Source organism: Mesoplodon mirus (genome assembly GCF_964341445.2).
Source record: "Mesoplodon mirus genome assembly, chromosome: 4".
Taxonomy (NCBI): Eukaryota; Metazoa; Chordata; class Mammalia; order Artiodactyla; family Ziphiidae; genus Mesoplodon; species Mesoplodon mirus.
The window spans coordinates 155,506,485-155,649,644 of NC_138979.1; the positions used below are offsets into that span (position 1 = coordinate 155,506,485).

The 143,160-nt window shown below is 50.9% G+C and overlaps 2 protein-coding genes across 4 annotated transcripts; both read right to left on the bottom strand.

The window, feature by feature from the left end:
• Positions 1-7,410: 7,410 nt before the first annotated feature.
• Positions 7,411-106,455, bottom strand: ACTN1 (actinin alpha 1). Of its 3 annotated transcripts, XM_082619465.1 has the most exons (22): positions 106,073-106,455; positions 52,379-52,493; positions 48,250-48,369; positions 40,215-40,301; positions 38,163-38,250; positions 37,556-37,634; positions 33,307-33,388; positions 31,994-32,079; positions 24,978-25,070; positions 23,428-23,658; positions 21,640-21,787; positions 18,102-18,252; positions 17,512-17,620; positions 16,861-17,001; positions 15,556-15,738; positions 15,127-15,261; positions 14,035-14,214; positions 12,924-13,070; positions 11,885-11,965; positions 11,348-11,413; positions 9,965-10,123; positions 7,411-8,121 (listed from the first exon to the last, which is right to left on the bottom strand). In XM_082619465.1, the coding sequence occupies exons 1-22, from the start codon at positions 106,175-106,177 to the stop codon at positions 7,963-7,965; spliced, it is 2,745 nt and encodes a 914-aa protein (XP_082475591.1). In that variant the 5' UTR covers positions 106,178-106,455; the 3' UTR covers positions 7,411-7,962. The 3 variants fall into 3 exon arrangements, with proteins under 3 accessions (XP_082475591.1, XP_082475590.1, XP_082475589.1); XM_082619464.1 differs by lacking the exon at positions 11,885-11,965; XM_082619463.1 differs by lacking the exon at positions 11,348-11,413.
• A 25,611-nt stretch (positions 106,456-132,066) lies between these two features.
• Positions 132,067-132,914, bottom strand: LOC309802698 (gamma-taxilin-like; the record flags this gene model as incomplete). Its single annotated transcript, XM_082618453.1, is given in 2 exon segments — positions 132,067-132,836; positions 132,839-132,914. Coding segments are annotated over 2 exon segments (846 nt in total).
• Between the last annotated feature and the right edge of the window lie 10,246 nt (positions 132,915-143,160).

Genomic DNA, 143,160 nt, shown 5'->3' on the forward strand with positions numbered 1-143,160 from the left:
AAGGAAGCCTTAATGGGGGCTTACAGGACACAGGATTAGTTGCTTCATTCTAGGATTTCATTTACATCCACCTTACTCTAGGCAACCCTTGGTGAATAGATGCGTTCTAAAATATAACCTATAAAGAGAAGTTTTACGTAAAGAACCCTATCTTCCCATTGCCTTGAACTATAAAATGAGAATTTTGATCCTAACTCTGGGCTCTCCCACAGGTGCCCAGTGACAGTTTTCTGAGTGCCCACATGCCTGACCACCAGGACTCCCCACACCTCCCCAAGGCATGCAGGAATCTCCCTATTTTCCAATCCTGCCAGCTGCTGGCGGCACATGAAGAAACACGTAGGCAGCCCAGAGAGAGGTGGCAGCCCCCTTCCCACACCCTCGGTGTTCCCTTCCCAACGCGGCAGCAAGGTCAGTTTCTGCAGCCGGCAGGTCCGAGTGTTCTAGTGTGAGGACAAGGCATGGAGCCCCTGGGCGCCCATCTCAAGAGTCTCAGGCGAAGTCACTCTCCCAAGCATGTCCCCAAGAATGGTCTGTGTCTTAGTTTGGGTCACTTACCCCCAAGGAAAGCTCTAGACGATGGTGTGCTGTGAACTCACTGGACTGAAGCAGGACAGCATGTTTGAGAATGAAGTCCATCCAGAGAAACTAGGTCCTGCTGGCAGCATGTAAGCGCCTGCCTCAGGCATTACCTCTGGACACTTTAGTTATGCAGGCCAGTAAATCACCCTCTGGCCTTACCAGCTGGCATTGGGTTTTGTGGCTCTTGGTCTAGAAGGGTCCTAACCAAATACACAACCTAATAGTTACTGAGCAGCATCCTCAGAAGACACTGGGTTGAGTACATGCATGAGATATTACATCTAATCATCTCAGGCTGATTGTGTATGAAAGCAAAATATCCTTTTCTCTCTCTCCATCCCCCCTTTCTCCTCCCACCTACCTTGGCTCCAAGCTTGGCTGTTCTGGACAGAGCAGGAAAAGGAAAATGTGTCACGAGGTACCAGGATCCAGTTCATCTCACTCACAGGCTTGAGCTGACATGGGGCTAGGTCTCTCCCCCACTGCAGCATTGCTTCATTTTGTCTGTTAAAGACCAGCTTTCCATGCTTCTCCTGCAATTGGCAGATAATGTGAGCACAAGCATCTTCTGAGTTTCCAAGCTATTGGTCCAGCCCAAGGTCAAATTAGCTCTTTGAAGCTGCTTCTCCACACTGTTCACTCATATTAAGTTGAGGATATTCTTGGTCTCCTTTCCAGGGTATCTCCCACATCCTGTTTGTTTTTAGACCCACTTTCAGGGTTTTACATGCACTCCCATGAAATGTAACCTTATAAGATTACTCCCATCTTTATTGCCTGTTGAGATCTTTTGAGATCCTAATTCTCTCATTTACCTTAAAGGCTTCACAGCACCTGTGGGGTTGATGAGTCCCAGTCAGTAGGACCTAAACAAAACAGAACCAACAATCGGTCCTTACAGACTATAGCAATCTCCCAGAAGTCATCAGTTTCATAAGGCAGCCCACTCTGGGCACGCTTTTTGTTTACACAGCCACTTAGCACTGCAGTGGGACTCTCTATCGTCCCCACCAGGAATAGAGGAGACGCTGCTTGTCTGAATTTCAGCAAGGACTGAGACATCTTTTTTTTTGCGGTACGCGGGCCTCTCACTGTTGTGGCCTCTCCCGTCGCGGAGCACAGGCTCCGGACGCGCAGGCCCAGCGGTCATGGCTCACGGGCCCAGCCGCTCCGCGGCATGTGGGATCTTCCCGGGCCGGGGCACGAACCCGTGTCCCCTGCATCGGCAGGCAGACCCTCAACCACTGCGCCACCAGGGAAGCCCAGGACTGATACGTCTTTATATTGCTCTTTCTGAAGAGCCCAGTAGCAACCCCAAAAGAAGACAATGCTAGTCAAGCAGCGCCTGCTCTTCATGGAACCGGGCTGCACCCAGGGATGACTGCATCCTTTTACAAGTGTTCACAAACCCTCTTTCAAATAGCTTGCTTTCAGAAGCCATCTTCCCAGGTATTAAGAGTTTGCAAAATCTCTCTTGCACTTTCTGTTGGAAAAGTAGGATTCAAGGAGATGTCTAAGAAAAAAAGGATAATTAGAAAGGGAAGATGCTAGAGAGGGGCGATTAGAGACCATATGTTAAAGTAATCTGTGATAAGAATGGATGTTTTACATTGCCCGAGGATCTCTTAGCTTGCCAAATTACATAGAGTAGGTTTAGGATGAATCTTTCTTTTGTTCTCTCATCAAAAATAGAATCCAGAAGGTTGGGAAGTTGACAGGTAATCTGTTCCGTGGGCCACATTTCATTGAATCTAAAATACGGTCAGATTTAGAAGATGCTCCATTATTTTATAAACCATCAAGAAAGAAAATGTGTAACCAACTAAACTGTAATACAATGCTTTCTTATCATTCTTTTATTTTGTACTTGTGTGCATTATGTACTTATTGAAAGAGCTCTTTTAGACTTTAAACGTGTTTATCATCTGTCACTCTTGTGCAGAGATAAAAAAGAAAGTATGAGCAAAACAAATTTGCTAAAACTTCCTCAAACGCAGAGTCCAACTCTTCTGAATTCCTTGTCAGTCTTTAAGTGCATTTGCCACGTGCCATTTCGATCCATAGCATTAATAATGCAGCTTTTCATAAGAGAGAGCTCCACTATGATCTCCAGATTGTCTTTCTGTGTACCCATTCTACAGGCTTTGATCCTGGTGCCTGATCTTACTAGAAGGTGTTAATGGAAGTTTGAGACAAAACCAGGACTCACTTTCCTACTTCAAAAGGGCAGGCAGTGACTCTAGGTCATGACTGCCCCCTTGCCAACAGCAATGGTAGGATACCGTTAATTCTAACGTGAGATTGGTCATAAGCTACATCCCAGTCTCAGAGATGTGAAAATTGATAATGAACTGAGGTAGCTCTTATAAGGTGGCCTTTTATCTGTCCCACCCAGCTCCTGACCGATGGCCTCAGCCTCATCCACTGGTAGGCATCACTGTGTCAGACAAGGCCAGGCTGGGCCAAGTGGGTCCTGCAATCTTGGAATTGGGACTAGCTTCTTGTGTAGAGGAAAACACTGGGGTACGTGGGGTCAGCCTCGCCTACCACAGGGGTCACGACCAGAGAGCGCTGGGCCCGAGAGAGGAGCGAAGCTGCCACACAGAGAGGGGCCGAGATGAGATGGAGAGATGGCAGGCTCCTGGCTTCCCGAGGGCTTTCTGGGGGCTGCGGCCAGTCCCTACTTGAAGCTGGGCTGCCGCCTAGGCCCTGGGTTCTGGAGACACCCTGAAGCCTATTTCCCCTTTGTCTCTAAGCCAGCAAGGTGGTCCAATCACTAGCAAAGGGTCCCACTGCAGCACCTTAGCTGTGCTTGCTCAGACAGGGGCTTCCCCACCACTCTTGGGGCTCTGAAAGCCTCCATGGTCACAGGGTGGCTTCTAGAGCTGTAGTTTAGCTGAAGGACCCTATCCCACCATGTCTGAGTGTCCTGTTATCTCTGGGCCCTCTCTGCCTCAACGTAGGCTTCCAGCTCTGAAGTCCAGGTTTGCCCGGTGCTGGGTGTGAGAGGGGTGTCTGTCCAGTGCCATCCTCCAGGGCACTGCATGTAGACAAGTTTCTTCAATGGTTTTAGTGGCAGTGCTGCTGCTCAGTTACCCCTCTTCTGTCCCCCTAGGTTTGGCCTGGTCTGGGGGTGAAGGAGCAGCCTATGACCTCAGGGCAGACTTGTCCGTGTGAGGTCATCTACCCCATCAGGGGTTAAGCCCACAGCCTTCAGCCCCTCAGCCAGTGCCACTAACCAGGTGAGCTAATCAGCCTATACCCACCTCCTGCTGAGCCTAGTCATTCTGGCCCTTTTGGGGTTTCAGAGCTTTGAAGCTTCCATCTCCCTCCTCTGCAGACTGGTGATGTTAGGGTTAGGAGTTCTGGTCCAGTAGCTGTGACAGCCTCCCAGGGATGACGTTGCAAGTTCAGGCCTTTGAAGCTGGGGTGGTTTCTCCAAAGCCTCAAGCCTGTAACGTGGGTCACTGGCGTCAGGGAGACAGCCAGTCTTCCCAGAGGCCTGGATAATGGAGCAAGTATTAGTGTCCTATTGTTGCTGTAACAAATTACCACAAATGTAGTGGCTTAAAATAGGAATTTATTATCTTACAGTTCAGAAACCCAAAATGGGTCAGCAGGGTTGCATTCCCTCTGGAGGCTCTAGGGGAGAGTTCATCTTGCCTGTTCCAGCTTCTAGAGCACAGTGCATTCCTTGGCTTGTGGCCTCATGTCATTCCAACCTCCACCTCCATCATCACATCTTCTCTCTGACACAGCTGGCCTGGCTCCCTTAGTAAGAGCCCACCCAGATAACCCAGAATAACCTCCCCATTAAGTACCTTAACTCAATTACCCTCTGCAAAGTCCCATTTGCCATGTAAAGTAACACAGTCACAGGTTCCAGGGATTAGGACATGGACATCTTATGGGGACCATTATTCAGCCCACCACAGAGTTCAAAGACTAGAAGAGGACTCCTCTTAATGGTATTTTCCTAGATGTAAATTATATGTTATCACCTGAACCTTTGACCCCAAAAGCCAGCAATGAGTAGTAAAGGGACTTGAAATCACCTATTTAGAAATAAGTAAACAGATGAAGTATATCAAACTCTTAGTACTAATACTTTGGAGGTGTTCAGCAGTTTTGTAAGCATCATGACAACCAGTGGGTTAATTTAAGGTGACGGAACATGGCAGAGAACCTGGCATATATTAGCTTTGTGGTTTTTCATCTGAAATGTATAATTGAAATGAGACGTGTGATTTTAATTCTGGAGGTGTAAGAGAATTGTTAGTAAACAGCTTTGAACTGCTCCAGAGAATATGATTTACTACATTTATAATATTTCAATTGCTTTGTGCTGAGTGAAACTTTGCTGCTTGGATTTGAATCTTCCTGGGTTGGGAGTCTGATGTCCTGGAAAGAATTATTAAAACTTATAAATACATTGAAAATATTTAAAGGAATTTAATGTAGTTTGCAAGTGGGGTTGTTTGGGGGGATTAAGTCTGTTAAATGTATGAATGATTAGGACAAGGAAGAGTGTTTTTATTTTTACAGAAAAATTACATTATCAGTAAAACAAGATGTCCATGATGACCTTAAAAGCTTAAGAAATCAATTTTTAAGATTTTACCTCTTTAACAGATTGAAAATTAATTTAATTATAGTCATTTGCACACATACAAGCACCCTTGAACACTGAGAAACTCAAATTCTTGAAGGCTGTGGAATAACTCTGTAAATACACTTCGTTCAAATGACTCACACATTCTTTTAAAAATTGATATCTCTGGAAATTGAGGCTTTTTTTTTTTTTTTTTTTTAGTATTTTGGCCACGTCGCATGGCATGTGGGATTGAACCCACATCCCCTGCAGTGGGAGCATGGAGTCTTAACCACTGGACCACCAGGAAGTCCCTGGAAATTGAAGCTTATTAAAGCACTTACACCCTGAGTTTAGGAAACTTTCTGGTTGGAACAGTTTCCCTCTCCTCAACTCCTATACCACCATGCCCTTGGGTAGACTTGCATGTAAATAGCTAAAACAATGTATCTTGCTTATCCGCCTCCCTCAAAAGACTTTGAGAGCAGGCTCTGGCCTTTTTCCACAGTTTTCCCCACAGAGCTGCAGTCAGAGCAGACCCACCTTGAGCATTTACTGGCTTTTTACCAGCCAGTGGTAAAACCTATAGGAATGTTTACCAAAGCAAAAGCCAACCTCTCTCCCCATGTCTTTTCTCCTGAGCAGGCTTGCCTCTTTCCCAGGGCAGGGTTGTTCCAGAAACTCATAGAACTAATTCCTAAACAAGAGGGCCTCACACTGAAGAACTTATCTTTGGCCCCAGTTCAATAAGTTCTGATTTAGTCTTAGTCCTCTTATATGAGGGGACGTATCATGTTGAGGGTTCTCTTTTTAAGAGATCCTTCACGCGAATCCCTTGGAACTTAAAATAAGATTGACCACAGCTAACATTTATATGCACTAATATTTTAGGAGCTCTGTGTATTATAGCATCAACTTTCCAACAGCACTATTATTCCCTGTTAACAGATAAGGGAACTGTAGTGCACAGTTATCCATTTTGTAAGTGGCAGTCATGAATTTGAACACTGGCAGTCAGACTCCACAGACCCAACTCCCTGTAACCACTACACCAAACTTTTTTATTCCTAGACACAGCCAGAACTGGAACACAGACCTTTAGCTTCCATTGCTAAGTTACATTTCTGTAAATCACTGCACTGTTACTATTACTGATATCATTATCGGCAGTCTTCACTGCCTGATAACCTCGAGGAGGAAACACAGGTAAGGGGGAAAAAACAGGAGAAGCTACAGAAGTGCACACAGATGTCCCGGGGACCTTGTTATAAGGCAGATTCTGATTCAGGAAGGTCTGGGGTGGGGCCTGAGAGCCTGCATTTCCAACAAGCTCCAGGCGATGCTGGACAGCGGCCGTCTGTGGGACAGTCTGAATAGCAAGGGACGAGATGCCTCTGAGAATGTGTCCCCTGTGGCAAAAATAAAAGGAAGGGGGGCATGTAGATGTCACAGAGCTGTTTGATGCTGTGGGAAACAAACGAAGGTGGAGTCTACTTTCAACTCATAGGAGCCTCCTGAGGAAACGACCTTCTCCTTTTAAAAACGAAACTGAAGTGTAAGAAGATGGAACGCGCCAAGGTCAAGAGCATATTAGGGGTGGTCCAGGTGCCCCCACACCATCGACCCCACACACACTTCTGGAAAACAGTAAGCAAGGAGCAAAGAGGTGACATGGGAGTGTTGTTGCTTTAATATGGTGTGTGCCAAGCAGCATCAAAGTGGTCCACACTTGCCAATTTTCTCCTGACCATTTTTTTTTTAGTGTTGCTTTTTAAAAATAATTAATAAATTGATTAATTATATTTTTGGCTGCAAGGGTCTTGGGTCTTCGTTGCTGCGCGTGGGCTTTCTCTAGTTGCGGCGAGCGGGGGCTACTCTTTGCTGCGGTGCACGGGCTTCTCATTGCGGTGTCTTCTCTTATTGTGGAGCACGGGCTCTAGGTGCGCGGACTTCAGTAGTTGTGGCTCGGGGACTCTAGAGTGCAGGCTCGGTAGTTGTGGCGCACGGGCTTAGTTGCTCCGCGGCCTGTGGGATCTTCCCCAACCAGGGATCGTACCGTGTCCCCTGCATTGGCAGGCGGATTCTTAACCACTGCCCCATCAGGGAAGCCCGTCCTGACCATTTTTAATGAGCAATATTTAAAAAAAAAAAAGTGTGTGCTGATAAATAGGCTAATTACACCTCTGGACTTAAAAATGAGAAGACAAGCCACATAAATTCTCTTCCTTAAAAAAACAGCCATTTCAAAAGATTTTCTTTAATATCATAAAATATTTTCATGGACAGGTGAGCTAGCAAACACACATGCACCAATGTGCCTTTGACAAGATTATCCCCTACCCTCACCCTCCCACTCCACATCAAGGTGGACATGAGATTGGAGAAATGAATACAGCAGATGGTACAGATAGAAAAAAAAAAATCGATAAAAAGGATGGATATAACATTGTGCTTGGTTATTTTCCTATGTCACAACAAAACAAAACATTTCGGTGCAAATAGTTAATTTTTCCTCTTTTCCATTTAAGTCTGGTGGAGAAAAAAATACTTTTTCTATAATAAAATATGTGGTTTTTTACTTTTTCTAACGTAACTTTTTTTCTTTTTTGCAGAAAATAATTTTGTAAACTGTCACTTCGCGGTCTGGGAGGCTCGATGCCACTTGGGTCCAGCTCGCCCCTTTGGAGGCGGAGCGCGAACCAAACCCGGCGGGAGAGGGGGGACAGCTGAGGCGCAGAGCTGGGTGCGCATGGCGGGCGGGGGCGAGGGCGTGGACCGGCGGGAGGGGGTTAGAGGTCACTCTCGCCGTACAGCGCCGTGGAGAAGGACATGTAGTCCAGAGCACCTGGCACGGCGTCGGGGCCGGTGTAGGGGGCCATTCGCGCGATGCAGTACTCGGCCTGGTCAGGCGGCAGCTCACGGCGCAGCTCGTCCACAGTGATGTAGTTCTGCGGAGAGAGCGCGGTCAGGACGGCGGGTCAGGGCGGCCGTAAAGCAAAGCGGCCGCAAAGGCCAGAGGCCGTAAACCTCACTCGTGACATTAGGTACCCTGTTCCGTCCCCGTTCTGGCCCTGTCCTCATACTTCTGGATATAGAAATATGTGTGTGTGTGTTGGGTACATACACACACGCACATGTATATTACACATTCATATGTACATATATATGTGTATGTATATAAATGATATATACATATATACAAATATAACCATATACATGTGTGTATATAAATATGTACTATATACATATACACATATATAACCGTATACATGTGTGTATATAAATATGTACGCTATATATACATATACACATATATAACCGTATACATGTGTGTATATAAATATGTACGATATACACATAACCATATACGTGTGTACATACATGCACATGTATATTGCACATACACATGTACATATATCTGTATGTGTATGTATATAAATATATACGATACATATACACATATATAACCATATACATATGTGTGTGTGTGGGTATATTTAAATCCCCTTATAAGTTTTCCACTTCTATAACTACTTGAGGCGGTTTCCAAGCTAACTGGAAGTGCTAACTGCAGCTGTAATCTTCCAGGTATCGCTCTAGCCCGCCCCGACCACAGGCTGGAGCAGGATCAGCAGCACCAAATCTGGTGGGACAGAGTAGAGCCCCCCACACCCACTCAGCTGGGCTCCGAGGACATCACCCACTTCCTGCAAATTACATGAGCGTCAATCATCATCAGATAGCATCATCGCCACAGACAGCTATCTGAACCGTGTCTGCAAAATTTGGACCTGACCCCACCTGGCCTGGTTCCCAGTCTGGGTCTCTGCTTTCTCCCCACCTTGGGCTTGCTCATGAAAGTCTACTTGGAAGCTACTTCTTTTGGGAGCTTGCGGCTCCACAGGAGCTCAGGGGCTCTGACCCACACGGCGGGAACCCGTCCTATGTCCTACTTCTGCCAGAGTCCCCCAGGAGCCAGTCTGAAGGAGGGAGGGGCTGGCCCTCAGGTCACTTCAAAAGTCAGAAGACCAGGTCCCTTTCTGGGCCCCGGAGATCTCCTCTACAAAATGAGTCACTTCAAGGAGGTGGCTTCTCAGGGTCCTTCCAGCTCCAAAGTGCTGACTCTAACATGCTGTCCTCGAACTTAAATCAGACCTTTAGGAACCACTTTGTGGGTTGAGTCTTTATTTCCATATAGATTGAAACATTGCAGAAACTATACTCCCTATTGGCTAAGGAAGGATGCCATAAGGATTATCCTGTGAATTTTTCAGAAAGGGAACCTGGCCTCTAGATGCCTCCGCCCCCAAATTCCCCTGGATGCTCCCACATTTCCACTGTCAAGCAGGGCACTGCAGGGAACTTGGGAGATTTGGAAAATTGAAGCTGACTGCTACTCAGGGTAGAAAAATGAGACACACGCTTCCTTCCTGCTCCCCACCTATACGCCATACCTTGTGCCCAGAATGATATAGGGGCGAAGTCCAAGTTCCCAGATGGACCTTCCATCACCCAATCACACACTCCACCTGACTGGACTGCCCTCCACCACCCATCATTTCATCACCAGTATCTCATCACAAGTATGACATGCAGTGTCCCTGGCAGGGGACCCCCTTAAGCTAACGCTGTGTCCTAATGCCTTAGCTGATCCCAAGACATTACGGAAATGGGTAGAGGTGACAGCAAGGAGGCCCGGGGCGGGGGGGATGGAAGAGCAGTGGAGGTGCTCACGACCACCCATCCAGATCAGTCCGCCCCAGCATGGTGCCCACACCACAGCAGACGCACCTTATCCCCAGCCAGGATCTTGAAGGAAGCCATGACTTGGTCTGCTGTATCTGTGTCAGCCGTCTCACGGGACATAAAGTCGATGAAGGCCTGGAACGTCACTACCCCTAGGCGGTTGGGGTCCACAATGCTCATGATGCGTGCAAATTCTGCCTCTCCCTGGAGGGAAGAGCCAATCCCAGGCCTGTCATCTTCTCAGCCACGGTCTCCTCTCTTTATGGACCTGAAGCCCCTGCAGGCTCAGAGTAGCCTGAGGCTATTAGAGAGGGCAAAGCAGACCCCTGACCTAACCTGGGTTGTATTGAGGGCATGATAGGAACATAATACCCAATAGTGAAGACCCAGTTCAGGCTTCCCACCCTCTACGGATGCCGTGATTCCTCTTGGAGCAGAAATGATAATGCTGATAATAATTAATGACAGCAATGGCTAACACTCACATAGCATATACTATATACCAGGCACTATTCTAAGTGCTGTGTATATAATTCATTTAACCCTCCTCACAACCATATGAGGTAGGTATTTATTTTATTCTTTCCATCAGGTTTCCAGATGAGAAACCTAAGGCCCAGACAGGCTTAGTGACTTGCCCAAGGTCACACAGCCAGTAGGTAGAAGTGCTGAGACTTGAACTTGGGTGGTCTGCCTCCACCACGCTGTACTTACTATGTGTCAGACATGGGCACAGCACTCACGAGAGTTCTTTCATTTAACCATTACAACAGTAGGGCAGGGTTCCCCTCACCTTATCCGGGCCCCCAAGCTGGTGATGGCAGAGCTGGGATTTATTCCCGGGTTCCCTGTTTCTAAAGCCCGTGCCCCTGCCCCTCTGCTGGGCAGCCCACGGGCTCTGCACTCTGCACCACAGCCCAGGCGTAGCCGGGCTGCCTGGCTGAGGCCCCTGTCCTGCTCAGAAGGCCGGCACGAGGGCTGGCAGCTGAGAAGGTTGGGGAGGGGCTTGAGGAAACGGCAAAGGGGCAGCGGGCCTGGCTGGAGCTGTCACGCGGGCAGAGGTGGAAACCTCCACGCCTCATGCGAGATGAATCAGAACCAAGCCCCACCCAGAGCGCCCACCACCAGTCCTTCCTGGCAGCCTTGGAGTCAGCCCCACCATCCACAGTGGGAGAGAAAAGGCCCACCTCCACTGTAAATATCAAAAGATAAACCAGCAGAGAGAGGCGAGAAGGCCAGGTCTCTGGGACACACACAGGCCCTGCGGCTGGGCTCAGCCTTCAGGGCGCCATCTTCCCCATGGACCAGAATCTTGAGGCCCCTCTGCGGAGGGCACCCTGAGCCTGAGGGTCTCCAGCCCGCCACGGCCAGGACTCGGCCTCTCGAGTCAGCTGGCTGCCCCTGGCCAGAAAGCGGGGTTTACATTACCATGTTGTAACCCATGGAGATAAGGCAGGCGCGGAAATCATCCGTGTCCATCATGCCTGTCTTCTTCTGTGGGGCCAGTGGCACCGAGACACAAGGAGGAAGGGCCGGCCGAGGGCCAGGAAGACATGGCCCAGGTGGCCAGAGGGGAGGTCGAGGTGTATGGTTTGGGGGTCAGGAAGGGGAGAGGAATGTAGGAGGAACAGATGCAAATACACATCCGGGGGAAAAGTCCACAGGAAGGAGGAAGACAGAGCAGGGAGATGCAAAAATCCGTCCACAGGATGGAGAGCGGCAAGGAGAGAGGAAGGTGGGCACCGAGCAGGTTCCCACGAAAGACAACCGAGGGCAGAGGTCGGAGTAGTGGGGGGAGGAGCCCGACACGGGCCAGGGGGGGACAGCAGGAGGAGATGAGCCCCGCGGCCCACAGGAAAGGGGAGACAGGGAGATCCAGACAGAGAGAGAAAAGAAAAAGGAGAAACGCGTTATTTCTCGCCCCGGACGCCACCCCTGAGCGTGCTCCATGCAGGAGGCGAGTACCTGGGGGTCGTTGCCAATATCATAACCCAAGCTGATGAGGCAGGCTTTGAACTCCTCGGGACCCAGCGTGCCGGAGTGATCCTGGGGCCGCCGTGCGCCAGCCAGCGAGCCATGCGGTGCCAGGGAGGTGGAGGCCGTGAGGGGAGGGGTGGGCCATGCCCCGGTGGAGGGTAGCGAGTGTGGGGAGACACAGGGACAAAGGCATGCGGATGGGGAGGGCGGAGGGTGGAGGGTCGGGGGAGGAGGAGGAAATAAAAGTGCACACGGTTAGACACACAGACGAGGCCCAGGGGCCCTCTCCCTGGCACACTCAGCCCTGCTCCGGAAGGCAGGCCACAGGGGAGCACGGTGAGCCACAGGGGTAAGCAGCTGCCTCACAAGTGCCCAGCCCACCTCCGGCCCTGCTGCCCAGACCGGGGTTTCCAGGAGGGTTCCACCCACCCAGGTGCCTGGAGGGCAGTGAAGCAGGCAGGGGGGGTTGGGTAGCACCTAAGCCCATGCTCCCACCCCCTGTGGCCACCGCGAAGCCCCAGGGCACTGGGAGGGGCAGCCCACGCAGAACTGTCCTGTCCCAGAGCTAGGAGGAGAACCCAGGACTGACAACTCTGACACCTCCGCAGAGTGTCCCAAAGGCTACAGGGGGCCGGGGGGAGGGAGGGAGCCCCTGCTCTGTCCTGAGGCAGAGGCAAGGGATGGTCCCCACAGCCAGGGGACAGCAGGCCTTCCCTTGAGGCTATGGCAGCCTGGCTCCGGGGGGTTGACTCCTGGTCGCAGGAGACCAAGGGTCAGGGGTCAAAGGCTCTCTCCTTAACTCACAATGCGAGCACTCTCTCCAGGAAAGCGGGGAAGCTCATGGGATACCAGGACAGCTTCTAAGCCTGGCTTGGTGTGGTGCAGTCAGGGCAGGCTGACAACAGTTCCTCCCGGCCACCCCCCCGCCACTTGCCCAGGAAGCAGGCCCACGTGCTGGGCAGTGCCCTCCAGGGCCCTGGGGCAGGGGCTGGGGCTGCCCTGAGCGAGTGCAGGGGGCGGGGCTCACCCGGTCAAAGTGGTTGAAGGAAGCCCGGAACTCGTTCATCTGCTCCTGGCTGATGCCCTTGGCATCCCTGGTCAGGATCTGGTTCTCCACCTCGTTGATGGTCCTGGCGATGGTGGTGAGCAGCTGCTCCCAGCCCACGCGGATGTGCTGGGGGTGGGCAGGGCCTGTCAGCAAAGGGGTCCCAGGCCTGGGCCACACCTGCCTACTCCTTCCCCTGACCACCAAAATGGCCAAAGCAATCGAACCAGGCCTTCTGTCCAGATTTACAGGGTCACCAGAGGCAGGGGAACCAGGACAAGGACAACCCACCAGGACAGAGGACCCTGATGAAGAAGCGGGAAGCACGGGAGGGTGGTGGCCTCTGCCTGGGATGGCAGAGACCACAATGACCAGTGTGGTCAGGTCAGGAAGGAGGGCAAAGTTGGCGGCAGGAAAAACTAAAGGACAAAAAAGCGTGTAATTCTCTGAATATCCAACTCCATAACCTCACACACATGCCTTCACGGTCAAAACAAGTAGGTCATTTAGAAAGCAGATGTCAGGCCAGTGTTTGGAGACCACCAGCCTCAGAATCACCAGGCTGTTTGTTAAAAATTGAGATGCCTGGGCTTCCCTGGTGGCGCAGTGGTTGAGAGTCTGCCTGCCGATGCAGGGGACACGGGTTCGTGCCCCCGTCTGGGAGGATCCCACGTGCCGCGGAGCGGCTGGGCCTGTGAGTCATGGCCGCTGGGCCTGAGCGCCGGAGCCTGTGCTCCGCAACGGGAGAGGCCACAATAGTGAGAGGCCCGCGTACCGCAAAAAAAAAAAAAAATATATTGAGATGCCTGAGCCCCATCCCAGACCTAGAGAATCAAATTCTGGAGATGGGGCCTGGAAATCTGCATTCTCAACAAGCTCCTCGGGAAATTCAGAAGGCACTGAGGACTGAAGACCCAGAGCCCCAGGAGTGAGGAGAAGCGAGTATCCCCTCACTTAAAAGCCAGAGTTTATCCTACTATGACCAGTTTTCTTGGATGACGGGTAACCCCCCACCACTACCCCAGCCCAGGATGGTGGAGCAGAAGGGGATCTGGGGCTCCCTCTCTGGAGAAGCAAGGCTGGTGCCACCCACCTCCATGGTGTAGTTGGTGTGCTTGTTGTCGAAGATGAGCGCCTCCTGGATGAGCTGGTGGTCGCCCTCCAGCTGGTCGATCTTGGGCTTGTAGTTGACGATGCTCTTCTCGTATTGCCGCAGGTGGCTGAGCTGGTCCTCCAGGGTCCCGTGCATCTCAATGGAGATCCTCCCAATCTCCTGCTCACCCGGGAAGGAGGCCCTTGTCAGACCGCCCCACTCTGGGCCCCTGGGGTGGAGATTGGGGCCCCCAGGTCATTGGCCAACCCCTCAGATGATTCTTGGCATGGAAACAGCATCATAAAGGAGTATGACCAGCACTGTTCTCACCGGCTGAATACCTCCTGTCTCTCGGGCACCTCTGAGCCTCAGGAAGGGGATGCAAGGTCAGCTGCTAACCTCAGTGTTCACCCCTTGGCTCCAACTCCCTTCCCAGGCTTATTCCCGGCTACCATCCATCTCAGGCACTCTGCCACTGAGCTGGGTTCCTCACAGGCTCAGCGCACCTCACCTCCCTTCTCAATGGCCGTGCTCCTGCTGCTCTGTTACTAGGATGCCTGCCTGGCCCACCTCAATCCCACCTGTCTCCGTGGTCCAGGACTAATCCCCGTTTCTGTCAGTCTTTCATCCATGTAAACACACCTTGCTTGTAAAACCCTTTCTTATCTACATCACCCCCACACCTGGCCCAACAATTCAGCAAAAAATTCCACGCTTGCCCAAAGCTCGGTTCTCTCTCTGGGGAGATCACCCTGTCTGACCAAGCTCACGACTCAGGAGGAAGGGAGACTTGGTCAGCCACATAAGCCAAAGGGCAAGCCGAGTCCGTCACCTAGGCACTGCTCCTTCTGTGGGACCTTCTCATGTGACTCTTTAGTGGTGTCCCTGTGTGGGTCTTTGCTCTCAAACCAAGACACCGGAATCACCCCACAGGCCTTCCTCGCATAGACTCCGGCCCCACCCACAGGGCAGCAGACCAGACTCCACAGTCCCCACAGGTCCCGTCCCAGAGGAGACAGGGCAAGCCTGACTGGCTGGGATGGTGCTGGGAAGGGTGGAAACCCTCTCCCTGCTTCCCACGATGGGCCCCACCTCCATCTTGGTCTGGATCCAGGGCCCGATGACGTTGGCCTGGGCCGCAAACTGCTTGCGTAGCCTCTCGTTGTGCTGCTGGCGGGCGTGCTCCTCCGTCAGGGCCTGGTCCCTCCGAGGCACCAGTTGCCGTACCTGGGGCAGGAACAATCATGGGACACTGGGATGGGCCAGCCATCTGCCCCCACTTCAGAAGAGGAAATGGAAGAGCCGTTGAAGGGAAGGGGTCAGTCAGTGAACACATTGACCTGTTCTAGAAATTCAGCCATTCATTCACTGTCATTCACTTGACAGATACTGAGTACTTACTATGTGACAATGAAATCAATGAAAAGTCAGTGAAAATCAACAACACACACAGACAAAAATCCCTGCCCCTCTGAAACTTACAGTGGCTCCGCCAATGCCCCACCCAGCCCTTGGACTCACATGGTCCCATTTGCCGTTGATCTCCTGAGGCGTGATGGTTGTGTAGGGGTTGGTGCCCGCCATGTTGACGTGGTAGGTCTGGACAATCTTGGACACCTCATTGTGGATGCCTAGGATGGCCAGGCGCTCCTTGTCAGCATCGGGGAGGGTGGCCTTGAACTGCTCATGGGCTGTGGTCAGTCCCTGGACATAGACGGGCATGCAGGAGAAGCACAGTGACTGGGAGGGAAGTCCCTCCCAGTCACTGGTGCCTCCCGTGGGCAATAGGAGACAAGGGAGACCTGCAGGCCCCAGGGTAGAGGTGGGTGGAGGGGCCACCGGAGGCCGGCCCCACACCAGCTGGGAGGCCCAGCGGTATCAAGCCAGGGCTCTCGCGGCTGAGCACCAGGATGGCCGGGCTGGCCACGGGAAGGTGCCGACAGCTTCACGCTCAGGACTGGTGAAGTCAGCAGCAACCCCCTGGGGGGCGCTCACCACCCCACAGTCAGGTCGGGGACAAGGGGTGCTCCAGGGCTGCTCCTCAGGTGACCTCCCCCAACACACGTTCCTCAGCACTTTGCAAAACCTTTTTCGTCTGACACTCTGCAGCTGTACAAAAGAACAGCTTATTGCTATGAAATGGGCTCCTAAATAATTGTTAGGTTAAAAATATAAGGCTCAGGGGCTTCCCTGGTGGCGCAGTGGTTGGGAGTCTGTCTGCAGATGCAGGGGACATGGGTTCGTGCCCTGGTCCGGGAAGATCCCACATGCTGTGGAGCGGCTGGGCCCGTGAGCCATGGCCGCTGAGCCTGTGCGTCCGGAGCCTGTGCTCCGCAACGGGAGAGGCCGCAACAGTGAGAGGCCCGCGTACCACAAAAAAAAAAAAAAAAAAAAAAAAAAAATATATATATATATATATATATATGTATATATGTATATATGTATATATGTGTATATACATAAGGCTCAGGATACAGTATATAATAAACTTTTTATAAATAGAGGGATGTGGAGAAGAACATGTTAATAAATAAATGTGCTTGCCTATACAGAGACCATGTGGTCATACTGCTTACCTCTGGGGAGGGGCACTCGGGGCTGGGGGACAAGGAAGGGAACTCACTGCTTAGCCTTTTTAGCTTTTAGATTTTATACCATGTGCATATATTACTGAGTCAAAATACATAAAATGCAAAGCTTTCGAATCTATAACATCCTGGGGATGCTACCCTCAGTCCTCTCCTTACAGGGGCAGTGCTGCAGGAGTGTGGGCCGTGGGCAGCTGGGGAGCCGGCCTCCGGGGGCGAGGGGGCGGTGGCAGCACACCTGGATCTCCTCGATAGTGTGCACGATGAAGGTGTCCTGCAGGTCCTCCATGGCCCCCTCCATCCAGTTGTTGAAGGGTGCGGCCCGCTTGGCATATTCCAAGTACAGCTGGTCAATGGTCTCCAGCAGTTTCTCTGTCCGCTGGGAGTGCCAATGGCATGGGGGTGGGGAGGTGTTTAGCAAAGTCATGTCCAGAATCACCACGTCCCCCCACCCCTACTCCCAACAGCCTTCGAGATCCTCCGGGCCAGCCCAAAGGGGTTCAGGTCTAGAAGCACAAGACTAACTCAGACAGAAAGAACAGGCTCTCTCTGAGGCACTCGTTCTTAATATGGGGTGTATGGACCACCCCCCAACTGAGTCACCCAGCCTGGGCCCCAGAGAGTATGGTTTGAAGAACAAGAAAGTTCTCAAACAGCTGGGGTGGGGCTGAGTACACTAAACTGGGAGGATGGGATATGATTAGGACATCTTCATCAGGGCAAAGGCCGAGTCCAGGGTCAATGTGAGCCTTCCACAGGCAGGCCAGGCCTGGGGAAGGTCCGGGGAACCCAGTGGAGCCTCTTAGCCCAGAGCAAAGAGAGTCACGAAGCTGGAAGGGGAACACAGAGTTGCTGAAGGCAGGCCTCCATCTCCCTCGGGGGCCCTCACCTCCAGAGCTTCCCTCCGCTTCTGGGTTAGGGCCCCCAGATTGTCCCACTGGTCACAGATCTTTTGGCACCGGGCGTTGACACTGGGTGAGTCGTAATAGTCCAGCTCACTGGGAAGGAGGAGACAGGAAGAGTCAGATGACCCAGGTGACTTCCATGACCTGCTCTCCTCTCCCTGGGGCTGGGGCGCTGGTGGCACTGGAAGGCCAGGTGTGCTCTCTTCATGAAGACCTTCCAGGACTCCCCTCCCACTCTCAACTCCTTGGCTTTCAGGAGACCGCTGGCAGGAGACCAGCGAAGACCAGTTCTCCTCTGCAAGGGCCCCCACCCCAACCCTGCCTGTAGGCCATACCAGTCTTGACCCCAATGCCCAATGACAGGAAGCCACTAAGACCAGCCGAGAGCTCAGAGCCAAGACTTGGTCATCCTCTGGTCCCACACCAGTTACAGGTGAGGACCAAAGGCCTGGGACAGAACGGTCACAGGCTATTCCCCACCTGGGGGGAACGTCCTTAGCCTTCCGTACTGATGACTTTTCAGGCCACGCTCCCACCTCCCACGGCGCCCCTGTGCCCGCTGGGCTGGGCCTACTTGAGCTCCTGCGCAATGGCGGCGATCTGCTCCACGCGGTCCTGGTGGGCGGCCAGGTCGCTCTCGAAGGCCTCATGCTTCTTGAGCAGGGCCTTGATCTCCGAGAGGGTGGCCGTCTCGTAATCCTTCTGTCGCAGCATGGCCTCTTTGCCTGGGGTCAGAGACAGGGCACAAGGCTGGGCGGGAGCCGGGAGGCCCCACCTTCTTTTTTTTTTTTTTTTTTTTTTCTTTTTGCGGTATGCGGGCCTCTCACTGTTGTGGCCTCTCCCGTTGCGGAGCACAGGCTCCGGACGCGCAGGCCCAGCGGCCATGGCTCACGGGTCCAGCCGCTCCGCGGCATATGGGATCCTCCCAGACCGGGGCACGAACCCGTATCCCCTGCATCGGCAGGTGGACTCCCAACCACTGCGCCACCAGGGAGGCCCGGCCCCACCTTCTTGACCCCAACTACCCACCCCTCAGGGCCCGGGAGCTCCACTTTTGGTACATCCCGAGGAGGCGTGCCCTACGCGATGATCCATTATCTGCAGTTCGAGAAAGCAGATGTGCAACTGGAACACCCATCCACGATGGGGCAAGGGCGGGGAAGTCATTACTTTCCATGGAGCATGTCAGGGCCATCGGGGGTGGTGATGTACAAAGGCTATGCAGGACCAGGAGGGGAAGTTAGGGCATAACATGAACTTTATAAACAGCAGCAAACAATGATCTATGCCTGTGGTATAACCAGGGAAAAACAAGCCAAGCCCCTCAGGGATACCCCATCTTCAGAGTTTCTCCAGTCATAGTTGCTGGTCCCAAGCAGCCCAGCAGGGACCCCTCCCCTCAATCATGCTCAGTGTGGGTAGCGTGTCCAGTGCACTCTGCACATAAGCCATCAGTGGCCAGAATCTTCTCCAATCATCAGGTGCACTGCCCTCCCTTTTTAGGGGCAAGGCACACTTGGATTTCTTGGATTTTTGTTTCCCAGGAGGAAAAGGGGATGAGAAATGACCTCCCAGACTGTTGTTAGATGATGGTTATCAGCTACCCTGGGAAGCAGCTGCTGCAGGGCAGGGGCTGACCTGGCCCTGCCTGCACTCCCACCTCCTGTGTTTGCACCCCTCAGGGATGCTCAGCCCCTTTCAGTAAATGAAGGCTGGGCTGTGACGTGAGGGCTTCTTTCCTTCTCTCTACTCTTTTTTCTTTGTCAGAATAATATGACAAGTTTAGGGAAAAAATATCACAGATGAGCCTACTTATCTGCTCCTTTTCAGTCTTGCCTTATATGGATGTTGTGTTAAAACCATCGGGTGTATATACATAAGGTTTCCTGCTTTTAAAATACTCAGCAGCACATCATCAGTTTCTACTCTGGCTCCAGCGGCTTTTATATGAGCCACTCTGACGGCTGCATAACATTCTGTCGCGTGGCTGAACCGTCACTGGCGTAACCACTCATTGCCCTACCATGGGGCGTTCAGGCCCCTCAGCTTGCACTATTGTAGATGGTCTCATCGCAAACATCCCAGACACGTGACTTCAGCCATGCTTAGGGTTAATTTTTTTTTTTTTTTTTTTTTTTGCAGTACGCGGGTCTTTCACTGTTGTGGCCTCTCCCGTTGTGGAGCACAGGCTCCGGACGCGCAGGCTCAGCGGCCATGGCTCACGGGCCCAGCCGCTCTGCGGCACGTGGGATCTTCCCGGACCGGGGCACGAACCCGTGTCCCCTGCATCGGCAGGCGGACTCTCAACCACTGCGCCACCAGGGAAGTCCCAGGGTTAATTTTTTAGACAGTCTCAAGAAATGGAATTCCCGGGTAAGCGGGCAATAACACTGTCAAGCGTGAGTATGTGTAGCCAGACTGCTGTGCCCAGCAGCTGTGCCGGCATCTACTACAGGCATGCCAGCACCTCTCATGACCTTGCTGGTGGCTGGCAAGCTGGCGGGGCCAATCCTTGCTCTGTACCTTTTGGCAAGCTGCTCCTTGGCTCCGGAGAGGACACGATAGGAGCATGTGGGTGAACAGGTGCAATTTCCACCATCCCCCTTCTACTCCGCACATCCACGCTTGGATAGATAGCTCCGAAGATGCGCAGTGGAAAGTGGGGCAGCAACCTCATATCACTGTATACAAAGCTCAGCAAACCCCCTCTGCTGAGTCAAGCACACTCCTATCCCCCACCAAGCCGCGCTACCCCCAAGTGGCCGTCCCTACTCATCTCCAGCCTAATGTCTGACGATCACAACGGAGCTGAGTGGGGGTGTCTTAGGGCACTGAGCTCCACTGGCCAGTTGGTCTGCCCCAGGGGCTCCAGGTGAAAAGGCTGCATGGCCCTAGGATATCAGCAGCATGGCCCCCTCTCCAGCCCCAACCCAGGTTCTGAGGAAAAGACCATTCCAGGTATGATCTTCTCTCTTTGGAGTTAACCTTAGCTGCCAACAAGCAGACACCAGACGTGGCCCCAAGAACCTCCAGGTCAGAGTGATGGAGACACACAGGTGCTAAGGCCAGGGCTCCAGGCTACTACAGTGGGAGGCCAGAAACCGGAAGAGGGCAGGCATTGGACGGAAGATATCAAGGGCTACCATTTACTGAGTGTGTTATATGTGCCAGGCACCCAACTAAGCATAAAATGCACTTATGATAGGTAAGCATATAACAACCCCATGAGGAGGTATGCTGAGTTGAATAGTGTCCCCGCAAAACTCATGTCCAACCCAGAACCTCAGAATCTGACCTTATTTGGAAATAGGGTCTTTGTAGATGTAATTAGTTAAGATGAGGTCATACTGGATTAGGGCGGGCCCTAAAGCCAATGACTGGTGTCTTTAGTAGAAAACTGAGAGGCAGATTGAGTCACAGAGACCCAGAGAGAAGCAGCCACGTGATGATGGAGGCAGAGATTGGAGTGATGCTGCTACAAGCCAAGGAACACGGAGGACTGCCAGCAACCACCAGACGTGGGGAAGAAACATTGGACAAGCTCCCCCTCAGAGCCTCCAGAAGGAGCCAACCCTGATGACAATTCACTTTAGGACTTCTAGTCTCCTGAACTGTGAGAGAATGCATTTCTGCCCTGTTAAACCACCCAGTTTATGGTAATTTGCAGCCCTAGGAAACTAATCCGGGGGGGTACATCATCACCTGCATGTAATAGACAAGGAAACAAGACCACTGGTCCAAGTTACACTGCTTCAAGGTGGCAACGTCGGGGTTTGAACCCCAACCTAATTCAGGGAAGAAGAAATCATTATAGTGACAAGAATAATTAACACATATATAGCATTGTACTATGCCAGGAACTCTTTTCCGTGCATCTAATGTATTAAGTCATTTAACCCTCATAAACCTATGAGGTTGGTACTATTATTGTCCCCACTTTACAGATGAGAAAACTGAGGCAACCAAAAGGCTGATGAACTTGCCTAATGTCAAGGAACTAGCAAGAGACAAAACAAAACAAATAAAAAACAAGAAAAAAAGGAGTTGTGGCTGGTGGTTCAGCATGAAAGCCAGACCCTTGGAGTAGGGGGCAGGGGCTAGGCTGGCCTTACCATCCGTCCAGGCCTCGTGGATGGAGGCCTTCTGCCGGAACTTCTCTGCCAGGTGGTCGAGCCGCTCCAGCCTCCGGATCTCATTCAGCAGCCACTCCTCATAGCCCTTCTCTGCCTGCTCCAGGCAACCCCAGGCGTTGTTGATGTCCTGTTAAGGATGGGAGGCACAGGGTTAGCCCGCCTGGGCCCCTGAGACCCCAGAGCTGCTCCATGCCTTCTAGGAGGAGCCTCCTCCCCATCTCAGCCATCCCCGACCAGCCCGCACGGTGTTTCCCAGGGCTCCCGGGCACCAGCCCTCCTGGACAGAGAGTGGGGCCGCCCAGCTACGGGGTGTTGGGTGTGCAGCTCAGTGGGGAGAAAGCCCAAGGCCCTCTGTGCTCCAGGACTGGCTTCTGACAGGATTCTGAGCAATCACAGAGGTCACAGGGCCAGCCAGGGAGACAGAGTAACAGACTGAACAAGGCAGGCAGGTGTGGGAGCCTCCCAGCCTTCCCACATTTCTGGGTCCACTCATGGGCCCCAGCCTCCAGGCCCTGGGCAATAGCCTGGAGCCTGTAGGGACCCTGGCCTGGGTGAGCCAGCCAAGAGTTGCCCAGAGATAGTGACAGGTTCTGAGCATAAACCCACAGGCCTTCAGACAGGGAGCCACTGACAGGACCATCCCCTACAGTTAGCACAAGGGCACCCCTGGGCAGTGATGGCTGACCCAGCTCGAGTGCCACCAGGTCCCTGCCATGTGCCAGGGGCCACGCTGCATCCACCCAGAGGAGGGGCTTTAAAGCACAGAGCACCCTCCAGATAGCAGCAGCTCTGGCCATCTAAAAACTGCTGATTCATCCTGGAACCTGTAAAAGGACTGTAATTTTCCAAACTGCATGTACAACGTCACAGCCTTTTTCCTGTCCCCAGAGTCCCCCCAGGATCCTGCTTCCTTTTCCAATGCTGTTTGCATGCTTCTCCCCTTCCCTTCCATTCCTGCCTTATGTGCTCATGTCTCCTCATCAACTCTCCATTGCAAAGGGCAAAAGCTCTACCCTGTTGAATTTTAAATTTTCTTTTACATGTTTCTGTGGCTCATAAAATTTCTCAAGTTCTGAGGAGAGGGTAAAGAGGGAGGAATAACAAAAAGTGACATAAATGAAGAAAATCTTATGACATGGAAACCTGGTCACAATATATTGTTGTTGTTTTTTAAAGCAGCTTATTAATTAAAACATGCTTTAGGACTCCCTTAAAAATTACATTTACAGAGACTAAAAGAATCTCTTCCCCCCCAACATCTTTTAAGTTGATCCTGGGTGGTAAGATTATGAATAATTTCTATTTTCTGAATTTTGCTTATTTATACCTTTGAAATATCCTACCAAAAAATCTATTACTTAAGGTAATAAAAAAAAATTTTAAGATTCCATGAAAGTGAAAATTATCCTTATTGCTATTATACCCTGTTTGGTTCAACGTGTCAAGAGAGATTCTGTTTGCAAAGATGATATTTTTGAGGGGTCGGGAGGAAGGTGCTGGGGGCAGATCTAAGTGGATGTTCAGGGGTCTGGAAGGGCAAGTCTGACCCGGAATGGTGAGGAGAGAAGGGGCCCTGTTCCTGGGGAGGGAGGGAACCCCACATGGCTGAGTGTGGGCTGGAGCCTGGGCGGTCACCTGGAAGGGAGAAGTGGTCTCTGGAGCAGGGTGGGCAGGTAGAGAGCACACACCCCCGCCCTGCCCCACTCACGATGCGGCATTTGATGGTGACTGGGCACAGCTCAGGGTGGGGGCAGTCCGGGTGCTCACCGAGACCATCCTGCCCTCGGAGGGCATGAAGGCGGGCCGGTTGCTGAGGCGCAGCTTGGTCTGCAGCGTGTTGAAGTTGATCTCCAGCTGGCACTTTTCCTGCACCTTGGGCGGCTTGTGCAGGCGCCGGTAGTCTCGGAAGTCCTCCAGCTTCTGCTGCATGGCGTGCATGGTGTTCTCGGGCGCCCGGTTCTCCAGCCACGGGATGGTGCGGCGGATCCATTCCAGCAGCTGGAGGGAGCGGGGGAGGATGCTGGGATGGGGGCAAGGACTGGCCTCCCTCTCCTCCTGATGCTGGGGGGGCATCTCTCCTAACGGCACGCTCTTTCCCAACTACCACCCCAGGCCACTCGGCCAGGTTCCAGGGTGTTCCCTCTGAGAATCAAAGGCCTTATGAAGCCTGGCTGCTAGGGTATGTTAACTCACAGCCAGCATCACTCCACCTCCCTGCTCTGCCAAGGGAAGACCTGGGGGCAAGATAGCTCAGCTAAGAGCAGGAGACCCGAGTTCTATTTCTAGGTCTACTACCTGGCTGGTTTCCTTATCTTACCATGAAGGTGTGAACACTCATTCCCTGAGGCGCCTGCCACCTGACCTTCTAGGATTCTAGCATGTGGATCCCTGACTCAAAAAGGAGAGGCTGGCCTCTGGGGCACAGGCAGGGATTGTTTTCCTCGATGAGGTGATGGAGGAGGAGTGGAAGTGATGAGAGGAACGACCCCTGCAGGGTACCAGGCATGTGGCCTGAACTAACTCATCTGAATGATGGCGAGAGCTACTTCGTCATGGGGTTAAGTACTGTGATCCTGCCTCAGGTGGCAGAGGAGGTAACCAAGGCACCATGAGGTTCTGTGACTTGACAAGATGACCAAAGTGGAATGGTAGCACAGGGATTAAATCCAGGCACCTGGGCACCCGAACTTGGGTTGTCACTATGCTGGACGGCAGGTCTGATCTACCAAGAGGCTGGGCTGAGCTGTTCAGAGGGCTGAATTCTTCTAAGGAAGAAGCAAGTGGAACTCTAACCCAAATGCAGCCAATGGCAGAACAGCAAATCCAGTCCTGTCCCCTCCTGTCCCCTGGGTGGGCCCAGCTGCTAAGCTAGCCTGAGCCAGCACTGATTTCTCCCCCGTTCACATCATCTCAGAACTGCATACTCCTTTTCTAGTCCAAGCAAAACCCCCAGAACAACAGTACACTCACTGGTCTCGAAAGGCCTCTGAGGTCCCTTAGCACAGCTTTCACTTGTTAAGTGAAAAACCCAGAGAGGTGAAGGGATTTCCCAGGCTTAAAGCTCGGTGATAGAAAAAGCCTGGAACTCGGCTCTCCAAAGCCCAGATTGGCCCCAGACCCACCCTCTGCTTTCTGGGAGAGCAGGAGCACAGCCAAAGCTACCCTAGGAGGACTGCTGGGGATGAGGAATGACACCCAGCCTGGGACTGTGCCTGGGCACAGATGTGGAGGTACGGGTTCGGGGGCCCCCTCGTCTCTCAGGGTAGGGTGGCGGGGCCTTGCTGGGGCCAGGCCGGGAGAACCCAGAGGGAACCCACATCGCTGGCCAGCTTCTCGTAGTCTTCCATGAGCTGTTCATTCTCCTGGTTGACGGCCAGCACCTTGCAGATGCGATTGGCGGCTGTCTCGGCCTGGCAACAAGACAGAGAGGGTCACGGTCAGCCTCACGAGAGCGGGAGCACCTGGCACATGCCTGCGGTGACGTCTCCCCCCGCCCCTGCAGATCACGCGGTTGGAAGGCACCTCCCAAGACTGAATTCACAGGCTCCTCGGCATCCTCTCTGCCAGCCCGGGCCGAGTCCCACAGATCAAGTGAGCCCGGAAGGAGATCTTAGCGGCTGAACTGGGGGCCCCTGAAGAAGAGCCTAAGTTTGAGATCCAACACGTATGTTGGGAAGAAACTAATCCAATGACTGGTAGAATTGAAATACTCAGCTCAGGTGGAGGGGTGAGAAAATCCATGCCCATCCTAGAATTCCAAACTGGAGACCCTGGGATTCCCAAGGCTCAGGCTTTCAGACTGGCTTTGCCAGGATCTTGGAGATGCAGGAATTCAAATCTGGGAGTCCTAGAATAAGGTGCTGATAAGGAGCGGGGCCTCTCAGGACCCCTGCAGAATCTCTCTAGGCTCCTGGCCCAAAGCCCAAAGAACTTTAGAGAAGCTGCAGGAATTAAGGATCAACCCAGCACAGGCAGGATGTCCAGAAAGCAGGCACGGGCACCCCTGGGAAAGCTAAGCGCACATTCCACACCGAGTGCTGGGCCAGCAGACACCCGATGTGGGCGTTGGTGGCGAGAGGAACTAAATAGGACTGAACGGCAATCAGATGCAAAGGCCCAGAAACCCCAGGGGACACTGCTTCTCCCGCTTAGAGGGCACTGTGCACGCGACACCAGCAGGGCCAGGCGCTCCTAAACCCACTTTGCTCAGGTGATTTTTTTTTTTTTTTTTTTTTTTTTTTGCAGTACGCGGGCCTCTCACTGTTGTGGCCTCTCCCGTTGCGGAGCACAAGCTCCGAACGCGCAGGCTCAGAGGCCATGGCTCACGGGCCCAGCCGCTCCGCGGCATGTGGGATCTTCCCGGACCGGGGCACGAACCCGCGTCTCCTGCATCGGCAGGCGGACTCTCAACCACTGCACCACCAGGGAAGCCCCAGGTGATCTTTAAATGCAGTTCTTGTGCACATCCTAACCCAAGTGCAAGGGGAGGGGAACTCGAAGCCATTTTGGGGTCCTGTGATAGGAAGACGGCCTAAGGGTGGCAGCAGGTAATGCCAATGAGCAAACAGATAAGCATCCTGGGGCCCCGGAGAAGGGTGACCCTGCAGATGGCAAAGGTTTAAGGGGGAGAAAGATGGGACCTTGCACCCGGTTGATGAACAAGACAAAACGGGTTTCAACTGCAGCAAGATAAACTGAGGCTAGGCATCAAGAAGAAGTTCCTGAGGATGACGGTGCTTTGACTTGGGAAGGAACAACTGAGAAGATGTAAATGCTTTTTCATTGCAGAACTCTGCAAATAGAACACACGCCCGCCAAATCAGGTGATGCGTGGGTGACTGCCAGGTGTGTGTGCGAGGGGGCAGGATGAGATCACCATGAAGGTTCTTTCAAGCTCCAAGAGAAGACACTGCACCCTCCAGGGCGAGATGTCAGGGCGGATGGGCCTCCAGCGGAAGCGCTGTGGGCGTGGCCAGAGGGGGAGCTGAGAGTCCCAGGGGAGGCAAGCAGTCACATCCTTAGATCCTCACCCACTGCGCCCCAACCTAACTCTGTCCTGGAGGTGCCAAGGCCACTTCTCACAGGACCATCAGGAACTCCTGATGGATCGTCCTTCCTCTAAGGAACCAACAAGCAACCATGGGGGATCCCAAGAGGCCACAAGGAGAGACATTCCTTCCTGGAGCCCGTCCCAGAAGATGTGGGGCCCTGGAACTAGCAGGGTCATGGGAACTGGGCTGATGTCCCCATGAAGCTGCCCCACGAATCTGCCTGGAGTCACCGGGGCCACTTCCCTTGATGGCTGGGGAGGGGACCCGGGGAAGGCCAGTGCTCTCCCGTGTGCTGACATGTATGTAAGAATGTGGGGTGGCTGCAAAGCCCCCAGCCCAACATACTGATCAAGCAAGTAAGAATCACAGGTAGCCCCTAATCATCGGCAAGAAGCAGCTGCCACTGTGATGGCGAATGGATCAAGCCCACCTGAATCGTGTTATCCTGCTGACTCATCCTGAGATCCTGGGCTCAGAGGCCGTAAGCTTTGATTGGTGTGTCAATTTGTGAACTTGGTGGGCTGAGTGAGGCCTGAGCTCATGGGATTCTGGAAGACACGTCCTGCGGGCCTTAAGGGCCTTGGCCGTCCCTCAGAGGCCCCAGGGTCAAAGGGGGCTCCTTTTGGATGAAGTCTCAGGGAGTTCCCGGGTGGGCCTCCTGGGGACTTTTTATAAAGATCATCAAATGGGCTGAGAAAATATTTTATAGAAACAGGCCAAAGGATGACTTCCAAGTGCCAAAGGAAAAGGTGACTAGAAATTTGTGTTGACCCTTCCATGGTTTGTTTTTTTGTTTTTTATGACCCACTTTAAGGTGTATTGTTATACAACGTAATACAAAACAATGTGCTTAGTTTTATATTAGTTATTTGTTTCTAAGTTATGGATTATTAGCCCCGGAGGGCTTAGCTATCTTCAAATGAAACCCTCAGCTACCAGGCCAAACTGCCACTCTACTAATCAGTATCAAATTAGCTGGTACAGGTAGTCTGGAGAGGAAGCAGCCTCAATGCCGGTGATATCAAACAGCCAAATGAGGCCAAATGACACGCCATGGCGCGGCCACCCACCACCTACAGTCATGCGAGTGCCACAAAGATCTCATCTGTGACATTTTTAGTCAAAAATTTCCCAAGTCTAGCTAGAATTGTCCATTTCCTTCCTCCCACAGCTTCCCACTGCCTAGTCTTTCTCCATGTCCCAAGTCAGCTCCCTGCCCTGGTGTCCCTGCCAGTGAGGCCCCCAGACAGAAGGGAGCCAACCCCACGGCACTCAGCCCTGACCCCAGCTACCGACTCTGGCTTTGCCCCCAATCCTCACTCCAGGCAGTGGGATGGACATGCTCTCCTCTGGAGGCTGCACTGTCACACCACGAAGCGTCGCACAAGCTGTGACCACCTTCCTCAACCTTCCCTGAGCCTTTCAGTTGCAGATCCCCACCACTCAACCCTTAAGACCCTCAAGCTCCAGTGTCTCCTGCTCAAGAAAGCCTCCATGTCCCGCAGCCCTGCAGCGCCCCTCCCCTGCTCAGGTCTGCAGCAGAGCAGAGATTAGACCACAGCATCATGAGCTTCTTTTATTAAGAGTTTTCCCAGATGGACCATGAATCCCTTGAGGGCAGGAACGGGGTTTCTTTCCCTTAGAAGATTCACAACCAGCTGGCGACAAATGGAAGGCTGCAAACAGCATCATCTACTCCTAAAAGCATCCAGAACCCCCTACAGCAAGTCCAGTTCCTGCCCTAAAAGGCTGTTTCTTAGAAACAGTTCCCAATAGGCCATGAATGTTAAAGCAACAAACTACACAAACTGGCTGCTCACAAGCCATTCTAAATCCCTCCAGGGGAAGAGGAGGGGAAAGGAAAGCTGAGAAAGAATGAGAACCAAAACCAACACATCAAACAGGAGTTGGTCCTCATCTGACTAGGAACGTCAATCACACACACTTGCATCCATACAAGTACAGTATCCACACAGGCACACAAACACGTGTACACCTGCATGCACGCATGTATTAGACTCGGCTGTCTTTCTAGTTCCACCGCCCAAGGCTTGACAAGAGAAAGACAGTGAAGAGGATGCAGGGCACTGGGCGTGGGTTTCAGGAGACTTTCCCCCATTGGCTCCAGACACGGAGACAGTCAAGACAAGAAGAGCCTATGAGTCTGAAAGACTCCTCTTTCTTCCACGGGAGAGGGGCAAGATTCCCCTCCCACCGGCCTGCTGAGCTGTAAGCAGTTGCCTGACTCCTTCGAAGTGGGATGGGAGGGGCAACTCTGGGTGAGGCTCCTGACCCAGGACGTGAGAGGAACACACCCCCACCCCACCCCCCCACCCCACCCCCCCAGCTGGTGACCTTGTCCTTATGTATGGACAAAAGGAGCATGAAATGATTGCAACAGGGATGAGTGAGAGGGTAGAGGGCATGGGGGGAGGTGGTATGAGATTTGGGAGGGAGAAAAGCAGGCTGCTTCACACACACACACACACGCACACACGCACACGCACGCACACGCACACGCACGAGTGCATGCACACACACACACACGCTCCCTTCCGAGCATCATCAGCCAGGACACAGGGAAGGCTTCAGAGACAGGGAAGGCCAGTGTCAACAGGCATGAAGCCCAGGAGAGAACCCTGCAGGAGCAGGGGAGGAGGAGGAAGCAGAGCTGGAAAGAGGGGAAAGACCACGGCCGAGAGCTCAGCCTAGCCCTGGGTGCAGGCAAGACTCTGTGTGGTTCTCAGGGCTGGAGGCCCAGTGAGGCAAGTAGATAGATGGTGCGCACATCCTGCCTAAAAGGTGGGGTGTAAGAGGGGCCAGAAGAAGCTGACAAGAAAGAGCAGCAGCAGAGGTGGGACAAAGAGAAAGAAGAAGCAAGAGGCAGGCCAGAGAAGAGGCTGAAAAGGGCTGGGCCTCCTGGGGATGCTGGGACACCCAGGATGGGGAGCCTCCAGGCGGGGCTGTTTCCTGTCAGGCAGTACCCATGAGGCCTGGAAGGAAAGTGAGGAAGGTCTTGGGTGCCCATCCAGGCAGGGAATGGGGCTGCTGCTAGCCCACATAATGCTTTGAGATATATATATATATATATTTTAAAGGCACCTCTTCTCTAACGGACCTCTATTGCAAAACTGTCATACTTATTCTGTTAGAAGACATTTTTACTGCCATTTGCAAGATTATTTTTGTAAAAAATATTCAAATCTTCATGGTCTATGGTGCACACAGGGCACCCTTGGGTAGCATGCAACCTGCACCACTGTCCCTGGCAGGCCTGGTTGGGAAGGACCAGGCAGGACTCTGAGCCTCTGGACTGGACACCAGGGGGAAGGCAGAAGACTTCGCCCTGCCCTGGCTGCTGGGTAATTTGAGAGGGTAGTCTTGCTTAAGCAGATGGAGGGAGGGAGAGAGAGAGGTGAGGAGGTGCTGGATATTTAAGACAATAGGCAGGAAGCAGAACCAAGAACTGTGCTGCTTGGGATAAGGGCTCTCAACTCAGTCCAGGGAAGGCGCTGAGACCACGAGCTTCTTTCCCATTTGTGGCACCTATTATGCCCAGCGTGTAGGGACAGAGATGCAGGCCATCCAGAGGCTGGTGTTCTCAGGCATCTTTAAGTGTCCTGGCCGAAGCTCAGAGAGCATCTTGCCCTCCTACAAGGGGCTGGGGTTGTGGTAAGGGGAGAGGGGCTTTTCTAATCCCGCCTTTCATTCCAGGGGCTGCAGTTCCAAGGGGCTGCGGCTGGAGTATCCAGGGCGGATGGAAGAGATGGGCAAGTGGGCGCTGGGAGAGAGGGCGAGGCCGAGGGAGAGCTCACCTTCTGCGCACCGAGAAGGCGTGGCAGTGACATGAAACATTAGGTCACATGGCCTTCCCATCCGGCCTTAGCGTGCCTACACATCTGCACAGAGAAGGAGAAGAGGTTGAGAGAAGAAAGTAGGCAGCAGCGGCACAGAACAAACCCAAACAGCCATGGTGGACAGAGCACACAAGACAGACAGACAATGAGGGAATGGACAGAAAGAGAAAATGAGATGATGGGAGGAGAAAGGGGCTGGGGTGGGAGAGAGAGGGAAGAGGTGGGGAAAAAGGGGCTGGGGTGGGAGAGAGAGAGGGAAGAGGTGGGGAAAAAGGGGCTGGGGTGGGAGAGAGAGAGGGAAGAGGTGGGGAAAAAGGGGCTGGGGTGGGAGAGAGAGAGAGGGAAGAGGTGGGGAAAAAGGGGCTGGGGTGGGAGAGAGAGAGGGAAGAGGTGGGGAAAAAGGGGCTGGGGTGGGAGAGAGAGAGGGAAGAGGTGGGGGGAAAGGGGTAGGGGGGCTGGGGAAGGCTGGGCAGAGGGTCGGGGAGGCGGGAGCATCGCCCCATCATGCATTTCAAAACAGGCCACTCAGACTCCATGCAGAGGGTGGGAAATTTGCCTGAGTATGTGGCAGCTCCAAGGCCCAGAGCTGAGAGGGCCAAGCCTGTGGTCTGTGGTCATAGTGACCTGGATGTTGTGCTTCTGGGGTCCTGCCTGTGAGGGGACCTGGGGGAGCGCCCGAGCTAAGCCTGCTAATGAAAATATTCAAATCTTCAGTGTCTGCAGTGTGAATGATGCCTTTGTGGAGTGCAGAACCTGCACAACTGGACTTGAACCTCAGGCCTTCCTGGGCAAACTTGGGTCAGGACACTTGATGTGTTCACTGCGGCCACACTTTCCCTTCGTCTCCCCAAGGGGTTGTGCAGAATGACCCCGCATGGGGGCCCCAGGCAAGATATAGAAGGCACCAAGGCCCAACAGGGCTGTGGACAGATTCGCTAAACCACGCCTGTGAGCGGGAGAAAGGCGGGGGCTTCGTGACACCTCTGTAGAACAGGTCAGTGAAGACAGGAGGCACCTCCCCAGATGTGCCTCCGTAAGGGACGCCTGCTGCTCTGTTAAAGCCGTAGCTTCAACAGAGGTGGGCACAGAGGGGCCACAGCGCTTCCAGGCCTCCAGAACCATCCTGGCTGATTTCACCCATGCCGTCCTTCCTGCTGAAGCCCGCCATCTGGGTCCCAGAAGGTGAGCGCTTTCCCAGTGTTCTCCGAGGCAGTAGAGGAAGATGAGAGAAAGCAGAGGGGCGGGTGGGAGAGGAGTTGAGCAAGAACGACATGCCACGTTGGCACCGGGGGCTGACGCCACCGAAGAGACAGACCATCGGACCCTGTCGCCAAGGAGAGGCAGGGAGAGGAGGGGCGGGAGGGCATGGCTTGGGGTCTGGCATGAGGTGTGCTGGGCAAGGAAGGAGCAGGGGGCCCCGGGTACCTTCTGGGCTCCAGAGAAGGCGTGGTAGAAGCTGGACACGTAAGTCATGATGGCTTTCTCATCTGGGCGGGCAGTTCCGACAATGTCTGTCAAGAAAAATCTGGAGTTAAGGCCAGCTGGTGAACACATGATACGCTTCCTGATGTGATGGGGAAAGCAGCTCTCAGAACCACCAAGTCTTCTTGCCAAGACGCTGAGCCTGCATCTAACCAGCCATCTGGCATCAACTTCCACTTACAGGAACGCGAGAGGTAGAGGAAGGAGTGAAATGGTACCCGAGGAAGGAAACAGACAAACCAGAGTAAGGGGTACTCGGGACAGCTGGCCTGGGTTCTACAACAAGTTCAATGCCAGGAACGAAAGGGGTCGGAGGGAAGAGAGAAGTGCGACCGATTAGAAAAGACACAAGAAGTAGAACAACGAAATGCCACGTGCAGACTCTGTTTGGATCTGGATCAAAACAAAGCAACTAAAAAGAAATAATGGGGAAATTTGATGCTGAACCAGGCAGCAGATGTATCAAGGAATTACTGTCAGTTTGCTTGGTGAGAAAATTATTTTATGATTGCGTAAGGAAATATTGCTATTTTTAAGGTATGTATTCTGAAGTATGTAGTAGTGAGATGCTGTGATGTCTGGGACTTGCTTTAAAATATTTCAACAAAGAAAACAAAAGGGGAAAAAAAAGAAAGTGTGACAAAATCTCAATAACTGTTCTATCTGGATGGTGGGTATATGGAAGCTAATTATATTATTCTCCCTGCTTTTGCATGTTTGAAAATGGCCTTACACCTTGACAGACATTGTCACAAACTATCCTATCTTCCATCTATTCTTCCTAAGGGCCCATTCATCTTTCCAAAAAGTCATTTGTATTTCCACAAGTGCCCTCTCTCCCACTCCCTTTCCCCTGTGAAGTCAGGTACGTATATAGACCCCAAACTCAAATCACCCCTTTGAGTTACTCATCACTGCAAGCTCCCATGTGTGTCCATTATGCACATGATAATAAACTTTTTTCCCTCCCCTACAACAACAAAGGACCGCTGCACTCCGCCCCGCACCCACCACCCCGACTCCAAGACCAAGGTGAGGACCGTGCTCAGGCAGCCCTTTTCGACACCAGCTACCACTTCTCCCTCCAAACCTCAGGGAATCTGTCTGTGGAATCCCTGAGAGACAACTGACCCCCTGGCTCCCCAAATGAAAACCAAGCCTTCTCCCTTCTGGCCTCAGGGGCGGGGCCCGCCCTTCCTGGCCGCTGGACGCAGCCGGGAGAAGAGCCAAAGGCCCAGAAGGAAAGCGCCTTTCACCTTCTGCATCCAACATCTTGGGGATGTCCAGGTATTTCTCCGCCACATCGAAGGCCGTGTTCAGGTTTGTAAGTGGGTCGTCCTGGGGGAGAAGAAGAAGAAGGTGGATGAGAGGCACAAGAAGTCTCTGGCTACCCCCATCTCGATGATCACCAAGACTGGGGGCGGGGGGACTGCCACATGTCGCGGAGCAACGAAGCCCGTGTGCCACAACTACTGAGCCTGCACTCTAGAGCCCGCGAGCCACAACTGCTGAGCCTGAGTGCTGCAACTACTGAAGGCCGCGTGCCTAGAGCCCGTGCTCCAGAGCAAGAGAAGCCACCACAGTGAGATGCCCACACACCGCAACAAAGAGTAGCCCCCGCTCGCCTCAACTAGAGAAAGCCTGTGCTCAGCAATGAAGATCCAATGCAGCCAAAAATAAATACAATTAAAAAAGAAAGAAAGAAAGAAATGCAAGCTGAGACCAGGCACTGGCCTGGAAGCCAGCGGTCTTGGCTTCTGGTTTCAGCTCCGCCACCAGCCAGCTTGACTGGTAAGTAACCTAACCTCAGTCTCCCCGCCTATTACTCAAGAGTTGGCCCAGGAGCTCTCAAGCCCCTTTGGCGCTCATATTCCATGAAATCTGGGGCTCCTTCAAACAGCTACAGTCTTCTGACTATATTCTGGCTCTGCTATCTTCTCAAGAAAACTTATTGGTGATTGGTGAGGAGGTGGGGTAATCGGGACCCTCTGCACTGTCGGTGGGACTGTAAACTGGTGCAGCTGCTGCGGAAAACAGTACGGAGGTTCCTCAAAACGTTAAACAAAGAACTACTGTATGACTCAGCAATTCCACTTCTGGGTCTATACCCCAAAGAATTGAAAGCAGGGACTCAAATAATTTGTACACCCACGTTCATAGCAGCATTATACACAATAGCCAAAAGGTGGAAATAACTCAAACATCCACTGACAGATAAATAGATATGGAATATTATTCTGACGTAGAAAGAAAAGAGGGGCTTCCCTGGTGGCGCAGTGGTTGAGGATCTGCCTGCCAATGCAGGGGACACGGGTTCGAGCCCTGGTCTGGGAAGATCCCACATGCTGCAGAGCGACTGGGCCCGTGAGCCACAACTACTGAGCCTGCGCGTCTGGAGCCTGTGCTCCGCAACAGGAGAGGCCGCGACAGTGAGAGGCCCACGCACCGCGATGAAGAGTGGCCCCCGCTCGCTGCAACTAGAGAAAGCCCTTGCACAGAAACGAAGACCCAACACAGCCCAAAATAAATAAATAAATTAATTAATTTTAAAAAAAGAAAAGAAAAGAGATCCTGAGCCGGGCATATGACAACATAGACAACCTGGAAAACATTATGCTAAGTGAAATAAGCCAGACTCAAAGGGACACATATTACATGATGCCACTTATATAGGTACCTACAAGAGTGGTCAAATTCAGATACAGAAAGTAGAGTGCCAGGGACTGGAGGAAGGGGGAGTGGAGAATGACGGTTTAAAGGGTTCAGAATTTTAGTTTTGCAAGATGAAGAGTTCTGGAGTTGGGTGGTGGTGATGGGTGCACGCCAGTGTGAATGTACTGAATGCCACTGAACTGTGCACTTCAAAATGGTTAAAGTTGTACTTTAAAAATTATGTATATTAGGGTGGGAGGGAGGGAGACGCAGGAGGGAAGGGATGTGGGAACAGATGTATATGTATGACTGATTCACTTTGTTATAAAGCAGAAACTAATTAAAAAATTTTAAAAAACTATGTATATTTTACCAAATTAAAAAAAAATTTTAATGTGGAAAAAAAACCCCATAACTTAGTCGGGGGAGTTCCTTGCTGGACCTCCCACTCGATTCGTGGTTCCCAGACTAACCTAAAGCAAACCGGCTTTGTCAGCCTACCACCCAGCTTCCGCATTTGCTAAGGTGAGAATCACAGGGTACAAAAGGATAAATCCATTCATCTGGGACGCTTTCAGGAAGAAACTGCTCAAAATAGAGAAGGTGGAGTCCTTCTGGGAAAGTCTCTGACAGCTTCCAGAATAATAAAAAACCACCGTCAAGCAGCAACAGTCATTTCCGTCCAGGCCCTCGGCCATCCTCAGGCCCCGGGTGCACACCCACCTGCCCTCCTCGATTCCCAGGGACCGCCAGGACCCCACGCCCACCTACAGCGGGTGCCGGAAGGAAGTGCTTCCCGGTCAGAGCCCTTGGCTCTCCCCTGTTCCCAAGCACCAGAGGCTCTGGCAACCTCTGTGCTTTCTGGAAAGAATCCACGGTTCAGTGGGAACAGGTCTGTGCTAGGATTTGGGCTGGATTGTACTGTTGCTACTGAATTAAAGAGAAGGGGAGACAGGGAGAAATGAAAAGACACAGAGAGGGACAGAGGGTGGGGAGAGGCTGGCCGGGAATGAGACAAAGGCCCCTGGACTCTCACCTCCCGAACGACTGAGGCTCCTGGAGTCGGGGGGGGCGGGGCGGGGGCCGAGACTGAAAAGCCACAGTCAGCACGGACCCCACTTTATACGGGGGTGGGGAACAGCTGTGCACTGACTGGCTGCTGCCCACCCCGGCCCCCCAAGCAAGGACACAGGCACATGCACACCTGTCACCACAGGGCATCGGCTGACCGCTAGGGCGGTACATGATGATGATACCTTTAAAAAAAGTCTCCGCCTCTAGGATTCCCCCACCTTGGCCCCTGTCTGGTTTGGCCACACAGCTTTCAGATGGGTCAGGGGGGTTCTCAAATCGATTTTTTTTCTCTTTGCAAAGTGGCTGAGTTAGAGGGCTGGGACCCCCCCCATCCCCCAAGAGGTTAGCTGGACCCTCGTCCACATACACCTGGACACCGCCATGCACAGGGCCAGGCAGCGGGCTCTCTCCTTCGGCAGGTAGGCTCTTCCAGGTGGGCAGAGGCCCAGCCTCAAGTTTCAGGCCCAGCTTGGGGTTTCTGGAGGGAATAGGAAACTACTCCTTTCCTCCCTCACAAATCCTTTTTGGCGGTTCACCCCACCACACACACCCCAAAACGGAGGTTCTGATGCCACAGAGCTGCTGCTGCACCAGCAACGTCAAGCCTTGCTTGGCCACTGGGGGCAGAGGCAAGGTGGGGGACTTCACTGAACACTGAGCTCTCCAAGTATCAAGGCCAAGGAGACAAATACCAGAACGGTCATTCCTAGAAGCCCTTCGCCAAGAGATTCAAGCACCAACAGGTGACATTCCAACCCGAGCTCCAGACCATATACCGGGGGCATGGGGAGGGCTCCACGGGTGGCCTCTCCCAGGATGTCTGCACCACAGGGCCTCTCGGTGCTGGGATGGGCTGAGAGGGAGGATGCTGAGTACAGTCAGGGTGTCCCGGACAGACCTCTCCCAGGTCAGGCCAGCATCTTTAACTATCCTGGACACTAAGAACCACCACAAGGATAGACACACAACTCCCACCTCCCGGTCTGTTCCTCAACATCTTGTTGCTCAGAAAACCCCTTAGCAACTTCACACCAAAAGCATAAATGAATCAAGCAGCAATAAAATCCCCAGCCAAATTTCAGCAATGAGGGAAAGCAAATCTATGGCAGGAACCTGCCCAGGACTGTAGAGCAAGTCTCAGACAAGGCTGGGATAGATGTCTCTAAAAATATGCAATATCTTTTTTTTTTTTTTTTTCCTGCGGTACGCAGGCCTCTCACTGTTGTGGCCTCTCCCATTGAGGAGCACAGGCTCCGGACGTGCAGGCTCAGCGGCCATGGCTCACAGGCCCAGCCACTCCGTGGCATATGGGATCTTCCCGGCCCGGGGCACAAACCCGTGTCCCCTGCATCGGCAGGCGGACTCTCAACCACTGCGCCACCAGGGAAGCCCCTGCAATATCTTAAATTATGAAAGTAATATATGCATCTTGCACAACCCAGAAAAACAGAAGGGGAAAAGGCCACTTAGTATCCCATCATCCTAACAAAATTGCTTTGGTGGTTTTGATATTTTTCCTGGCAGGTTGGGCATGTCAGCAAGTACCTATGTGTTATGCACATGCATACTCAAGCAGCCCTGATAGAGGAGGTGTTTTTCTCTTACTTCTGGAAGGGTTGTTTCCTTAGCTAGTCTAAGGAGACAGACACCCCTTCACACTAGGCTATGGGCTCTCAGAAGAGGGGGCCCAGTCCTGCCCATCTCCCACCCAAACAAGGGGGACCAGTCGGTAGAAGCTGCTGGGGGAGGGGGGCAGGAGGGTCAGGTGAGCACACAAACCTTCCGCAGCTTCCCGTAGTCTATCAGCTCAGGCCGGTGTCGGTGGATCAAGGCACAGAAGCCGAGGCCGTCCTTCCAGCTGCCCAGGGGAGAGAAGGGGGGGCAAGCTGGTGAGTCGGGCTAAGCAGTAGGGGTAAAGCACTAAGCAGGGGTCTCCTTTTTTCCAGAGATGAGTACATAACCCTTCGGAGCAGGAGCTGGGAGAAGATACTTTCTTCCTGCCACGATCCCAGGCACTGGGGTATGACACTGTGGGGCTTGATAAGTTGAGACACACCTGCCACATCCAACCCTCCCCGCCCCCAAGGTCCAGGGCCCTCGTCTGCTCTGTTCCAGAGCCCCAGGCTAGAACTTCCCAGACACTCTCCTTGGGGGGCTCCAAGGGCATCAACCAAATGTGTATCAGGCTGTAGCTAGGAGGGAGAGGGCTCCTCTCCAGGAGGAAGGGGGCATCAAACGGTGACACTCCCTTCCCAGAAAAGCGACTTCTTACCCAAGTGTCTTTGTTCTGTTCTAGAGCTAAGACTGACCCAGCCAAGCATGCCCTGGGGTCTTTGGGGGAAGCAGCCCAGGTGCTGCAAGGGTCCCTCAGACCCCAGCCACTCACCTTATGTGGAAGTTCTGGATGTTGACGTTTTTGTAAGGGGCTGTCTTTCTCTGACACCACAAGAGCAGCCCTTCCTTCGCTGAAGTCTCTGTGGGGAAGGGGATGACGGGCAGAGAGGTCAGTGGCTGGCTTGGTGGAGGGAGGGGCGTGGGCTCATGGAGGTCCCACCGTGACCACAGGGTCTATGCTCTTTCACACAGGGGGTCCACACAAAGACCCCTAGATTTCAACCCTGCTGCTACCAGGCTACCAAAGCTTGAGAACTTATTTGAGAAACATAGAAGTAAGCTAGGAAGCGTTTCATAACTGGCCACCTTACACATTTAAATACTGAGAAAATGGCTTTTCAAACTTTCAGAATATCTCCCCTTCACTCCCTTTTATGCAAAGAAATGGCAACAATACAAAACAACTTATGTCAGGTGGCCACTTTGGGGAGGAAGGTTTGATTGGTCTGTGAAATCTGAAATCCAGGAATCTTCAGATAGGGGCCCCATGTACCCTGTGGAGGGCACACAGCCGTGTGGGAAGAAAGCATTAGGACTTCCGGTTGCATTTAGTGTTCATCTAAAAAAAAAAATGGTTTCCTTATATTGAATGCATGGATTGACACTGTTGCTGTGTGTAAAGCAGACATGTGTCAGTAAGATAGGGCAGGTATCTGAGAGGACCCCAGAAGCTCCCAGCCCAGAATGGCTGCAAACTGCACCGCCCCCATGTGTTCAAGGCTGTGAATTGCAGGTTATAGTACTCAGTAAAGTGGGTTTGTGGATGATCTCATTTACTTTCGATTCACAAAATGGACTTTAAAATGATGTTAAACAATTCCTGCAAAGATAATATAATAATTCAAGCACAAGAAAATGACTAAAAAATCAGCAAAGCTAACGCTTCTGCTTTTAGTTCAAGCTCTTTGTCAGTCACATTACAAGATGAAAAAACAACGATTTAATCAGAACTGACAAGATGTCTACCCAAAAGAATAAACTCATCAAGAAAGCTATTTGAAAATCAGATTTATATCTATTATCACTAACAAGCACCATGACCTAAGTGACTACTGTGGGTATCTTTTTAACCACTTCAGCCCTAAATACCAGGTATCTATAAACCAAACTCAGAATTTCACATTGCTGTATCACCAAGCGTCAAACCAAGATTTCCATAACAAAGCAATTTAATCCACATTGTTCTCATTAAAAATTATTCTGAACAAAAATCTTTTCAAGATTTGATTTCTAGGCCATTAAAATGAATAAAAAATATTTTTAAAATACCTCCACCTCATCTTTTAAAAATTTGGTTTGGTGTGTTTTGTAATATGCATAGAAATACATGCATATAATTTAGTGCAAAATAAATACACACGTATCAGACATAAAGCTCAAAAACTGCTGGAGTGTGAAATCAAAAGTTTAGAGAGGGGCTTCCCTGGTGGCGCAGTGGTTGAGAGTCCGCCTGCCAATGCAGGGGACACGGGTTCGTGCCCCAGTCCGGGAAGATCCCACATGCCGCAGAGCAGCTGGGCCCGTGAGCCATGGCCGCTGAGCCTGCGCGACCGGAGCCTGTGCTTCACAACGGGAGAGGCCCGCGTATCGCAAAAAAAAAAAAAAAAAAAGTTTAGAGAGATTCACTGCCCCAGACCATGGTGGCCCCTTGCAGATCTAAAAGGTGGCCACCAGAGGGTGCTATGGGAGCAAAGTGGAGGACCTGGTGTCGGCTCACCCTCCTGTCACTCCCTCCTGACTGCTATTTCCCCTACCCAAGAGCCAGGTGGGGTGTTTCCAATACACTTCCCCACAGCAACCTTGGGCCTTCTCAAAGTGAGGGGTTTCCCTGGGGCCAACACATCTATGGGGACCAGCACTCCAAACAGTTCTTACTTCCCTGTAGACTAGGAGAGAGCACAGATGCCAGCGATGGGTAAGCGGCCCAGGATGTGGCCCGTGATCAAGGCCCTGTTGCCCTGGGGATCAGGGAGGAAGACGTGATGGTGAAGGCACGGGAGAGGTGGAAGCCTGGGGATGGCATGGAACAGGGCAGAAGACCTACCTTCCACGGAGATGTCCTGGATGGCAAAGCGGAGGATGATGGTCCAGATCATGCCCAGGGTCATTTTCACGTTCCCATCCACGATTTCTACAGAAACAGCAGTAGGACACATTAAGAAGGGTCTCAGCAGGGACAGAGTTCACACTCCCTGAGTGCCCATGTCACTCCATGTGCCACTTAGGAAGTCAATGACTACACACTCCACTTCTAGAGGGAAGTCTAAAAATTAGTGCAATTACACGTCACAGGTGTCAGGAAGGAAGTCTACTTGGGGGTGTCTTGGGAGCACCAGGAGAGTGGTCAATTCGACTGGGTACAACAGGAAAGGCAACAGAGAAGGGGGTGTCTTAAACCCTGAGTGGTGCCCACCAGCCTAACAGAGAAGAAGGAGAGAATTTCTATACCATCACAAATGTCCTGGCACCTCTGTGAGCTGAGGACCTCTGGGAAAGCACAGCTCTCAAAACAGGCATCCACAGCTGGAAAGCCAGTTCAGGCAACATTAACCAACCTGACAAAGGTCTATAAACTGCCCCTGGAAGAATCCACTAACTCACAAATCAAGTTCATGATGCCACTAGCTGGGTATTTTTTTTTTTTTTTTTTGCGGTACACGGGCCTCTCACTGTTGTGGCCTCTTCCGTTGCAGAGCACAGGCTCCGGACGCGCAGGCTCAGCGGCCATGGCTCACGGGCCCAGCTGCTCCGCAGCATGTGGGATCTTCCCGGACCGGGGCACGAACCCGTGTCCCCTGCATCGGCAGGCGGACTCTCAACCACTGCGCCACCAGGGAAGCCCAGCTGGGTATTTTTTAATAAAAAACAAACAACAGCTTCAAGATCACAATTAAGAGATACCCCACTATGGGTTTCCCTGGTGGCACAGTGGTTAAGAATCCACCTGCCAATGCAAGGGACGTGGGTTCGAGCCCTGGTCTGGGAAGATCCCACATGCCGTGGAGCAACTAAGCCCGTGCACCACAACTACTGAGCCTGCGCTCTAGAGCCTGCGAGCCACAACTACTGAAGCCCGCGTGCCTAGAGCCCGTGCTCCGCAACAAGAGAAGCCACCGCAATGAGAAGGCCACACACCTCAACGAAGAGTAGCCCCCGCTCGCTGCTGCTAGAGAAAGCCCGCTCACAGCAACGAAGACCCAACGCAGCTAAAAATAAATAAAAAAATTTTTAATGAATAAAATCTATCTTTAAAAAAAAAAGAGATACCCCACTAAATTCAGTCTAAGCAGCACTTTCTAGACTTTTTTAAAAATGTTATAAATCCTATGAAGTAATTTTTTTTTTTCTGTACCAGACTCAAAGGCAGGGAATACAAAGATAAATAAGCCCTGTCTTTAAGGAGCCTAAGACATGGAGTTATTTATAGTCTTGGGGGTTGAGAAGGGTAACAATCAAATACAGACTCCTTACCCTCACCTGCTTCCGGGCCAGGAGATGGTAACCTGGCCCCATGGTGAGGTACTCTCAGTTAAGACTCAGGCATCCAAAGAATATCTCATTTTTTCCTACTTGCAACACTAGCTTTAGGGGAGACCCAACAAAACCATAAGAAGGGGCAACTTCCAGGGACTCCTAATCCCCTGAGCCCACATCCACTTGGGTTTGCTTCCCACAAAACAAACCCCTTAAACAAGAGTGGATTCCACTAAGGAAATTAAGATCTCATCCCCTTCCTCAAAAGGGAGGGCAAAATCGCATGCAAGGTAAAGGCACTGAGCAGTGATGCCTGGCCACAGCAGCTTCTGGTGGGGACAGTGGGTAACTCTGCTGAGCCTGCATCAGGGTGCTGAGTAAAGGAAGCACAGTGTCCACTTTGGACATGGGACAGGATGTGACTCTTCCTGTAAAGAAGGGGGTTTGAATGCCCCTCCCAGAACCCTAGGCATCCACAGGACAATGATCCGAGTTGGAGAACCTGGGTTAGAGAGACAGAGAGATGTAGCAGCATACGACCATCCTCCTTAATAACTAAAACAGCCGGCTGCACTCTGCAGAGCAGGCTTGCGGGGAGCGGGAGTGGAGTCAGTTAATCAGTCAAGAATCAGTTCCAGGGCTTCCCTGGTGGCGCAGTGGTTGAGAGTCCGCCTACCGATGCAGGGGACGCGGGTTCGTGCCCCGGTCCGGGAAGATCCCACATGCCGTGGAGCAGCTGGGCCCATGAGCCATGGCCGCTGAGCCTGCGTGTCGTCGCAGAGCCTGTGCTCTGCAACGGGAGAGGCCACAACAGTGAGAGGCCCACGTACCACAAAAAAAAAAAAAAAAAAATTAAGAATCAGTTCCTTGTAAAGCAACTATACTCCAGTGAAAATTAATTAAAAAAAAAAGAACCAGTTCCTAAAAGTTTGATATTTTAAAAATGCCCTTTCATTTGTGACTCCCAATGGTTTTGCATCTGTAACATTCAAAGTGTTTATATAAATTGATAAGAGAAAAGTCTAAATTCATAATACATAAGTAGGCAAAAGACATGAATACACTTCACAAAACACGAAATACAAATAACCAATTTGTAAGAATGTCAATCTCACTTGGAATTAAAGATATAAGATACCATCTCCCAGCTATTAAATTAGCAAAGTTGAAAAACAAGTGAACACACACCAGGATGGTAATAAGGCTACCATACTGTGGCTAAAAGTTTTTTAAAAAACAAAAAACAAAAAACACCTTTCTGGGAAATAATGTGGCAATAGGGAGCAAGCATCTTGAAGTTGCTCAATTTATTGAGAGAAAAATTCTCTCTCTAGCCCCAGCCAGTGGAGTGAAATACAGAGTAAGGTTGCTGTGTGAAGGCGCTTGCTGCCAGGGTATTTATCATGACCACACACTGGAAACCCTGTGAAGGTGCAAAGTACAAGGCATGACTGAGCAAATCCCCAGACTTGTCACCCCTTGGCTCAAAACCTCCACTCGGAGCCAAAGGCAGTGGCTGGTGGGGCCTCTGGGACCCCTCCTCCCTCTACCCCTCCAGTCACACGGCCTCCCCGCAGCTCTCCCCCGTCCTGGGATACCCCCCACCTCCCTCCTGTTTCCACTCACCCTTCATCTTCTCACTGAGCCCTTCCTGGACCTCCCACTTTACTTTTCTACAACTGACATATATATTTTCTTTCTCCCTCTTCTAGAACGTAAGCTCCCTGAGGGTAAAGATTTTTTGTTTTGCATCACTGCTTAAGAGCCCAGCATTGTCCCTGACACAGAAAAGGCCCTCCATCAACATCTGTTGAATGAATGAACAAATGACTGAATGAATGAATAGGACACTGGAGGACACTAATCACAGGTGGGCGAGTGGGCAGAGAACATAAGAGCACTCAGGCTCTTCCAGGACCAGACCCAGGTCTGGAACAGAGCACAGCTGTGCTCACCAAATAGACAATCAGAACATAATTAAAAATTATGTTCACAAGTTTTTAATGACTTGGGGCCAGTGCCCCCCCCCGCCACAGCTGCCCCATTTGTGAAGATCAAAATATCCCAGCCTCCTGCTGGCCTTGAGCTCAGTGTCCTCCCAGCACCAAGGAAGACAAGGCAGCTTCTTCTCTGGGTCTTGCCTACTTAGGTCTCTCCTCCTTCCACAGAAACACCCAAGCCCTGGGGGTGTTGCTTACTGAACTCTAACTCCTACCAAAGAAGCAGTTTCACTCCAGAAAACAGAGGGGCCCAGGACAGGCAAAGAGAGTGGTGTGTGTACAGTTAACAGCCCATATACCACCCATCCCCAGTGCCCACCTGATTCCCCACACACCCTCAGAGTGTAACCCTCCCCAGAGGGCTCTCCTGCCCTGGTCCCGAGAACGGTAGATCCTTTCCCCAGGCATCTCTGTGTTTGGAGTAAGGCTGCCCATCTCACAGGCATCTATATGGCCTGAAATGCTGGGTCCAAAAGAAGGGTTCCAAGGCCACAACCGGGCCCCTGGGGGAAAAACCATGATGCTAGATTAACAATGTCTGGGACTTCTCTGGCAGTCCAGTGGTTAAGACTTCGCCTTCCAATGCAGAGGGTGTGGGTTTGACCTCTCGTTGGGGAGCTAAGATCCCACATGGCTTGTGGCCAAAAAACCAAAACATAAAACAGAAGCAATATCGTAACAAATTCAATAAGGACTTTAAAAATGGCCCACATCAAAAAAATCTTTAAAAAACCAAACCAAACCAAAAACACAGTCTCGCTGTGGGTGTGGGAAGAAGCCATTCCTAGACCACAGCTACCTGTGAAGCTGTTCACATCCTGCTTTTACTCAGAACCTGCCTGTCTCCTGGCCCCAGTCCAGGGAGGCAGTCATCTGAGCAGTACTCAGATGGTGGAATGAATGATGCCGAAGGAACTCCACGTGATAGAAACTAGAACCCTGGGGGTCACCACCTCCCAAGACCATTGGGTTTAGCTACTGTACCCGCCGCCCCCTCCATCCTAAGGACAGATGCTAAATCATCGAGCCCACCCCCAGGCGCTAGCACCCAAAGCCATCAAGCTTTCCCTGCCTCAAGATTGTAAAAGAAAAAATCCTTCTCAGGTGCTCTCAGCTGGTTAAATCCCACCACTCACCCAGGTCAGGTCTAGACATTCTAGAATCAAGAAATCCTAAGGATCTATTCTAACCCCTGCCGCGGTGTGGATGCTTCTTGCCTCTGGCCTCCATCTCTGGGGGCAGGGAACCCGTGCCTTTCCCAGAGCACCCACTGCATCCCCTAAGGTTCTGTATGTTATCCACAGTCAGCCTGCCCACAGGGTCTCCCTTCTGGGCCTGGTTCTGCACGTCAGAGTCAGCCAGAGTCGAGACCTTGCCCCACGTGATAACCCTTCAGAGATCTGGGGCCTTTCACCTGTGCTGGGCCTGGTCCCCAGGGCACCCCAGCCAGGACAACTGGCAACGTCTCCCCCACCCCAACCCCAAGAGGGCTCCTTCCAGGTGATCCATTCCACTGCCTTTTATAGTCTACAGCAGTAAACTTCACTTCATTAAAATAAACAAAACCCATTCAGGGCCTCATCCAGTTTCCTGGCTCAGCAGAGCGGCCGTCCTGGCATGATCTTGGTGCTCAGCTTTTTTTGTTTTCTTTTTTTAAATTTATTGGAGTATAGTTGATTTGCAATGTTGTGTTAGTTTCAGGTGTACCCCAAAGTGATTCAGTTATACATATACATATATTCATTCTCTTTCAGATTCTTTTCCTATATAGGTTATTATTTCAGCTTGAAACGGGAGCGAGGATCTCAAAGAGGGAAGCCTTGGCCTAAAGGCAGCAAGAAGGTAGGGAATGTCTCATTTTAAGGAGGCTTTAGAAATCTTTTGAGAAGCAAGGCTTGTGCCAAAGGAGCTAGAAAACTCTGGCCAGCTAGGTTAGGTGACTCCCCAGAGATTAGAGGGGGGTCGTGAGCGTTTACACCCATGTCAGTCTTTGCTCCTTACCCCTCTGTTGAGACAACACAGCCAGCTTGACCTGCCACTTCAGAGCTGAGGAAAATCAGACATGAAATTTCTGTCCTGGGCCCCTGCAGAGGAGGCAGCAAAGCCTTGGGGTGATGGGAGAGCTTCAGACCTCAGCTCCAGAGCCCAAACCCCCGGGGTTTACTGGGCTCTGCCATATGGAAGCAGTCCGGCCCAGAGCCTGTACTACACACTTCCATTCCATCAACTTCTTCGAGCCTCAGTTTCCTTGACTGTAAAATGTGGCTGCTGACATGACAAGCCTGTTAAAGTATCCTGTCTAGTCAGCCACAGATCTGGAACTCAGCAAGTGCTATTCTCACCCATGTTCTCCTTTCTTCCTCCCCGCTTTGGTATTCAGAGTCTTTACAAATATATCTTTTTAGGTAGTTGTTAAATTTTCCTTTCTAAAAGTCTGGATTTCTGGCTTCTTTTGAAAAATTGGAAGATCTAGCAATGCTTGATGAGTATTCCCACACAGCAACGACTGGCTAGATCTACACGGCAGCTGCCCTGCTTAGAAGGACATGTTCTCCTCTCTTCTCCCCATTCATCCCTACCGCTCACCCCAGCCCACATCATACGTCCTCTACTTCCCTGTCCCAGTGAGCACCTGAGCTTGCACCAGACGACCTCAGTGGCAATTTCTTTGGCTTCCCATACCTGCTTGGTTGAAACTTTTTCTGCCAAGTCTTGATTCCTCCCTAAGAGAACAAACTATTCTTTTCTTCTGAACAGGCAGCGATTATTTTCCCACTCACAAAGCGAAGTATCCTGCTACGCACAAGTCCTTCGAACGTTTACTGAGCACTGACTGTGTGCATCGTGCTGCTAGGAGCTGGGGCCACAAGGATGTAGAAGACGTGATCTCTTCCTCACAGCTGAGGGGATGGGATGCATAAGGCACCACCCGTGATGGCCTCAAGTACTAGCCTGAGTCCCTGGTAAGGCAGCGGTCAGCAAGCTTTTCCTGTAAAGGGCCTGATAGGAAATATTTTCAGCTTTGCAGGCCATATGGTCTCTGTCGCAACGATTCAATTCCGCCTGTAGCAGGAAAGCAGCCAATAATATGTAAACAAATGGGTATGGCCGTGTTCCAATATTTACAAAAACCCAGGTCAGCCAGGTTGGACCCCATGGACTGTAGTCTGCCAACCTCTGTGCTCAAGTTTCTCAGTTTGATGTTGATACATCAAATCCCTCAATTTCCAGAAAAAAAGAGGAGAACTTTAAAGCCATCAACCAGAGAAGAGATCAGCTCCTATGGATCTACTGAAGCAAGACCCTCCAGCCTCTGCAAGGAAAGGCCACCCTCTGGGGTATTTCTCTGGAGTCACGCAGACCTGAATTTGAGTTCTGGCTTTACCACTTGCTGATGATGGGACTTGGGACAAGTTAATCTCGCCAGGCATGTATTTTCCTATTGTAAAATGGGGATAATAATTAGAGCCACCTCATAGGGCTGGTGAGGGTGAAATGAGATCACTGGTGCAAAGGGCTTCAGCACAGTACCTGCTGCAGAGCGAGTGATCAGTAATCACAGCCAGGGTTATATCTACAAGGAAGGAATGAATGAATGGAGATGGTGTCTTACTCACCTTTTGATCTCTGGCACCACACAGCAGATGCCCAATCCATTGCAGAATCCATGGGACACAGTCCTGACGGGGCCTAGTTATGGTATTTTATTCTAATCACCTCACGACCCTCCCTAAATCCTTCAGAACCATTACAGTGCACACAAGAAATTGTGCAACCTCCTTTTAACCATTGAGAACATGCTAATAGGGCTTCCCTAGTGGCGCAGTGGTTGAGAGTCCACCTGCCAATGCACGGGACATGGGTTCGTGCCCCGGTCCGGGAAGATCCCACGTGCCGTGGAGCAGCTGGGCCCGTGAGCCATGGCCGCTGAGCCTGTGCGTCCAGAGCCTGTGCTCCGCAACGGGAGAGGCCACAACAGTGAGAGGCCTGCATACCGCAAAAAAATTTTAAAAAATGAAAAAAAAGAGAACATGCTAATAATGGTTTAGACTGAGCTTTAAACAATTTTTTTAAATTGAAGTAAAGTTGATTTACAATCTTGTGTTAGTTTCAGGTGTATAAACAATTTTTTTTTAAGTAAAGGGCAAAGAGTCAAGAAGCTGCTCTGCAGGGAAATGCTATTAAAAATGTTCCTAAAGGCATGTAGACAGCCATCCTGCAGGGGGCTGCCTCCACCCAGCCAGTGTCTGCACACTCTCCCCAGACCACAGACCTCTCTGCTTGGGACAGTGCAGCGCAGCCAGGCCTGTGGAAGAGGGAGGGTGGCGTTCCACACAGGTATATCCCACAGCGCTAGGATTCAGCGAGGGGTTGCCAAGGTGCTGAGATTGGATGGAAAGTGCTGTTTTTACATGAAGGATCCACGGGGTCGACCAGATGGAGGTGCTGGGAGCCCCACTTCCAAATGCCCCCAGGGACATCTAGAAGTGGGTGGGACAAAGGAATGGGTCTAGGAGTCAGGCTGGAAAAGGCCAAAAGAACCAGGAAGTTGGGGGGTGGGGAGAATCCAACTCCAGGGGGCAGCCAGGGGCAGGCCTTACTCACCTTCAGCTCCTATGGACACCAGCTTGACCCCCTTGCTGGCTATGAAGTCCAGGGCCTTGTTGACATTGGAGATCTTGTGCACCCTCATTTTGCCTCTCTCCGGCTTGGCCAAGCGTTCACCTGAACACAGACAGAGAGGGAGGAACAGGAAGTGAGATGCTGTTCTCCTACTTCTCAGGTCTAAACTGCTTGCAGCCACTCAACAAGTCTGTATTAAGCCCCTAACATATGCCAAAGACTTGGCTGTGTGCTGGGAATGTGGGGGTGAACAGAACAGTTTGCTGCCTTCATGTACTTATGGTCCAGGAGGAGAGACAGCTCTTCATCAGAGAAACACACAATGAACAAATAGCCAGAAGGGTAAATGCTTAAAATAAATGCTTTAAAAGAGATAGCAGAGGAGGGCAGGTAGGAGGGTGAAAGAGTTGTGAGGTGGTCAGGGAAGGCCTCTGAGTGGGAGGCAGCCAGGCCCAGACTGCAGGGAATGGTGACCAAGGCAGAAGGAACAGCATATGCAAAGGCCCCGAACTCCTAACCTAGATTGTTTTGGCCTGGGAGAGTGTCTGGGTTGCTCTAGAGTATTCTGGAAGAGTTCCCTGTGTGCTGCCAGGGTCCTCTCTCATTTGAGCACCGCTGCTCTTGTCCAGTTACTGCCTCCCAGGGGTACCCTCAGCTCAGCTTGGAGTCAACCCCCCACCGTCACTCAGCAGTCACTCCTCCACCCCACCACACACCTCCAGCTTCCACAGGGGAGCCCCTGCTGCTCAGGCTTTTCGGTCAGAAGCTGCCGGGAAACAGGCATTGAGGAGCAGGTTCTCCAAACACCCTGTTAAGAGCACAGACCAGAGGTGTCCAGGGACCTCCTGAAACCATCTGAAAAATGCGTATGTACAACATGTGTGCCCATATCAGGGGAAGGGGTGCACAGCGTTCAGAGTCTCTAAGAGGTCAGGTAAAAGGCTGAGAACCACCATCCTAGGACCTGGGACCCTTGCACCTGCCACGGTCTCCGGCCCAGCCCAGCAGTGCCCTCCCTGCTCCCTTCTGAGCACATCGACAGTCTGGCTGAGAGACCTCGAGGGGCAGGGTGGCCCTGATGCTGGGCCATGCCCACCCTGTCAGAGCGGCACTTCTCCGGGGGGGCCTCCCAACTCCCCAGGGGGCCCCCCAGCTTCTAGAGAACAGAATTCCGGCCACAGATGTCATTTGGCCTGGCAGCTCCCAGGGAAGCACAGCTAGGTTTTTATTATTAAATCAAGACTTTCCGCTCACGGCTTTCCCAAGGCTGTGGCCACTGCTCCCCTCTCTGGCAAGGTACCCTACCACCCTCCTGAGCAGATGAGATGCCGCAGGGCTCCCTTCCGATAGGATGGATGGAGGCAGCACCTCGTGCCCCCGGAAGGCTGCTCCCGCTAGAGCCCCAGACCTTAGGTCCTGCTAAGCCCGAGCTCGCCAGCCAGCCCGCCAGCCACGTACACTGGCTGGAACGGGGCTTCTCCAAGACAGTGGAGGTAGCAAGGATAGTGGTTCTGGGACTTCAATCAGCACAAAACCACCAGGAGGACCTGCTAACTGCAGACGTCCAGTCCCCTTCCCCTGCTTCCTGAGTTTCTGATTTAGGAGGTCTGGGGTGTGGGCTGGGAATCTGCATGTGGCCAAGCAGTCCTGCTGATTCTGCTGGGTGGTCCAGGGACCACACTCAGAGGACCTCTGCAGGGAGCACCCTCTTCCTTCCCCTGTTATCCTACCCATCTCCAGAAACGCTCAAGGAGGAAAAGGCAACATCTCGGTGACTCAATCTCTCCCCGCCCCACAGATGTGCACAGGCCAGCCCGTTCAGTGAGAGCCCCTGGTGGGTATGCGGAAAAGCCCAGCAGGCAGTCAGTCACTCTAATATTTGTTGAGCATCACCTATGTGCCAAGTACAGGTCTAAGCACTTGGGATACAGATGAGACTGTCCCCACCCCAAGGGGCTCAGTGTGCAGTGGGGAGAAAACGCATGAGCCAAAAATGGTCCTGCTGCATGGCAAATGACACACTAGAGGAATCAACGGCCTGTTCTAGGAGCCCAGAGGAGGGCAGCCACTCAGAACACGAGTGGGGGTGGGGGGTGGGGGGCAGTGGTAGTCAGAGAAGCCTTCCTGGAGGAAACACCTAAGCTGAGTTTTGAAGAATGAAAAAGAACAATGCCAGGTTTGTTTAAACTCAGAAATGTTGGAAGAGAGGTCGGGAAAGACACTCTAAAAAGCGGAGGAAAACATATGGCAGTTCCTAAAAAAATTAAATATAGAATTACTCTAGGACCCAGCAATTCCACTTCTGGGTACATACGCAAGAGAACTGAAAGTACAGACTTGAACAGATATCTGTACACCATGTTCTTAGCGGCATTATTCACAATAGCCAAAAGGTGGAAATGACTCAAGTGTGAATTGACAGATGACTGAATAAACAAAATGTGGGATATATATACACGATGGAGTATTACTTGGCCTTAAAAAGGAAGGGAATCCTCATACATGCTACTTCATGGAGGAACTATGAGGACATTATGCTAAATGAAATAAGCCAGTCACAAAAGGACAAATACTATATGATTCCACTAATACGAGGAACCTAGAACAGAATCTGTGAATCAAGTTCACAGAGACAGAAAGCAGAATGGTGGTGGGCAGGGGCTGGGGTGGGGAGAAGGGAATGGGGAGTTGGCATTGAACGGTATGGAGCCACAGTGTGGAATGCTGAAAAAGTCTGGAGATGGATGGTGGTGATAGTTGCACAATAATGTGAATGTACTTAATGCCTCTGTGTACATTTAAAAATGATCAAAATGGTAAATTTTATGTTACATATATCTTACCACACACACACACACCCCCACCCCACCCCACAGATTTCACCTGCAATGAAAATATTTTCAAGTATTGGGGAGTGGGGGAAGGCGGTTGGAGCCTGTGCAAAAGCACAGAAAACAGAGAGTGTGCCATCTGGGGAGGACTGCGTGTGCCCCCATGTGGCAGAGGGTCTGAAGTCTGACACATTTTTGGGAATAGTTAGTTGAAAACAAAGCAGGTGCCAGCTCATGAAGGATCCTGCTAGCTATGCTAAGGAATGTGGGCTGCAGGCGCAAAGCCCCAGAGAGGCAATGAAAAGTTTCAAGCAGGGAAGAGCGCGACCATATATGGGCCGTTGGATGGACCCTCTGGCTGCGTGTGGGTAACGGAGGGCGGTGGGAAGGGAGAAGCTGGGAGGAGGGGTCAAAGGCCTCTGGACATTATCTAGGTGACAGCTGACACAGGTGCACTGACACCGTGAGGTAGCAGAGGTAAAAGAAGGATAATAGAAGGAAACAGAATGAATGAAACTTGAATGCCAAAGAGCAAAGGCATTGAACCCTGGGGCACATGTGGGGGAAGATGCCCAGCGTGGTTCAGTATTGAAAAGGAGGCTCCAGTGAGAAGGTTGGACTGAGACTAGCCTAGGACTGGCGGCAAGGTGGAAGGTAACGTGAAGAAAGCAGCCAAGATCCTCCAGTGCATAAGCCAAGGCTAGAATCTCGGGACCTCCAACCTTTAAGGGATGGTGGAGGAAAGGTATTCATAAGAAAAAGGAGATATGCATTGGAGAGGAGCCGTCCCTCCAGATATCTGGACACCCAAATTCCAAGCTGGGGGCTGGATAAGGGACTGGGATCACCTGGATATAGGTAGCTAGGTAGCAGTGGAGCCAGTGTTTGGAGATGGTCAGCCATGGTTGCTTTCTTGACCACAGAATCCTAGTATTTGGAGAAGAGACCTCAGAGACCATCCTTCAAACCCCTCTTTAAGCAAATGAGGATGCTGAGGCAGAAAGGCAGCGACTTGGCCGAGGGCACACAGATGGCCGGTAGCAGAGGCAGGACCAAACTCAGTCTCCTTGTCTGAAGTCATACGTCACCCCCAACTTTTTTCAAGACACCCAAAGCTAGCCATAACCAAGGACAGAGCAGACGCAGAGGTGTCAGGGCAGCATTCCCAAAGTGGCAGAACCCAGTGGGCAGTGCCTGATCCTGGGCCATGGTGGCCCCACCCATCTGGCATCACCTCACCTCTGCTCTGGCTCTCTCCCAAGGCCAGTGGTCCAGCTCACCTGAGATGACCTCCAGCAGCAGCATCAGCTTCAGGCCATCCCGGAAGTCCTCCTCGATGTTCTCGATCTGCGTCCCTGCCTTCCGGAGGTGGGAGTTGCACCATGCTGTAAACGTCTGCGCAAAGGGAAGAAGAGCAAGTGGTCAGTCTCTCCCACAAGCCACATGGTCTCTGAGGCCCTGAGGACCCGTCCGTCTCACGCCCTTTTTCCAGTTGTTCTGTATAAGGTGTTGGGCAGGCTGGTGGTGTCATCCTTGTTGGTCAAGACATCTAACCATAAAGGGTGAGAAATCCACTCAGCAGAGGCCATAAAACCTCTCAGCGTGGCTGTTCTGCAGTCTCCTTCACCTCACTGCAGGGCAACAGCTGAGGGGTCGCCCTGCAGGGCCAGTGATGTGGGTGGGCACCAGTGGGATGGACAAAGCAGCACCTTCCTTTAACAGCTCCCCTCCCAACCTTCTTCCCAAAACATCATCCCCACCCACACTGAGAAGTGGCACAATTCCATTCTTAGCCGTTCACCTCTTAGATTATAAGGCTTAGTTTCGATCTTCACAGTTACAAGGTCGAGTACCCCAGGGGTAAAGTATTGAGCCTCATTAACACCTTAGGGTAAATAAGTTTATTAAATCCTTGTCCACTTGGCAGCTAGCTAAAGGAAGATTAATCCGTTTTGTTGGGAACAGAGTTCAGAGGGGCAGTCAGAATAAAGAGAGAGAAGTAAGTGCCCCCATGGTGTATGCGTGTGTATTTGGGGTGGGAGGTGGAGGCACCTTAAGGTGCAAAAGTAAGAGCAAGAATTTCAAAAAGGGACTGCCAGAAGACTAAATGAAAGACCATCAGCGCCGTAATTTTCTGATCTGTGGGGAGAGAGCTGCAACCTTGAAGCCTCTGTATTAAGCAGACCATCAGGCAGGCCAAGCTATCCTGTGCCAACAGCACCCTCTGGTGGCTCACACAAGGAACAGGGTGACTCAACAAACATGAGAAATAAACAGCATGCGCTTCCATTTCGCTCGCCCATCCAAACAGAACTTGGGCAAGTGTCTCTCCCCAGCTGTCACACACAGAGGGAAGAGCTCTCTCACTGTAGATCCAATCTATTCCTTGGCAACTCAAGACTCCTCTGCCCCAAATGGTGCTCTCAACTACACGGGGGCTCAAGAGCCCACCTTCAGTCCCCCACAGCAGGGCCAGCCAGCTCTCTCCCCACCTGTCCTGCAAAGTGGCAATGGTGACAGTGTTATTTCTCATAACAGCAGCAACCACCCTGGAAATACTCCTCCTCTTCAGAAAGGTCACCAGACTCATGACCCCCACCACCACATCCTCTTGCCCTGGGGAACTCCAAAGTGAAGTGGCAATAAATGGGCAGGAGAAAGGGGCAGTGCCACAGCAGTGAGTACTGGGGAGAAGAAATGGCTGCGTAGGCGTATAACCAAGAGTTGACGAGCCTGTGAGCAAGAAGGCAAGACAGCAGCCCACACGAGGTGGGGACAGGGGGCCGCACTATGACACCCCTCCAACACTGGGCCTCATTCCTAAATCGTATCTCACCAGAAACTCAGCAACACAGGGTACTTCTCCCTCCCTGCAAACACAGCTCCACTCTGTAGGCCAGCCCACACCCATGACAGACAAGAGGGATGTGCGTGTGCTGTCCCAAAGCTTTCGTAAGCCTGGCACACAGCTTGGGGGTGGGCAGGGGACATACACTGATTCCTCTGCCTGGAATGTCCTTTATGTCATGCTTGGCTAACTCACACTCTTCTTCTAAGACTGGGCTAAGATATCACCTCCTCCAGAAAGCCTTCCTGATAGCCACCCGCCAGATCGGGCTGATGTGTGAGCCCACAGCACCCTGCAACCCCTCTTATCATTGCCCGTATCCCACTGCATGGTGGCCACTGGTCAGCTTCACACCTGGACTCACCCTAAAGTCTCGGGGCACAGAGTCGTAGACGCAGCAGTGAACAAAATAACAAAATTCCTTGCCCTGTGCAACGGACATTCTAGTGGATGTAAAAGTGAGAACCGATGCAAAGTGGGAGGGTCCTGGAAGATCCAACCACACCTGGATGGTATCAGTGCAGGGGGGTGATGGGCCAAACAGCGCTCTCAGAGACCCTCTGGAAGCGGAAGACAGCTCAGAGGAAAGGGGATGAAGCAGGGCAAGAAAGAGTATCTACCAGGCCCCCTGCCTCTCGTGTTGGCATTGCAAACCCAGCAGGGGATGAGAGGCTACTTAGTTTTTATTTTCACTGTGCTGTCAATTTTTTGATGTAAAAAATATTAAAGAATTTTTAAATCTTTAAAATAATTACGAATTTGTTTGTAGTTCCTTATTCTCTCCCAGCTGTCGTGTTCCTGTATATGCACTTCTGCCCGGGTGTCATCACACTGTACGTTGATGGAGGGGGGGCGGTCATTTACCACCATCTTGCATTTCCACAGCACATTGCTCTCATCTCCCTCCCAGGCCCACACTCAGCTTCTGCCTGGGGTTTTCTGCTGACTTGGCAGGTAGTGGGTCACCCCAGCAGCTCAAAGGGATAGCTTTCAGGTCCAGTGGGGCCGGGGTCCTGGTGGGAATCCCCAGACCCCCACAGCTGGAGGGGCTGTGAAATCTCACTGTTTACCACCCAGTCGTGGAGAGGGGATGGAGTGAGAGAAAGGAGGAAGAGGCCACGTGGGTAAAAAGGTACCACTTTTGCAAGAGGAAAAGGGCTGTTGAAAGCAGCCAGCCCCATTTCCTGGAGAAGCCAGTCCCAGAGCCCTGGAGGCTGACACGCACCTGTGTTTGCTCAAGACTCCCCACACAAAGCCCGGCCTCTGAGGTCTCAGGGGCTGCACTTGGTTAAAACCCCAAGCCCCCTTCCCGGCCCCTACAGGTGGCTGCTATGAAGGGGCCTCTGAGCACCTCCCCAGCAAGCAGCTCGAAGCTCAGGTCATGGAAGAAAGGGTAACTCAGTGATTAAGAACATGCACTTGGGAGGGGGCACCAGATCCGGTTCAGCGCTCAGACCCGCTCTTCACCAGTCTGCAGGTGAGACCCGCCGACTCACCTCCCTAAACCTCGGGTCCCTTAGCAGCAAAATAGGGATAGTGACAGCACGCTATGAAAGTCAAGCGGATTAACCAGAAAATATTTATCAAGTGCCTACCACGTAACACGAGCTCAACAAATGGTAGGAGGGAGAAGAAAGGCTAGCTCCCCTGGAAGCTCCGGGGGAAGGGGCTCAGAGGACTCGGCCCCCCGTGCGCCCAGCCCACACCCTTCCCCTGGCCTCCAGCCACTAAACTCCGTCCTGGGTTCCACCCTGCCAAGTGCTGCGCTGTGTCCCCAAGATGACAGCTTGTGTCTGGGGACTCTTTTTCTTTGAACAGGTGCTGAAGTGTTATTCGGAGAGGGCTAAAGTTGCGGTATGGGGGCAGAAAGCCTGTGACCTTGACCGTGGCCTTGTGGATCCCCAGCAGAGGAGGCTGGCGGGGCCTGAGAGGGGAGACAGCAAGGTCAGGAGCGAGGTCCTCCACGCAGTGCACCGCACAGCCATGCTCTCTCCTCCAGCACAGGCAGGCCCTAGACCGGAAGCCTGAGCGCCCACATTCTGACAGAGGGGGACACCTGCTCCTTAGCAGGAGGAAAAGCAAACAGCCACAAGGGATGCCCATGGCTAGAGACCCTGGCCCCCTGGCCTCCAGCCCAGATGCCCCAGCATGGTGGGCAGTGCTACCCCAGCAGGGTTACGGTCCAGCCTCATTTAAATAAAGGGCAGGTGGCATCTTGTTGCCTCACTCCCAACCAGGCCCTGCCCTATCTGAACTTCCGCTTGCTCCAAGAGCCCCGTCAGGGGATCCTTGCTGTGGCTCACTGCCTGACTAAGGAGATGGGAGGAACTGATGGGCCTTCCGTGGACCCACTGTGTTGCAGAATGAGCTCGGGTGTGCAGACAGGTCCCAGGAAAAAGGGCCTGGGCACCATGCTGGAAGTGCTCCCAGAGCTACAGTGAGGGCTAGCTTAGCTCTCTTCTCAGCAGCCTCCGCACTTCATCTACCTCCAGCCCCACTGCACAGCCTCGGAAGGCCCTGGACAGAGAGGGAGGGGCTGGCAGAGAACCCAGACTCCTGCTCAACTTCTCACTGACCTTGAAGAATCTACCCATGTTTAATCTGGCATAAAGGTGATTTTAAGGAGACACAGAGTTTAACTATCCAGTACTGTAGTCCAAGGTTACAAATGGGCCAGGCCAGCCTCCAACCCAACAGGGGGTGAGGGAGTACAGGACACTTGAGCTGGGCCAAGGTCCACGGAGTTGATGGAGAGAGAAGCATCTTTGTCTACCTTCTCTGTGGGTCTCACAGTCCTGCTTTCACACAGAATCCTCTAAGGGCTTTCCATTATATCTTTAACAAGTATCCTATCCATATATTTCCTTTTTTTTTTTTTTTTTTTTTTTGGCTGCCCCAAGTGGCTTACAAGATCTTAGTTCCCCAACCAGGGATCAAACCCAGGCCCCAGGCAGTGGAAGCGCCGAATCCTAACCACTGGACCACCAGGGAATTCCCTATATTTCCTTTAAAATGTGTTGAGAAGGCAAGTGGCTTTTGAGAACATGTTCTCCCTGCTCCCCAGCTCATATGCACTAGAATGTGACTTCAGCCACACAGGCCTCTTTGAGCCTCAGTTTTCATACTGTAAACTAGAGACAACAGCACCTGCCAGGCAGGACTGCAATGAAGATTAAATAAGAATATGGTGTATTTTACCACAACCAAAAAAACTAGGAAAAATGATAATGTTAACATATTAATATTAATTTATATTAATAATGATATTAATGTGTTTGAAATACATTAAGTGTGTAAGAAGTAGTCACTACTGTCATCATTATCTAAATTCTCGATTCTAAAGGGTGTCTGAATAATCACGCTCAGCTGGGGTCTGGGGTACAGAGGATTACCCCATAAGCATGAGTCAGGGGCTGAGCTTTTGAAGTCAAGTGGCATTCAGAGTCTTGACGTTGGTGGGAGGACGGAGTGGTAAAACACAAGATGCTGAGCACAGGAAGATCACAGGACTTGCTTAAGATCACTCCACAGAGGGAATTCCCTGGCAGTCCAGTGGTTAGGACTCTGTGCTTTCACTGCTAAGGGCGTGAGTTCAATCCCTGGTTGGGGAACTAAGATCCCATAAGCCGCAAGGTGTGGCCAAAATCTTTTCTTTTATTTTTTTAATTTAAAAATAAAAATCACTCCACAGAGCAAGAATCTAAGAGCCTGGAAGGATTTAATCACTCTGAAGAAGACAAGGCAAACTCCAGTCCATCAGCTTCTAGCCAGGCGGTAACCTTGGGCAAGTGAGTCAACATGGCTCTGCCTCAAGGCACCAGTCTGTAAAATGGGGTAATAACAGCATGGGGTTGGTGGAGAATTCAATAAGATAACCCACTTAAAACATAGAAAAGAAGGTCTGGAACACAATGACTGCTCCATAATTACCTATCATTATGGGTACCACAATAATTAGAGATAACTATTACAAGTTCACGCTGTCCAACATATGTCATCAAAGAATGTTAGAGCTGGAAGAGATGCTTGGCACACCTGAGTCAAAACCCTCACTTTACAACTGAGGACACATGGACCAGAGAGGGTGAGTGACTTTTCCCAGGCCACACAGCTGGATATGTTCACAACATGGCCTCCTGACTCCCAGTCCCGTATACTTTTCTGCTCCACCAGGACAATGTGGATTTCAGGTGCAGGTGTGCGTGGGGTGCTGGAAGGGAACAGCAGAACCAAGGGCAGACAGGTGGGCTGAATCTTGTGGCATGTCACTGAAAAACAGGTCACTGTGAAGTGAAAACACCACCCAGAGGGAACCTGGGTGACTCCGGTCAGCACTGGCACAGAGAGTCTTGAGTTGATGGGCCATCAACTGGCATGGGATGGGCATGGGACGGGCAGCCTCTCTGGAGGCAGCGTGATGAAGAGAGGCAAAGGGAGCATAGCCCCAAGGCAGGTAGCTGGTTGTCCAGAGGTGGGAGATCGTTCTGGATGGTGAGCAGATCAGAAACATGTCTTTGAGGAGAATTCTGGGAACTGGGGCTCTTTGACCAGGAAGAGAGAAGACTGGAGTCAGGGACTCATCCTAAATATTTGAAAGACCCTCCCATGGACGAGCGAATAAACTTGTTGAATGCAGCCCCGGGCAGAACAAGGCAGGCAGTAATGGCGAGGAACGTGGATTCTAGAGCAAGACTCACCTGGATCTAATCCCATCTCTGGCCCTGAGTAAACTTGGGCAAGTGATGTCACTTCTCCAACCCTCAATCTCCACATCTGTAAAATGGGTATAATAATAGAACCTGCCTCGAAGGGTGGTGTGGAACAGTGCAGCAACACATGGCAAGTGCTAAGTACAATCACCCACACATAAGGCTCAATAAATGGTAGCTACTATTATTAGGATCAAGGATAGGAAGCTGCAGGGAAGACTAGAGTTCAGTGTAATAAAGAACAGACCAAACACTGGGTATACAGTGCATTACCCACCAAAGGCATGTGTTTGGTGAGGGTGCTGGGAGAGGATTCAAGCTCCCCCTGGGGGCTGAGCTAAGTAGGTCCCTTATAATGCTGATTCTTCGAGAGCCCAAGGTAGCCCTTGAAAAGTTGGGTTGGAGATGTGTTTGAAGAATTCAGTTAGACCAAGAGTCACACACTCAAATGTCTGAGCAGGGTTTCTCGACCTCAATACCATTGATATTTTGGGTTAGTTACTTCTTTGTTAAGGGTTTGGGGCCTGTCTTATGCATCATAGGATGTTTAGCAGCATTCCTGGACCCTACCCACTAAATGCAGGTACATCCTCCACCTCAAGTTGTGACAACCAAAAATCACCCCTGGTTGAGAATCTAGTCTGGAGAAGACAAGCACATATACCATTAATAATAATAATAATAATAATGGCAGTATCTAACATCTGTTGAGTACTTGCTCTTGCTAGACCCTCTTCTGAGTGCTTTACCCCCTTTAACTCAATCTTCAAAACAACATTACAAGGCAGGTGCTATTTTTTTTTGAAATTTAATACAATTAATATTTTTACTACTTCACCAAGAATATTCTTTTTTTTTTTTTTAGGGAGATCCATATTTATTTTTTTTCTTTTTTTTCTGCTTTATAACAAATTTAATCAGTTATACATATACATATGTTCCCATATCCCCTCCCTTCTGCGTCTCCCTCCCACCCTCCTTATCCCACCCCTCCAGGCGGTCACAAAGCACCGAGCTGATCTCCCTGTGCTATGCGGCAAGGCAGGTGCTATTATTTTCCCCATTTTACAGATGAGAAAACTAAGGCACAAAGAAGTTTAATAAAAGGCCAAAGGGGAAAGTGTAAGGAAAGTGGGAATGACGAGCGCCCTTGCCTCCATGTGCACTCATGGATTTCTCTTGAAACAGTGGCCCTCTCGGGCTATCCTTTGGGTTTCCACTCAGCAGAGCAACATGGGCACAGAGAACTGGTCCCGAGCATACACGGTGATAATGGCAGTTAGAACACAATCTCGGTATCAGGGCAGGTGTGGTGAGGGGATGGGAGGCGTCTCTCCTTGGCTCATATGGGAACGTGCGTCCCCAGGTGCCAGACCTCCAATGAAGAGGAGCCAGAAATCTGGACTTTTATGTGAGTCTTCTCATTTTTAAATGCTGGTCCAACTTAAAAATAAGACATCCCACAGCCCCTCAAAAGATAGGGGCAGGCTAAATCTGAATTAAGACTGACAGGGTCTCTGGTTCCACAGTGGGAAAACGTGAAAACTTTCTAAGTCTCCTAACAAAAGAGTTACCACACAGGAACGAATGGTGTGTTAACGCGAGCAGACAGCTGTGCCCAGCACGGTTAACATTCCTCGCAGACCACCACCAGCATCAGCCATCCGGGAATCTGTAAGCAAAAACTGAGAGAACTTCCTGTGAGGGGCCACAGGAGCTCTCCTTGTTTGGGTTGATCAAGGACCCACACCTGTCACCAGGGACGACAATCAGGTGTGCGTCCCCCCGATACACACACACACGTGCACACACACCACCATGTTTTGTGAATTCAAACGAAGGTACCAATTTTCATTTATTACATCTGCAAAAATAAGTTTCTGCTAATTCCCATTAAAGGGTGGGTACAGTGGCCAAGCCGCAACACATCACAGCAGGTAGGCTGATTCCGTACAACTCCGGTGGAAGGCAACTCGCCGAGGGGAGCTAAAACGGGCATAACCTTTAGCCCAATGCTGGGACACTATCCTGGGTAAATATCGCTCAAGAAAGAGAAGGGTTACGGGCACAAAGACATCCTCGCCCGCATTACTTGAGAGGAAACAATTAGAAATAGCCCCAAATTCTATTAATAAAGTATTAGTTAAATAAATTATGGTTCATCCACTTAATGGAACACTAGACAGCCAAAATGATGGGTTCTGAAACTATATATTATTATGGGAAAAGGCTGATATGTAATTACCAAGAAAGCAGGATGCAAAACTGTATGTACCACAGGCTTAAAACCATGTGAGCGATCACAGGAACGAGAGAAAACGATGGAAACAAAACCCATCCTGACGCAAGCAGGGCTTGTGCTCTGCGATGACTTTCTTTCCTTGCCCAGCGTCTGCAAATGTGGTTGGCAATCCCCACCTCCTCCCTGCCCTCCTCCCTGCTAGCACGCCTCTGTGATGTGTACTCCCCTCAGCGCACAATCCAGGCCATCCACACCTGGCTGACCTCTCCACTGGTCCTGAGTAAACAAGACAACCCACCTGCAGCCAAAATGAGGCCGGCTCAGCGGGTGGAGGGACAGCACTGCCACCTCACTGGCCACCAGGCCCCAGGCTCGCGTACCGACCACACCTCTCCCAGGCACATCCTCCTGCTCCCCTGGGATCCTGACACTCGACACCAGCCCCGGTTCACTCCAGGGGAGTTACTGTTCAGAGCACAGGGGTCAGGAAACCTGGGCTCTGCCCTGGCTCAGCCAGGCATGCGTGTGACCTCATATGTATCACCTCAACCCCTTCCAGCTATGTAATCCCAAATGAGTCCCAGACCCTGCAGGCCAGAGCCCAGCAACGTGTCCCATCATAATGTGCAAAAGTAAAAGACACAGCCAAGTAGAGGACCCAGGGACACTCTTCAGCTCCCACGTAGGGCTGATTGCCACTGATGGGCTCGGCTCCTTGTCAGAGGCCAATAAATTCCACAGGGGCAGTTTCACCTCAATGACTCAACGCATGATCAGGGTTTCGGTCTCAAGGCTGCCTACCCCTCACAAAAAGACACCTGTTATTAGTTTGCTGGATAGTCCATAAAAGCTTTATGCCAGAATATCCCTGGAAGGATACACAGAACTTGGCACCGTGGCTGCCTCCAGGCAGGGGAGTTAGGAGGCTCCTGACAGGGGAGGGTGGGGCGTTTTCTTGTCACAGAATACCCTTTTGTTTCCTTTGAATTTTATACCATGTGCAGTCATTATCTGTTAAAACAAACAAACAAAAAGCCATGCAAATCTAAGAAAAGTCTGTGTGGACGTGTATACGTTTATCTGCTGAGTCAGACCTCTGGATGGGATAGAGGGAACTTCCCATTTCTCTGGGATTACTTGGGATGGGGGGTGAGCTGGCGGGGGGGATGGGGGTGGTGGTCAGGGCTCATGAATTCTCGGGGGGGAAAAACAAATGTTTCCAAATTTAAAAGAATAGGAAGAGATGAAAAAGGAAAAATTCTTCCATCTATTTAAAAGAATTAGTAATAGAATAAAATATTATATAGAGAAAGGGTTGTGAAAAACTTTGAAGTGCCTTATCAGTGTAAACTATTATAAGGAAAGTCATAATTAGGGACCAGGACATGAAGATAAAGCAGCAATTACACCCACATGTCCACCCCAACAGACAGCAAACTGTTAATTGCGGGGGGAGATGAAGGACAGTACCCCCTGGCCCAGTGGCCCAGAAAAACCCAAGCAAGTTTCTAAGCCTCTTGAAGGTGGTACAGGGCTTCCTGTACAAGCTGGCTTCTCATCGGATGATCTTCCCCTCCCTGGAGTACAGCAACCAGGACCCTGGTCCTGGTCTAGGCTCATCAACTGAGAAATCAGTTCAGCAGCCCTGCGATCTCCACACCCTTCTGGGCAGGCGCCCTGCCATGACTGTCAGTCACAGCCCACCCTCCTCTGCCACTCTTGGCCACCATGTGCAAGCGTCAGGCCAGGGCCCCTTGAGAGCTCAGGGCCGAGGTCTCTGCAGCATTTGCTGGCCCGGGGGAGGTCACTGTGGACCAGCCAGGGAGCACTCTCTCTCCCTCAGGCCACCATGGAGTCCCTCTGACCCCCGCACGTGGCCAGCCTGGCCAGGGCGTGGGCACTGGGTGGTTTGTCTAAGCAAAGGCCTGCCAGCAGTGATCTCAGATGCCCAGTGTTCCGGTAACGTAAATAGAAGTATCTGGTTAACTTATCAAGGGCTGGCTGCCAGCCTTTCAAAGCAAGCAGTCAGCTGGTTCACTCACAGATGAAAAGCAGAGTCCTCAAGAACATCTCCACCCAGATCTGTTTACTTTCCACCCCTGGGAGTGGTGCTGAACCACCAGGCGGTTTCCTCTGCTCTGAAAGGGCACCTCTCTAACTGCTTGCCCCCAAAGCCATGCGAATGTTGGGGCCCGGAAACTCAGAGGCAGGTGGCTGGAGGCTCCCAAAGGAGCTGGACTTTGTAACTGGAAAGAGCTGGGCCCCCGGCCTACACCTCTCATTAGCTCTGTCTCTTTGTACAGGATTCTCAATCTCAGCCTCAGGATGCCCATCTGTAAAATGGGGATAACAAGACCTATGACGGCACAGCATTAGAGAGGACCAAATTAGATCTCACGTACTCAGAGACTGTCTGGTGCTCTGTTCACAACAGAGGCTTAAAAAACGTTAATCCAGCCGGCCTTTGTCACTCAGTGGCTGTGTGGCTTTAATGAACCTGTCTAGGCCTCAATTACTTCATCTGACAAATGGGGATACATCATATCACAAGTTTGTGGGGTTGTTGTCAGAATGAGGGCAATGGAAGCAAAATAGCCAGCCGTCAGGAAAGGGCAGGAGCCTCATAAATGTCCTCTGTCCTACTGCTCTCACTTCCCATTCCCTTTCTATTCAATCAAAGTTAATCATTCACAGAGCTCTACAGGTTGGGAAGAAAGAGGTCTGTTATTTCTCTCCTACTGACTGATGAGGAAACCCTGAGGCCAGCCCCTGGCCAGGGTGAGAACAGGAGTCGGAGGAACAGGGGCCTGTGTTTCCGGTTCATGTCCACCTGCAGCCCATTTCGAGACACAGCACCAGACGCCCGGAGGGTCGCCAAGGCCACAAGGCCAAAGCACAGATGGCCAAATGGCTCATTCTAGGTGATTTGACCTAATGACCACACCCTGGTGGGAGAGAGGAGAGCTGCCAGCCCCTCCACGAGGCCCAGGCACCCCTTCTCACCAAGGCCCTTTTGGAAAGCAGTCCAGTGCCTTCCCCCAGGTGCAGGCAGAATCTGGAGCTCCTGAGAGAATTCAGGGCCGTTTTAAAAGTCAGGTGGCGCCAGATTCCAGTGAAGAAACAAGGACTGTCCTCTCAGCTCCTGGCCAAGGAGCATCAGCTGCCCCCACCAGTCTGCCACCATCCACAACCTGGCCTCTCCTGGGACCAAAGAGCCACAGCAATGGTCCAGCCATTGGCAGGCTCTGTCACTATGGCCTTTGGGACCCTGGACTCGCTGAGCCTCAGTCTCCATCCACATCAGTAAGACAAAGACAAAAAAGAGTGTCTACCCCGTGCGGCTATCCTGAGGGAGGGTTGTGTGAGCTAAACAGAAGGCTTAGCCCAGTGCCAGATGCAGACTAAGTGCTCACTGGATGCTAAAAAACCAAAAATGTATCTACAGAGGCAGAAATAGAGTAGTGGTAGCTTAGGGCTGGGGGTGGTGATAGCTAAGGGGGATGGGGTTTCTTTTAGAGGTGATGAAAATGATCTAAAATTGACTGCAGTAATGGCTGCACATATCTGTGACTACGCTAAAAACTTTACATTGTACACTTTAAATGGGTGAATTGTACAGTATGTGAATTATATCTCAATAAAGCTATTAATAAAAAAAAAACTAAAATATTCCAGAACCCCACTAAGTCTTTTATCAAGGGGTTTTTGTTTTGTTTTGTTTACCCATTTGGCCCACTGGCAAGAAACCAGGCTCAAAGACAGGCCCCAGACCCTGGCTCTCTCCAGGTACTGAGGTAACTGAGACCAAGATTCCAAGGTGGGAGGTCTGGTCTCATCTTCGGGCATATGTAGCACTCAAGCCAGGCCTGAACTGTGTGGGCTTTAGGTGCCACTGGCCTTGTCGATGCCTCCCCAGGGAGTGGTTACTCTGAAGAGCAGGTCACGCCCCAGGACATCTGCTTAACCATCAAAGGCCTGTTGGCCCCTCCTGGGCACACTTGACACTACTTACGGAGGCCAGTGTGAGAACAGCCTGCTCCCCACTGCCGACCCCAAGGTTGGGCCTGCCTATGACACCTCCCCCATGTCTGGAGTCGGATTCTGGCCCTTGTGGGTCTGACAGCACACAGGTCTTGTGGGCTGCAGCTCACAGGAGTGGCCCACACATTCCTTCCCCAAAGAAGGAAAAGTCATTCACATGTGAGGTCATCTGGTTTTTCTGGCACAATGCTGAGAGCCATGGGCCACTCAATCCCACAGAGAATTTCCCCGCATGACAAGAATCTGGCCCAGCCTGGTATTCATAAAATACGGGGAGCTGTGGTCTGGCTGCCTCGAGCATCTAACCTGACTCCTCTGTATGGCTGAGCTGTGACCCTCAACTTCACAGCCTGAAGCCTCGATGGTCTCACCTGTGAAATGGGAATAATCAATCTGCCCACCCCCTCCTGGGGTTGTGGTAAGAATCAAATAGCACAATACCTGACTCATAGTGGGGGCTCAAAAAGTAAAATCAAGTACAGCTAGCTCCCCTCCTCTCGCCAGGGTCATTTCTACTGAGTGTGATTTGCTGACTCGGAACAAGGGTCCTGCCTAGGCTCCAAGCCCCCCATGTGGCCTCTCCAGAGGCCAAACCATTATTACAAATTTGCAAGAAGGAAAGAGACACTGCTTGGATAAAGAAAATTTCCAGGTCTCTTCTCTGTGTCCCTGAATAACCTGCTGGACTGGAGCTTCTGTTCTGGCCTGTCCCACAGTCCACTGCTGGGACCCCTGCCCTCTCGAGGCAACTCCTCTGGCACAGTGCTGGGAACTCTGGCCCCCGTGGTGGCCAATGTCGCCAGGCTTGCAGCTGGAGGCAGCTCTATCAAATGCTTTCAGGGACGTGGGAGGGGTTCCTGCAGGCCCAGACCCAGTAGGGACAGACACTGTACCTCTTAGAGTGGGCATGAAACCCAGGAAGAGAAGCCAAGGCCCAAAGTCTGTGCGTACGCTGACTGGCCCAATGACACAAGCGCAGGGCAGAAAAAATAAAGGAGAAAAAGGAAAGCAGAAAAGCTCCATGTGGGGGTTCTTGGATTTGAAGGTGCATCAAAATCACCTGGAGGGCTCGTGAAAACAGATGTATGAATCCCCCCCGATTTCTGATTCCGTAGTTCTGGACAGGCAGAGAAATTGCATTTCCCACAAGAATCCAGGTGGTGCTGATGCAGCTGGTCCAGAGATCCCACTGAGGACCACGGGCTTGACGGTTACAAGGACGGGTTTAGGCGCAGATGACTTGGATGTGATCTGGGTCTGCCACTTAGTAACACTGGGACCTGAGCAAGTTCTTGACCTTTCTGAACCTCAGTCTTTTCATCTGTAAAAGGGGTTAATACCTTTCTCACTGGGGTATTACGGGGTTTCAATGAGCTAACATTTGCAAAAAGCCAAGCACATGATAAGCTGTTAATAATATCTAGAGTTCATTATTAAAATACAAGAAAGAGGGCTTCCCTGGTGGCGCAGTGGTTGAGAGTCCGCCTGCCGATGCAGGGGACACGGGTTCGTGCCCCGGTCTGGGAGGATCCCACATGCAGCGGAGCGGCTGGGCCCGTGAGCCATGGCCGCTGAGCCTGCGCATCCGGAGCCTGTGCTCCGCGGCGGGAGAGGCCCGCGTACCGCAAAAAAATAAATAAATAAAATAAAATAAAATACAAGAAAGAAATGAAAAAGGATGCTCACAGAAAAGAGTGAGATAGAGACCTACTCGGGGCCCATGGAATTGCCCATGTGTACTAAATGGTCACCTGGCACCATCCTGGGGTTATAGAGATCGCCTTCATGCCCACTGTGTGCTTGAGTCTGGGCCAGCACGCACCAGCCGGCACTGTGCCCCAGCGTTCCCTGGCCCTAGGCTCCTTGACCCAATCAAGGACATAAGCTCAGTAAGACGACCTCAGCCCAGACCCCACGCCAGTGCTATGATGCCACCCACCTCCCTCCCGAGGGACCGCCACATGACCTCACACTGGAACGCAGGTAGACTCGCAGCCTCCCAAAGGAAAGGTCAAAGCTCCAGGGAACCCAGAGCCTTCAGGATGCCAGAGACGCCGGAAGCAGAAAGCAGGTGGCAGGGGGCACAACCTCAGAATCCAGCAGCTGTGTAAGCATCACCAGCCACAAGGAATCCCACAAGTGATGTGCACTCTGGGTGGGGGTGGGGAGGTTGGGGCATTAACAGACTCCCTATAAACCGCCACTCCCTGGCGAGTGGGGGGCTTTCTGCAGAGAACCTCCGTGACTCTCAGCTATGACAGCAATCACCCCATGCCTAAGAGGAAGTTTCTGGTTCTAGGAACTCTGAATGGAGGAAGGGAACAGAGAGGCTTGGCACTTTAGAGTTCCTCCTCAGTTGCATATAAAACAATCATTTGTCCTTTACACCTAAGAGACTGGTAAACAATTAGAGAGGTGATTACCCCAAATGTCGCTGGGTTGAGGAATCCAGGAGCCCTCATGCCTGGCTGGAAGGGTGGGCTGTGCAGCCATGCTGGAGAGCAAGCCAGCACTACATCATGAAATTCACCCCGTACCTGCCCAACAAGCCACCCGGGAAATCTCCTCTCAAAGAAATCCTCACATGGTGAACCCGGGGGTCCGTGGGAGAATGTTCATCGTTCCGTTATATGTGTTGGCAGGGAAGGGGTGGGGACCCCCTATGTGCCCATCATAGGGAGACTGTGGGGTGAAACATGATGGACGCACAGTGGCCTCACCTGGGTGGACCCACAAGTGGGCCATGAGCTGAGGGGCCTCATTAAGCCAGTTCTCTTCACCTGAGGTCCAGGAAAATAAAGTTTCTTCTCCCAAAATACAGACACAGATCAGCGCATTATAAAGCGGCACAGAAACCCCAAAACCCCTTTCTGAAGAAATCACAGGCAACCTGTGGGCCATGAAAAACCCTACCCAGGCCCAGGCGGACGTGGCCCGACACCGTCCCTGCCCTCCCAGCCTCCACTAAGACCCATCAGCGACCTGGGGCGTCGGCAGCCCAGCGCAGCGGGCCTGCCAGCCAGGGGGCTGGCCAACACCTCAGCACGGCCAGCCTGGCTCAAGGGACGGGGCGCCAGGGGGATCAGGAGCAGGGAGCAGAGGCTAAGGAATAGAAACATGTCTGTGGAAACTTCCACATTTCCAGAAGGGTGGGAAGAAGTGCAGCTGTAGGCAGATCTGGCCAACTAACTGCTGGGACGGGGTGGGACACGGGGCTTCTGTCTGTGGGTGAGTGTGTTCACAGTCTCCTGGGAGCTCGGAGATCCACACCCGCTCTGTCTCCCAGCACCGGGCTTAAGCTCGGAAAGTGTGCAGTGAGTGGGGGAGGGGGCCACAGAGAACACGGGCTGCCCAAGGGCACCACAGCCTCCCCCTAACCTTGTTCCAGAGGAAGGTACCGTGTTAAGCCCTCAACTCCAAGATGGGGACACGGAAGGCAAAGTGGACCTCTGGGAGCCCCAAGGGGAGGGGAAGAGAGAGGGAATAAGATCTTGGAGTGGCTCAAAGACGTGGGCTGTTATTACCACTGGGTGAGGCATGCACCATCTCAGCAAATCCACTCAAGAATCCTGCGTTAGGGGAGGAACGCGAGGGTTAGAGGAAGCAACCTTCCTAGCCACACAGCTAGTGACAGGCAGAGCTGAGATCTGAACTGGGGTCCACAGGATGCCAATGTGTGGGCCCTTTCCACTGTGCTGGGGCCTGCGGCTCTTCCAGGTAAGCCTTCCACCCTTGCTCAGGCTGGAGAAGAATGAGGAATCGGCCAGCGCCAGTCCCAGGTCTGCCGAGAACCACACGGGGACGTGTGCAGCTAGCCGTCCCCAGGCAGTCCCTGGGCCTGGACCGGGGAGGGCAGCCCAGGACACTGGGTGAGAATCACGCCAGCACTCATATCCAGCCATGTGAGAAGGTCCTGGACCTTGGGGCTCCCTAGAGAGACAGAATGGGCCAAGCAACTCTTTCTCCTAAGTCTCAGTTTTGGGGAGGCGGAAAGAGGGTTTGAACGCTTGTCTCTTTTGGCTTTCCAAACACAAAGCCCGTTGAGAAAGGTCATGAATAACTATAGGGGCAGCCAAGTCAGGGGGTATGTATGCCAGGGTGTGGGCAACCGGCTTGTTTGGGCTTGGATTGGCTCGATGTCAGCAGCTTCCCTCAAGGCAGGCCACTGCTCATGCTCCTGACCCACGCAGACTCCAGGATCCCCCTGCCAGTGAGCAGGAGAAGGTAAATTCATTCATTCGTTCACTCACTCACTCATTCAGTAAATTCTTACTGAGCACTGACTGTGTCAGGAACTGGGGTCACATTTTGGGCAAGTAAAGACAGTCCCTTATTTATTAATTTTTAAAATTTATTTTATTTATTCTTTTTTTTTTTGGCTGTGTTGGGTCTTCGTTGCTACGTGCGGGCTTTCCCTAGTTGAGGCGAGCAGGGGCTACTCTTCATTGTGGTGCGCGGGCTTCTCACCGCAGTGGCTTCTCTTGTTGCGGCGCACAGGTTCCAGGCACGCAGGCTTCAGTAGTTGTAGCACATGGGCTCAGTAATTGTGGCTCGCGGGCTCTAGAGCACAGGCTCAGTAGTTGTGGCGCACGGGCTTAGCTGCTCTGTGGCATGTGGGATCTTCCCGGACCAGGGCTCGAACCCGTGTCTCCTGCATTGGCAGGTGGATTCTTAACCACTGTGCCACCAGGGAAGCCCAAGACGTAGCCCCTTAAATCAAGGAGCCTTTGGTCTAACAAGAATGACAAATGTTAACCAAAGACTCACATCAGTGAGTATATATTTGCAAGCCGAGCTTCAATGCATACAGGAAAAGTTCTGGAAGGCATGAGGCTAAAACGGGTCTCTAACCTGGTCCAGGGTGTGTGTGTGTGTCTGACCACTACTTTGAGGAAGCCAGTGAATTTTTAAAGCTGAGGAATTTTAATTAGATGAAGAGATTGTAAATGTGAAAGGGGGACCACAAAGTTTATCATCCAAACCAGGGCACTTGAAAATAAAGGGAGGCGCTATTAATAAATACATCAGAACAACAGGTGCAAACCGAGATGGACGGTACCCAACACACGTGTGTGGGGTCTGGGATGGTCAGGAGCGTGGTGCCGCCCAAGAAGAGGAAAGAAAATATCAGCGGCCCCAGGGGTCAGGGACGAAGTCCTGCTCAAGCCACTGGAAAACAGCCACTGGGGCTGGTGCAGGAGGAGAAGAGAGGGGTGCCAGAGGTCAGCATTACTGCAGGGGCATGGGGTCCCATAGGATGTTAGGACGGTGTCTCCTGAGAACAATGGGAGAGGTTTTATGTGATTTCAGCTGAGGGTTGGGGGGTGGGTAGGGTGGGTGCAGGAATCAGGTGCTAGTTTACACATAATTACACCTGCATCTTGGAAAGAGACTCCTAATTGCACCGTGACGAGCAGATCAGCGATGGGCCAGAACGGCAGCAGAGCCCAGTCAGAGGGCCACGCAAAGGTCCAGGCAAGAGGCAAAGGTGGCTTTAGACCAGGGAGGTGGTGGCGGGGACAGAGAAGTGGGTGGATGCAAGAGATGCTCAGGGAGGGAGGGAGGGAGGGAGGGATCAGAGGTCACACTCAGGTTTTGGACCCAAGCCAAGCGAGGAAGGCGGTATGGGTGAAGGTGCCATCCACTGAAACGCGGCTCCCTGCCCCCCAGACACCTACAGCACTCACCACAGTTACAGAAGAAGGCCCACAGTCCCCAGCCTGACAATCTAATTTGAAGGTCAGCGCACAAGGACTTCAGAGGCCAGGGATGCCCTCCCCAGCTCACTGTCCCAAGAGCTCTGTCAGTATTGACACAATTAATCCCCCCAGCCACCTTATGAGGTAGGTGCTATCATTAATCCCATTCTACAGAGGAGAAAACTGAGACATAGAGAGGCTCACAAGGTCACATCAAACAGTAGCCAGAGGAGCCAGAGAACCGGGCGCAGAGCCCAAGCTCCTAACCCCAGGCTCGGTCAGCCTGGCTCTCCTCCCTCGGGCCCCTCCCAAGGGCCCAGCAGCAAGTCATGTCACGTGCACCAGTCCAGGGCGGGGCTCCTCTTCTCACACTGCGCACCAGCCCACCTCACCCCAGCCCAGTCGGATCACCCTCCGGGGGTGCGCCCAGGCAGAAGCAGCTCCCGAAGCCCCCAGGTAGAAGCCCCCAGGTAGAAGTGACGCTGCTGTGCAGTCAGGGCGGCCCACCTCAGCCTGGAACGCCCTAACGGAGCAATTCCAGTGCCTCCCACCCACCCTCCCCAAGCCTCTCCACCAATACTGGGAGAAAATCAGCCTGAAAGCATCATTAAGAGCCACTTAAGGGGAAACTGGAAAGGGGGGTGGTATACAGAGGCCCTAAACTAGTTTTCCTTTAATGGACCAGGCCAACCTTGGGAATAAGGAAGCAGGGAGGCAGTGGACCCCTGTACCTGGCATGGCCAGCTGACCTTGGCCACGCCCGTTCCTCTCTCCCCGCACACGCTGCCTTCCACCACCTGAGCAGGGGAGCCAGCCCTGCCTGTGCTTCTAGAAGGCTTCCCAGACCTAATCATAAAAGGCAGGGAAGGGAGGGAGACGTAGACCTACCTGCACAAAGGACTTCCAGGACTCCGCCAACAGCCCCGGGAAGGTGTTTGGGCGCCTGGCCCAGGCCACCCCCTAACCTCCTTATACCTGCTGACTCCCAGTGGCTCTGGGACAAAGCCCGTGCTCATCCTGCTCACCTGGGCCCTGATCTTCAGAAGGCACAGCTGGGGAAGTATCTTGGTGGGGGAAGGGCTCCAGCCCAACACCCTACACCCCTGTCCCTGTGGCTGGTCTCTGCAGGCCTCCCTCAAGGGGCAGCAGAAGGGCACCACTGGTACCCCTCTGCCACCACTGCAGCCTTGTTACTCACCTCTTTCCGGTCACCCCACTTCTCTCCATCGCCCACCCTTTCCGTGCTTTGCTAGAATGTCTGCAGGCACAACGGACACACAGCACTGGGAGATCTGAGTTCTAATCCTGTTTCCACCATGAGGGAACCAGTGGCTCAGACCACCACCACCTCGGGGCTCTCCCTTAAACTTCACCATCTCACCTATGAAGGCTCCCATTTTGCGTGCAGCCACACCTGCCTCAGGCCTGCCTCAGTGGCCTCCTGTGAAGATCAGAAGATACAGCCACCGGGAGGGCAGTCTGAGGGAGGCGAGTTTTCTCGAGTTGGCCTACTGATAAAACATGATGAAAATACAGACCCCAACCCGACAATCGCCATTCTGGTTCAGAAGTTCTGGGGTGGGGGCCGAGAATCGGTATTTAACAAGTAACAGGTACTCGGGTGAATCCTAGAATCAGGCGAATTTGGGCAACTCTGGGCTGTGGAAACGAACCGGAAGTCTTTACCACCTTGCCTTCTGGGTAGAGAAGGGAAAGAAGAGTTTGTGAAAGGGCTCCTTGGCTTTGGGCTCGCTTCCAAAATAACAAGCCCTGCCCCTGCTTAGGGAGCCCACCAGGTGCAGGACACCATCATCTCGTTTAGTCCTGGCAGTGATCCCGCAAGACAGACTGCCTTCTTTTTTTTTTTTTTTTTTGGCGGTACGCGGGCCTCTCCCGTTGCGGAGCACAGGCTCCGGACGCGCAGGCTCAGCGTCCACGGCTCACAGGTCCAGCCTCTCCGCGGCATGTGGGATCCTCCCGGACCGGGGCACGAACCCGTGTCCCCTGCATCGACAGGCGGACTCTCAACCACTGCACTACCAGGGAAGCCCTGCCTTCTTTTTATAGATGAGGAAACTGAGGCTCAGAAGGAGGACCTGTTCAAGGACACAGCTAGTAAGATGGCAGAGCTTCCCCTCACCCCAGAACTGGCAGCCCCGAGGCCGGGCTTTTCCCAACACCCCGAAGCCTCTGCAGGATGGACTCTCCTGCAGGGAGGGGCAGAAAGGAGCCAGCAGCTCCAAGTGGGATTCGCAATCCTGTTCCCTCCCCAGAGCCCAGACACAACCCATGCATGGGTGGTCCCAACCATCCTATCCTGCAGGAGAAAGGAGAGCTCTACTGCATGGCAGTGGGGGCGGCTATTTTCTGTCCTCAAATATGAGGGAGACAGGGGTCCTGGAGCCTGCAACCTACAAAGGTAGGTAGGACCCCCCTAAGAAACAGTCATACAGCAACCACGGCAGGGGCAGTTCTGAGCCAGACCTCCTGGTGCTGGGGAGCGGGGCTCCAAGAGGGTCTGGCAGGGAAGGGTGCCGAGATCAGAAGACATGTCACATCTGGAATGAAGTCCAAGGCACTCCGGACCCCTTCGTCCCCTCAACACACAATCCCTGCTCAGCGAGCAGCAGCCAGCCTCACGGAGGGTTTCAAGCAACTGCGGACTCCCTGGAGAGGAAGTAGTTTCCTCCTGCAGAGGAAACTGCCACCACCCAGCCACACAGCATCACACGGCCCCCTCCTTCTCTCACCCAGTCTCTCCAGGGACCAGACAACTGAGAAGCAGAGGGGAAGCACCATAGCCATCCTAAAACCTCGCCTTCCTGCAGAGTCCTCACCCAGGCCTGGCAGCTGATGACGTCTCTCCCACTTAGAGGGCACAACAATGACACAGCTGACATTTAGTGACACTTACCAAGCACTTTGTACTGATTATCACACTTACTCTTCACAACAAGAGGTAGATTTTTTTTTTAATTTATTTATTTTGGCTGTGTTGGGTCTTCGTTGATGCACGCTGGCTTTCTCTAGTTGCAGCAAACGGGGGCTACTCTTCATTGAGGTGCACAGGCTTCTCACTGTGGCGGCTTTCTCTAGTTGCAGCAAACGGGGGCTACTCTTCATTGAGGTGCACAGGCTTCTCACTGTGGTGGCTTCTCGTTGCGGAGCACAGGCTCTAGGCGCGCAGGCTGCAGTAGTTGTGGCATGTGGGCTTCGGGAGTTGTGGCTCGCGGGCTCTAGAGCGCAGGCTCAGTAGTTGTGGAGCACAGGCTTAGTTGCTCCACGGCATGTGGGATCGTCCCGGATCAGGACTCGAACCCGTGTCCCCCACATTGGCAGGTGGATTCTTAACCACTGTGCCAGCAGGGAAGCCCTAAGAGGTAGATTTTGATCCCCATTTTAGAGATGGAAAAACTGAGGCTCCGGAAGGTTAAGTAACTCAGCTGGCAAAGAGCAGGCCTCAACCCCCAAACCAGGAGTTCCCTAACCAAATTCCAAATTCCTTCCACTTTCTCTTTCTCTCACTGAGCATCCACTAAGTATAGGGCACTAGACCAGTGACTACTAGAACAAGAGAGGGCCCAGCTCTCAGGAAGCCATGGCCAAGCTGACAGATAACTACACACCCCACCAGTGAGACACAGACTGAGCACTCAGGGGAACGATACACAGATCCCCGCAGGGGGCAGGTATGCAGCACGCGGTAGAGGTCCATTCCAGACAGCAGGCAGCAACCAGTTTGCTCTGCGGTGTGAGCATATTTGGGGGCCTGACTTGAGATAGTGGGCGACTGCGGGTAGAGCAGGAAGCAGGAGAGGAGAGCCTGCTCTATTAGCAAGAAATAGACCTTTTCTCCAAAGGCAGCTAGGAAGTGTTGCATTAGTCTCTTGAACTCCCCGGCCAGCGATCGTTCACAGGCTAACCCTCTGGGAGGGAAATGGCCTGGGGCAGGAAGAACTGGGGGGAAAAAAGAAAAAAAGCGAATGGGGAGAGTGGGGCCAGTTGGCTCTGGGGTCCCCGTTCCACCCCAGGGCACCCAGAAGACTACAGCCCCCTTCCCCAGATCTGCAGCAGGAGAAGGGATAGGAACCTGGCCCAAAAAGGCCCTTCTTCCCCAGGAGATGCCGGAGCTTCACACTAGCTCAGCAGCTCCAAACCTCCCTAGAGCTGTGCTGCAGCCAGCCCCGGATACGGTACACAAAGGGGACCCAGCTGGCCAGCCCGCCCACCTGCCCATCTCTGCCAACAGCTACCACGGCAGACCAGCGGGCCAGGGACCCAGCCCTGGGGGAAAAGGAAGGAGGGCGGGGTCGGAGGGGGGGAGGGGGGCGGGTGCCCAGGGCACTGTGCTGACCTATCAACCCTTGCCACGGGGGCTCAAAGAGCCTGAGAGTCCCAAAAAGTAAATACATAAAATATAGCAATTCCATTTCTCAGTATATACAGAAAAGAAATGAAAGCAAGGACTTGAACAGGTATTTGCACACCCATGTTCACAGCAGCATGATTCACAATAGCCAAAAGGTGGAAGCAACCCAAATGTTCATCAACAGATGCACGGGTAAACAAAATATGGCACGTACATGCAACGGAATATTGGTCAGCCTTAAAGAGGAAGGAAATGTTGACACACACCACAGCGGGGATGAACATTACAAACATTATGCTGAGTGAAACAAGCCAGACGTGAAAGGACAAATGCTCTCTGATTCCACTTTAATGAGGTCCCTAAAGCAGTCAAGTTCACAGAGAAGAAAGTAGAATGGTGGTGGCCAGGGGCCGGGGGAGGAACAACGGGGAGCTGTTGTTTGATGGGTACAGAGTTTCAGTTCTGCAAAATGAAAAAGTTCTGGAGATGGAAGGTGGTGATGGTTACACAACAACGTGAATGTAACCATTGCCACTGAACTGTCCGCTTAAAGGTGGTCAGAATGGTAAATTTTATGTTATGTATATTTTACCACAATTAAATAAATAATATATAAATTAAATACAAAATCCTATGTGTGGCATAGAAGAATAACCATGTCACCTGTGGGGAATTGTTTTTTTTTTGTTTTTTGGGTTTTTTTTTTTTTACCATGAGCATGTCTTACTTTCATAATAAAACCAAAAAAGAGACTGAGACTTATAAGGTAAAAACATTTCAAATCACGACGCGTGAGGGGGTTTAACAGCTCCCAGTTCTTAGAATGGGACAATGCTGTCACCGGGCTCCTCCCCTTGCTGCCACCACCAGCCTGCCCTGCAGAGGACCACAAGAAACGCCCTCCCAAAGGCAGTAAGGCAGACTTGGGGTGGGGGACAGCAGTACTGTCGCCCGGCCCTCCTCCGCCCTTCATGAGCCCGGCAGGAGGGAAGTGCCCCCGACCCAGGGCCAGAGGCGGTGAGAGGGTTGGGGGCCCCTCCCTGGGCTCTGACTCCAGGGTGACTCCAGCTCTGGTTTCCCCCGCAAGGAAATGAGCCCGCCCGCCCTTTTTCCCCTTCTAGGACAGCACAAGGGAATGACGTGGCCCATCCCTGCATGCCCCGGCCTCTCCCCAGTCGGCTCTGGTGAAACCACCCTCCGCAGTGGGGAGGAAGCTAGAGCGAAGAGGGAGGCAGACGAAATGGCTCGTCCGCCCGACTGAGGAAGACACGGGATGGGGAGGCCAGCGGACCCTCAACTCCCTCCACGAACACGCCAAGCTCGGGCTCCAGTCCTGTGTTCCCACTGACCAGCTGTGTGGCCCTGCCTCAGTTTCCTTACCTGTAACTTGCAGGGGATGGACCCTTTGCTATCGAAGGCTCCTTTCGGCTCTGAAACTCGAGACTTCCCTGAAAGCTGGGTGATGCGCCGGAACTGAGCCAGGGCTGGAGAAGACAAGACCCAGCCTTGGAACAGGACAGCTTCAGAACAGATGCCCAGAAGGAAGCACAATGATTCTAACTGGAACACCAGCACCTCCACCCTCAGGCCAAGCCACCCACTCATCCATTCATTTAACTTTTTCTGAGCTCTTCTTCCCCTGAGCCAGGGACCATGCCAGGGCTGGAAAACGGTGGTGAGTCAGCCAGCCTTCGAGGCGCTCACAGCCTTGTGAATGTTGCCACCAAATTTCAAGACTGGCCATCACAAGCTCTGTCCCCAAAGCTGGCCCTTTGAGGAAGCAGAGCCTGGAAGAGTAACAGCAGACAGAAGGGGAAGCCATACGGGGCCCTGAAAAGCGCACTGAACCAAACTGGGAGTCAGGAAAGTCTGGTTCGAATCCGGACTCTCTGACCTTGGACGAGCTTCTTCAGCCCTCTGGGCCTCAAGTTCCTTATCTGTCAAGAAGGGACTGGATCTGGTCTTTGCAGGACCTTCCAGCTCTGACAACCTGGGCCTCCTGGACGCAAGCCCTCAATCCCGGAATCACAGCCGGGAGGCCTGCGGGAGCCAGCAGCAGTGCTGACCCATCCAGGACCCTCAGACGCCAGACAAGCCAAGTTGACAGCCGGCCAACTCCGCGCACTCTGCAGCTATGCCTGCAAAGCCCAGCTGCTGGAAGCAAATGCCTGCTTTAACCTCAGGGATAAAATGGATGTGGAAGTTTTCTCAAAGTTGGAACCATTTATCTCGGGATGGGGTCGGAGGACCAGAAGGAAGCTCTGTGCATTCCCTGTGCCCCACTGCCTAGTAGGGGAAAGTGGAGCCCCTCTCGCCCCACCTCTGCCGGATTTGAACCATAAACACAGCCCTTTTCTGAAGGGAAGGACTTAACACAAACCAGATGCAGTAGGGACTTTCCCCCACCCCCTCCTGGCCCTAAAATTAAACATTCAGTGTCCCTTCTGCCAAAATTCACTTGAACGCCAAGCCTTAAGGAGCCAGCACCTCCGGTTCTCACCCTCACACGCTCTCAATCACACCCCCTCTTAAACAAAATGTCAAGGTCTCCAAATGGAAAATGGGGATGGGCGGCCTCCCAGCAGTGCCCGGCACCCCTGCAGGCCAGGGAAAGATCTAAAAGGAGAGATCACTGGGGAAGGAACACTGATCTCCCACTGCCAACCCAAAAGGGACCAAAGGGCAGCCTCCCAGGAGTGGATCCTGAGCAGGGGATTTGTCCCTGGGGAGGGCACAGGTGGGGCTTGCAGACGGGGCACAGCCAACACGCAGGGAGCGGGCCTGTGCAGCAGCCCTGTCCCAGGGGACTCTGGAGATTACTGGAAGCGTTCGTTTACTGGACTTCAGTTCCAAGTCTCTAGAAATGGGGTGAATCACAGGCATTTATTTAAATAACTGATCTCAGTCAAAGCAGTGAGGACCTGGATAGAACCCATCTTAGGAGAACTGGACTCTTCTTGCTGGGCTTTGCAGGCTTCCCGGCTGCCAGGCTGCTTGCTCCCTGGTCCTACAGATCCTTCCAACTCCCGGCTGAAGGCCCAGACCATCCACCCACCTGCCCCCTCCCCTCCCCACGGCCCCTGGCCGTGCTAGGGCCAAGCCTCAGCACCCAGCACTAATCAGCTTGCCCAGCACATTTTGTCTCCCCAGGGAGAAGAAACCTCCCCCTGAGCTCTCAGGCTCAGGGGACCATGTCTTACCCCCTCTGTGTGCTCCATGGGGCTCAGCAGTGCACAGCACACACCAAAGCGCTCAGAACGGACAGTCAGATCTCACTGAGCTGCCATTCCTCAAGAAAAGGGACAGGTGATAGCAGAAAGACATCTGAAGCAGGATGTTGCCTCAGATAGCAATTCTCTGACTTGCTATAAAATTTGAGTACTATTTTTTTTAAGTATTTAATCCTACAACTTCAACACAGCCATTTTCACTTTTGTACGTTATCTTCCTGTTTACATGGGGTTTACAGTTGCAACCGATTATAATGTACATGCTACATAAAGTTCTCCTACTTTCAACAGTCTGTTGAACATTTCATTCCTGTGTAATCTTCCTAAATGTCATTTAAAGGCTGAAAATATGTTCCACCACTATCACGTGTCAGGACGGTTTGTTAAATTCCTCCCTTGACGTTAGTGAGACACACAAGCCTTCCTTCTGCTCCTATGGAGAGCACAGAGAATATTCTGAAGCATTTCTTTGTTTTAGTTGGACAGTTTCCTCAGGACACTATCCTGGGGGTAGAATTACCCAGCCCAAGGGTAAGAACATTTCCATAGTTTTTGCTACATAAACGAGCCAGATACTAACCCAGGCTGCACCAATCCTCAAGGCCTTCAGAAAAGAGCACAAGCATTTATTCGACTAGAAACTTGCCCTGATCGGATTTCATTTTTACCTTTTTAAAGTTAAGTTGTACTGACTGGAAGAGTTCATCTTCTCTGGGCCTCCAGGTTCAGTGCTCTGGAGATCCTTTTTCTAAAATCTTACCTCCTCTGTACCCATCCTTCTTGTAACCCTAGTCCACTCTGACATCAGCAGACCTGTCGTGGCTCCCTTGACGCCTTCCCTACCAGACTCAATGCCCCCCCCCATTTCTGAGGCCCCTGATCCCCTTCTACGCCATGACCTCCACAGCGCCACATCTCCCCTGCAAAACTCCCACTAGGGCTTCCCTGGTGGCGCAGTGGTTGAGAGTCCGCCTGCCGATGCAGGGAACACGGGTTCGTGCCCCGGTCCGGGAAGATCCCACATGCCGTGGAGCGGCTGGGCCCGTGAGCCATGGCCACTGAGCCTGCACATTCGGAGCCTGTGCTCCGCAACGGGAGAGGCCCACGTACTGAAAAAAAAAAAAAAAAAAAAAAACCTCCCACTAGGCAGAGAGGCTGCCAGAGGGTTTCTTGGCCTAGAACCCCCGAGAGGACCCCTAGTAGTGTGGAGTCATTAGGGAATTGCCTGTTGAGCTCAGTCCTACAGGCCTTCTAGCTTCCTGCTGCTGGGTCCCGTCTCAAGGGGGCAGTTTGTGTCCGTGCCAGCAAAACACAATGCTGCTGGCAGACCCGCAGGCTGAAACAATCCAGGGCCATAACAGTGAGGAGGCGTTCACACAGTCTAGGGCCAACCCAAACTCCTCTTGTCACGCTGTCTGGATGAAAGCTAGAACCCAGACAACAGCCCACAGTCAGAATCTGGCTCAACTGAGTGTAGAGGACCAGAGGTCACTAAGGTGGGACAGGGAGAGGAGCCAGGCAAGGCAGGATACACAACACTGAAAAGCCCTCCCTGCACAGGAAACCAAACAACAGAGCTGGCAGGTCACTGCAGGACACAGATGTTTGTGCTCAGTGGCAAGGCGGGCCCTGAGCAGGCCCGGAGGGACTGGAGGGCAGGATGGGCCGCCTGTCTGATACAGACACCCCTCCGCATGCCTGGGATGAGAAAAGTGGCTTCCACCATTATCACTGCGATACTGCTCTAACACAGCCTTGCAGAGAGTCGACTGGCCTACCTGCTCCAAAGCCAAAAACAATCACAGTCAGAGAAGCAAGAGGAGATTTTCTTTCCTTTCTTTCCTTTCCTCTGTTAATATTCCCCCTCTGGGTCTGGGGTCCAAAAGAGATGCCTGGCTCACATTTTGGAGAGCTAGTGAATTTGTGGTCGAAGTCTACGAGAAGACGAAGCATCACCAGGATGTCCCAGAGGAGGAGTGAATGAGAATGAAGGAGTTGAGTTTGTTTAGCTGAACTCCTGCCCTTCAGACCGAAGCAACAATATTCCCAGGTAATCCTTCGCAGAGGTCTCTAGTGTTACCTAAAAATTAAGGCGGGAGCTTGCTAGAAATGCAGATTCCTGGGCTCTGAGCCCAGTGTACTTGGTTCAGCCGGTCTAGGCAAGGCCCAAGAAGCTACAATTTTTACGTGAACTCTAGGTGGTCCGTGGACCACCCTTTAAGGAAGACAGCCTTGGAGTGAAACTCTCCACTTGGGTGGCAGAGGGTGGATGTGCCCTCGGGAACCAGAATACCTACAGGGAAGCCGTGGTCACCTGGAGTCGGTGGTCATTTAATAAGGTGTAAGGAGGAGGCCCTTAATTGCTACTCACCTCCACTCCTCACAGCAAAGAAACCTCTCCTTCACAGAGCAAAAGCACAAGTCACTGCCTCTTCAGGAGTCCCTCTCTCCCTCCAATTACCATGAATTGTAATTGGACCCGCCTTGACAGTTCATGTGGTTTCCTGGGTGGGGAGAGGCAAAGAGGGTAGAGTGTCTAACAAACCAGACAGAACAAATCAATCCCAGCCTTTCCACATGGCCGCAAGCTGGAGAGCCTTACAAGGCTCCAACGGGGAGCTCTTTACCCAAACAACTAGAACAGTAGCTGAGACATTCTGATAGCTTCCCCCTTCAGGGCCCCCAAGGAAATGTCCCAACACGAAAATTCTCTGTGGTGAATCCCATGGTTCCAAAGTTCTGATCATCCACAGCCCCCGGACCTTGGAAAACTGTCCCCAACTGTGTCCGATGAGCTGGCCATAGGACAAACAGTACTAGTAACATCAAGCCTCCTCCAGGTGCACCTCCTAGAGGCCGGAGAGTCCCACACGTGGGCAACTCTAAGATGCCATCATTTAAGCATCACTTCTTCCTCCCCCGAGACATCCATGAGCCTCCAGCTATGGTCCCTGCCCAAATCCCACCCAACTCAAGGGGAGGGCCAGAGCTGTAGGGAAAAGGAGGCTTCTGTGCACCACCTCCTCCATACTTAAAATAACACAACCATCCAGGTGTGCCCTACCGTATGCACTGAACCAGGCACCCCCAGTATAATCACCCATTTTGGCATGTGAAGCCACCTAAGAAACCATGAGTCAGCTCTTAGAGTTCTTAGGGACTGAGGCCTCCGTCCCTACTTGAAGTCAAGTCATATCATGAACAGACCTTCTTCGTCCTCTCACTCCAGCATCTGGGAAATTCAGAGCAGATGTGTAACTGCTCGGGTGACAGAAGTATCACTGTGGGTTGGAGGTGTCAGCAAGCCTCAGCCCATCACCAGCACCCTAACCAAGAGTTCAGCAAGGGCCCGTCCAGATCAGGAAGTGGTCTCCTCTGCCTGGAGGCTTCCTCCTGCAGACAAGCGGTAGAGGAGAGGGTCACCTGGTCCACGGGATGCTCGGTTCAGAGAAGTGAGAACCAGCACAGAGATGGCAGGCGTAGGTTCTCACTTACGACTCGTTCTACTTCCCTTCAATTTCACCAAACACCCTGGCTCTTCTGACAAGCCTCACAGACAGACAGGAACTTGGGGAATGCGGTCAGGAGCCAGGGCTGGGCAGAATCTTCTCAGACACAGATTCTACTTTTTTTTTATTTTTTACTATTATTTTTTTTTTTGTCTGCACTGGGTCTTCGTTGCTGCGCGCGGGCTTTCTCTAGTCGTGGTGATCGGGGGCTACTCTTGTTGTGGAGCATGGGCTTTAGGCGTGCTGGCTTCAGTAGTTGTGGCTCGCAGACTCTAGAGCCCAGGCTTAGTAGTTGTGGCACAGGGGCTTAGCTGCTCCGCGGCATGTGGGGTCTTCCCGGATCAGGGCCAGAAGCCGTGTCCCTTGCATTGGCAGGCAGATTCTTAACCACTACGCCACCAGGGAAGCCCTCAGATTCTACTTTTTGACCGCCTGTCCCACCGGCACTCATCAGCCGTACCCGCGGCCCTTAGATCTCACCCAGTATGTGGTAGCTACTGAGGAATCTGCTAAGTTGCCACTAGGTGATAATATTTCACACCTTCCATCCAAATATTTAAATCCTGACAGTTTCCAAGCCAACTTCTTATGTATCGAGCACTAGATGAAAATGTTATGAAGGTCTTTAGAACCTTAGAAATGTAAGTCCACAGCCAGACAGGCCAATGGCTGAAAAGATATTTTGGGTCAGAGGAAAATCAGGCACCCCCCTGCCAGGTAGGGGCACCTAGGGACAGCCATTAAAGGAGAGACTGTCCCAGCTCAAACTCCTGCCTGACAAGAGGCAACAGGTTCACCACAGCAGACCATCAAAAGACACACCTCCGGGCTTCTCTGGTGGCGCAGTGGTTGAGAGTCCACCTGCCGATGCAGGGGACACGGGTTCGTGCCCCGGTCCGGGAAGATCCCACATGCCGCGGAGCGGCTGGGCCTGTGAGCCATGGCCGCTGAGCCCGCGCGACCGGAGCCTGTGCTCCACAACGGGAGAGGCCACAACAGTGAGAGGCCCGAGAAAAAAAAAAAAAAAAGACACACCTCCGTGCTCTCAGGTGGTAAAACTTCAGGCAATCCTTATTTTCTTCTTTGTATTTTGCTGTATTTTCCAAATCTGCCACAATAAAAATTACTTTCCTTTTTAATTAGTTTTTAAAAAAATAGGTTGAGTGTGCAATCTATAAAAATTTTAAATCGCTATGTTGTACACCTGAAACTAATATAATATTGTAAATCAGCTATACTTCAATAAAAAATAGGTTGTGTATTGCTGGTGGCACACTAAGCTAGTCTGCCTTTTATTTTATTTTTTTTTAATTTTTATTAGTCTGCCTTGTAAAGGTAACTGATTAATATGTAAAAGGATGTATAGAAACGATCATCTCCTTTGATTAACTCCGCTCCTAGATATTATCCTAAAATGCAGGAAAATGTCCACATGAAAGGAATATTTATAGAGTAATTATCTATGAGAGCTCAAAACTGGAAACCATGGGGCTTCCCTGGTGGTGCAGTGATTAAGAATCCTCCTGCCAATGCAGGGGACATGGGTTTGAGCCCTGGACCGGGAAGATCCTACATGCCATGGAACGACTAATCCCATGCGCCACAACTACTGAGCCTGCGCTCTAGAGCCCGCAAGCCACAACTACTGAAGCCCGCGTGCCTAGAACCCGTGCTCTGCAACAAGAGAAGCCACTGAAATGAGAAGCCCATGCACAGCAATAAAGACCCAACACAGCCAAAATTAATTAATTAATTAATTTAAAAAAAAAACTGGAAACCATGAAAATGTCCAATAATGGGAGAATTAAGAGGAGACGTATGGCTCAGGAGTGGGGCAGCCAGTAGAGGTCCACGCCCAGGCCCAGGCCCAGGCCCAGCCCCGACTGGACGGCCTCGTCCCTCCTCTGTAGCAAAGAGCCTGGGGCCAGGAGCATCTTGTTGAGATGCACAGCAGACCCCCAAGTGCTTCCAGAGGACAGCTCTGGCCTTGACAGCTTTCCCGTGAAGAGGTGATATAGGCCAAACCCTCATTTTCCTAACGAAGTAGCAACTTTGGCCCTCATGTGCCCAGCACTGAAAGCAAAAGTTCTCATCTCAGTAAAGGCCTCAGGAAACCTCTGAACACAGGAGTCCACACAGACTGCCCTCCGGCTCCTGTCAGACAACTGCATGTAAGTCTCCAGGAAACGCTGAGAAGCATCTCCAAGGACTGGGGCCTCGCTCAGGCTGCACCTCCAGAAACAGTAGAATAAGATTTCATTCTTCAGCTCCCCACAGAAATGCCTTCACACCAGTGTGATTTAACATCATGCCTTTGGCTCTACTGGCGCTGATTTAAGAACCAATATACAAAAAAGGTCTCTATGTTCCATGAAACTAACACTGATGGTATCATCCACCTGCTCTCCTAAAATGGAAGAGCCCTGGTGTTCAGTGCTTACACAGAGAGGCTAAGTGTCTCTTTCCAATGAACCGGTACACTTCCCTTTACTAGGAAATAACAGATGTGAATTCCAATTTCTTGTTTTGTTTTGGCTGCCGGGAAGCTCAAAACTAGGGTCGGTGCTGACTTACAAAAACAAACCTTTTTATTTTTTTAAATATTTATTTCTCTAGCCGCATCGGGCCTTAGTTGCGGCGCACAGGCTCTAGAGCGCGTAGGCTTGGTTGCCCCATGGCATGTGGGATCTTAGTTCCCCGACCAGGGATCAAACCTGAGTTCCCTGCATTGGAAGGCGGATTTTTAACCACTGGACCACCGGGGAAGTCCCAAGACAAACCTCTTTTAACACTATTTTCTCAGTTACCTCACCCCACCACCATCACCCTGACAAAGCTCTGGGTCGTCTAACTTTAATTTAAAACTCTGTTTTACATGAGCCTTTTAACATGTCTCCTCAAACGTTTTTTGGAAAGAGGCAGGAAAATACAAATAAATATTTATGCATGAAAAAATCCCTACACTTTCTCCAGGGAAGGAACATAAAGGCTATGAGGCTATATAAGAAAAAACATCTTTGATAAAATGCCAAGTGGGGAAATATAAAAGCAAACTAAATTGTAGATCCACTGTGATTACCACTATCAAAATAATACAAGCATGAGGATAAAAAAAAAAACAGGTTTTTGAAAATATAAGTAGTTGTGTTTAGGTGAAAGGGTTAAAACGGTCATTTTCTCAAACCTCCAAAGTTGTTTATCTTCTCAAAAGGAAACAGAGGCCCATGTAGGTGAAACAAGTAGGCAAGCCAGAAACTAGAAAAGCAGAGTTCCCCTGGCCTTTCCAATGTCATCCCCAGTCTGCCACACCAGGAGGGAGAGAACAGGTTAGGGCCCTCATCTGGATCCTTAGGGACTGGAACCCAGTGGATGATGGTCTACATTTCATAGGGTCTTGAGGAAGATGCTTGGTGCCCTGAAATCACAGTTGTTTGAGATTCTGGCCATCCCCTGGCAGTCAGTGGACATGCTCTGTGCACTCCCTCACAAGAACAACAAATCGCACACGTGGTGGGTGGGGAGGAAGGAGATGAGCCACAACCCTGGACCTCCAAATACCTAGGACTTGATTGGCAAACTAGTGACCCCTCAGCCTTCCAGTGTCAGAACAAATGCCACTCCCTCCCGGAAGTTTTCCTCATCCACCCTCAGAAACCAGCCCACACCTGACCAATACACATTCATGAGCAGTCTGAACTTCTTCAAAACCCTCAGCACACCTGAAATCACAGCATCCGTCCAGCCTACGGGACTGCGGGCCCCAGGCCCAGCACAGGTGTAGTTGTTGCCCCATCGATGTGAGCTGAGTGGCCTGCAGGTAGCAGAGTTCAGCCCTGCTGAGCGCCACGGTTTGGCCAACTGGACTACAGGCTTCCTCCTGCCTCTACCGGAGGCTCCCCAGGGCCACCAGAATGGTGGGTGGCTTCCTCTACTGCCCCCATCTCGTCTCTCATGACAACAGCCCACATCAGGCAGAGAAGTATCAGTGGTCCGAGGAGGGGCAGAGGCAGGGTCTGCCACTCAACTTCTTGCCCAGCCCTGGATAGCAAGCAGGACTTCGGAGCAGGTTGACTCATCACCTTGCAGGTGGAGTGAGCTCATTCCCTTCCAGGGCATCCTTGGAACTGGAAACCCACAGCAGAGATGGTTCCCATGGCAACAGGCCAGCACCTCCTCCATGGCTGCCTTCCTTGGAGCACCATTCGCCTGTGCCCACAGGTCACTTAACCCACTCTCCCCCAGCTTATATTCTTAGAACCCAGAATGAGGAGGGGCCTTGAAGGCCCAGTGCCCCCCTCCCTCCACGTCCCTCCCATCTCATTTCTTTCTGGGTTAGTTGAATACCTCAATTACAAGGTTTTTTAAATTTTGTTTTGTCTTTTTGTTTTTTGGCTTGCAGGATCTTAGCTCCCCGACCAGGGACTGAACTCAGGCCCTTGGCAGAGAAAGCGCTGAGTCCTAATCACTGGACCACCAGAGAATTCCCCCATTGCCGTTTCACTATCTCAGGTCTACCTAAACACATTCAAGACCAGGAAACTCCCAACCTAACAGTTCATTCCTTCTTTGGAAAGTCTGACTATTAGAAATTCTGAGCTAGACTCCATTTCCACTCAACCTCCCCCATGGCCTGCTTCTCTGAGCCCTGGGGCCACCGAACACAGCAAGTCCAGCACAGCCACTCTTCCAGCCTGGAGCTTCTCTCAACAGCCAGGTTCCTTCAAATACTCCTCTGCCGCAGTTCCCACCCTTCCCCAGACTCCACAGGGGATTATGTGGTTCTCTAATCCTCTCAGCGTGCAGTTCAGACAGGCCCAGACCCTGCTACTGCCCCACAGTCCAACTCCCCCTGTACTCACCGTCACCCACCCTCGGGCCTCTTCCTCTCCGCCCCTCCCGCACCTCCTTCACACTCATCCCTGGCCCCTCCCTTCCCAGAACTTGACACTCACAGTCTCAAGCCTTTGGTCACACCTGGCCCGCCTGGCTCACTCTTCGCCACCACCCCCCTTGCCTGACTCACTCTTACATACTCTAGATTTAAATTTTAGCTCACATTGTCACCTCCTCCAGGAGGTCTTACACCAGTCTCCTCCAAGGTGGCCTGGGGCCTTCCTTGGGCTCCCTTCACTATATGGGCTGTGACATCTTTGAACACGACAGGGAAATGCTAGTTCATGGGTCTCTCCCTCACTGGCCTCTTCAGAGGCAGACATCCTGCATCATCTGGCCCTAAGCTGAAAAGAGTGAGTGCTTAATATTTCTTGAATCTGGGTGGCAAGCGCCTGGGTATTTGTTTTACTATTCTGTACTTTTTAAACATTTGAATGTTTAAAAGAGATCCACAATAAATGTGAACTGAGTGGATGAACTATCGTTCGCCTTTAGCCCCAGCGTACATGTTTGAGCATCTCATGGATCTGCTGAACTCATCCTTCAGAAACTTTCCTCCCACCCTGGGGCTGGAGCCCAATGCCACCTGGTCCAGTTATCCAGTGCAGTCAGGTCAAACCTTCAGATAAGCACCTGCAGCGTGCCTGGCACAGCCGCGTCACAAGGGCACCATTTCATCTCATTTGTCCTTTCCCACTTGAGAAGGTCTTAGCAATTCATCCTAGCATGCTAATCTCACTGTAAAGTATCCCAGATAGCTACGTACGACAGACAGGTTCCGTTGCTAACTGTTGAAGCTGGGTAATGGGTACATGGGGATTCATTACACTACTCTCTACTCCTGTGCTTGAATTTTCCATAAGGGTTTTTTTAAATTCATTCATTCATGCAACTAACATTCCTTAAGTGCCTACCACATGCCAGGCATCATGGATGAAGAGAAATAAGAAACAACCCCTGCCCCCCACTTGTATGAATTGATAACTTTATTAAATTCTAAATTATTTGCTATCTTATCCCTCCCTGGGAGTTAAACACCTAATGTCACTTATGACAGGAAGACAGGGGAGACCTCCCCAAAGGAACAAATAGCTAATGAGGGGCTTCTAGGCCCTGTGTCTCCTGGGCTTTTCTTCCCAGGCTTGCCGACTCCATCTGCACTTAAAGTCTCCCCATACACAGCGCTCCCCCCATTCAGTAAGTGGCTGCAGGAGCCCCAGGGTGGGCCTCAGGGCTGCTGCCCACCTCACACCCCCACAGGATCCCATGCCAAGATCCCTGCAACTTAAAGGCAACTTCCTCTCAAAGGGCAGGATGCAAACGCCCTACATCCTATCATTGCAACTTTTCCTAGAGCCCACTCAGTATCCTGTGCTAGGCCAGCTTTGGGGATAGAAATAAAAGCCATGAGGAGGTCCCTGACCTCCAGGGAATCATGCATGATCTTACTGAATGGAAATCCTTGGATTCAAATCCTAGTTCTGCCACTGGCTAGCTGTAGGGCCTTGGGTGAATGACTAAACCTCTCTGGGCCTCAGTTTTCCAATCTGTAAAACGGGGATACTAATGCCCACCTCACAGGGTTGTTGTGAGGAATATATGGGTTAGTATGTGCAAAGTCCTTGTCCCAGTGCTTACGTGTAAAAAGTTAAGGACAGTGCCAGGCACACAGCATTAGAAAGTCAGTGCATATAGCTCTTACAGTATTATTATTATTTACTATTATTATTAACCAGGCTCCCATAGCCCCTATTGACAGGTCCCGATGACAATGGGCACCGAAACTCTCTGGAAAGAAGGAATCACAGAACAAGGCCAGACACAAAGGACAGGCTCTGACTGGCTTCTGGCTGCCCTTGCATCATGTATTCTCTTGAATGAGCTTTTCTGAGCAATGCCCCAGCCACAGCTTAGTGAGTAAGAGGTGCCCACAAGCCTGTAAATGCTTTCCAGCTGCCCTCTTCTCTCAGAGGAGGCCAGCAAGGCGCCTTCATCAGGCAGATACCCCAGCCCACCTGGACCCAGGATGCTATAGTCGGGCTGGGAAGTGCTTCGTTGTTGTTGCTGTTGTCGTTTGGGGGGGATTCTGTTCAGCTGCCACTTTCTGCTCACACTGGGCTATAGCAGATGTGGGCACTTTGGCCCACAGACCTGGGCATCAGCGCATTCTTTGAGTTGGCGGGGTTTTGATTCCCTCACCTGCAAATAGGGCTGATACCTCCTACCTTGTTGTGGGGAGGAAATATGATCGAGGATGTGAAACAGCCAGTACAGGAGCTGCAACAAAGATGGGGAAACACAAGCGTGGCTATTTCAGAGGGTGGGGGCCTGGAGCACCTCTACGGACACAGGAGCAGCCCAACCCTGACACAGCCAAGAAGATGCCCCGCTCTGGGGCAGCCAGTGAAGGCAACCAACACCCTGCGCCCCCCAGGAAGGCGAAGAAAGCCACCCCGCCCCAGAGGTGAGGCTTGGCCAAGCCTCACCTCCCAAGGCCATCCTCAGGGGTGGTCAGTGTCTGGGGTGCCACTGCGGGGCAGGAGGGAAAGAGAACAGACAAGAAGAAAGGAGGAGGGCAAAGAGGAGTATGGAGGGGACATAAAAAGCCCCCATCTGGCCCTGAGCCCCCCCAGCCACCTGCACTGCTTGACACGGTGCTGGGACCTGCAGCGTCGGGGACCAGAGAGACGGCCACTTCCTGGTTCCTCAGGAATGCGCAGGAACGCGTGTGTCAGGAGAGAGGTATTTGGGGCCCAGGGAGGGTAGAGACCCAGCTCCTTCTCTGGCGAGGGGCTTCCGGTCTCCAGTCAGGGCTGACTTGCCGTCAGGCAGCTTGTCCTGGCAGAGAGGAGACAGCCAGGGCACTGGGTAGGAGTGCAGGCTCTGGCCCAGCAGCCCTGGGTTCACAGGCCAGAGCCCAGGAGTTGGTGGCTTGGGGCGAATTATTTTTTTTTTTTTATTTATTTATTTATTTATTTATGGCTGTGTTGGGTCTTCGTTTCTGCGCGAGGGCTTTCTCTAGCTGTGGCAAGTGGGAGCCACTCTTCATCGCGGTGCGCAGGCCTCTCACTATCGTGGCCTCTCTTGTTGCGGAGCACAGGCTCCAGACGCACAGGCTCAGTAATTGTGGCTCATGGGGCTAATTGCTCCACGGCATGTGGGCTCTTCCCAGACCAGGGCTCGAACCCGTGTCCTCTGCATTGGCAGGCAGATTCTCAACCACTGCGCCACCAGGGAAGTGGGGCGAATTATTTAATCGCGATAATGCTCAAGCGCTTCTGTAAAGTGAAGATGAAAATGTATGAGGACCTAGATTTTATGGGGTGGCTATGATGATTCATTGATATAATACGTGTAACGGGCTTAGCACAGGGCTGGGCATGCGGTACTAAGTGTTAATATCAGGACCAGGACCACTAATGCCACCAGCACCTGTCCCTCTGACTCCTTTCTTGCTCCCCTCCTCAACGGCAAAATCAGAAGCCAGTGCCAGGAACATCTGAGTGTAAGGGCAGCCGTGCACAGGGCCCACCTGTCTGTCCATCACCCCCTCCAGCCTGGCAGAGCACAGCTGCCAGCATGTGTGAAATTCACCTGAACTTGACCACCCACACACCAGCCAGAAGTCTGGCAGCTCCATCTGCCTTCAGAGCACAGAGGCGCACCCCGCCTATCTGTCAGCAGCTGTTCTGGAGCCCACCTGCAAGGATGACTTCAGAAGATGATGTATATGTACCCAGAATAAATTCTTTACTAAAACCAGCCCCACAAGGAATGAACTCCTGGCAGTGTGTCCTTGGACAAGTCAGATCACCACTATGGACCTCAGTCTCTTCATCTAATGGGGGGAAGGTCAGGTAACAGTATAGGTCCCTTCTGGTCAGGCATTCCATGAATTGATTTCTTCAAACTGCTACAAGGGAAAGGATAGAGCCAGGTTCTGGGAGTAAACAAAGTGAAAAACAAGGCCGCCCATTGACACCAGTCCCTTGGGCAGATACCCTTGCTCTGGCAGGAGTTTCTCCTACCCACTGAACCCACAGGCAGGCCGCCTCCCTCGCACCAGGCCGTGGGTCAGCCAAGCCTATACAAAGGACTGATTATGAACCATCCACCTTGCAGTGGGCAGAGATGCTCTCCCCATCCCTCCAGAGCCACCCCCAGTATCCCCACCCCCAGACCATACCTGGAGCATCCAGCCTACAAGGCAAAGCTAAGGGGCCCATCACCAACCCAAACAGGGCTCCCCACTCTCCCCTCCCCAGGCACCTGGCTTTCCACTCGGCCACACCCCAAGCAGGCATTTCCAGAGTAAGAGAGTCCATGCAGGGCCCAAGACACAGAGCATTGTGGGTCCATAAGGGAAGCTCATTCACCCCGCCCATGCCCTCCCTAGAGGGTGGGAACAAATTGCTGAAAGCTGAGGACATATAAGATAAGAGACTGTGCATTAGCAGGTTATCTTCAGGGCCAGACTGGGAAGCCCAGGGATCAACCTCAAGGTCACCTCAAGAAGTGCTAGACTCTGCTGAGTAATCCCCCCAAAGAGGACGAGAACACAGAATACTGGCACTGACCCAGACCCTGGAGATCATCTCATGTGATAATCCAAGCAAGACATTTACAGCAGAGCAGCACTGTCATCCTATAACCCAGCCCCCTCATTTTGTAGGTAACAATCGGGTGTGACTTATCCAGCATCATACAGTAGCCACAGGAAGTTCTAAGAGGTCTCGAGACCTCAGGTCTCCTGAGGCCCTGGTAGATCATGTACAACCGTTCTCCCTGTTCCGAGGAAAGAGGACAGGGTCCTCCCAAGCAGCTCTCTGGCCTAACGGTGCAAAAAAGGGACAGTCTCTCCAAACCTATTCCTCTCCTAAATGCCACCCCCCAAGGTCCCAACCGAAAGGGAGCAGAAGGCAGGTGGACCAAGGTCCTGCTGAACCCCATATCCTGGGGAACTGGAGAGCCCAGGGTTCTGTCTGCTTCCATACCCCCAGGAGGTCGAGCCCAAAGACAGCAGGCTGCTGATGTCCAATAATTGAGAAAACCCTTGGCTCTGGGCCTGGAAGGAGAAGGAAAACTGAGGCCCAGATTTTACTTCCTTTGAGGCCCACAAACCCACACAACAGGACCAGAAACTCCCTAAGAATTTCTGAAGTAGAGGCCTCAGCCAAATGCAATAGGGCAGGGAGTGGAGGGATGTGTCAGCAAGGCCAGCTCCTTGGGAGGGGAATCCAAAGGGGGCCGCCGGCCAAAAGAGGAAGAAAGGCAGCTGGACTACCTAACAGGGAGCTGGAGCCCTGCACTGGTTCCCACCTCCCCGCAATAGGACACCCGGGGAGGGGGTGCCGAGCAGCAGCAGCGTGGCAGGCTCAGACCCCATCCCAAGCAAAAGGCCGCTTCCCCAGCTCGGGTGTCCTCTTGACCCCAGGGCACACTTCTGAGTCCTGGGAGCCAGCCCTGCTCTGGGCCCTGATTCAGCCCCATCACTGGAGTGACCCTTGGTGACTTGGGAGGTCATCACACCCAGCACCTCCGCATCTGCAGACGTCTCCTGCTGGACTGTGGCTACCACACCCCCTTGAAATGTACCCACTGTCACCGTCCATCCAATATTTAGTGAGTACCTACTATGTGCCGGCAGGAGGCTCCTGAGGAGTCACCCTTTCTTGGGGTGCAGAAGCACATCTCCCTCCCCAAGCCTGGGCCTCCCAAAGAGAGAAAGAACATGGTTTTTATTTTGGGGGAAGGGAGAGGAGGCGCTAGGTAGAAATTACCAGCAAAGTCACAGTCTGGTTCAAGACCTCTACAGTAGATTGCAAAAACAGCCCCAATTCTTCACCCCTGCCTACATCTTCCCCCTCTGTGAGTAACTTTAGAGTGTCATCTCACTTGTTAAAAATGCAAATTCTCAGGCCCCACCCCAGACCCACTGAATGACCAATACTGAGGAAGGGGCCCTGCGGCCTGTGTTTTAACAAGCCCTCCAGGTGATTCTGATGCACATTCAAGTTTGAGAACCACTGCTGTACTCCACAAACCACCCCTATCCTTCTAGGCTTCAAGGCTCTGGGATGAGGTGGCATGAGTGTCTGGATCCCAGTGGCACAGCCTTCAGGAGCCCCAAGTAATGGACCCCTTACTAGGAGGCCCCAGGAGACCCCACAAGCCCACCTTCACTCATCCAAGGAGTCCCAAGTCAGTCACAGATGAGTGACATCCCCTGAGAACCCTCCAAATGTCCTCAGAGCCAAGAGCTTCACAACAGTGCCCTACGCAAGTGCGGTGAGGGCTGCCAACACGGCTGTCCTTTTCAGCTCTCTCCAGCCCATCCTCTACCTAGGCACTAAGTGAGCAAGGCAAGGGCTGAGTGGCTGAGAGCCACGGGATTAGGAAGAAAGGGCCGGAGCCAGGAAACCAAGCGGGGACAGAGAGACATAACTGGAATCCCACTGGCTGCCCCTGGGATCCAGGCAAGACGGGCTCAGCCACGGCTTCCCACCTCCCGCCTCTTCCAAAACTCTATGTGCAGAGAACAACTAACTTCCAAATGTTGCAAGAAGCCACTGTGAGACGTACAACACACATTCATCTAGAAGCATTCCCAAATTCACAGTAGCTTTCTGTCATTGCATATTTGCTTCATCAAGGAACAATAAAAGCAGAAGGGCTCTCTCCTGGGAGGAGAAAAAAATGGCAATGTGGTGTGAGTCCCTAAGAACCTGACTCTCGAGCCCCAGGAAGAGGGCAGCAGACAAGGGTACAAGTGCCCCAGGGGACGAGAATCAGGTGTCAAAAGCACATGTGGGAAGAAAGAAAATAAGAAACAAGAGTGACGGCTCCGGCCCTCCCTCACCAAATACCAGTGAGTCTTTGAACTCCGATGGGGCAGGGAGCTGCAGGTGAACACAAAGAACCAACCGCAGAGGCAAGAAGCCCAGCTTCTGGTCCCACCTGCCACCTGTAAGCGGCTATGTGACCCGGGCAAATCCCCCAAGTCCTCCAGCCCCTCCAGGCGTCAGCCGTCTCATCCACGCCAGAGGGGTCGGAGCTCCTGTCATGTGGGGTGCGGGGCAAGTGAGTGCAGAAAGGGAGGTGTGCATGGCAACACGTTGTGTGGGACACCATCTGTCACACAGACAACTACACAGGCAAGAACTGTACAAACAGATGTTTAGGAATGAAAACACCAAACTGGATAGCGGTCAGTTCCACGGAGGGACAGGAATGGGACTGGGGAGAGGAGCGCCATGACCTCCAGTCTGGAATGTGCATCGTCTTTGTGAACTGGCCTCAGAGCAGAAAATGGAGAAATAACGGCTGTAACCACCTGAGCCTTCGCAGTCCTTTCTAAGTTTCCTTACCCCCAGTCAAATCATCTCACACAGGTGTCGTGAGGATTAAATGAATGAATATCTGTGAAACACTCAGAAACGTGCCTGGCTCAGAGCACAGCACCAGCTTGCCTCATGCTTGGGGGAGGGGGGAGATGGTCCGCTGTATATCATTCCAGACATACTCCCTGGGCCACAAGGTGGGCCTAAGCTGGCCTTGTCCTGAACCAGCAGCTTCCATGGAAAGGGACTGGGGGCAGGTCCCCTAGCCGGGCACCCCTGGGCCCCAATGTGGCCTCACTGCCTGCACCAAGCAGCCCATTAAGGGGGTTCCAGACAGGCCCAGAGAACTGAAACCCCAATGTGGAATTCCTTACTTTTTAAAAAGCTGATTATATACAATGAAACTCAATTTACCACTGCGTAACTTACCAAAAAAATAAATATATATAGGTGGCTTTCTTTGGGGCTAGAGTTTGGGGCGTCCTCAGGACTTCATGCATGCAAAGATCCCTCCAAACATCCCCGGCCAGCACAGCATCCAGGGGGAAGGGCAGGAAACCAGGGGTCTGGCCCCCACTTCCCTCACCTCCTCCATCTCCCAATTCCCGGGGCCAAGTCTGGAAAAGCACTTTGGGTTCCTGGAAAGAAAGGCCTTTCCGAAGTATCGGGAACTCTACTGGAAGGGGCCATTATATATTATCTGGAGGATGTCTGTGGTGTTTGAAAGGGGGCCACTCCCCTGCCAAAGTCAAGGCAGTGGCCAAAAACAACAGCGGGGCTTCTCAGAGCCAGACACACACACACACACGTGAACACACACACACACACACACACACACACGCCTGCATTCACACTGACATACACATACACATCCTCGCTCACTCACTCACAGTACTAGAGGTCAAAACAGACACGGGACCTCAAAGCCACTGGCCCTGTCCCCACCAGACCCTCCCACTGGGGGAGGTAGTGATCCCATTTCCTGGTCTTGGGACTTAGAAGAATTAAAAGCCCCACTTCTCTCTCCATCCTCAAACCACAGGCTGTGACATGTGCACATTTCCACATGGGACATGAGGAGAAAGAGTCTGACAGTAATAAGTCCCTTCCCACCCACATGCAGGACCTGCCACCCCTCTTCCAAGATGGAAAGCCAAGTTTCATTAGGAGACCTGCCTGAAGGGGGCCACCCACCTCGCCGCTCCCTCCCCTCGTGTCATTTCACCTACAGATGATTTGAAAACAGAGCCCAGCACTGCTCCCTCGGTTATAATCAGCTTTGCCGATGGCTTTTAAAAAATAAAATTTCAGGGCTTCTCTGGTGGCGCAGTGGTTGAGAGTCCGCCTGCTGATGCAGGGGACACGGGTTCGTGCCCCGGTCCGGGAAAATCCCATATGCCGTGGAGTGGCTGGGCCCGTGAGCCATGGCCGCTGAGCCTGTGTGTCCAGAGCCTGTGCTCCGCGACGGGAGAAGCCACAACAGTGAGAGGGCCGCGTACCACAAAAAAAAGAAAAAAAGAAAATTTCAGGCCCATAAAAAACGCTCCCCTGTAAGCCCTGGCCTCAAATCACAGGCCTGCGACCAAGCTCCACAGTACCAACCACCACGGAACTTAGTAAACACAAGGTAGAGGAGGCTCCCTTCCCTTCCCCACCCCCATCACTTTTCTGCCCTCAGCTGAACCATTCAGGGCCTTTGATTTAGACCCTTAGCTGCAAGGTTCAGAGGGAAGAGGGGGCAGGAAGGGCACTGTCCTCCCCCCAGGGCTGTCCTCTGGCCTGGCCCGCGGCGCTGAAAGCCAAAACTGCTTACCCCAGCCTAAGCCCCCATACTTTCCCTCATCAGCTTTCTGAACAGACTCAAAGCTCAAACCAGAACCTCCACCTTGGCGTTTCACACGCACAGGCTTCTAAAACCAAAATAAACACTGAGCCTCAGCTACCTGGTTCAAAGGGTGCTAGGTTCCCCTGGCGACCAAACAAAGGGGATGGCAGGAGCAGGTGAAGCTGAAGGAACCCAAGCAGCAGAGAAGGAGGGGACGTGGTTGAATTTCATAGCGGGGGAGCCAGTCCCCCAAAGCTGGGAGCAGCTCCAGGAGAGGCCACCGGGGACCTGAGTCTATTCCTGTTACTCCTACTGAAAAGTGGGGAGAAATACAACTAGAATCCTCCCCTACCTTTCCAACCAAGAAAAGGAACTTCGGAAAGGCCCACACCCACCCCTTTGGCCTCACAGACCCTCAAAGTCCTGGGATTCAGAACCAACTCTGCCCCATTCAGCTTGCGAGAGGTAAAATCACTCCCCGTTTCTGAGCCTCACTTGCTCTGTCTATAAAATGGGGATAAGGCCTCACAAGTCTATTCATCATGATGAATGGAGAGAAAAACCATACGTAAAAGAGTAAATGTTAAAAATCATGAACCGTATTTTGAGTACTTGGTTATATTCCATCTTGACTTGTTCCTTATTTCATTTATATCAGCCATGTATCAATTAAAACGTAACCTCCAAAATAACAAAGGGTGCGTCTGTACTTATGGTTAAGGGTGGAGTTCCAAGGTCAACCTGCCTGGGTTCATTCATAACCTGGCTTATTACCTGGTCAATCTTGGGCAAGTTACTTAACCTCTCTGAGCCTCAATCTCCCTATCTGTAGTAACAAGGGAAATAAAAATACCTTTCTCAAAGGGGTTTTTGACAGATTGAGATAATCCAAACCATGCAACCTTCAATCCATGTGAACTATCACTCTTTTTACTTGTTTGGGGAACCAAGACTTTCTTAATAAATACTACTGGCTGGTTGTTGGATATAAAACAGACAACTCTCCTTTCCAGCCTTCCTTCTCTCATCTCCTCTTCCCTTCCCTGAAGGTGGATAGTGTTTACATTACCTCCCACATCCTGGGCATGTGAAATGCTTTAAACCGAAATGAAAGGTTTGTTTTAAGTACCAAGGGTACCAGCACCTTCCTTCCCAGCCCCTTCTCACTGTGAGCCTTCTGGTGTGAGCCTGTTATTTTATATCTTTAAGCTCGGGATCTTCATCTATCAAGTGTGATCATCCCACATGCCTTACAAGGTTGTTGTGAATGTTAAATGACACCGCAGAGAACACATCCACCACAGAGGCCACGTGCAAGAGGGGTTTCTCTCCGTCCCCCTCCCCGACACTGTGGGTGACAGGCCTGGAGAGGACCCCACAACCTCTCAGTGAAGAGTGGATCCCAGCCCAGAAGTAGCCCGCTGTAGCCAAGGACCAAGCAGGCGGTTTCCAGGGTAACAGCATCCTCTGCAACTACTCCCGATTTCTATCCTAGGCTGCCTTTTATTCTCCTCCCGCCTCTGTAGTGGGCTAAGTCACCTGTTCCCATTATTGCTAGGCAACCTCTGAGAATGGGCAGCTGCCTCCTGGGGTAGGACCCTGGCCCTGCCCTCCCCTCTTCATGCCTCAGGCCCTGGGGATAGCTGCCCCACTTGGACCCACCCTGTTAACCCTGGGGATGGCAGAAGGTGAGAAGCAATCTCAGGCCAACAAGGCAGGTCCCATGGGACTCGGCCTTGGAGGAATGAGGAAGGTCACCCGTCCTCCCCCAGCCCAGCCTTCTGTTTGCCTGTTCTTATCGGTGACCTATTCTTAAGCAGTTTCCAAGAAAAAGGCCACATGATGCTTTTTATGAAAGCCACCCTTCTTGATTATTTTCCTCTTCTCTTCTCCCACTCGCTTACCATGAGCCTGTATCCCTGACCTTAGCGTAAACAGTGAGCAAGACAGAAAAGGTGGGCTCCCAAGTGAGAGGAAGAGGGGTAAGGATGGAGAGAGCTCACCTCTAGGAGGTGGGATGACAGGCAACTGTCATTCCCTTCTTATATTAGCATTTTCTGAGGGTTTTTAAAAATTGAGATATAATTCTTATACCATCAAAGTCACCCGTTTAAAGCCTACAGTTCAGCGGTTTTTAGTGTATTCACAAGGCTCTGCAACCACCACTGCTGTCTAATTCCAGAACGTTTTCATCACTGGGTTTTGTTTTGTATATGTTTGGCTTCGGTTAAATTGTTCCTAGATTCGCACGCATTTGCTTTATAAGCAGGAGAGCACAGTCTGAGCAGGCAAATCGGGAACCACACTGCCCGGCTACGGACCCCTGCTCCACCTCTCGCTCGCTGCAGGATCTTGGAAAAGTCATGCGGCTGCTCCAGGGCAGCTCTGTCATCTGTAAAACAGGGTAACAGTATCCACCTCGCAGGATTAGATGTGTTAATGCACGTAGAGTCCTTAGCACAGGGCCGGATACTTAGCACATGCTCCGAAAGCGTGAGCCACTGTGATCATTATGAGAAAAAGAATTTCTTCAACTTAAAAAAGAAAGAAAAAAATCCAGTCCTGTTCCTGGCTCTGCTCTCGGGCTGCCGGGACGGCCACTTTCTGCTCATTTGTCTGGGAGAAGCTGGAGCTGGACGAAGGCCTTGCACCATTTGGGGCGGCTGAACAGGGCACGAGGCGGGGGCAGGTGGGGGTCGTGAGTGTTGCCCGCGTGGCTTTGAGGCCAAAGGGTCACTACCCAGGACTCACTACCCTGCACAGCAAGATCCTGCCAGGTAATCCCCAGCCAGGACATGATGGGGGGTGAAGGAAGAACAGGAAAGACAAGCAGGAGAGTGCTTGACCAGCCCTCTCCACGCCATGACCCTCTACCCGCTGAGACGGGAGGATTCTAGGGCCTGATGCTCGGCCTGAGAACCAGCGAGCAATCTTGGCCGTGTATTAAGAGGAAGGTGGGCTCCCAGCGTGGCTCTGAGGGTCTCCTGCCCCCGCCACTCCCCAGGTGCCTGGCGTCGGCCACTTTGGGCAATTAGAACTTAGCAGGACCCTGCCTTGGCCGATGGAGACAGCACCCAAGTCCCAGCAGGGTGACCCCGTCTGACCAGGACTAAGGAACCAGGCTACGGGGGTTCCTCTGCCTGCCGCCTCTTAGCCGAGACTCCTCTGGGGAGCTCCAGACTGGACTGGGCTTCCAGCACCCCAGGTGAGTAACTCAGCCCAGCTCCTGGGGCCCTTCCTGCAGCGATGTGGACCCACTGACCACACTCCGAGGGGATAAAAACAGGGCCCTGGGAAGCCTCCCTGACACCACAGCCCTGGGCCGCATGCACACCAGGTCCCAGGAGACCCTTGGGCGGGTCGCACATGGGGGCAGCTCGGGTGGCGTTGGTCCCAACTAACACCACACCTGCGCAGAGGTGTGGGGCTCCAGAGCCCAACCTGTGAGCCGGAAGGCGACAGGTCAGCTCCGGGAGGGGCAGAGAGAATGGGGGGAGGAGGACAACAAGGGAAAACAACGGCAGGGTGTTCCCGGCCTGCAGGACTACTCACTGCTGCCTGGGCTCCTTCCAGCCGTCTCCCTCTCCCCTACTGTCCTACCCTTCTGTACACACACACACACACACACACACACACACACACACCCAAGGGGAGGCTTCCCAGCAAGACCTCCCCTGTCACCTCAGGCAGCAGTGGTGGCTCCTGCTCTACAGTGGCCAATGCCACGCCCCCGGCCGTGACTGGCGTGGCCTGGTGGGATTTTCTGTCTTTCTGGTTCCCTCTGCACCTAAACTGTCATTTCCACAACCCCACATGGGTGGAGCATCTGATACCTAACAGGGGTTTGATCAGCGCTCACTGATTGACTCCGCAAGGAGAAATGGTCCATGTTCTCGCACTGTGAAGGGGCTAGAAGGTTAAGGAGCAGAGACACGGCTCTTCCCTAGAGACACACAGTAGCAGGTCTGTGGCTGGGTCCTGTCTCAGGCCGCCCTACCCTGGCAGGGCAGGAGGCACCAGGTCTCATGTGACAAGTCCTCCAGCCAGGTTTGTGGTTTGTGGCCACTGGCCAGGCGCCCAGCCTCAGGACTTCCTCGAGAAGCTGGAAAAAGGAGGCCCAAATCCCAACCACAAATCCCAAACGACAGGTCGCCCATTTGGTTTGACCTCCTCACACAGAATCGCCCCACAAGGAAGGTCCCAGCGGTGAGGGCCTCTCCCAGCCCCATCCCATTGAGCACAGCCTTGACAGCCTTCCTCTAGAAGTCAGACTTCAGGAAATGAGTTTCCTCCTTTTCCCTTTGAAAAGGCTGGATCCTACAAGCCCATCTCGAGTGACCAGCAGGCCCTCAACGTCTCAACATTCCTCAGAACTGGAAAGTCTGGTTCGCCCTGTGCTCCGGGCACTCTCACATCTATCTGTCCAGGGCAGGGAAGGTGGCAGCCTCCACCCACAGCCCTGATGCTCCAGGCCTCGTCCATCTCTTCTATCTCTCTTTCGGGCTTTGTCAATCACTTCACCAACCAGTGGGGCACCTGTGCTCAGCGCACCCATGTGGGACAGGTTTCAGAGAGGAAGCAGCTGTAACCCGTCCTGGAGCAAAGCAGGGCTGGGTAAGCAGCTGGGGGTGTGGGCCGGACCCAAAGAGTGGCCTCAGCTAATTATCAGAGGGGGCTGAAGACATTCTAGAATTGTCTCTTTTAGAGGAAATCCATTCTCTGAGGTCATTTTACCTGTATTACAACCAGCTGACAAAGTTTTTAAGCACTTCAGCATTCATCTCTTCATCCTGGATACCCAGGGAAGTAGGGAAAGGGTAGGCAAGGGATTCTATACCATTCTATAGGTAAAGGTACTGAGCAACTGGAGAGGTCAGGTGACACTGAATGAGCCAGAGCTGACTTCGGGGTCAAAGGTCAGGGACAACACAACTCCCACACCCTTCTAGTCAACCTGGTCTCCTTCTGAAATGGGTTTATATACTACATCTTATCTCAGAGCATCATGGGTAAAGGCCATAGCAAATCTGGTTCCTCAAAATAGTTAACATTTATTGAGCACTCACTATATGCTAGGTGCTATGCTAAATTCCCTACATACATTACTTGGTTTAAACCTCTACGCAGCTATTTCAAGTGGGAACAATTATTATCCCCATTTCCCCCTTGGCATCAAGAGGCACAGAGCAGGTAAGTGATTCACCCAGGATCACACCACTCGTCAGTGGAGGGGCCAAGACTTGAACCCAGTGTGCCCAGAGCATGTCCACCTGTAGAGGTTGGAGCCGGGGTCCAGCCCCAGGATGGGGTGTTTTATCTGGAATGTAAAGCATTTCATCCCAATCTCCACCCCCCTGGCCCGGAGTTGGGAGCCATGCATGATGCCATTTATCCAGTTATTCGCATCATTTCTGGACCATGTACAACAGGCCTGACTCTCTGCCAGGCAGAGCACAAGACAGGCTGGGTCCCTGCTCCCATGGACACTGGCACGGAGTGAAGCAGGAAGGAGTGAAGAACACTGGGGGTATGAGGATGGAGACGATGGCCAATTCTCTCCTCTCTTAGGCTTTATCTCCACCAGGCATCACTCTGGCTTTAGAAGTCCTAACCTCCTGCCTTCAGGGTAAGCAGACGTCCCACTCCTCCCCAGGTAAACCCACCCACAGCAGGCCCTCCCCTCTTTTCAGTCCTCCACCTTGATCGGTGGCCTTGGTAGCTCCTGTGATGATGGTCTCACAGTCCAGAAGCAAGTGTAAACAAAGTGGCCTCTCTTCCTGCCACATCCCCTGACAACCTGGCTTGACGTGGGTACAGAATCAACATCTGGGCCTATTAACAACCACCTTCTTTCACCTGCCAGGGCTGCCTCTCTGTTTGAACTTCCATCAGCTCAACAAATATTAATTAAGGTCCTACATGTTAAAAAAAAACAAAAAACAAAAAACAAACAGGGGCTTCCCGGTGGCGCAGTGGTTGAGAATCTGCCTGCCGGTGCAGGGGACACAGGTTCGAGCCCTGGTCTGGGAGGATCCTACATGCCGCGGAGCGGCTGGGCCCGTGAGCCACAACTCCTGAGCCTGCGCGTCTGGAGCCTGTGCTCCGCAACAAGAGAGGCCGTGACGGTGAGGGGCCCGCACACCGCGATGAAGAGTGGCCCCGGCTTGCCACAGCTGGAGAAAGCCCTCGCACAGAGGCGAAGACCCAACACAGCAATAAATAAATAAATTTATAAAAAAAAAAAAAAAAAAACAGGTTGGCACCTGTGGGAATACACATTAAACCAGAGCCTCCAGGATTTAAGAGGGAAGAGAGAGAATAAAACTGAACAGCAGGGGGACTTCCCTGGTGACGCAGTGGTTAAGAATCTGCCTGCCAATGCAGGGGACCACGGGTTCGAGCCCTGGTCCGGGAAGATCCCACATGCCACAGAGCAACTAAGCCCGTACGCCACAACTACTGAGCCTGCGCTCTAGAGCCCGCAAGCCACAACTACTGAAGCCCAGGCACCTAGAGCCTGTGCTCCGCAACAAGAGAAGCCACTGCAATGAGAAGCCCGCGCACAGCAACAAAGAGTAGCCCCCGCTCGCCGCAACTAGAGAAAGCCCGCACGCAGCAACAAAGACCCAACGCAGCCAAAAATAAAAGTAAATTAATTTTTTAAAAAAATTGAACAGCAGAAGCTGCCATTTTACATATTCTCTGCTGTCAGCCCAGCAGGGGGGTATTAGCTCCTTTTTATAAATAAGAAATTGGAGGCTGAGAGAGGTTAAGTAACTTGCCCAGGACCACAAGCCTAGAAGTGTAAAGCCAGGATGCTACTCAAAATCCATGCTCTCTCCAGCCCACCTGACTCCGGGCATGCGTGCGCGTGTGCACACGAGGACGTGGGTGAGATCCACATGAGGGAATAAAGTGGGGACTATGGTCGTCCCCCCAAAATGGGCATTCAGACCTGGGGCCCCTAGGAAAGGTGACTTTGGTGCTCAGCTTCCAAGATCAGAAAGACTGTGAAAGCCGGTAAACTTCCCCAATCCACTGCATTTTGTGTCTGGAGGCAGGGAGTCCAGCATGATGAACTCTGCACTGAAACAGTCTTTGAAGGGACAAGCCGTGGCCAACCTGAGGCAGGTTCTTGAGTCATGCCTGCTGCCTGAACGAACTTCTACCTGCATCTGCATCAGCCTTACCGTTTGCCCAAGAAGTCATTTAATCTGATGCCTGTTAAGAGCCCCGAGGGGTGGGCAGGGCAGGCACGCAGCCAGAGGAGGAAACAGAATGGAAGGGCCACAAGGGCAGGGACCTCACCTGTCTACTTCACTGCTCTACCCTCAGCACCTGGAACTGGGCCTGGCTCAGAGTAGGTGCTCCAAAAGTATGTGCTGAAGTTTCTAATGACAGCTCAGAGAAGTGAAATGACTTGCCCGAAGTCTCACACATAGCACTGATTGTACCAGGGCTAAAAACAGGGTCTTCAGCCTCCCACCCAGTGGCCTTTGTATCCCACGGTACCGTGTCTTCCTCCTCCCCGCCCTCACCCCCAGACTCACTCTCCAGCCTGCATCTGGAATGGTCGGCCTCTGTCCACTCGTTAAATCTGGTCCCACTCAACCCTCACCTCCCATGGTCAGCAGGGAGGGTGTCAAAAGCACCAAGTTACTTTAAGTCTGATCCTCCACTTGTTGTACCACTTTATAGCCCCACCAGCCCTCTGAGAACTAGGGGAAATGTGCAGAAACTGAGAGGTAACAGAATTAATGGCAGGAAAAAAACAAACCTTGGACCAGATTTTCCCAATCAGGCCCAGAGCCTGTGCCGTGTACCCCTCTCCATCAACCCCACCAAAGCAGGTGTTGGCTCTTCTTGGTCCGAGATCTTTGCAGGGCTGGATGCCAGACCCAGCTTTCCGGCCTCTCACCAACAAGGAACAAGTGAGGGGAAGCTGCCTGCCCAGAATACGGTTGCATCCCAGCCCCACCGTGCACCCGTCAGGATGCTGGGCTGGTTACTTCCCCCTCTGCCCCTTATTTCTTCATCCTCACGTGTGCCCAGCTCACAGAGCTGTTGGCAGTAACAACTGAAACAGTATATATGATTAGAAGAGTGCCCGGCACACATCAGCCAATGCCAGCTCTTGGAACTGTTGAGTTTGTCCCTAGATAACGAAGTTTCCCAGGTGACCCTGTTCCCACCTGGCTGCCCAAAAGCCTGGTGCACACCCACTACCACCCAGGTCAGGGTTTTTGAGTGTGAGTGCGGGTGTGTGTGTGTGTGGAGAGAAAGAGACTACATAATTTTTCTCAACTACTTTTAATATATTCATTCATTCATTTGATAATAATGAGCACTGCGCGCAGGTCCAGTGCCCAGTGCTTAGTCCCACAGTCCTTAAAAGGACCTAATTCCTAATTCTTGGGCAGTCCTGTCACTCCTGCCCCACCAGGCACACAGTAGGTGTTAGGCAAACAGGAATTTTTCCACTTCTACTGCCCATGGAAGATCCCAAGATATCCACCACACCCTAATCCCTAATTCCACCCCTCACGTCCAATTTAAAATCTATTCCCAAGAAAGCTGCACCTTGGTGGTGGTGGGGGGAAGAGCCCCACCCTTTCCCGCATAGGAATCTCCAAATCACTCCCTTCTCAATTTCACCAACAGCCCAACTGACCCAGGAGATAAACCGGGTGAGGGAGGACTCACCTCTCCCCCAGCTCTCCCAGAGGGGCCGACAGGAAGAGGGGGAGGGGTGTTTAAGCAACTGCCACATGGCAAAGAAGTCGGCTCGAAGCCCGGGAACCCTCGGATGCGGCCACAGAGGGCTGGGTCCAGGAGAAGCCAAGACCCTGGAGCTCAGGTCGCCCGGCTTCGGGAAGCCCTTTGTGCGCGTGTTTTAAATTACCTCTTCTTGTCTGATGAAGTGAGTAAAAGGGCGCCGTTTCAGGGCTTAGGATTCCTGAGTGAGCTAATACAGGATGCCTTTGGCTGAAAAAAAACTTCAGTCGGCTCCCTAAACTCCCCCCCCTTTTAAGTTTAAAAAAGGGAATGAATGTTACCATTTTTGGACATGAGCTTTCTCCCTCAAGCCCAGCCCTAACCGCACTATCCAGAGGGACGCGCCATCCTGTCCCCCCCCCATTCCCAGATCAGCAGAAGGGTGGAGGTGGGGGGTTGGGGGGTAAGGAGGGACCGGATGGGAGCGGGGGAGGGGGAGGGGGGTGTTCAGGGTACGTGGCCGCCTGGGGCAAGAGCTCACCGCGCAGGCAGGAAGCAGGGACAGGGTTGGGGCGCCCTCACCCCCCCAACAAGAGTGGGTTGTGAACTCTTCCTGCCACCGGCCACTGTGCCCGGGTCCCATCGCCAGCTCCGAGCCCAGCTCCGGTGGCGGAGCGCGCCCTCGCACGCGGCGCCTGGGACGCGCCTCGCTGGCTAAGCATGGAGCCCCAGTGACTGACCCCAAATATCCCCGGAGACAATGCCTTGCCCTAGAGCCCCTCGACTCAGATCAAGTTGCCCAAATTCGCGATCTCCCGGCAATGAGCGGGGGTCGGAGAGGCAGGACGCAGACGCAAGCCCATCTCCGCTCGCAGCTACCAACCGCTGAGTTAAGCAATAAAACGGTTTGCCGTCCTGACCCCGCCCCCGCCAGGGCCCACTGGGGAGCTCGCGTTTGCCCCCGGGTTCTCTCGGCCCCAACAACCCCATTCTGGCAGGTCCACCTCCAGGCAGACCCAGAGGAGGCTGCCAATCCCGCCGGCGCCCGCTTCCCCCTCGGCCTGCGGGCAGGGGCTGGGAGGATCCGTGCACCATGTCCCCTCCAGGTACCAAGGCGACCCAGGAAGCAAGCTGCCACCGCACGCCATACGGAAAGGCGGTCAAGGGGCGGGGAAGGGAAGGGAAAATCGATCCGGAGCTAACAGCCACCGAGCCGGGGACTCAGCCCCAGCCTCCCGAGCACCGCCCCTGCGCCTTGCCCTCCCGGGGCTGGTGCGATTGTATAGCCGGGTGGCCTGGATAGCCCGCCCCAAGGCGACCTGCCCGCCGGCGGCCCCACCTCCCCGCGCTTGGCCTCGGCGTTCGCGGGCTCTGGGACCCGGGCGCTCCCCCTTCCGCCCCGCGCCTGTAACCCAACACCCCTCCTCGCTGCGGCCGCGCATCCCCCGCCCCCGCTCGTGCGCGCCTGGAACCGGTTCGCAGCCGGGAACCCAGAGCCCTGCGGGCGGAGTGGCCCGGGGCGGAGGGCTGCGGTGGGCTGGGGCGGTTGCTGACCTTTCTCTGCTGCTTCTCCCAGGCTGGGTCCAGGAGCAGGTCTCGATCCCAGTCCTCCTCGGGCTGCATGTAGTCATTGGTTTGCTGGGAATCATAATGGTCCATGATGGTGAGCGCGTGCTAGGGGCTGGATTTCTTCCTCCACCTTCTCTCCCGGCGGCGGCTGCTGCGGCTTGCTGCCCCGGCGTGGGGAGGGAGTCAGGGATGGGCTGAGCTGGGCTGGGCTGGCGGGGCCGGGCTAGTTCCCCTGCGCCCGGTTCCGCCGCGGCGCTGCTCGCGAAGGCGGCTGCTAGTGGGGGCGACGGCGGCGGCGGGTCGAGCTCGCTGACTGCCTGCCTCAGGCGGCCGCTCAGACCTAATCTCCACGCACACTGAGCGAGGCGGACACACTGGCGCTGCGGGAGCAGAGGCGGGCGGGGGCGAGGGGAAGGGGCAGAGCCCTCCCGAGGTTCTCCATTGGCCAGACCGAGTTGCCCAAACTTCCCCCCATCGCCTCTCATTGGGAATTCCTGGCATCCGTCAGCCGGGCCGCGGCGCATATAGGTGGACTGGGCGGCCACCTCCGGGCGCGCACGCCCCCGCCCACTCCCCGGGTTCCCACTCCCCCGCGGCTCATGTGACACCAGCTTAAGCTGAACGGGACCGAAGCCGGGGGACGCCTCCCCGAGCTCGGGGACCGAGCGGGCGCGTGCTCGGGAGCCCCAGGAGCAGCCGGGGGATTGGACACGCTCCCCGCCGACACGAAGGCCCCGAACTCCGGCGCGCCGGCGTCCTGCGCTCCCGCGCGCGCTCCAAACCCCAGAGTGCCAGGAGTTGGAGGACAGACGCTAGGAAACCCGAAGAGCATTCCATTTTCTCTTTCCCAGGGTCCGGAGAGGTCGGCACCCAAGGAAGGGGGGCGGGAAGTGCCGGAATGGAAAGGAATTTCCTGGGAATTTCCTGATTCTGCCGCCCCGCCCCGCCCTGCGCGACCCCGCAGACCCCTGCCCTCCCGGAGCCAGGTTTCTTGCCAGCCAACTGCGCTCAGAGGCCACACAGCTTTCCCGCCTCGCCGCGGGGTCCTTTGCCGCCCGCCCTTGGGCTCAGGGGCTATGTCGCTCAGCTTCCCGGGATCCCCTGCGAGTCCCCGCGGGCTGGCAGGGCTCGAGCTACCCTCATATACACCTGGGCAGCATCCCGATAATTCCGAGTGATCTACCTACGCCACGTCCCTCCAACACACACCCCTGACCGATGGAGAAACTGAGGTTCAAAGAGCTGAGCTTAAAAAGGGTTTATCAGGTTCTCAGGACTCCACAGGCCAACCCTGTAATCGTGTGCCTGACAAACAAAGCCATATTGTTATTGGAGAAGGAAGGAGGGCAAGATTGACGAAACACCTTTAACATCTTGGTGCCTGCCTGGGCTTCCTTCCTCAGGCCTAGTAAGAGGGAGGTCTACCCAGTGGGCTCCAGCAGTGACAGACACCAAGAAGAGGCAGGCCTCACACCCTGGTGGGCACCTCTGAGGGGTCCTGGACTGAGGAACAGTAGCAAGAAGGCCTCCAATAGCTTATGCACAGAGCAGTGCTTCATCTATATTTGTTCCCCTGAGGGATGACTGGGTCTACTGCAGAAACGCAAGTGTGTCAGTCCAGAGGTGAGTGAAGAAGTTAGAAAGGGCCGTGAATTAGGATACCTGAAAGGCCACAGATGGAAAAGGTGAAGAAACTGCCTGTGACTCCCAGGAGAGCCAGCTGATGCTGTTGTAAGCAGATATGGATGGTGCTGTCGCTGCCTGCATCATTAGTCAATCTCGCACGTTTATGCCAAGTGTCACTGGTCAGCACTGTGCCTGCCACAAGTCCCTGGCTGAGGAAGCAGTGCTTCAGAACCACGGAGACAGCAGATTTGTGGACTGTTTTATATCCACTTCTAAACTATGGCTCTAAACCTGACATAGAGGGTAATGATGGCGCCGTATCCACTCATTCACTCAAATATTTGCTGAGTACCGTCCGTGTGTCAGGGGATGTGCTGGATGTTATGTATCTAGAGATGAAAAAGACACACTCCCTGCCCCCATGCAGCCCTGCAGAGACAGACACAGAAACAAAAATATACTGCAAGGAGATAGATAGTTCCCCGGCCAGGGGGTACAGAGTGGGGCACGGAGGACAAGCTTTGAGCCCAGCATAGGAAAGGAGGCTCCAGGTGTCACCTTTTGGAGGAGGTGAAATTCAAGTGAGCCTTAAGGAACAAGAGTCAGCCAGACAAAAAAGAGTGTGGGAGGTTATTCCAGGCAGAAGTAACAGTGTGAGCTAATACATGGGGGCAGGAAACCATGGTATAAAAGGCATGCCTAGCATTTCAGCATGGCTAGACTAGAAACTCAAGGCAAGGAGGGGCAAGAGGTGGGGCTGGAGAGGTGGGCAGCAGCCAGAACATGAAGGCCTCCTGTGCCTTGTGAAGTGTGGCCCTGAGGGGAACAAGGCTGGCTGGAAGCTGTGACAACCAGTTGCAAAGAAATTGCAATAATCCAAATAGGAATGGTGTCTTAGCCCACTTGGGCTGCTATAACAGAATACTGTAGATCACACGGTTTAAACAAGAACATTTATCTCTCCCAGTTTTGGAGGCTGGAGAAAGTCCATGATCAGATTTGGTGTCTGGGGAGAGCATGCTTCCTGGTTTAAAACCAGCCATCTTCTCACTGTGCCTCACATGGTGGAAGGGGCAGGGAGCTCCCTATGGTCTCTTTTATAAGGGCACTAATCCCACTCATGAGGGGTCCGCCCTCATGACCAAATCATCCTCCTCATACCATAATATTGGGGGTTAGGATTTCAACATATGAATTTGGTTGGGAGGGACATAAACACTGAGTATTTCGCGAATGGAGAAGAGTGGATAGACAAGAAATACTTGATACAACTGAGAGGCCTAAGATCTTGGATGTGAGCAGGAGAGAGTGAAGCAGGAGAGAGAGAGGAGTCTTTGCTGCTCTCAACAAATGTTTTTGTTTGGTTGGTTTTTTCTTTGTTTGTTTTTGTTATGTTTTGTTTGGCCACGCAGCTTGCAGGATCTTAGTTCCCCGACCAGGGATTGAACCTGCACCGTCAGCAGTGAAAACGCAGAGTCCTAACCCCTGGACTGCCAGGGAATTCCCTCAACAAATGTTTGATATGGGACAGACCATGCACTTTACCTATATTATTTAAGCTCCACCTGTGATGTGAGAATGTCTCCATCTTACAGAGAAAACCGACTAATGATCAGAGAGGTAGCTACCTAGTCCAAAGTTATATGTGACTCCTAAAACCATGCCTTTAACCCAGTGGTTCTCAACCCTGGGATAGTTGCGTGCGCGTGTGCGCGCGCGCACACACACACACACACACACGATATTTGGCAATGTCTGGAGACATTTTTTTTTTTTTTTTTTTGCGGTACGCGGGCCTCTCACTCTTGTGGCCTCTCCCGTGGCCGAGCACAGGCTCCGGATGCGCAGGCTCAGCGGCCATGGCTCACGGTCTCAGTCGCTCCGGGGCATGTGGGATCCTCCCGGACCGGGACGCGAACCCGTGTCCCCTGCATCGGCAGGCGGACTCTCAACCACTGCGCCACCAGGGAAGCCCTGGAGACATTTTTGGTTGTCATAATTGCTGGGTTACTATTAGCATCCAGTGGATAAAGGCCAGGGATACTGCTAAACATCCCACAGTGGACAGGACAGTCTCCCTACAACAAAGAATGATCCAGCCCAAAATATCAGCCATACCTAGGTTAAGAACCAGTGTTTTAGCCATAGATTTCTAGTTTAGAGGATCTGGTGAATGGTGGAAGTACAATCCATTGAGATAAAGAATTTTAGGTTTGGGAGCAGAATCATGGATTGAGTTTGAACCCACTGAACTGGAAGTGCTCTGAGAATGTCCAGAGTCAGCTGTCCAGCAAGCAGGTGATGGCACAGCCCTGACCTGAGGGGAAACAGTGTCTGAAAGTCATCTGACTACGGATAGTATGGACACCATGAGAGCTCTTCTTCTGCTGAGAAGAGCGCCCAGCAGAACCCAGAGAATCAGGACTTAGAAAGGAAGTGTAAAGAACAAGGACCCCTGGAAAGAGAGGAAGTGGTCGGCAGGAGCGCAGGACAACATGGTGTCATAAAAATCCAGAGTGAAGCTTCAAAGTGAGGGGCATCAGCAACGTCGGATATGGCAGAGAAGCCGGGAAAGTAAGGCCTGAAAAGTTGGTTTTAGACTCGTACAGTATGCACACTTTGGTTTTTGGATTTTTCACTCAGTTTAATGTCTGTGAGATTTGTTTATGTTGTGGTTTGTATCAGTAGTTGATTTTTTCTTTGTTTTTCGTTTTCTCTTTTTCCCTCCTGTGTAGTATTCCATTGTATAAGCATGTGCTAAGTAATTTATCTACTCTCCTGTCAATGCATTTGCATTGTTTCCAATTTTAAACTATGAATAAAGCTGCTATGAACAGTTTTATATTTTTATGTGTGTTTTTGATGAACATATGCATTAATTTCTCTTGGGTATATATATACCTAGGAAGGGAGTTGTTGCATCATAGAGTAGATATATGTTTCATTTTAGTGGCTATTGCCAGTTTTTCAAACTGGCTGTAACAATTTACTCTCCAAGCAGCAGGATGTGAGAATTTCAGTTGCTCCACATTCTCCCACCACTTGGTGTTATCAAAAAGAAAAAAAAATTTTTTTTTAAATTTTAGCCATGAAGATGGGTGAGTAGTGGTCTCTTCTTATGGGTTTAATCTGTTCATATGATTATTGACCATTTGAATCAATAACTGTCATTCCTACTGCCATTGATAATAGCAATTGATTTTTTTAGCTGCTTAAGATAGATGATGACATGCATATTTTATTAATTTCCCCAAATTTAATTCACTCATTCATTCATTCAACAAATATTTATCAAGCAACTGCTCTATGCACAGCACTGGGCTGGAGAGTAAAGATACAAGAGCAAACAAGAAAGACGTGGTCCTGTCTCTCTTAAGATAGGTAATAGATGCGTAGTAAATATTCCATGAATGATTGTCTGGGGAGGCTGTTTGGCCCCTGATGGGAGCCGTTTTGGTTTCCATTGGAGCAGGTCCATTATGACTTTTCAATAAAAGAAGGTTAAGAAAAACAGCTCCCCCCCAAAAAAAAAAATCCACAGGGTCACATGGGCAGCCCAAGTAAGATAAGATCATAAAGGAAAATGAGAGGGTTCATCTGGGGAACCACCCTGACTCCTTTCTTCCCCGAGGCTCAGCCTTTCTGGCCCCTTTTCCATCCATCCTTTGGATTTCTCTGGATGCGATGACAAAGGAACCAAGACTGTGGGCAGAGGTCTTGCCATTCTACAGGCCAATGGGTGTGACTCGAGACTGAAGGTGTCTGCTCAAGTCAGTGGCCGGGAAGCGAATACTCAGGTCCTTTCCACCAGCTGGGGCTTTCTCTGGAGCTGCTCAAGGAATGGAACTCCCGGCTCCACAGCACCAGGCTCTGGGACGCTAGCCCAGTCCATTACCAGCACTGCAGGCAGCCCCAATCCAGCTGGTGATGAATCACCCAGAAAGCCAGAAGTGCTTTGCTGCTGAAAGAACCTACCTCTGGAATAGATGACCCAACTTCCCTTAGAAAGAGGGAGGAACTATGATGTCTGTGAGTTCTGGAAGTACTTACCAAGCACCTGCTTTGTGCCAGGCAGAATACTAGGAGACTCAAAGAAGAGCCCTGGTCCTCCCAAACCTCCAGGTCTAGCTAGGACCAAACCATGGGCTTCCTCCCCTAGAATTCACCCATCCAATGTATAGTTACTGACGGCACAGTCTGAGGTAAAAATGAACTGGATTGACATATGCAGGGACATAAACAATGCAGAGTGCCACAGCCACTCCAATGCTCCTCAGGCCCTTCTTCTTACCCCGCCATGAGTAACTGACCACACAAGTCCCTGTGGGGAAACACAGACATGTAGGATCTGCAAGATTCTGGAAACTAAAAGCCCAGAGATCTGGGGATTTCCTTCTGACCTCTGACCTCTGACCCTCTGACCTTACAGCCTAAGGCTCCTTATGGGCTCTTCCTAAGAGCTAAGAACATGGCTGTATTTGTAGAAGGCTAGAACAAGAGGGGAAATCACTATGGTTTCTTGGGTTTCTAGCTCAGAAGGTCAGAGGCCTCCATTTTTTCCAGTCCCAGTAGCAATCTAATTCATTAACTCGCTTTCCCCTGAGCTCCCACAGGACACCATTTGTAACTGAGATAGCATTTTTTGCTTTATTGTAGTCCTTTGCCCACATTTCATCTCCCACTGTTCCTATGCAGTCTTACCCCTCTACTGGCCCCCACATAGCCTACTACAGGGCCTAACACACAAAAGGTGCTCCAATTCAATCTTTGCTGAAAGAAAAATGGCCTGAGTCAAATGCCATCTCTGTGCCTCCTTTTCCCCCATCAACCTGTGGGAGGCTCTGGGAAGCCAGTCCTCTGCCATAGTCCATGTAAGCATTTCACCAGTCCCCTGACCTCCCAAGAAACCAGTGCTGGAGAAAGTGACTAGGCCGTCATCCTCCTGCACCCCAGCCGGCAGCTCTCAGACCTCAGGCCTAAGTCCTCAGCCACTGGTACCAGTTCCTGCCCCTCCCACCACAGGCCCATCAGGGGAAGAAAGAAGACAATCAACAGTGTCCCTCTTGCAGAATCTTTACTAAAAGACTGGCCTGGAGCAGGCAGAAAACTTTCTTTGGTTCTCATGCTCTGCCCAGCTCTCAGGTCTTAGACCTCAGGTGATGGAACATCTGGCCTGTCTGGTACCCTCTTTTCCATCTTTTCTGCATATATCTCTCCCCCAAAGTCCAGGGGTCAATCCAAGCAGAAGCCTCAGAAATCTCCCCCTCAGATAGCCACCCTGAGGTCAGCTCTGTGAGCAGGAGATAGTCATGCCTGGTGGCTGCCCAACCTGAGCCCTCCAACGAGAGGGGGGAGCTCTCCCCCAGCTATCTCTAGTTCCCAGCAAATACTGGAGCAAAACACCCAAATCACAGCTGGGAAATTCCTGGTGAGTAGTATACCCCAACCTCCACCCCCTTGGGAGGTGGCAAGGGAGTGAGTTCCATGGGTGTCTGATCAACCCCAGCTTCCCCCTCTTAGCAACTGGGTCCCACTGGTCTTCCACAGAAGCTCAACCCTAGAGACCTTCTAAGGTCACTCCATGGAAATAAAGGGATAGCTTTTTGGGAGCAGGTGTCCTTAACTGGGCACAGGAGGGGGTGAGGGTATCAGAAGACATGAGCTCCTCAGTTTATTCACCTGCAAATTGAGAGAGCCGGACTCACCGCCTGGTCTTTAAGCTCTGAGCTCTGTTCTAAGAATATCCTCCTTAGGCTCCTCCTTCACATGTCCAATGACAAGAGGGTTTGAGTCTTTGGAAACAGTGTTTCTCAATCTGGAGTACTCAATTCCTTTATAAGGGATACAAATTTTCACAAAGTTACTTAATTTTTGTTTTAATGTTCCTTAAATGTGCACAAACATAAAACTAGGCACAAGCTCTTTTCTTTTTGGCCACATCACACCGCATGTAGAACTTCCCCAACCAGGGATGGAACTTGTGCCCCTGCAGTGGAAGTGCAGAGTCTTAACCACTGGACCACCAGGGAAGTCCTAGGCACAAACCTTGTAAGGTTGACGATTGAGATAAAATCAAAACAAGCTTACAAATTGTATTTAACAGAAACTATAAAACCGGTAAGACTCAAACAAGCCATATTAATTTAAATGTGACTGTTGCTATTTGCTGAAATTAAACTACAACTCCCAGCATGATGTAAGTTCTGACTGTGGTAGAGCAGGTGCTTCTTTCGCATTCAGGATACCTGTATCACCACGTGCCAGGTGATGACTCAATTCTCCTATTACTTTCTCTATTTGAACCACCACATCAGGGCATCATTTAACCTTCATCTGGTAGGAACACACTGTCATGCACTGAGTTCTCCTCTGCTGTTTTTTCATTAGCACTCCACAATTAAAGTTTTTAAAATTCTTTTTAATCTTTTGCCAACAGGAGCCTTCTCTCAGGTTTCAATGTCCTTACCTCTAACAGAAGGAGAATCACCTTCATCCCACCTACTTCCCAGGATGGCTGTGAAAAATCATTCATTTATCCAACCATTATGTATTGAGTACCTGCTCTGGGCCAGATACAGTTCTAGACACAGAGGGTATAGCAGAGACCAGAACAGACAAAAATCCCTGCCCTATGGAATCACATTCCAATGGGAGAGACCGAGAGTAAGATAAATGAGGAAAATAATATGATAGTATTCAGGAAAAAACTAAGCAAGGAAGGGGAATAGAGGGTGTGGGTTTTCCAACAATACCACGCAATTCTTCACCACCAGCTGGGTGTCCTACACATAATTTAACTCAGTTCTGACACCATCTACCTGGAGACAGTGTCAGATCTCACAGGTCAAGGCTCAGTCCTGTGGGACTTCAAATGCCAGTCGACAGTCAGGGTTGCCACCTGTGCTTCTGACCCACCAGCTATAGAGTCTGAGGTTCTCACGTCCGCCTCCCTGGGTTTGATTACTTTGCTAGAGTGGCTCAGAGAACTCAGAGAAACATTTTACTTACTAGATTACCAGTTTATTATAAAAGGATATAATTCAGGAAGAACCAGATGGAAGAGGTGCATAGGGCAAGGTGTGGAGTTCTGTTTTTGGTTTTGGTTTTTTGGCTGTGCTGTGTGGCATGTGGGATCTTAGTTTCCTGACCAGGGATTGAACGCGCACTCCCTGTATTGGAAGGCAGATTCTTAACCACTGGACCACCAGACAAGTCCCGGGGTGGAGTTTTTATGTCCTCTCTGGGCACACCATCTCCCCAAATCACCGTGTGTTCACCAACCCAGAAACTCTCTGGAAACACCCTCCAACCCCAACCCTGTCCTTGTTGGGTTTTTATGGAGGCTTCATTACATAATCATGATTGATTAAATCATTGGCCACTGGTGATTGATTCAACCTCCAATTGCTCTCATTTCCCTGGAGGTCTCAGGAGTGGGGCTGAAAGTTCCAACTCTCCAATAACACAGTCGGTTCCCCTGGCAACCAGCCCCCATCCTTAGGTGCTTTCCAAAAGTCAGCTCATTAACATAAACTCTGATGTGGTTGAAAGGGGTTTGTCATGAATTTCAAGACATCTTTTCTTTCTTTCTTTCTTTTTTTTTTTTTGTGGTACGCGGGCCTCTCACTGTGGCCTCTCCTGTTGCGGAGCACAGGCTCCGGACGCACAGGCTCAGGGGCCATGGCTCACAGGCCCAGCCGCTCCGCGGCATGTGGGATCTTCCCGGACAGGGGCACGAACCCGTGTCCCCTGCATCGGCAGGTGGACTCTCAACCACTGCGCCACCAGGGAAGCCCTCAAGACATCTTTATTGCTCTTACCACTTAGGAAATTTTGAGGGTTTTAGGAGCTCTGTGCCAGAAACAGGACAAAGAGAAAATATATGTTTCTTATTATAAATCACAATATCACAGAAGAGAAGTAAAGGGAGATTACTTTTTTAAATGGGGTATTTGGGGAAGGTTTCATTGAGTAGGGAACATTTAAGACCTAAGTGACATGAAGAAGGAAAAGCATTTGAGGAACAGCCGGGAGACTAGTGTGGAATCATGAATGTGAGACACATATGGAAAAGTACAGGGCAAATGTGGGTATAATAGATATTCATTGTTTCACTGTCCAGAAACCATTTCCTCTTCTGGCAAATGTACCTTGATTTTCCTCTAGGGAGGCACTTCCCCTACCCTGGTCCCTGCGCTGCAGGTAGAGTTGACCCCACCCCTAAGCACCAGGGCTGGGCAATGATGGGCCTGGCCAATCAAGCACAACGATTGGTTTAGGACTGTGCACGAGACCCAATCAGAATCAAAGACACACAATAAGACTCTTGCTGGCATGCCTGGGAGAGAGAGAGGCACACAGTCTCTTCCCCTGGAGATCCCAGCAGTAAGGATGATAGGAGCCTGGAGCTTTCAGGAGCTACCACATGGAATCTAAGGGAAAAAGCCAGGGCAGAGGAAGACAGTTCTAAGAGGGGAAGAAAAACTGAGTCCTGGTGACATCTTTTGAGTCCCTGCATGAAGTTGTACCACTTCTGGAATTCTCAGTTATGTGCGTCAATGTATTAATTTTTTAAAGTTGGTGTGTTATTCATTTTAATATTTGAGAATAAAACCAGAGCACATAGGATACGGCAGATAAATTCAGTAAGATTCTCTTAAAGACCGTATACACTTTTACCCATGGAAAAATTACAGGGTTTTTGTTGCATCTATAGTCACATGTTTTCATTTATTTCTTAATATGTTTCCTTTTAAAGGATTTTTGTTCATCTGAATCTGGTGACATGTTCTGTTTCTCTCCTATCTTTTTTATTTTTAAAAATTTTTAAATTTATTTTATTTTATTTTTATTTGCTTAAGCTGGTATATCAGATTAGTTATTTATTGATGCATAAGAAAGTACTGCAATACTTAGTGGATGAAAAGAGCAAACATTAATTATCTCACTATTTCTGTAGGTCAAGGTTTGGGAGTGGTGTAAGCTGAATGATCCTGGCTCAGTGTCTCTCACTGGATTTCAGTCTGGATGTTCGCAAGGACCCTGAAGTCCTGACTGGGCTTTCGTGATGGTTTCACCCATGTGGCTGTTGGCAGGAGGCCTCATTTCCTGGTCATTGAGCTCTCTGTAGGCTGATTGAGTGTCCTTACAACATGGCAGCTGATTTCCTCCAGAACGTGTCATCCAAAAGAGCAAGTGAGGGGGGCCTTTTATGACCTCGACTCTGAAGTGCACATTGTCACTTCCACTTGTTCTATTTGTTAGAAGTGAGTTACTAAGTCCAGCCTACAATCAAAGGGAGGGAATAAGTCTCTCCCTCTTGAAGGGATGAAGACCAAAGAATTTGTGGACATATTTTAAAACCACCGCACCTAGTTTGAGTTTGGTATTCTGCCACTTGCAACCAATAGACTTCTGATTGATAGATACTTAGGAGTTTAGCACTATTGTATTAGTGGTGTTATAATGTGGCTTGTGGTAAAACAAACAAACAAAAAACCAGTAGCCAAGAAAGTGGCAACAAACCTTATCTTATAAATGCCAATTTGATCCTGTCCTACCTAAGCTCAAAAACCTCCAATGGCCCTCATTGTCCAAAAGTCCAAAATTCTTCACATCAGGCGCAAAGCCCACCATGGCCTGGTCCCTGTGTCCTCACTCCCACTCTCCCACAAACTCTCTGCTTCAGAATCTCCAAGCTGCTTGCTCTCCTCTGAATAAGCCATATTTCCTTGTGTCCATGCCTTCGTCCATGCTGTTCAAACTTCTCCCTGTAGATCTCTGCTCATCTCTCAAACTCGACTCAAATGTCACCTCTCCCGTGAAGATTTCTCTGACTTCACCCTCAAAAATGATGATACTACTATATTGATGTCTATTGAGTGTCAGGTGCTTCATATTTGTTATGTCCAATTCTTAAATCCATAGCCCTGAAGTTATGTGCTATTTCTGTTATTCCATTTTACAAATAAGAAGATTCAGGTTCCTCCAGAGAGGATGAGAAATGTGTTTATGGTCATCCAGCTGGTAAGTGGCAGGGCAAATATTGGTACACCTTAGATAGATAGTTAGTTAGTTATTCCTTCCTTTGCTCCTAAACCACCATGTTCATACAACCTGAGTATAGTTATAGGTGAATCTGGCTCCCCTGAGGACCATGAACTACTTGGGGGCCTGGACCCCCTGTCTTGTATAGTCGCCCTTCATAGAGCATTTCACCGCATGTGTTAGACACAGGGATTAATGTTGTCCATTTTCCAGATGAGGAAATCAAGCCTCAGAGGAATTAAATGGTCAAGGTCTGACTCTAGATTTCCTGCCTGCACGAGGTGTAGCAAGTACTTGGTGTGCACTCATTGGAAGGCACAACTGGGGTGAAGGAGCGAATGAGAACCGGGCGGCCCCCAGGAGCCCATCCCCCACCATCTCCAGCTGGGGGCTGGGGGGCTGCTGTTTACCTGCTTCTGGTTGAATGGGAGTTGGAGGGGTCGGGGGCCCACAGACAAGAAGAGTGGAAATAATCCAACTGGAAGCCAATGGTCGGCTTCTGGTACTGGCTCAGCTTCCATCCAACTGGATGACTTTGGGTGGGTCTTTCCACCCCTTGGGACCTCCTTTTCTAATGTCACATGAAGGGGAAGTGCTAAGATACCACCAAGTAATGCCAGGTGGGATTTGAGATGACCCCACACAGAAAGGGGCAGCCCAGACCCTTGTGGGGTCCAGCAGCTCCTCAGGAGGCCAGGGCCCAGGGCTCCTCTACAACTGGCACGCTGCTTGCTCTGGTGACCAAGGTGGGCCTCTGGCCTGGACTGAGTGAATGCCCACTCCCTGTGGGTCACCCCAGCTTCTCGGCACTCCACTCAGAGTACTCTATCTCATGTAAGAAGCTGAGATGAGCTTTCACCCCACGTGTCTTACCTTGAATGTGTTCAAGTTAAATTTTAGCTGCCATCCTTGCCTGGGACGCCAGAGGACACGAATTCCATCTGGAGTTTCTCACAGGCTTCACACCGCCTTGGCTAGCCAAACCGTGTTTGGATCAACGGCAACTTCATCAACTCATCTCCAACCCCAACCCTTACTAAATGCATTAGCGCAACAAGAGCCCCAGGGTTGACATTTGTGGCATCCGTTGTTATGGCTGTTATACAGACACAAACAAGAGCCGGGGTAATAATTCGCAGTGAAGTGGTTCTTCAGCCAGAGGGCCGGAGGACTCTGGGAATCATGACCTCCTGGCCTGCCTGGCAGCCTCTCACTAGCCTTTTCTTCAAGTCCCTCTTCCAGGCTCTGCCTTCTGGGACGCCCTCCTCCACATTCTCTCTAACTCTATTTTGGCTCCAGCTTAAGACCATGTTCCCAGGTTCCAGCCTGGAGAAGCCTCATAAGGGACACTGTCCAGGCCTCAAAGATCTTCCTGTCTCCCACTTGCTCCATCATACTGAGTAAGTCCCTTCACTGACCTGTTTCTCTAGATGCTCAGAAGGAAGAATTATTAACAGTGAATGTGTTGAAGTGTTTTCAAATACTTAGGATGGAAAAAGAACCTGGGTAAATATAATCTTAAACCTGGTATATGGCTCACTGTGGTTGTTGGTGCCCCCTGCTCCTGGCTGGCCCAAGGTAAAGTACAAGCTGTCCTTAGAGAATTATTTTGGTTACGTTCATATAAACTTAGCTGTTGGGCGTTGCTATTGGTGTCTTTCTTATTTTCTTTCCTTTCCTTTGTTCTTCCTCCTTTCCTTTCTTTCTACCATCTGAAAGTCAGAATACATTTGCCGTCACACAAAAACTACCCAGTTGGGGCTTCCCTGGTGGCGCAGTGGTTGAGAGTCCGCCTGCCGATGCAGGGGATACGGGTTCGTGCCCCGGTCCAGGAGGATCCCACATGCCGCGGAGCGGCTGGGCCCGTGAGCCATGGCCGCTGAGCCTGCGCGTCTAGAGGCTGTGCTCCGCAACGGGAGAGGCCACAAACCGCAAAAAAAAAAAAACAAAAAAAAACTACCCAGCCTATGGCCAAGAAGAAGCTAACCTACCCCCTAGATCTCTCCAAAATATTTTGGGAACCACAGCAGGTCAAAATGTGTGAGCCAGTCAAACACCTTTCCTTGAATTATTTTGGAAATAGACCTGCAGGCGGAAGGAGATTATCTGGAGTAAGAAAGGAATGTGCAAGGTGGTAGGGAAAGAAATGGAGATTAGAGAGACAGGGTCTCCAGCAAATACAGCCTTCTCTACAAAACAATGGTGTGGCTTGACAACCAAAGGAATAATGTGGGTTCTGAGATATTTTCAAGTGCTTAAAAAAAGAAGTGACTGCAGAATCAGGGAAGGCCAGTGTGTATGTTTAACTCCCCCATAAATATCGATTTGTCCAACTTCCTGTAATGAGGTGGATAGACCTAGAGTCTGTCATACAGAGTGAAGTAAGTCAGAAAGAGAAAGACAAATACCATATGCTAACACATATATATGGAATTTAAGGGAAAAAAATGTCATGAAGAACTTAAGGGTAAAACAGAAATAAAGACACAGACCTACTTGAGAATGGACTTGAGGATATGGGGAGGGGGAAGGGTAAGCTGTGACAAAGCGAGAGAGAGGCATGGACATATATACACTACCAAACGTAAGGTAGATAGCTAGTGGGAAGCGGCTGCATAGCACAGGGAGATCAGCTTGGTGCTTTGTGACCGACTAGAGGGGTGGGATAGGGAGGGAGGGAGGGAGACGCAAGAGGGAGGGGATATGGGAACAGATGTATACGTATGACTGATTCACTTTGTTATAAAGCAGAAACTAAAAAAAAAAAAAGAACCAGGGAAAGAATCACAGCTCTTAGATCGAGGTACATGCTGGCCCAGATGGGGAAGGGGGATGGAGATGGAGCTGCCACCTGGACAGGATGAGCTGCAGAAGAGACAGAGACATGGGGAGGAAGGAGGGAAGGAGGCGAGCAGAGCTGGAGTGTGCAAGATCCAGAGAGGGCAGGGCAGCGCACATCGGAGGGGGTGACGTTGGCCCTGACTCTGAAACATTTTCTCCATCTGCAAAATGGGGATATTGGCAATGTCTCTGAGGCAAGGTGATGATTAGTCAGGGTTCTCCAGAGAAACAGAACCAGTGGGCTGTCTATAAATAGAGAAAGAAGTTTGTTATAAGGAATTGGCTCACGTGATTAAGGAGGTGAGCGAGTCCCAAGATCTGAAGGCCAGCAGCTCAAGACCCAGGAAAGGCTGAGGTTTCAGTTTGAATCCAAGGGCAGAAAAAAAGCCAACATCCCAGTTTGAAGGCCATCAGGCAGGCAGAATTCTCTCTTACTCAGAGGATGGTCAGGCTTTTTGTTCTATTTAGGCCTTTGACTGATTGGATGAGGCCCACTCACATTAAAGAGGGCAACCTGCTCCACTCCGTCTACTGATTTAAATGCTAATCTCATCTAAAGACACCCTCACGGACACCTCCAGAATAATGTTTGACAAAATATCTGGGCACCTGTGGCTCAATCAAGTTGACCCATAAAATTATCCATCACGCAACGTTATGTTGAGGATGGACAAAATGAACTTGCATCTGTGGAATCAATATATTTGTATCCATGTGTATAGATGGTAGTCAATTGAGTTAATCACTACAGCTGTGCCTGTTTCTTGGCCTGAAATTCCCTCCTGTTGTTTTCTAGGTAAAGTATGCCCTGGAGGGCTTCCCTGGGAGCGCAGTGGTTGAGAATCCACCTGCTGATGCAGGGGACACGGGTTCGTGCCCCGGTCCGGGGAGATCCCACATGCCGCGGAGCGGCTGGGCCCGTGAGCCATGGCCGCTGAGCCTGCACGTCCGGAGCCTGTGCTCCGCAACGGGAGAGGCCACAACAGTGAGAGGCCCGTGTACCACAAAAAAAAAAAAAAAAATATATATATATATATATATATGTCCTGGAGCTGAGGGAAGGGGGTAGGGACAGCCATGGAAGGGAAAGGTAAGGGGACTAACAACCAGATAAATATTTCTGTTAGTGGCAGAAGGGTAATGGAGAGCCAGGACCACAGCATCTGGGGCTTAAGAAAAAGAGACATCTAGAGAAGCTTAAATATAGGGCTACAGGGAGAGGGACTGAGGCCAGGCCTTGGCGAGTCGGTGGACTCTCCCCTGGGGAGCCACAGTGGAGACAATCCCTGCCTTGGCTCCTTGAGGCCTGTTATTCCTATCAGTCTCAGTGCCAGGGCAGGAGGGCAACCCATCCTCATGTCCTCAGCTACAGGTTATATAAAACATGCACTTTTTTTTTTTTCTTTGGCCCACGCCACACAGCATGTGAGATCTTAGTTCCCCAGCCAGGGATCAAACCCATGCCCCTGAAGTGGAAACGCAGAGTCTTAACCACTGGACCACCAGGGAAGTCCCAAAACATCAGCATTATACGTACACAGTACCTATAAGGTTAGAAATTAAATTAGACGAGGATTCAAAATCTTTGTTCTTATCAGAAACAAGACAGCAATAGAGGCGGCCTCACGCCACAGGCTTCCTCTGGCCCTCCGAATTCTGAAGGAGGTGGGCAGGGGTGCCTGTCTCAATGCCTGGGAGGTAAGATCTCCTGGAAAGTTGGATATCTTACTCCATTATAGTAGGGCTGATGTCATGGTTCCAGAAGTATGTACTTCTAACGATCTAAGTGCAAGTTGAGAGAATGTCCACAGACACGGGCCTCTCATAGTTCTGGGCCTGACTCCACGTCCCCAAGTCCATGCCCTCATGTGGGAGCCGAGCAGAGCAGCACTCAGGGCATCACCTGCGCCGAGCTCTCCAGCATTCCTTTTTTTTTTTTTGCGGTACGCGGGCCTCACTGCTGTAGCCTCTCCCATTGTGGAGCACAGGCTCCGGACGCGGGCAGGCTCAGCGGCCATGGCTCACAGGCCCAGCCGCTCCCCGGCATGTGGGATCTTCCCGGACCGGGGCACAAACCCGCATCCCCTGCATCGGCAGGCGGACTCCCAACCACTGCGCCCCCAGCATTCCTTTTGTCACAAGAAATCAACCATTATTATGGGTGATGGGCAACATTTACACAACTGGGCAGATTTCAGAGACCTGCTGGGACCCCACAGGGGACCCATTTGGGTCAAGTAGGGTGGGCATGTCCAGAGGAACCAAGGGGCAGGTGGACAGTGGCTTAACGCCCAGCTCTAGAATATGGTTCCTGTGCTACCCTGGGCTACTTACCCAGACTCTCCAGGTTTAATTTCTCCTCTCTTCTGAACACAGCAGTTCTCAACCCTGGTTAAAATCACTTGAGGAACTTCAAAAAGACAACCACACCTGGGCCCTAACCCAGGCTGATAAAATTAGACTCTCTGGGGGTAGAACCTGGGAACTGGTACCTTAGAATCATTTCAGGTGATTCTAATGTGCATTTCCATTTGTTTCTATTTTGCAGTTTCTAATCTGCTGGGTTGGCATCCAGATAACTACGCTTGGGAGGATGGAGTGTGGAGAGAGGTAGCGATGAGGCCGATTTTATGTGGCTGCAGGACTCGAACTGGAGTCACAGGAGCAGATTACAAGGAGGCAGATTTCGGTTCTGACTCGGAAGAAATTTCTGACCATTCCTGAAACACCTCTTCTGGAATTGGCTTCAAAATGGCCAGCCTATGAACCACACAAGATGATCCGTTGTGTGTAAATTTATATTGAGCACGCCTAATTTTGCAGATAGATACATTAACTAGTTGAGCAGACTTTACTCCAAATAGCTTCTGGCTGTTTCCAAAATTCAAATCCATTCCCAAGAGCAATCACAGTGTCACTTACTGCAAGTTCCTTACCTCTCTAACAGTCCAGGGTTCCCTCCGTAAGATGGTTGTGAGGCTCAGCCACATGCCTCACTGTGGTAAGATTTCAGTGAAATAAGGAAGCAATGTGAAAGCTCCAGATTCCACTGATTGAACCTAAATGAAGGTGAATCCTCAGGCCATCAGTGAAGATCTGAAAAGACGGCATTTATTCCTAGTTCTGAAAGTAGTTTTAAGCCTGGAGTGGAGAGATCTGGGCCTGGGTCGGACTCCATCTTCCTCACCCAGTAGTGACGTGACTTGATCTCTCTGAACCTCAGTTTCCTCCTCCATTAATGGGACTGGGAGGGTCAAATGGGAAACACTCACACAGATCTTAGCACAGAGCCTAACATTTGGCAAATGCTCCATATATGCTGATACCTTGTTAATTATGATCACCCTTGAAGTGACTCCATAGCCTACCTAGGTGAAGGGGATAAGCCTTGTGTGGATGTGTACGTCTGGAATGTGGCCCCACCTCTCTGTGGTCACAGCTCCTGGAGGTCCGCTGACTTCCATTCAAGTCCTAGGCCTTTGGCTCAGGAGCTCTACTCTTGTAGAGCATGTCTGGGCGTGAGAACAGAAGCCAAGGCAAGTGTTTGTTTTGGAACAAAGAAAGGACAAGGATGGATTTCTGGAGGCGCTGGCCATTTCCGAGGAAGGAGTCATCTGTTTCTCATAAGATGGAGAGGTGGGGTGGAATCCATTTTCCTGAACTGTCTCGTACAGCTCCTGTGGGTCAGGAGAGGAGCTGAGGGAGGAGTAGGCCCCTCCACAGCCAGGCCTAGACTTTGAAAATGGACTTGCATTTCTTTTCTGTCTTCCAAGGCTAGGCGAAAAGCGTTTCTGAGTTGTGTGCTCCCATCTTCTCCATAACTGGATGAGGGTGTGTGTGTGTGTGTGTGTGTGTGTGTGAGGAGAGACAGTGTGTGTGCAGGGGAAATGTTGCTGGGGAAGGTGTCTAGGTGAGCAATCCTGAGTCACTGGTTCTGGAAAATACCACCAGAGCCCTGACTTAAATTTGTAAGGGCTCTTTAACTTCTCTCCCTCACTGTGGGTTTCAAGAAACTGCTTTCCTGGACTACCCTGGTAGCGCAGTGGTTAAGAATCCGCCTGCCAATGCAGGGGACCATGGGTTCGAGCCCTGGTCAGGAAAGATTCCCACATGCTGCGGAGCAACTAAGCCCGTACGCCACAACTACTGAGCCTGAGCTCTAGAGCCCGCAAGCCACAACTACTGAGCCCACGTGCCACAACTATTGAGTTCACGTGCTGCAACTACTGAAGCCCGTGTGCCACAGCTACTGAAGCCGGCACACCTAGAGCTCGTGTTCCACAAGAGAAGCCACCGCAATGAGAAGCCCACGCACCGCAATGAAGAGTAGCCCCCGCTCACCACAACTAGAGAAAGCCCGTGTGCAGCAACGAAGACCCAACACAACCAAAAATAAATAAATAAAATACGTAAGTTTAAAAAAGAAGAAAGAAAGAAACTGCTTTCCTGATGTAGCTAAAAGTGTCAGCCTGGCTGCACAAACCCCTGCACAGAACCACCCTCAAACACACCCAGCCATCATTAACAAGGGGAAGGTGATTTTCCACAGGGGTTTTGTTCCTCCCCATTCAACATTCAGGTTCATGTTTTGCTTTAGCACCACCAACATTTCATTAAACCTTACTCAAAAAAAAAAAAGGGCTTCCCTGGTGGCACAGTGGTAGAGAGTCTGCCTGCCAATGCAGGGGACAGTCGGGTTCGTGCCCCGGTCTGGGAAGATCCCACATGCCGCAGAGTGGCTGGGCCTGTGAGCCATGGCCGCTGAGCCTGCGCGTCCGGAGCCTGTGCTCCGCAAGGGGAGAGGCCACAACAGTGAGAGGCCCGCGTACCGCGGAAAAAAAAAAAAAAAGGCACCCACAGCTCAGAATTTGTTTTGAATTAATTATTTTATTTTTATTATTTTGTTGTTGTTAAAGAGTCGAGGGATGGACCAGGTGAGGTTCAGAGGCCCTACTGCATGCTGATGTTCCCAAATGTTTCACGCCGCTTGGAGTGGAGGGGCAATGGTAGCTCCCTCCCAACTCCCAACCATTCACCAGCCCCACCCCTGCCCCCTGCTGTGGATGGAAGACGATGGTGGCAATGGTGCAGGGAAAGCGGAGTTGTCACAGCTCGTTGTAAACAGATGTGAGGGGCTGTCAGTGCCACATCTCTCAACAAACCCAAATTACCACCCCAGGATTTCCACAGAAAGGACTGGGAAGTGTGGAGAGACGGAACTCATAATACCTGCAGCTTAATAAGGATGGCATGCCTGCTTCCATGAGGAACTACTGATCTCATAGCTATGCTCCAGAGGTCCATGGGAAGGTCTGGTTGGGTGGCCTTATGTGACTTTACCAAGAATGACCATCTTGCAAGGGGTGGGCAAGAATGAAACATTTAGTGAGTCCCTTCTATGAGCCAACATGGAGCTAACAGCTTGACATATATTCTCTATTAAATCTTCACCCCAGCCATGTGAAGTAGGGGAGGGGAAACTGAGACTCAGGTTGTGTGTCAGTCAGGATAGGCGAGGTTGTGCTGTAGTAACAAACAGTCCTAAGAATCTCAGTGGTTTTATACAATTAGTGTGTATTTGCCACTCACAGCAGCCTTCCATGCAGTGACTCCAAGACCCTGGCTGCTTTGATCTCTTGGCCCACCATGTAAACTCAAGGCCTCTGCCATAATTGCCATGGCAGGGGAAGAGAGAGACTGGAGAATCATGCATGAGTTTCTTCTTCAGCCTGGAAGTGAACTTCTGCTGTCATTTCAGTTGCCAGAACTAGTCCTATGGCCCCACCCACCTACAAGTGGGCTGAGTCTTCCATGTTCCAGGAAGGGGAGAAGCACAGGATATTGGTGAGCATAGGTGACGTTGAACACAGGGAGGTTTAATAACTAGCAGGTAGTGGTTGGCAGAACGAAGGTGTAAACTGAGTTCTGCCTAGAATCAAAGCTCAAGGTCTGTCCATGACACTTGGAGCCAGTGAGAGGACCCCTTCCTTCCAACCTCGGTCAGCAGGCCTTGTGTGAGCATCCTTGCGTGACCCGCTGGGCACAAAGGCAGTCATTAAATAGCAGCAATAGACCCTTGTATTTCTACAAAGCCTCCCCATTTTCAAGGCTTCTTAAAGTATGTTGCTTTACCAAATCCCTAAAACACCATAATGAAACAGAAAGGGAAAATTTTGTAGCTCTGCTTCTTGAGCTCCACATCTCAAGAAGCCAAAACCAGAAAGGTGAAGAGACCGGACACGCTCAGAGCTAGTTTTTGAAAAACCCAGACTAGAACCTAATTCTGATAAAACCTCATTTGAAACTCTTCCCAACCCATCCCACTCTCTGTAACTTTAGTATCGGGAAAGACCACCCTTTCCCCCAAAATTATCTCCTCTCTTCTAAAATGCCACCCTCAGGACACCATGCCTTCACTGGACCCTCCTCTGGGGGATGTCATCATTAATGCATGGAAAACAATTAATGTGTCACACTGTAAAGCCTTAGGTTTAAGAACATTTGAGACAGAATTTAGATAATGGACAGAACAGGGTAAATGAGAGAGTCCAGGAAGGTTGTACTGAGAAGCCACTGGGCTTGGTGAGATGTGGATAAAGGGAGAGTCCATTCCAGGTGGAAATTCCTTCCTAATTCTCTCTTTCCTCTGTTCTAGTCTATTGCATTTAAAATTTTACTAAGTGCGTTTCCACATACTATTTTATTTAATTTCCTGAAAAATTCTGTTAGGGAATTGAGAGCTTGGTCAGATCTTTCTTCTCATTGGACAAAAAACTGAAACCTATAGATGATAAAGTGATTTGTCTAACATCAGAGCAAACCAGAGCCTGAACCCAATTAAAGAGGCAAAAATGTTAAAGAGTAATAATTGTCAATTCTTGTGCATATGCGGTAAAACTGTCACATTTAGAGCTACCTGGGAGTGTATAAATTAATACATTTTATAAAAAATCAAGCTTTAGTATGAAATATTTCATACATATAATGGATTTATATATGCATGTGTGATATTTAGAACAATAAAACTCTATATCTATCACCCTGCTTATTACCAGTGTTCTAAAACATTAGGTCACTTTAAATTATAAAAATGACGTATACTCTCGGCACAAAATTCAAATCATGCAGAAGATGGAAACTTTAAAGTCTCTTTTCTCATCCTGTAGACCTCTGAATCCCACTCTCCAGGATAACCACTGTTAACAATTGAACACAAGATCTTAATTAAGTTCATTTTGGAAACAATCCAGAGAGATATATATGTACACACATATATACATCAAGAGTCTAAAAATGTATATAACTTTTGGTCCCGTCACCCCATTGTGGGAATTTATCCCAGGAAAAGACCTCCTAGGATTCCCTCCTTTCCTAGAAATGGCCAAGCTCATTCCCACACAAGTCCTTCCCCTTGTTGTTTCCTCTGTCTGGAAGCCTGTTCCCCCAGATTTGCTCATGGCTGGAAGTCCACTCAAGTCTAAGCTCAGATGTCACCACCCCTGAGAGGTTGCCATGGTCACCTGTCTAGATTGGCTCCCTCTCCCCACAAAACCACCTGGCACAGAGTAGGAATGTACATCTGAGTTAAGAGGATAAATGTCCACTCATGAAACCACCATCTGGTCTACTTAGATAAGGGATATTATTTGACTCACCTTGGAACCCAGGCAGCTACTACTGCAAAGAAACAGTTCTTGCTGGCTTTCAAGACTCTAAGGACCTGGCAGTGTGGAAAGTCACCAGCCAGAGGCCATCCCGACTGTCCTTTCTTCCAGCAGAAAGGCTGCCTTTCAGACGAAGATACTGCAAGGTGGGTGCCTTCCCTCTCAACCTTTTTCATTCTTGGCTTCTAAAACAAACAAGAGGTAAAGAATATCGATGGGTGAGAGTCTCTATCAAAACAACACCTAGTCCTACTTAACTAAGCTGAATAATTTGAACACTCTCAAGTCAGACAATGGAAACATTGAGAGTTTCCACCAAAACAGAAACTTGGCCAAGTGGGAGGGGTATCCAGAAGCCTCCACAGCATTCTGAGTTGGCAGGGGAAGTCTTCTTGCTTAGCCTGGGGGTAGGGAGAAGGGGTGAAGAAGGGAAGCCTAGGTCCTAATCAGAGCTCCACAAACCCTCTCTAACTTTTTTTTTTCCTTATAGCAAAATAAAACATGTTTACAAAATAAATTACATGAGGAAAAAATCAAAACCTCACATAATCCTGCCATCCAGAGAGGCAATATTCTGTGGTGTGTCCCTGCAGTGTTTTTTTTTCATAGCATAATTATGTTTAAAAAAATTAAAATGTGATTATACTATATACTTATTGCCTCATAAACTGCTTTTTTCACTTAATAATATATTGAGGACATTTTTGCTTGCCATTAAATACTACTCAATGCTGTCCATTTTTTTCATAGCTGTTTAGTATCTCATTGTATGGCTGTATCATCTAACAAACACCCAGTCATTGGAGATTTAAGTTGTCCCCAGTTTTTATAAGCAGCTTGTCAATGGCTGTTTCTGAAATGCATTCATGATTATTTCCTTAGGACTAATTTCCAGAAGTGGAATTTCTGTGGTAAAGGGTATGTAAAATTCTAAGTGTTTTTTTATGCAACTGTTGTGGACAGCACATTTATATGTTTGAAGAGCATTAATAGACATGGTTGACTACCTTATTCTTGGTCTCTTTACCTATATTTTTACTGAGTGTAGTGACACAGAGCTAGGAACAGTACATTCAGATGGGAACTTCTGCCTTCAAAGAAGCTTGTAATTTTTTTTAAATTTATTTAATTTATTTAATTCTTTGGCTGCGCTGGGTCTTCGTTGCTGCATGCGGGCTTTTCTCTAGTTGTGGCGAGCAGGGGCTACTCTTCGTTGTGGTGCGCAGGCTTCTCTCTGTGGTGACTTCTCTTGTTGCGGAGCACTGGCTGTAGGCGCACAGGCTTCAGTAGTTGTAGCACGCAGGCTCAGTAGTTGTGGCTCACAGGCTCTAGAGCTCAGGCTCAATAGTTGTGGTGCACAGGGCCTTAGTTGCTCCACGGCATGTAAGGTCTTCCCGGACCAGGGCTCGAACCCATGACCCCTGCATTGGCAGGCGGATTCTTAACCACTGTGCCACTGGGGAAGTTCAGAAGCTTGTATTTTAAACAAAACCTTTTGATTTTTGATCTGGACAAACATAAAGCAAATCAATCAAACAGAAAAAAAATGATCTATTAATTGATCAAATAAGTTAAAGACAAAATTAATGGGAGACCCTGATCTTCTTTGTTTTCTATCATTAAATAATTACTTAACTAATTATTTAATGTGTTAAGTTTGCCATATGTGCATTTATGTTTCACATTTGCCTTTTATGGCACGCACTGATGACTGGCTGCCTAGCAGCCTTTCCCATCTCCTCCATATTCTGCTTCCTATTATGGACAATGAAAAGCCAGAAATTCACTTTCCCAGATGCCCTAGCAGGTGAGGGTGGCAAGTCTTTCCCCAGTTAGAACCAAGGGGACATTTCTTGCAGGGATCTGGGAAATTTTTTCCCTGTTTGACAAAAGGAGAGAGTTCACAAAACAAGCTCTTATCACCTTGGCCCTTCACCCCATTCCCAGGCTTTGAACCTTGTCATATCAGTACATGATTCCAGGAGCTGTGGTAACCGTCTTATAATCATGAGGCAATAAGCATCAGCATTAAAAAAAAAAAAAACCTCTGATAATTGTTAGTCCTCAATTACATCAGGGGAACTGCCGAATCTACCCTGGATTCTAGCTCCCAAAGTAAATATCTTTATGGCTTAAGTTAGTGGTTCTCAATGTTAGTGGTTAGGTGAACACATTCGAATCACTTGGGAATTTTGTTAAAGTAAGACCGATGCAATAGGTCTGAGACTCTGTATTTTTATCGAGATCCCAGTTGATGCTGATGCTGCTGGTTCAGGGACCACACTTTGAGTAGCAAGCATCACTGTTTTATTGGCTTGAGGCATCTTAACTGGTACACCCTTTTTCTGGATGCAAAGGTCACCCTCATTATTTCACAGGTGTGGCTCTGGGAACCATGAAACAGCAGGAAGGATTCTTTCCTAGGGAGGGTCCATTAGCCCTTCTGAATCATCAGCCCCTAGTCAGAACTGGGGCATGCCTAAATTAATGCATTATCCAGTGGTAAAGTCCTGGGTCCTGAAGCTGTAGACTGTCTGCAGATGTGCTGTCCTGCGCTTGCTGCCCCAGCCAGACCAGCTTTTCTGACCAGATCCACCCTGACAGGTAGCCTTAGGCCAAAGGGGCTGTAGCTAGAGCTCATCCTTTCTTTTGGGACCTTTCTCTACCAGCCTCCATCTTGGCTCTGCTCTTTAGGTGACATCTTTCTCTTTGGTTGCTGAAAGTCAGGTTTCCAAAAACAGTAATGGTGAAATTTCAGGCCACAGAGAAAGAACACTGGCAGAATCCCTCCATTTCCTTCAGAGATGTCTACACATTTACGCGTTCTTCCCTCTTTCCTTCAGTCTCAGGGAAGACATGCCGGCCTCCTGCCTAACACAGCAGTCCCCAGTCTGTCACATCTGCTGCTCTGAAACCTCTCAGCAAGGTCATCAGTGACCATCTGGGTTCTCCTTCTTCTCCCAATGGGCTAGTCCATTTCTCTGTTCCCTTGTACAGCAAATCCCTCAGGTAGATCGGTCTGTCCTTGTATCTCCATCTCCTTCTGTCCCATTCACTCTTTTTTTTTTTAATCAGCTATTTTAATCTATCTCTATAAGGGATACAACACACATAAGAGAACATTTTACTAACTTAAAAGGCAGGGGATGTGTCATTTAAAGAACCTAACCCTTTGTTCCTGCCCATTTGACCTCTAAAAGGGAGGAACTTTAAAAAAGCACATGATTGCCTATTTGCATTTAATCTAGACACCACGCCCAGACTTCCCAACTAGCTTGTAGAACTCTTAGTTGGAGGCCAGTGACCAAGATGAGGTGCCACAGACCCTTCCAGTAAACTTTTTACTTCAATCGGGTGTATAAGGGTTTAGAAATAGGTTCGTTTTTTCTCCCAAATACTATAAAACCTCCACTAAAAAGAAATATCTGAAACACAGGCATAACGGAATGATAGTGTAGACCATACAGATTATCACAGACGTCTAAAATACAGTATATTTTGGGGCCAAGTACTTACTCACTTTAGTCTAGACAAGGGGAAAGTCTACGCTAAAATGACAACCTTCCAGCATCACACGGAGGACGAGTAGCGTTTAACACTGTCTCCAAGAAACTGCCTCACGCACCCAAATCCGCTGACTTCTGGGCCATGAGTATGGTCCCCACGAATCCTGCGAGGGAAGGCCAGACTTGCACCACGCATGCACCGAGGTTCTAAAGCGCCCTGGGGGAAGAGTCTCAGTGAATGCTTTTGGCTCGCAGGGAGGGGACACCCCAGCTGGCCTACCTCCTCCCTCAGTGCCTACTGCTCGATGAGCTTCTTCAGCTTTTCGCCCAGCTCCACGTTCTCGTGGCGGAGCTTGGCGTTGTGTATGTCGTGTTGCTCCAGCTGTGCCTGGATTTCATTCAAAGTGATTTGGAAGTGCGCAGTGGCCTCTTTCCGTCTTTCTTCCTCCTCTCGTGTCTGCTGCATATTTTCTTCCTTTAACGTCTTATTGTGACGCTGAAGTTCCCTGCAAAGAGACTCGAGTTTGCTTCTTGCCAAGATAGCCTTGCTGTGTTCACTCTGCAAATGAACTTTCTCTTTCACGATCTGGGCTTGCTTCTTCTGCAGCATCTTCATTTGCTTCTGAATGTTCCTGCTCTCCTCCAGAAGATCGGCATATTTCTTACAGAGAGCTGCCAGCTTTTCTTCTGGAGTTGAAAGGGTGTTTAGGGCTTGCATCAATAATAAGACTTCTTTTCCTAAGGTTTTGTCTTTGTTCCTGTCGCACTCTGAATCTTGCTGACCATCAGGGGGATCTGTTCGAGCCTCTCGCCCAGGAATTTCCTCCCTTGACTCTCGTGTGCAGTACTCTGGGCTCACCAAACTCCTGCCCTTCGTGATAAAGTCACTGTGTGCATCCTCTTCCAAGGAATGCTTGTTACTTGTGCCACCACAGTGTGAGCCTTGATGCTGAAGAATATCATTGGACTGAGAGTTATGCAACATATCCGTTTTCACCCCTAGCCCGCACATTCCAGCTTCTTCCATTGTGCCAATCACAAACTTCTGCCGCGGGCTGCGTCGCCTCCGGCCCGTCCAGCCTCAACTGCCTCCTCGGCAGCGCCGCCTCTTCCCCGCGAAGCCTCCTCTACCCGCGTCGCCATGAGGTGACGGCAGCAGCCAAACAAGCAGCCCGACCCCATTCACTCTTGTACTCACTCTTGTCAAGGTTGCCCATGACCTCCAACTGGCAAGTCTCAGCGTTTTAGGTTGGTCCCTATCTTACCAGCTGATCGAAGCTTTTGGCACAGTTAAGCCCTCCCTCTTTCCTGCCTGTCTGAGCTCACTCCCATCAGCACACCCTACTCACATGGTTTCACTCTTACCCTCACTTGCTCCTCTTTCTCAGTCTCCTGGGTTGGTTCAGCCTCCCCTTCCTGACCTCTCCATGGTGGAGGTCTGGGGCCAAGTCCTCACTTCCCTTCCCCTCCCTTCTAAGTTTCTCCAGGGATCCCACCTCTCCCATGGCTGTCAGTCCCATCTACAAGCTGATGAAATGTTATCTCCAGCTTACCTCCCCTCCCTGGCCTCCACCCCGGGTCTAGACTCACATCTCCAACTCAGAATGCTCAACTTCTCCTCACCTGCACCACTGACTTAGAAGCTCATGCAGCAGGACTTCCTTGGTGGCGCAGTGGTTAAGAATCTGCCTGCCAATGCAGGGGTCATGGGTTCGATCACTGGTCCAGAAAGATCCCACATGCTGCGGAGCAACTAAGCCTGCCCGCCACAACTACTGAGCCTGCACTCTAGAGCCCGCGAGCCACAACTACTGAGCCTGCGTGCTGCAACTACTGAAGCCCGTGCACCTAGAGCCCGTGCTCTGCAGCAAGAGAAGCCACCGCAATGAGAAGCCCACACACTGCAACGAAGAGTAGTTCCTGCTCTTCATAGCTAGAGAAAGCCCACGCCCAGCAACGAAGACCCAACGCAGCCAAAAATAAATAAATTAATTAATTTAAAAAAAATCTCTAGTGTTTGGACCCAGACATCAATATTTTTTAAACATCCTCAGAAGATTCCAGCAAGCAGCCAAAGTTGGGAATCAGTGCCTAAAACTCATTCCTCATGCGCAGGAGAGGCAGTCCTCTGGTGGCCAGAGACTGGGCATGGGAGTCAGACCAGTTTGGCTCTTGACCTACCAGCTACATGACTGTGGCCAGGTTACTTAAGATCCCTCTGACTCAGTTTCTTTACTTGTAAAGTGGGGGAGGTGGTACCAACCTCACAGATGTTGAGGAATTGTATTAAGTGGGGTGACTGATATGTAAAAGACATTTAATATATCTCATTATTTTTAGTCCATAGCTCAAAGTTCCCCTCGTTGGTTGAGTATACTTTCCAACATGCCCAAGGAGACCCCCCTCACACACACACACACACACACCACATTTTAAATTATTTTTCCTGAGGCTACATAAAACCTATTGTAAGCGTTGTCAGTTCCCTTCTTGCCTCTCACCATTTCCACCTAGTTTCTTGAAACTATAATACTTATAAGGTTGACCTTGGGTTCCATCTTAGAAGTCCCTGTCTGTTCTCTTTGGTTCTGATTTGCAAGGCACTGCTGCTGTTGGTGGGTCCCCCTGGGCAGGACTTTCTCATTTGGAGTCATCAAATCCCTGGGTTGGAAATGGGAGGAGAGTCCACACAGTCTGATTAAAATATTATGTTTCCTTGCTTTGGGCTAAAATTATCTCACCCTATAATGCTGATTGGAAGCCCTGGCAGTTGAATGCCTTCAGTTAATTAAAATGCAAAAATAAATCAATGATTACTTATTAAATGCATTTTTCCTCAACAAACCTCTCAAAGCTGAGATTTCTAGAGAAAATTGGCCGTACAAGGGATCACTGGTAATGGCGTGGTCAGGGATCCCTAGACAGGACAGGACTTTAGCCAATTCATATTCAGGCCTTGGGGCTCAGGTTAAAACCCAGGAGCTAGGGCTGTTCTAGTGGGAAAAGCTGACCTTTGTACTCTGAGGAAGTCAGGAGGCCACACCCACAGAACCTGTCTGCTATCCTAGGCCAGGACTAAAGTCTGAGGTGAAGGGTGAGAGCTGAATTACAGGGAAACCATCATGGTATAGCCTTTGACCTAGTAGACATGATTATTTTAATAAATATGGTCTCTGAGCTCACACCATATGCCAAGCATTTGACATACTTTCTCTTGCTAAGTTCTCCCAACAGCTCTATGGATTAGGTACTAATGTCTCCAGAGAGAGTATCTTTGTTTATTCATTCAAGACTATTTATTGAACTCATATGCTCAGTCCTTTTTGGAAACAAAAGCCAACACATTCCCTGCCTCATGGAGTTTACCATCTAGTGGGGGAGACTAATATTACTTGGATAACACACAGATCAATGTATTAGAACACTTTTGGCCACATGCTAGATTGAAGTATTTCAGGCAGCCCCTCTCTTGCTACCATATAGAAGTGCTGCATAAACACAAGTAAAACATTTGAAAATACACAGCTGAGCTCAAAAGAAAAAAAGGAAAATCCTCAGATTCCAAAGATAGTGCAAGAACTCAAAGTCAGAATGAGGAGTGAGAGCTGAGCCTATGATTCATGGGGTTTTGACTAGATAAAGGCCCTAAGTCCTGGAGCCTAGAGTTCTAAGGCCCTTTCAAAGACAGGAGGTAGCCCTAGGCTATTTGAGGCAGGAGGGCAGGAATTTATCCCTCTGAACTTATCCTTTTAAGGCCTAGAGATTTAGAGAGAACTAGTCAGGGAAAAAGAAGCCTGGGAAAACTCTACCAATCAGGCCGGCAGGAGGAGCAACAAAATTTTCTCACTGTCCTGAGCTTGGGTGGGAGAAAAGTTCCTGTGAAAGATGGAAGGTCAAGGCCTGCCCCACATGGAGGGGAGAGTTAGATGGCTCCCACTGCATCCCCTACTTGGTGTGCCACTGGTCCCAGGACTCCTGTGCCAAAAAGTTAACATAAAAGTTAGTCCAAGGACTTCCCTGGTGGCGCAGTGTTTAAGAATCTGCCTGCCAATGCAGGGGACACAGGTTTGATCCCTGGTCCAGGAAGATCCCACATGCCACAGAGCAACTAAGCCTGTGCACCACAACTACTGAGCCTGTGCTCTAGAGCCTGCGAGCCACAACTACTGAGCCCGTGTGCCACAACTGCTGAAGCCCGCGCGCCTAGAGCCCGAGCTCTAAAACAAGAAGCCACCACGATGAGAAGCCCGTGCACTGCAATGAAGAGTAACCCCCACTCTCCACAACTAGAAAAAGCCCGTGTGTAGCAACAAAGACCCAACGCAGCCAGAAATAAATTAATTAAATTAATTAATTAAGAAAAAAAAAGTTAGTCTGGAACTTAGGACCTGGACAGAGCAAAACCTAAAGTACTATGTAAGGACATTTTCACAGACGTCCCACAACAAAACAACTCCCACTGAATATGAGTTCCCAATCAAAAATTACAAACCACAGAGGGAAACAAACTACTATAAGAAATAATCAGTAAATACAAAAATATTTTTTAAAATAAACAAAAAATACAGAAGAATTCACCCCCTAAGAAATGGAAAGAATACAAAAAAATCTGAAAACCTAAAATCAACATTTTAAGTGATTATAAAGAATTTTTTAAAGAAAAGAAATAATAATAAAGAATAGGATAATATGTCCCAGTGCCTTGGGACAAAATTTGGTCATGAAATGTCTCCCAAATATTGGTTGAATTACTGACCAAGAGGAGGATCTGAGAAATGGAATATTTCCTGCCATGTCAGTAAACAAAGGATGTCACAGTTATCAGCGATTGCAGCCCTCCAACCAGCCGGTGAGCCTTGAGGAAACTCAGGAAGGAAAGAATACCTGCCATCTAGCAGCCATCAGACTGTGGCCACTCCCAACAGTGAGACCTGAGAAAACTCAGGATGTGAAAACCCTGAGGAAACTATGGATGTGAAAACATAGGATACTGGCCTCAAATAGCTGAGGTGCATATCAAAGGAATGATTTCAGTGAGCCCAGATTCTTGAATCTTCCCATACATAGAAAGATGCTAAATTCCTTAACTTGGGGTATCTGGTTTTCTTTAATTAACAATAACGTTTTGATGTTCCCAACTACCTGCCCTTTGTTGCAAAACTCCTTCTTGGAGCCGTTCTCTCAGGGTTACTTGAGATGCCGCCTCCTGAGCTTGAAGTCCTAAAAATTCCTGCCAAATAAAACATAACTCTCAAAAAAAAAAAAAAAAAAAAGAATAGGAGACTATGAAGAAAATTGATGGAACACAAACCAAATAGTTTTAGAAATGAAAAATATATTGAGTTGGCCAATAAATTCGTTCAGGTTTTCCTGCAACATCTTATGGAAAAACCCAAATGAACTTTTTGGCCAACCCAATTTTTTTTTTTTTTTTTTGGCTGTGTTGGGTCTTCATTTCTGTGCGAGGGCTTTCTCTAGATGCGGCGAGCAGGGGCCACTCTTCATCGCGGTGCGCGGGCCTCTTACTGTCGCGGCCTCTCTTGTTGCGGAGCACAGGCTCCAGACGCGCAGGCTCAGCAGTTGTGGCGCACGGGCTTAGTTGCTCCGCGGCATGTGGGAGCTTCCCACGCCAGGGCTCGAACCCGTGTCCCCTGCATTGGTAGGCGGATTCTCAACCACTGCGCCACCAGGGAAGCCCAAGGCCAACCCAATTTTTAACAAATTATTTATTGAAATTGATAGATTGAAGAGCAGAATAAGACACAGCTAAAGAGACATTTAGCAAGTGGGATGATTCCTCTGAAAAAAATCACTCTGCCATTAGCATAGTGAGAAAAAGAAGAGAGGAAAAATATGGAAGCAACCATGGCTAAGAGACACAGAGGGGAAAAAAATGACAAGATCTAGCACACCTTAGCTAGCATACCCAGGAGAATAGAGGGAGAATGGGAGAGGAGCAATATTTGAAAAGATAATGGCTGGGAATTGATCAAAGTTGAAGAAAAACCTAAATCTTCAGATCGAATAAGCACCCCAACCCAATTTCTGAGAATAAATAACAAAAATTCACACCTTAGGCACACAGTGCAAAATGTGGAGAACAGCAAAAGTAAGCAGATAATATTAGAAAGTGTCATAGTTCTATGAAGGAGAGAGTCACAGTCCTAGAATAGCATGTAAGCAGGAAGCGGGGGAAGGAAGGGGGTGCTTATCTTCCCTAGATGTCAGGAGAAGTGTGATTATTAATTTTATGTGTCAACTTCGCTAGGTTAGAGTACCCAGTTGTTTGGTCAGATACCACTTAGATGTTTTGGTGAAGGTATTTTTTAAATGTAATTAACATTTACAATCAGTGAATTTTAAGTAGGTAACACTTCATACTGTGGGTGGGCCTCATCCAATTAGTTGAAGGTTTTACGAGCAAAAGCTGAGGTTTCAGAAGAAGAAGGAAGTCTGCTTCAAGACTGCAACATAGAAACCGTCCTTGTCTGGGTTTCTAACTTGCTTCCCTGTGGATTTCGGACTCAAGACTGCAGCATGAACTTTTACTGGAATTTCCAGTTGGCCGACCTGCCCTACAAATTTCAGACTTGCCAGCCTCCACAACCATATGAGCCAATTCCTTAAAATCTCTCTCTATATCTACAGAGATAGAGATGACAGAGATATTCTGTTTCTCTGGGGAACCCTGATTCATACAGAGGCCTTCCTCAGGCAGCTGGGGGTTTGAGTGAGGTCTTAAGGCTGAGGAGGCTGCCTAATTCCATTAATTACGCAGAAGAGAGGGAGAGGAAGAGCTTGAAGAGAGAAGGGATGGTTCAGGCCCAGGCCATGGGTCTGGGGACAGATAAGAGACATGAAGCAGGACCAGATCACACCAACCCTTGAAAATATTTGAGGCTTTTCCCTAGGAGCTGCCAGAAGTCTGGGCACGGTTATAAATGGAGGATGTCCACAGTTACAGAGCAGACGTGATAAGCCTGGGGTCATAATCAGGTGTCCATGCCCCAGAGTCCATGTCTTTCCACAGCACCACCTTCCTCCCGCAGAAACCAGTTGGGGACGTCTGCTGTTATCCACCTGTCCAGCATATATTCTGCCCTGCTTTAGAAAGCAGCACCCAGATTTTCTTTTTAGGGGGAATCTCTCTCCTTTTGGCAGTCTTGGTTGTCACTCCAGCTCCCTCCCCCAGGACTTTGAGCTCGGAGTGGAGTGACGGAAAGATGGACACAGGGCTGGAGCTCTCTGCCCGCAGCAGGGGGGCCCAGCACTGCCCCGCGGGACGTGCCATGGAGAGTGCTGTACCACCCCTAGTTTGATCGGTTTGTCATTTTCCTCCATTTCATGCTAAAATACATGCCTAACTATTAATCCCCTGGAGTGATCCCGTGTTCACTTCAGTTTGAGAACCACTGAGCGAGAGGAAGGCAGGTCCTTAGGCAGAAGCCCAGGGCCTTCCAAATACCCACCCACCCTGAGTTGCCCACGATCTCGCTTGCCACGGGGTTTCCTCTACTTTCTTTAAAGTGAAGCTTCTTTAGCCCGAAGAGTTTGTGAATAGATTTGCCGCTGTGAAGCCTAAATGAGACGGTGGGGGGCTGAGTCCCAGAGCCAACTTCAGGGCCCTGTGTGCATAATGCCCCTGCTCTGGACTCCACGCAGTGACAATGACCTGCGTCCCAGACCCTCAGGGTACACTGACCTTGACCAGCACCAACCTGACTCCTCTATAACCTAGGATTGGCGCCGGATTCCTGAGAGAATATCTCTTAGAAAAGGAGGACAGGAGCTCCTGGGGTGCAGGCAGAGATCCGGATTTTAATGTCTTCAGTCTCTAGTATTGTGCCTGGCACTAAAGGGCTCATCTACAATGCAAGGGCGTAGGGGACAGAGGAAGGACAGAGAGAGGAGCTTCCTCACCTTCTATCTCTGAGAAGATTGAAAACACCAGGATCCTTTGTACAAGTCTGACATACAGAATGTGCCAGAATTATTTAAATATTGAAATGCTTCCATGCTGGTTGCTAAATAGTCACAGCCCTGAGCCCCCCAAACACCCTCAATGCTCTGGCCACCCCTGTCCCTCCACAGAGGCCCTCCCCCACCTCCAGGACCCTGCCCCAGTACTTCACATTGAAGTCAGTTCTGTTTGATCAATGCCCTTGCATGCCAATTGCTGTGTGCAGTGTCACCCCACTCATGAGATTTCCATACACAAGACACCAGCTGCTTCCTGGCTGAGGGGTTTGGCATGGAAATTGGCAAAAGAACCACTTAGCTAAGACCACAGGGTAGACCCATATGATAATAGCCACAGTGAAATCTGGTGTCACGTGGCATTACTGCTCAGGTTCTCATGTGCAAGGAATGGCTGCCACAGGGTTTTGGGGGGTGCCGTGCTGTCTGAACTTGAATGGAAAAACCCTTGACCTGGGTCCTGCTCTGGTTCTGAATATCCTAGCGGTGCGAACTTGAGCAATTTATCTAACCTCTCTGAGCTCCTACAAAATATCGCTTGCACAAGGTTGCCAGGGAGATGAACATATTGAAAATTTAGGAGCTCGGTCCCCCGCCTCAAGGTCCTGTGCTAAATCCAGACCTGTAAATATAGCAATGGAGGACCTGCCCCCGCCTGCTGGCTTCTGCTGTTCCCAGAAGTACTCCCAGTCCCTGGTGATGGTTACCAGGACACCAGCTGTAACCAGGTGCTCCCTTGGCCAAGAAGAGACTCCCCCACACCCCTCCTCTGAGGGCCTGCGGATAATAAGCAGGAAGCGGCTGAAGGGCATGGTGGCCCACATGCCTTTTCTTCACCCTGCCTGTTTCCTGGTGATCAGGGCTCACTGCTGGGGGGCAAGGGGAGGTGGTCACCTCCCACTATGACTCATCACTATGTAGCCAGCCTAGTCTTCCTCCAGCCCCATCCCACCCCAACACTCACACACACTACACAGTCAGGCACAGTCAGGAACACATACACTTACACACATTCAGACATATGCTCACATATTCATATACACTCACACATACACACATGCACACACCTACACTCACCTGCAGTGCACCCACACTCACACACACACTCATACATATTTATGAACACTTGCACATGCTCACTCTCACCCACCCACACACACCTTCAGTCACACACATACATGCTCACGCCCATTCATACACATATTCACAAGAACCTGTAAAAAGTGCAGTACAGGGCTTCCCTGGTGGCGCAGTGGTTGAGAGTCCGCCTGCCAATGCAGGGGACATGGGTTCGTGCCCTGGTCCAGGAAGATCCCACATGCCGCGGAGTGGCTGGGCCTGTGAGCCATGGCCGCTGAGCCTGCATGTCCGGAGCCTGTGTTCCACAACAGGAGAGGCCCGCATACTGCAAAAAAAAACAACAAAAAAAAGTGCAGTACATGAAATAGTTTTAGGTTTTTCACACGTTAAAAAAAATTTAATAGTTAGGGACTTGTTTTAATATTTAATAGAGAAAAATGACAACCCTATCAAACCCTATCACACTAGGGATTTCACAGCAAAGATTGTTTAGGACAAAGTTAAAAGAAGGTTGGACAAGATTTAAGTAAAAGGGAGTGAGTTGGTTTAAGGGGAAATGCTGAGTAAATCATGGCAAAATTTGTGTGAATGATCCCCCAAAGCCCTCAGAAACATGGTGCTGATGGGAGTAGAGGGTGAGGGCTCTGTATGGAACATGTGGGGAGAGGAGGCATGCCAGCCCTGAAGGGAGACTCGGGGAAGGAGAGAGAAATTTATCAATTTTTTCTTTTATGGCTATTGCTTTCTGTGTCCTATCTAAAAAAACTTTGCCTGTTCCAAGCTTGTGAAGATAGTCTCCTATGTTTTCTTCCAGAAGCTTTAGAGTTTTAGCTTTTTATGTTTAGGTTTGTGATACATTTTGAACTAGTTTTCATGTGTGGTACGAGACAGGAGTCAAGGTTCATTTTTTTATAAGTAACTTGTTACTCCAGCACAATTTGTTGATATAACTTTCCTTTACCCATTGAATTGCCTTGATGTCTTTTCCTTTTTTTAAAATTAATTAATTAATTTATTTTTGGCTGCATTGGGTCCTCTTTGCTGCTCGCAGGCTTTCTCTAGTTGTGGTGAGTGGGGGCTACTCTTTGTTGTGGTGCGAGGGCTTCTCATTGCAGTGGCTTCTCTTGTTATGGAGCACGGGCCCTAGCTAAGTGGGCTTCAGTAGCTGTGGCATGCGGGCTCAGTAGTTGTGGCACATGGGCTTAGTTGCTCCGCGACATGTGGAATCTTCCCGGACCAGGGCTCGAACCCGTGTCCCCTGCATTGGCAGGCAGATTCTTAACCACTGTGCCACCAGGGAAGTTCTGATGTTTTTTTCAAAATCAACTGACTGTATTTTGGTGGATCTGTTTCTGGACTCTCCTGTTCCATTGGTGTATTTGTTTATCGTTTGCCAATACCACCCTGTCTTGATTATTATAGTTTTATCATAAGTCTTCAAAGCAGGTAGTGATTTGTTCTACAAAATTTCCCTTATTTTTCAAGATTATTTTGTTTATTATAGGTCCTTTGCATTCTGATATAAACTTTAGAATCACCTTGTCCTGATGGGATTTTGATTAGGATTGCATTGAATCTATTGCACTGGATTTGAGAACACTGACCTCTTTATAGTATTGATTCTTTTAATCCATGAACATGGTATATCACTCTATTTATTTAGTTCTTTAATTTCTCTCAGCAATGTGTTGTTGTTTCTAGTGTACAGGTCTTACACCTCTTCATTTAAATTATTCCTAGGTATTTTATGTTTGTATCTGTCTGTCTGTCTCTCTCTATATACATATATATTTATTTTTTTAGATTGTGTGCATTTTAAAACTGACCTAAATGTCATTGTGTTATGGATCTCATTCTGTTTCTTAGTTTTTACTCTCCGTCCAATATTTTAAGATCCATCTGTGTTGCCGTGTGTACATTTAGTTCACTATTGGCAACTACTGCATTATACTTCTTTTTTTAAAGTATTTATTTATTTATTTATTTATGGCTGCGTTGGGTCTTTGTTGCTGCATGCGGGCTTTCTCTAGTCGTACGCTACTCTTCGTTGTGGTGCGTGGGCTTCTCATTGTGGTGGCTTCTCTTGCTGCGGAGCATGGGCTCTAGGTGCGGGGGCTTCCATAGTTGTGGCACGCAGGCTCAGTAGTTGTGGCTCATGGGCTTAGTTGCTCTGTGGCATGTGGGATCTTCCCGGACCAGGGCTCGAACCCGTGTCCCCTGCATTGGCAGGCAGATTCTTAACCACTATGCCACCAGGGAAGTCCCTGCATTATACTTCTGATCGATATTCTGTGTCTGCCCCTTCAGCTTCCTCCTTCCTGCTATGTGCTCC

Coding starts and splice junctions, on each gene's coding strand:
- ACTN1 (XM_082619465.1), bottom strand. CDS start 106,177: ATGGACCATTATGATTCCCAGCAAACCAATGACTACATGCAGCCCGAG. Junction 17,002..17,511: donor AGCGGAGGGAAGCTCTGGAG/GTGAGGGCCCCC, acceptor TGGCACTCCCAG/CGGACAGAGAAACTGCTGGA. Junction 15,739..16,860: donor ACACTATCGAGGAGATCCAG/GTGTGCTGCCAC, acceptor GTCTATGTCCAG/GGACTGACCACAGCCCATGA.